At 41.5% G+C, this 144,179-nt stretch overlaps 2 protein-coding genes and 1 long non-coding RNA gene across 6 annotated transcripts; 2 read left to right on the top strand and 1 right to left on the bottom strand.

Moving 5' to 3' along the window:
- Positions 1-83,043: 83,043 nt before the first annotated feature.
- On the bottom strand, positions 83,044-118,812 carry LOC122881194 (teashirt homolog 1-like). 2 transcript variants are annotated; one of them, XM_044207050.1, is made up of 3 exons: positions 118,435-118,812; positions 115,809-116,374; positions 83,044-87,863 (listed from the first exon to the last, which is right to left on the bottom strand). In XM_044207050.1, the coding sequence occupies exons 2-3, from the start codon at positions 115,846-115,848 to the stop codon at positions 84,328-84,330; spliced, it is 3,576 nt and encodes a 1,191-aa protein (XP_044062985.1). In that variant the 5' UTR covers positions 115,849-116,374; positions 118,435-118,812; the 3' UTR covers positions 83,044-84,327. The 2 variants fall into 2 exon arrangements, with proteins under 2 accessions (XP_044062985.1, XP_044062984.1); XM_044207049.1 differs by lacking the exon at positions 118,435-118,812 and adding an exon at positions 116,579-117,204.
- Positions 117,681-121,798, top strand: LOC122881195 (prostaglandin reductase 3-like). Its single transcript, XM_044207051.1, has 2 exons — positions 117,681-118,255; positions 120,680-121,798. Exons 1-2 carry the CDS (start codon positions 117,972-117,974, stop codon positions 121,608-121,610), a joined length of 1,215 nt encoding a protein of 404 aa, XP_044062986.1. The 5' UTR covers positions 117,681-117,971; the 3' UTR covers positions 121,611-121,798.
- Positions 121,799-126,023: 4,225 nt separating this feature from the next.
- LOC122881193 lies at positions 126,024-139,577 on the top strand. 3 transcript variants are annotated; one of them, XR_006379123.1, is made up of 4 exons: positions 126,024-129,965; positions 130,082-130,364; positions 131,260-131,320; positions 135,706-139,577. It is a non-coding gene; the product is annotated as an uncharacterized LOC122881193 (long non-coding RNA). The 3 variants fall into 3 exon arrangements; XR_006379121.1 differs by having other exon boundaries at positions 130,082-131,320; XR_006379122.1 differs by lacking the exon at positions 135,706-139,577 and having other exon boundaries at positions 130,082-132,490.
- Positions 139,578-144,179: the final 4,602 nt, after the last annotated feature.

The raw sequence follows: 144,179 nt of genomic DNA, 5'->3' as shown, positions 1-144,179 counted from the left end.
CACATTTCATTTGAGGATTAAAGTTTATTCACATTTTCTCTGGCTGGCACATAATGTGGTGAACATTATGCTGTCCATCATAATAATTAATTTCTATCTAAATTAAGTTGTGAAGTTAATGGGAAAAATGAATACTTGGTTATGCATGAATTTGTGCTAGGTATTATGAGGTATCAGAAGAAATGACATTATTGGACTGTATGACTGTAACTTTACCAATAGTCCCAAATGATTTATTATCTGCTCGTAATGCTTTACATACAGTTCACATTTAGTGTTTCCTTACAATTTTCCAGTGGTGGAGGAAGTATTCAGATAATTTACTTAAATAAAAATAGCAATAACATACTAAACAAATGCTAAAGTCTTGCATTTCAAATTTTATGTAAGTAACAAGATTCAAAAATAAACATTGCCATTTTGTAGAATATCCCTGTCAATGTTATTATTCTATTACTGGATTGTTATTTTTGCATTAACATGTAGTCAGTAGTATTAATGTTGCAGTTTGTCAAAGTTGAGCAAATATTAACTGATTTATATAGTAGGTAGTTTAATCAATGTATACACTAATCATATGTTTTGTATGTAGAAGACAAATCTGCAAAAAAAAAAAAAACATCAACTAGTAACTATAGCTGTGAAATAAATTAGTGGAGTAAAAGTATAAAGTAGCATAGAATGAAAATACTCAAAAAAAGTGTAAGTACCAAAAATGTGAACTAAATGCACTAAAATGAGTAATAGTACTTATTTACTTTCCACCACAGCAATTTAAAAAAAAAAATCATCATTTTTGTTGAAATTTGCATTTGAAGGTCGTCTAAATATGCAACGCTAAACAGTATTGCAAAATGTATTCATGGAATATCAGTACCATGCAAGCATAGGTGCAGATCAATAAATATAGAACGCTATAGTATCTATATGTTAATGTTTTGTGTTATCTATAATTGGTCAACAAGAAATGTTCTGTGTAATAATGTGAGGCCCCTCTTTCCACGGAACAATAGTTCAGTGCTCTGAAGCCGTACGATGTGTGTTTTTCCCCTTGCTCAAACTGACTGTATTTGTGTTGTCTTGTTTGGTGCCGGGGGCGTAAAGGGCTCTAAAGTCAACGGGTGTCGTGCTACTTCCACCAGGCAGCCACCCGTCTCTGAAGCCAACATGCGTCACACTTATTGACGGAGGATATTCCACGTGTTTCTGCAGACAGCCCCTGTCTGCCTGCGCTTCCCCTTCGCTGTGCTGAGATCCATCCCTACAGAACGAGGTCAAGCTTGCATAATGACTCTAACGAGTCAAGATTCGCTGGATTAGATTATTTCAAACAGTTTGCAGAGCTACCATTTTGACAACAAATATCCCCGAGCCAGAGAGTGATGGTCATTCCCTGGCTGCTTCTGACATTGCAAAAACAATGTGTTGATTTGGATTTCATGTTCAGCCGCTCGTCGCGTCCACATGGCTTATGTAGAGAGATATGTCATTCCGGGGGTTAGGCTAATTTCAGCCAGGCCATTTTAGATGATGTCAGTGGGCGCAGGAGAAAATGGAGCTGACCTCTCTTGCCCCGTGCTGCTATGCTGTGTTAGACTTGCCGCTCACCAAATTTGGTAAATCTGCCACGTTTATTTCCCCCAATGTCCACTTCATTATGGCATGTCTCAGATATCGGGTGCATCGTCCCGTGACAGGTCACCGGCCTTTTTTCCTCCTCCACCAGCAGAGCAACGCCACCCTGCTCTTTTAATGCAAAGCGATGGGAGGAAATGTGAGTGTTTGGTTCAAAAATAAAACACATCGCTTCCTCTGTCAGTCTCGTCTTCAGGAAGAATTTGGTGAAAACGTCGTCCTAATCTGCCTTGTCTTTGGCTGTAATTATCAACCCTAGTATAACCAGGCCTCTGCCTCTCTCTTCTTATATTGTGTCTCTTTTGTATTTCGCTTTTCTCATCTGTTTTTTTGTTCCCCTTTCTGTCTTTTGATTCCAGCGGATTGAAGAAGAACAGGCCTGATTGTCTCGCCTGAGGTAAGATTTCATAGGTTTACATATCAAAGTCTATAAATAGATAAGAGCTTTTGAAAGGGAAAGTGAGCAGAGAGGAAACGGTGTGTGTGTGTGTGTGTGTGTGTGTGTGTGTGTGTGCATTTGTGCCTGCGAGTTTGTTGTCTTAACGTGTATGCACGTGTGTGTGTGTGTGTGTGTGTGTGTGTGTGTGTGTGTGTGTGTGTGTGCGTGGAAAGACAGAGAGGCTTTCCCACTTGCATACACAGCGAAAAGAGCCTCCACCAAAACAAAAGGGATTATGGCGTTTCAAGGGTGTTGTGTTTGCTGTGTTTATTCACATAGCTCATGGGGCTGCGCAGGACCGGCAATGAATGTCAATGTCAGGGAGCGAAAATGCTGCAACACAAGATAAATATGATGAACAATAAACACAGATTAAGGCTGAATATGTCACGCTACATCACACGCAGATCCCAAGTCTCATGACATTAAGTAACCCTTGGAAGTGTTGACATGATCATGTTAAAAACGATGATGGTTGTTTGCCTCAAGTGCACTGCCACAGTAAAAAAACGTTATTTATATGGATAGTTCGGCAAAGTCTCGTGTCATACCTGTTTAATCCAGTCCTGGAAGTAACCGTGGTAGTATAACAGAGAGTGGACCATATTAGCAATGATCATCATGGCCCAGAGGAGCAGAGATGAATGCATCAAGTACCGTAGTTGATGGAGGTTCTTTGAATAAGCTAATTAGGCTAGAGTGTGTATTCTGCAGCAGGTGCAGTCTGTATTGCAGGTGCAGCAATACTCACTATTAATGCGCGGGAAGTACAATATCTACGTAATCAAAATGATGCCTCAGCAAACACACTCTTACCTACACATTTTTCCATGAAGAAAAAAAAGTTGGGCAGGGAGAGGTGTCTGAAAGATAAAGCCTAATGTGCACAATATTGCAACGTGTTAGTTAACAACTGTAGCCTTAACTTTAACTTAACCGATTGCTTTTCCTCTCCCTTTTTTTTTGTATTTCCACATCTAATTACACTTTCATTCATCAATGTTGATTAATAGGTCCTGTGGCACGCCTGCCTCATTTTACTCTCAATTAAGCTGGTTGATGCATGTTCTCATCAAGCAAGATGCATTGGCCTGGTTTACTTGAGGCGCTATTAGTGGACACTGTAATTAGTATCCCAGCACACAGAACTTCCCCCACCTCCTGAGCCCCTCTCCCCGAGCTGCCATCCCTGGCCTCTTTTAATGCCTTCCAAATAATGAAGATAACAGAATAGATGAGGGACGAGCAGTCCGGCCCACGTTAATCATCTTCCTCTCTGCAGTTTTTTTTTCTTTTTTAGCAGGAGAATTATGGCTTGTAAAATCACCAAACTCCCAATGTCTTGACAGACCTCTTTTGTGTGCCAACCACTCCAGCTCCTCCCCGCATTTTCCTTATCAGTGGGGAGATGTATGTCTTTATCACATTTCACACTCAAAAGGGAACAGCCAGCCTGATATATTTGCCAGTTACTAAATGTGGGGCTTTATTGAAAATATCAGTCTAAGTTGTGCACATTAGCCCTCATGCTCTTTGAGAAGCCACTTTAAAAGAGGGCTGATTACACGCTTGTTGCTGTCGTGATACTAGCTTCAGCGCTGGAGCCCCTTTTTCTCGCTCAGCCGGCTCTCCCAGAACGCTCTTCTGCCTTCTTCTGATTCTCTGCACTTCAAGAGATCTCTCTGAGGAGGGCTCTGAGGGCCTCAGCAAAGAGCCCGGCTGGGCAGACAGAGACTAAAGGATGGGTGAGCGATGGAAAGAGATGGAGAGAGATGGAGAGAGATGGAGAAAGATGGAGCGAGAGGCAGCAGGGGTAATAAAGCCAAGAGAAGCAGATAGAAAGGAGAGCGGCTACACTGCTGCCGTGTTGCTGCTCTTTGTGCTTAAGACGCTGTTGCTGTGGCCACGTCTTGTCCCCATGTCTGCTCAGACAGCTCCCATGGGCCCCTGTGCCGAGCTTGTAAGTGCTAATTGGGCCTGTTAGGGTCAGCAATTAGCCTGCTGCTATTGAAGGATTGTGACAGCCAGGCCTTTCAAAGCCCCGTCATTCTTTTAGGGCAGAGAGAGAAAGAGCAGAACATAACATGGACAAGGCTGACGCTCAGGCAACCACCAGACAAGCAGTAGAAGAAGATAAACCAACAGGATATCCCACAATGCAGTGTGCTGAGGGTAAGGGGGACGGGACAGTATGAGGCAACAAGGCTCTTATTGACTTCAGTCAGAACTGAGACGACTGATGCAACTCTCTCCTGCTAGAAATAATGCATCAACTAGCACTTTTCTCTTCCTGTACAAAATGAATAAAGTTTGGAACTGAAATTCTCTTTTAGTGTGATGTGGACTTGCTATGGGTATTGTGTTTGTTTGGTGTCTGACTGGTACTGTAGTTAGTCAGCTACTGTTTTCATTGTTTGCTTCATTGTGTGATGTAGTATGTTAGGTTACTTACCAAACTGATGTAGGTTATGCAAGGAGAGGGTCTTTTAGGGGAAAGAAGAGGTCAGTTTCCGGTTTACCAACACTCTTTGTTAGCACTACACCGACATGCACTCAGTGTTGAGCAGTAATGCGTTAAAGCAATGTTTTCAGGTTTCTGAATAATTTTAGCAATAATGTTGGTTGCCACCTAAATATCAGTAAGTTATTTTGTTACCTAAATATCAGAATGAAGTTCATATGGGGAAAAAAATCACACTTCCTACTGTTTTTTGATATAATTGGTTGAAGTTAAGTGTTTGAAAGTGAAAGTTTCCACTTGGATGTTAAAATTTAAGACACTGAAGAGAGGAAAAATGGTCTCATCTTGATTTTTGAAGGTAAGACAGGATGCAGGAAAATAATAGACCCCAGCTTTTATATACCTGTAACCACCAGCGCAGGTGTAAATGGCTGTCAGATGTTAGCGACAGGTGGTAAACTACCTGACAATCACTGCAGCCATGCAGACACTGATGAGGCTCCCTAATGGATATGACAGGGGGTCATTAGCAGATGTGGCCTCTCACAGCCACAGCTGTCTCTTATTGTAAGGCCTTCCGGTTTGGGTGGGTGTGTTTGAGAGTTAGGAGGGAGCATCTGCTGCACGGTTACAATCTCAGCAGCCTCATGGCAGAATATACAAGTTATACAAGTTTCATTGTCTTTATTTTCTTTAGTTAAAAGGACAACCCACATTAAATAACATTCCTGTAAATGTGCCAGTGTTAGCCAGCAGGCAGATTTTCAACTGCAGTCTTCAGGCAAGGACATTCTAAAACCAATGAAGAGACAGGTTCAGAAATACAAACATTGAACAAGACGGCAAAATGACAATAAAATCTGCATGCTCAAGTGCACAAATCATGCAGAGCAACAGGAAGCCGCAAAACATCCAGAATTCAGCACATGACGCCATGCAGAGCAGTATAACGCAACAGAACATGAATGAACAATATCATTACAAACCACATTTTGCTTAGATTAGCCAGTCAGAGCAGCATTAAGCAATGAGACGTAGATAAAGTTCAATGTTAACAGCCAATAGTATTAATCTTAATAAAATGTTAATAGAAATGTTTTTTTAATTGTTTTTTGTTTGGTTTAATAATATCTCAAAATGTGTTAAAAACACATCACAGTCCTCAGTTCTGAGTGTAAAAAGATTGAACTCTTGATTTATAGGGCACACTGAAAATCAAAAACTGTATATGTTTTACCTCGCAGCCCCATTATTTAGGTATTGTTACAGGATTTGATTGATATTAGGTTTTACATTTGATCATTTGTAATGTATAATAATAATAATAATAATAACAACAACAATAATAATAATCATAGTCATTTTATTTGAATCAATTACTCTAGTGCAGGATTGTGCTACAATAAATATGTCATCAATCTGCATTACTGTACATCAGTCATATTGGAGGCAGAGGTACAGATCTGATTTTTAATAAGGGTCCAATAAAGTCAGACTAATGAATCAGGCTACCACTGAAGAATAACATTAGAATAATGTCATTTTATAAAAGCAATAAGCCACTCAATGCAGTGCTTCACAGTAATTTTAGAACAGCTCAGAGGCTTTAACGGTGCTTCGCATCATGCCTAACAGCGCCTCTTAGCTGCTCTAAATTCACTATAAAGCATTGCCTCTCATCGCTTATAGCTTACATCAAATAGGACCTTTTACCACAAATAGCAAAAGAGGAGCAATATAGAGTGGTAGGTATATAAAAGGCAGCAAGGGTACAGGATATTTGTCTCACAAGTGGCCCTCAACTTGTATCTGTGCATTCCATTCATATTACGAGCAAGTTCAAAGGTTTATCAGAACACATATTTGTGTTAAAGAGCAGATAAAATGATAGCAATGTATGGTCTCAGCCTGAAGTTGTCATAGCAACACTGTCAATGTTTTCTTTGTGCCTTTCATTTTATTTTATCATTGAGTGAATAGGAGAAGTTACTTTCTCTCTCTCGCTCTGTGTGTGTGTGTGTGTGTGTGTGTGTGAGAGACAGGTGGGGACTTGTTGTGCTGTGAGAGAGTGATGGGTTAGGCAAGATGACAGGCTGGCACAGGGGGCAAGCAGGACGGCGACTGAACATGCTCGGATCTGGGGAGAGGTGTCAGTCCTGCAGCCAGCCAAGCAGAAACACACAGGAACACTTAAGGTGATTCAAAGAGGAAACAAACAGAAGCTCCACTTCAGATATTCCTGAGACCTGAAGGAAGTGAATAAAGGCAGAGAAGATGTTTTCTTATTTTGTGACAGAGTAAAATTATATGTATTCACTTGCATTTTTGTCTAATTAACTAGATATTTAATTTAAATTAGTATTGTGTTTTGATCTAAACTTTTTGTTTGATCTTTGCCCTCTATTTTAATGACAAACACAAGACTGCTCTGACTGTTAAATGTGATCTCCATCCACGAGGAGTAAAAAGAAGACATACCAGCTGCTCAAATTCATAGGTGATGAATTGTGCTGCAGGCTTCCAGCCATCATTTTTCAAAAAAGTCCTCACGGTCACAGTCCATTTTTTACATAAAACAGCATGAGGGGTTTTTAAAGAGAGATGCTCCACTTGTAGTCTCTCTTAGTCATTGCTAAAGAGCGATTTTGCTTCAGCTTCATCGTTTACGTGGAGCAAGGGGGGAAATTAATCAAAGCTGAAGAGTGATTTTTTTTCACGCAGCTCCCTCGGAGAATAAACATCAATAAACATTACTTAATACCCTACAACACAACCCCGCAGGGTCCCATTTAATTTCACTGGTGGAGAATGCCTAAAGTGTTACTGTTTTACACCAAATTACATACTCTGAAAGTTTGAAGAGGCAGCTTGTTTTCCCACCCTTGAGAAAGAAATTAAATTAGCTCAAAGAAAAAAGGCATACTGTAAATGCAGCTATAAGTCCAGTTTGACACCTAAGTTGTTTTTAGGTAGTCTAAATTATTGTATTTTTCAAAAATGACCCGAGGAAGTCCAAGTTAGTAGAGAAATGAATAACAACAATTATCCATCATACTGTGACATATACAACTCTGTTTGACTTTTTACTTGCTTTTCCAGCAGCTGCTCAGCGTTCACATCACTTCTGGCTGTCGCGTACTCCTGCTGCACGGTGACAGCCATCACAACACTTCACATTGTACTTTTCACAACACACTTTTAAAAGAACCACTTGGACTATAAATTAATTACAGTGCAATTACCTGATGCTTCACTGATGTGGTCTGTGTGTTTAAAAATAAGCTGTAAAAATGAGTGACACTGTCATGTGAGGTGTTCTGCTGCCCTGCAACATCTATAATTTGTAGCATGCGCACACACTCACACACACACTTTCATAAAAACCCAGTGGTCGAAGGCTAGAGAGTGTTATTCACTGTCAGCGCATCATGCACTCATGTGGGCACTTCATACAATGTATCAGTTTAGAAATAAACCACCAGGTGTTGTCAGTTCTGTGTGTTTAACACAATTTGACCTCATGTCAAACATGAGATGAGTTCATCATATTTCATCATGTTCCTTAAAGATGTTCTGAAGAAGTCTGCAGACATTTCAGAACATGTTACCTAATTGGGTGTGATCATCAAACACAGTCTTCCTGATTTTCCTCACATGTGGGAAGATCTTTGTTGAAAACTGTCAATCACAGCTGTCACAAGCAAGTGAGTGATTTATCATAGCGTGTTTGCTTCTCTTTTATCATTTATTTCTCTTATTAGAGTGAACGACAGTTGCCTTGTCTCGGGAATATAAAATTATTTGGGTGATTTTTCATCTTGTAGTAACAGTGAGTGAAAAACTAGCTTAGTTCACGTGTAAGCCGCTTTTAAAAAGAGACAGGGTACATTTAGGACCAGTCTTCCCTTTAAATTGATAATGATTTGAGGTGACTTCATCCTACTGACTAGATAATAAATAATACTGTGCCTTGTCAGTCCCCAGAAATGTTATCGATAGGAGCAGGTCACAAAGTTTCAGCTGCAAATGATATAAGCTGTAGAGACATTGCCAGAGCCCCTGCAGAGTCCCTCAAAGTTTAGTCCCCAAAAAAGCCTCATTATAACAGTAGACAAGGTTGGGTTTGTGTACTGACTAACATGCCGGACTTCAAAACTACAAATATTGTGCAATACGATGAAAATAAATGGTCAACTAATGCCAGAAGTTATATACACTTGTAAAATAACAGAGGGAACGATAGCAGAGCATTCTGATCCAGATTTACTAATGAGCTGCAGGAACCTGTATCAAATAGCAGAAGACTAGATCATGACAGGGCTGGCGATGTGAGCACCGGATTGGTGTGTTTTTTGGAAGAGGAACACCTGTCGTCCGTGGCCGTACATTCCTTCATCCATCCATCCATCGTTTCCCAGAAGCCCCGGAGGGAGGAAGGGCAGCGTGATGAACGAGCGGCACTGGCAAACACCCAAGGCAGTGATATCTGATCCGCCTCCCACATCCCAGCACAGGCAGAAGGACAATGAGAAAAAAACTCAAAATATGTCACAACCCAGCCCTCAAAACAGGGACAGAGTGTAAGAGATGAGAGCTGTGTTTCCTGTTACCCCCACTCCTCCTCCTTCTATTTTGATTTAAGAGCTAAGCCACTTTAGTAGAGATATGGGGGGCTGAGAGAAAATAACAAGGCCTACCAAGAGATTAAGCCTTTAGCCACATGGCTGTTATTGGAGAAGATACTCTATGATCACATCCAGTAAAACACATTTCAAAAGTTTACATGATCCTGTAGCTGTGTGCCCACTGTCATGACACAGTCAATCAATATTTTGCTTTACGACCTGAGGATCAACTGAATACATTTAGCTGGTTATGCTAACAATTGTGGGCACTGCACTTAGAAAATAACTTTGTAAGTGCCCCATGGTATTGCACATATCTATTTCTCCATCTTGCTTTTTAAATACGGGAATGACAACTTTGCATTAACTTCCTTAAGCTATTTTCTTCCCTCCACAAACATTATATCAACAAATATTCTCAGATATTCTCTGACTTTACTACAGTAAAGTAGAGGCCACACCAAACAAGTAAGAACAAGTACAGAAACATTAGAGTCAGTAAATGAGTCGTGTTTTTCTTCTGTTGGTCTGTTTACGGAGAATGTCCTTCAAACTGGATCTAAGCAGCTGTGTCAGCAAGCATCCTGCCTGCAAAGGGGTCTTTGATCAACACACTGAGTCCCTACAAGCTGTTCTGCTGCTAACCCTGACCTCTGACCTCTGTGAAGCCAAAAGAACACACAGTGTTCCTATAAGGATCAGTCAGTTATTACATGATTTTGCTTTTGTTTTTTCGTACCATTTTTCATTATTAAAACTAGCCTTAGAGAGCTGAAGTTGGACAAAGACTGCACATTATTTCAATGCTGCTCTAGTTTTAGAAGGCTGCCTGATCTTTCTATTTGCTAATCACTGGTGCTGGATACAGTCAAACAGTAATTCATTGCTTGACTATAGCTGCCAACAGAAAAGAGTACAATATAAATGACTGAAGCAATTTTATGAATGGACAAAAAAGTATTTTAGGTCTGTATAAGTGGGCAATAAAGCGACTTGACTTAAAACAGCTTTTAACATGAGACTTTTTCAAGTTTTATTTTTTATGTGTATGCACTGAATCGCTTATCTATGACTTGACATATAGCTTAGACTATTACTACACATAGTCCTGCCTGACACACTTCTTGCTTGTAACTTTCAGGTTTCCTATTTAAATCCGTTTGTTTCTTTGTTGTTTATCTTTTGGATTTTATTTTTCAGAGACAACGACATGCGCAATGTTCCTCAACAAATTGCCTGAAAATTCCAGACATTATCCCACAAGTACCTTGCAGATGAAAGAAGACAAAAACATCGTTTGAGACTACACACGCAAAGCTAGTGCTAGTGCTAGATGAGAAGCCCCAAATCTAAACCCTTACCTTCATATGTAATCCAAAAAGACTTCTTTTGTCCAGTAACATTTCTCATGTGTTATATCAACAAGTAAGAAATATATGATGTAAGCTATTTTGTCGCTACTGCAGGTATAGCAACAAAATCAACTGCAAAATACCTGCACTGTATAAAAGCTGAATTTGCACCAGCTACATTTTTTCAGTAACAGGCTAAATGTGAGAATTTATGTTATGAAGGAATCTGCTTTCTGCTATGATCCTCTCATGTTTTTTTTCTTCTTCTACTGATGTGTGAACAGTTTTACCTCCAGCTCTTGCATGTTTGCTGGAAGGCTGCAGGCAGCACTGTAGCACAAACTGCTGCATGCAACAAAAAGACACACTAACATGAGCGAATATATGCTAACAAATACGGAAGCGCAAAATCAGTAAATTTAGGCATTACACAATAATCAAATGATCCTTGATCCCTAAGCATAACACTCTTACTACATGGGTCACATGCACTTACATATTCACACCTGAAAACTTCCTATACCTGCATATTACAATATTCTGTCAGCAACTGAACAACTCAGACTCAAAGGCCCCCTTAAAAGCTTTTTTCTTTAAGCTGAGATTATTTTGTCACACAATTCTATTAGAGCTTCGGAGGTTCAGAGATTTGCTCATGGGCACCTGCAGTGGAGAAGGAGCATAATGCCACTTTGTCTAATTCTGGCTTTGAACTCGTGACCTCGCAGTCACAAGACTGCTTCCCCACTGACTTGTCACATCTAATAATATGTATATTTTCCAAAAGCATGATTTAATTAGCATCTTATCATCTTATCTCCTTTAGATAAATGAATAGACTGGTCACTTGTAATCACCTCAGTGTTACTGACGTCCCCCCACCCCCCACCCACCCAAAAAAAGACATAATCTTTAAAGAAAACTGATAAGCTTAACATTCACTGCACATTGCATTTCATTTCCTCCTCTGCGGGGATAGAATATCAAACAAAAAAACATGAAATGTGTTTTAAATCACTGGAGGATGGTGACATGATTGTGCACAGCACACACACACACACAGAGAGAGAGAGAGAGAGAGAGAGAGAGAGAGAGAGAGAGAGAGAGAGAGAGACAGCACTTGCCTTTTCTTTTTCCCCTCCCTTGTACGTAATCTGCAGAACAATCACACAGAAGCCACACATCACAGTGACAGAGATGCACCTCCTCTCTACCTCTCGGTATCGATCTCCCATCCAATCTAAATGACCCTGTTAACCATTCCCTTAGCCCACCCCACCTCTCCTCTTTACTACCCCTCACCGCTTTGAGCCCTACTTAGCGGCAGCACCAACCCCCCACACCCACCCACCCACCTTACTCCTCTTAGTTTAAAATGGCCTGGTGTGAAATAACTCACATCACTACAAGAGGGATGAGGTCATTAGAACATGTGACGCCCTCTTGAAACAGCAAGCATGATTGAAAAATCAATTTTGATGCCTGTTTTTTTCTCCTCCTCTCCTCCTCTCTGCTCTCCTCTCATGCCTCCTGTGTTTGCATTTCTCTTAGTAATGCTCTCAATAACACATTTCCACCATGGAAACACTGAATCAAAAGACATAAAACTATTAGAGCAACACGCCTTGTACTTCAAATAGCCTTTATCTCAGTCTACCTCTGTAGCTTTTAATCTTTCTGCTCTGATTCTGGTTTTGAATATGCAGGAACAATAAATTCTGCCAAAGCAGAAGTTGAGGGTGGGCTTTGGAGTACAATCTAGGCTGTCTGCTACTCAAATGATGTTGTGCTAATATGTTATCATATACATAACATATCCCCCCTCTCAGTTATATTTCAATCTAGCTCATTACTCCGAGCCTCTCGATAGGACTGTGGTCTTTTGGGAGTGCAGCGGTGGCTTTGAGTGATTTCTGAGTTTTTTGATCTTTTTAGCAGATCGCTCCAGGTTAGCTCTTCCACTCACCTCACATCTCCCATCCATTAAACCGAAGTCATTTTGAAGCATGTTCTTATTAAACGGCTCCTGTGTTCTTTTGGTTGAATATTTTCACGTTAGAGACGCAAGGACAGGGCCTGCCCACGGCGAGAGAGAGAGAGATAGAGGGAGAGAGACGCCAGTGTTTTTTCTTTTTTTCTTTGCCAGCCGTCAACCTTGTTGGGTTCAGTGTAACTTTCATTAGAGAAGGAGATTTAGTGCACTTGAAAAGACAGATGAAAGAGTTAGAGGCTAATTATCAGGAAATTGAAAAAAGATAGATGTACTGCAGCAACTACAATTAGTGAAGCACAGAATATCAAAGACTTATCAAGAGCAAGCGAAAAGGCTGCCTTGAAGAGTGAGCACAATTAAGGCATCTGCAGCCCATGTGAAATGAGAGAGAAGAGGAGGAATAAAAATATGCCGGCTTGAATAGAAGTCCTTTTTTCAACATTTCAGGGATGGGGGGGCTTTAGTGAGCTGGCAGACGACATTAAATCACACTGTTAGATGAGCTTCACTCGCTGTGAGTTCTCCCCATCCTCACTTGCCCTTCTTCCATCCTCACTTCCCCTTGCCTCTTTACATTCATGGTACCTTTTCCACCCTGCCCCACCTCCACACACCCCACCCACACACACTTCCTCTGGATGGAGGGAATGGGGGTGATGTCTAGCCTCTGCTCTGACGGGACTCTCCTGCATGCTTCATTGCCCCACAAATTTGTACTGATCGACAGTCGCAGGTCACACATGCTCACAAATAGGTCATTTTGGGGCTGCGAGTGTGGGTGTGTGTGGGCGAATGTGTGTCCGCCCACACTGCGCAAAATATTTTGTCACTGGCCAACAACACTGTGTACACCAACACCAATACTTAAATAAATGATTGAATCACACTGAAAACAATACTATGGTGACAATGGGTCATTTTGGGGCTTTGTTTTGTCTGTGTGTGTACATTTTCTGCATCACGTTATAAACATAGCCGGAACAATTAATCGATTAGTTGATCACCAGAAATATAATCTGCAACAATTTTGATCGATGAATCATTTTTCAAGCAAAGATAGTGAAAAAAACGCCAAACATGCTCTAGTTCCAGCCTCTGAAATGAAAAGATATGCTGTATTTCTTTGTAATATATATCATTGTAAAGTGAGTAGCTTTGGGTTTTTGACTGTTGGTCGAACTAAACAAGACAATGGGCACCTTTTTCAAATTTTAATCGATTAATCAAACAAATAATTGCCAGGTTAATCGATAGAAAATAATCATCAGTTGCAGCCCTAATCTCATTTAGTTTTCTCTGATTGACAGCCACAGGGTCACAAATGCACAAAAATACCCCAATAGGGACGGCGTGTACGTACAAGTAAGCATGTGTTCATTCTCTGTTTGACATTTTAATATTATAATCCCATATAAAACTGTCTGATCTGAATGAAATCCCCATGGCAAAATAGTAGTACAGTCACATAGGCTACAGGTCATTTTATGGTCTGTGTGTGTGAATGAGCAAGCACTCTATACTTCTTTAACACAACAATATAGTCACAGTCAAGGGATCACAGGGATTGTTTTTTTTTTTTGGCTGTTAGGAATCAATACTATCTGATACTTTTATTAAGTCTCATTTCTTAAAAATCTTAGGTGAAAAAAATAAATAAAATCAGTAGTATTTCAGTAATTACATTAGGGGCATCTCACTTTGCAGCCAGGCCATGATTGTGACTCCTCAATATGTGAGAGATGCTTCGGGGTCTGTGCTCTTTCCAGACAGGCTTTTACATAAACTGCATGACAGAGGCCTCGCCAAATCTACCATCTGTTGGATCTCTCTCTCTCTCTCTCCTTCTCTTCCTCCGATCTCTTCTCCCTCTCGTCTCTCTCGTCTGTCTGTTTTTTTTTTTGTCCTTTATTACAAATACAGATCAAAAAACAACCATTCTCAGACTGTTTACAAAACAAGAGCTTTTGCTGGTTAGAACAGAGACCTCGGTTAAGGCGAGTCGTCACGTTTTTTTAATTTTTTTTGCAGAGCATTTGTTACCAGAGATCTTTAGGGATACTGCAGTCTTTAGTCAGAGGACCTGCTTTTCTTGCCATTAGTAGAATGATATAAAACATGACAAAACAGCGTCTCTGTGAAGCCGGGTGTTAGACGGGTCTATTCTCTCCGGGACTGATATGTAGGGCAAGTGAGGAACAGCAGGAGGAAGAGAAAAAAGGGGATGGGCCTCAGCTGAGAGCTAGGGGGCGCACTAGCACATGCACACTAAAATGTGGACATGCACTGGCTCTAACACACTCACAATTGAGGTCCCTATTGGCATGGTAATCCATTAGAACAGTATTGCCAAAGCAAAGCAAAAGCAGAATGCAAAATGTAGTCTTTATGAATTGTCTCATGCAAACTGCAAAATCACTGATATCTAATAAAATCACAGAGAGCATGCAGTTCAAATCTTTCAACACATATCAATAGCCACAGTGTGTGTTTTTATGTGTATGAGTGAGAGCAGAGTGAGAGCTCTGTCTCGCATTCACACTCGCACATACTGAGAGATGAGATGAGATATTGGGAGGTGGTGGTGTCTCTTTGGCTGTTGTGCCTGAGGCTCTAGCACATGGGATGGGGGGTAAAACAAATGCTAATGTCTTTCAGCCAACTAGCACACATGTCTAGCAAGGGGAGAGAGAGAAGGAGAAATAGATTGGCATCTGTCTGTTAGCATTGAAATCTACAGTACAGAGGAGTGTTGTTTTATACGCTCATTGTTTCACTTGCCCTACAAGCTCCCAAACTGAGGTGCCAGGAAATTAATTACTCTCTTTGGGAAATTTCTCTTTTTCGTCAGTTGCACGTTGAACACTTTGAATTGTATCAATTGCAAGACAGGAAATGTGTGTGAAATATTGGCAGATATTTGCTCACTGAAAACTGAAAGATTTAGTGCTGAATGATGAGACACTTGGAGAAATCTCCTCTTGCAGCTGCCATTGTTTTTCAGTGTGAAAGAGTCAGAAGAACAAAAGCGATCACAAAATATCAGTGAGTGACAGAAGAATCGTTTGCTGGAAAAAGAGGATTTGAATTAGGATTTATTTTTAAGGGTTAGCATCTGCAAATGCCTTTGCATGCATGCATTCATGCACACGTTAATGTCTTCTGTGTGTGTGTGTGCATGTGTGTAGACAAACGCAGAGCCACTATCTTCTGTCTCCTCATTCATTCCCACCACCTGATCTCCATCTGAATTGACAGCTGTAATGCTGACTCTTTTCATCCGTGCCACAGTTGAAAACAGCCAATAACAGCGAGCACGGAGCACAGCACTGCAGCACACTGATGTATGTATGTGTGTGTATGTGTGTCATTCACTCACTGCTGACAGTGTTACAACTCACCCTGTATTTTTAACTCATCTCTACCAGAACTGTAATCTTGCCCATTGAACCTTCAAATTGTTGGATGTTACCTCAAAGGGAATTGGAGAAGAAAAACATTACCTATTGCTTATCGTCACCTCTCCTACCTCTGTCAAACCTGCTGCTTCTCTGCCGCCCTTTTATTCTACCTGCTACTTTTTCCTGGTTATTTTTTCTCTTTTTTTTCTGAATGGGTGCACCTTTGCGTTCAATTCAATACTTTATTGGAATCTATTTTCGTTTGTACAATATTGCCAAAGCAAAATGTCAGTCTTCCCACACTGACAGACATGTTTATACACTGAAATCACAATGAAATGATTAGTAATTTAATCTGGAGTCACACATTAATAGTATCTATAACATAGAAGCAACTGCAAAATTCAAAAGCCAGTGAAGGCATAACAACAGTTTGGAGTTTGTGTTGCTTGTTCTTTTCCTGCATTCTGTATTTCTGTTACATTACATCTCGTTTTGCTTCATGTCTCCTCTCTCATGCTTCACCCCCTGCTGCCTCTCTCTGTTTTGTTTTCCCTCTCTCTCCCTGTGTCTCTCGCTCTTTTCTCTGGTTACAGGATTATAGGGCTGAGGGTCAGAGTCGGTGTGCGCTGGACTATGAGGCAGAGATTAGTCTCCAAAGTTCCTGCCCAGCACAGTTCATAAAAGGAGGAGGTGGAGGTGGTGTGTGGGGCAGAGGTAGGGGATGGGGGGATTAGTGTGAGAGAGGCTGAGCTGCAATTCTGTAAGCAGACCCCTCCGCCTCCGACACCTATCCCACCCCCTCTGCGAAGAATGGTACGGTCCTGTATGTGTGTGTGACTTTATAGCTCTGCCCTGTCAGGCTTTTGGTAGGGTCCGGCCCAGGAGGAATGCTAACTCACAGAGCTAGTGCCTGTCATGGCTTCTCCGCTCTCAACCTGCAACACACACATACACAGAGGTATACACACACACATAACCACACACACATTTCGCTTGTCACGGCTCCTCCACACCAGGCTGGTAATTAAACTCCCACTGATTTACTGAGTGACACCAACAAATCCCAACCCAGCTTTTTTATGACAACCATACCTCCTCGGGCAACAGTCGCCATCTTTTTTCTCTCTTTGTATATATATTTTTCATGCTGTCTTTGTATAAGGCTTGGGGGCAGGGAAGCACTTCTACCATCTTTCTTGAAAACGTAAAATACAAGAGCAAGAGTTCATGCACACATGTAAAACAGATATAGAAACTTAGCACTATTTGTAACATGCTGTGCTCTTTCTTTGCTTCCTGCCCGTCAGCCTCAAGTCACAAGACTTAAATGTGCATCTCTATGTTATAAATGAAGCCTATTATGAAGCATGGCATGCCCAAGCACCCCGCCCCAAAACATGTATTGTAAGAACTATAATTAGCCATTCCCTGTGACAGGAAGCCTTGTGGGTGTCTGGCTGACCACTCATGATGACACTGTGGGATGCTTCACCTTTGTAATTACACCAGGATGACGGATTGACAGCTGACTCTAAGCATCCACCATCATCACAAGACTCAGAAAGCCAATGAATGTCAGAGTCTTTGCCTTCTAAATCCGATTCCTTCCCCCAGCGTGAGGCCTTTGTCGCCAAACCACAAGCAAGACTCGTGTTTATAGACAGGCACTATCATTTACCCTTCCTCAGTCATGCAGCATTAGCAGGAACAGAGGGAGATGGAGGACTGTCAGTGTATCTGATTCCTCTGTAGGGGCTCTGGGATGATGCTTGGGTGGGTGCACCGGTGGGATAAGATCCTCAGATCCTTGGCAGCTGCCAATCAAGCAGCTCTCTGAAGTGCAATCAATATCATCAGGCTCTTCGTCAGCCCGATTTCAGAAGAAAGCAGTTAGTTTATTTGGTGAGAGGAAAAGAAGATCTACATCAGGAAATATGACCTAAATGTCAAAACGTATCAATCATTCACACACCTCTTCTATTCTATCTTTTATGTGATGTGTGCCTGTCATCATAAAAGTATAACAAGAAATGTGTTGTGAAAAGTTTCATTGCAGGAGTGTTGGCTATTAGGTAGGTGGATGGGTGGGGCGACAGGCTCCCAGACTGTGGGACTAAAGGTGTGTCACAGAGGTGGGGGAAGGGGCGGGGTGGCGGCGGATTGGCGCTGACAGCTCGACACATGGAGGGTTGCCGGTTGCCTCCTGACAGAGAGAACGGCATACTAAATGCCTACCTGAGGTGCTACAGATGGAGAAGTCAAAGACAGAGGATCCTTTACAAGGCATTTTGGAAGGCACCATTAATATTTCATCAAAACGCCGTTTACACACGCAAACAAACAAAAAAGGAAGTGTGTCGCCTTAATCCGCCCTGCAGTCTCTCACTCACTCACACACACATCTGCTCTGTTCTATATTTCTGATTCCTCTTCGCTCACTCTTTTTTTTTTTACTGTTTCACCACATGCCCTAGCCCAGCACTACATTTTGTTCTCTCACTTTTTGTTTCAATCACTGAGGAAGCAAATAGGCCACATTTTGAGTTGTTATCCTTATTTTATATGTTGTTTCATGTAGCCTAATTTGACATTTTTAAATTCCAAAGCAGGTCTATACATACATTTTGCATTGACATTAGCTTTAGTGTAAGTATTAGTAAAAAGAATTGTACTCTGGTGTTTCACCTTTATTTTTTTTTATTCTAGTGTTACCCTTAAAATGATCCTTAAAGTTGCACTAATCTATATTTTTATATGAAGAATGGGTCAGATGACTATGTGTTGTGTGAAAGGTGTCACTTGTAGTGATAAACCCTCAAATAATTTTCACTAACTCAGCAGTTCCCCTCAGCTCTACATAACATTTTAGCATCTTTCAACTCATTGTTTTGGTTTTACAGCACGCAGCTTTACTACTTTGGTTCACTCACACCTCTCTCATCACCCTCATTTCCAGTTGCAACAGAAAGCTGTTTTCAGCAAAAAAAAAAGCTGTGATAAACCCCCTGTACTGTCTCCAAGTGGGCAAAAATCAATTAATGCAGGTGATTTGACTGTAAATTGAGAAAACAACTGTCTAACTCTTATATACTTCATATTCATGTACTTCATGTCTGATTTTTGCTAAATATTTATTGACATCTCATCGATAAAAAGTCACATTTTCAAACCTGAGATCCCATTTGGTCATGGTGTTACATGCAAATTCCATTTCCTTGTAATTTAGCCTAGCTTTACACAACACATTTTTATCATGCATTTTAATCAAGAAGCTTGATTAAATAAAATCCTGCAAAATGGGACTGATTTTAATTGCAGTGAAACCCAAAGAAAAACATTTGTTGCCATGTATTTAAATTGACCCTTTTACTGCAGAAAATAGCAAGATTCTTCCTGTCACTGTGTGCTTCACTCATGCATTGCGTGGATTGCTGGCCAATGTGATCTGAAGCCATCAAAGGTATTTATGGGTGCTGTCAGTAACCAGAGAAATCAAGAGAGCAGCAGGGTGGTGCTGCTTTGGCATGTTAACTAAAGGCATGGTTTGTTTAGATTAGAGATTTTAGGGAGCCTGGAAATCTGTATTGTATGTTCAGTCACAGTAAAATCTAGTGTAAACATTGTAATGGTATGAGAAACAATGACTTCAATCCGCTTAATCCAAACACAAAGTGCCCTGACCTGACTTTACTGTATTTGCACAGAACAGAGTAACAGTATTCCCTTGCACATTACAGAAATCTTCATATACAGCATACAGGAAGTTAAAGGCACATATGTGAAGATTAATGCCAACACACACACTCTGTCACTCTCTCTCACACACTCGCAGACACACATGGCACGGTAGATCAACATGTGACGGTGAGAGATAGCAGCAGCTTGCCGTCTTTGCCGGGAGCAGCCATTAAATAAACATGTCAAGTTGTGTGCGTTTTAATGATGATCAGCCGAGCCCGGTTTCCCTGTGAAGCGCCAGCCAAAAAGGATCGACACAGTGCAACTCCCCAGACCTCCTCTCTCTCTGTCTCTCTCTCTGTGTTTCTGCCTCTCATCGACACTTCCCTCACATTGACAGAGATGGAAAGAAAGAAAGAACAAGAGGCAGGCCCTTTTGAATCAGGTTTGGGGGTGAGGGGGGTTGTTTGTATGATGATTTTTCATTTGAAAAGAAAGAAAAACATCAGTCAAGTGCAGGCTTTTGTGAGGGTTTTAACACAGCTCTATCCCCGGTAGTGTGTGTGGTAGTTAGTTCTGAGTGCTATGTGTTTGACATGAGAGTGAATAACGGGCCGGCTGGTAAACGCTCTGTTTGTGTGTTTACGGCGTTGCACACCCTTAGGTGAGGCGGCTCTCTCTCTCCATCTTACTTCCGTCTCGGCTTTGAAGAGCAGGGGCTCGGCGTCGGATTAAAGTTTGTTTGTTTTACGTTTAGCGAGCGAGAGCTGCCATTTCTCTCCTCCTTTCTCCTCATCTTCTCCCACTCGCCCATATGAACACTCACACACGCACACACATACACAGTAAATCTCACAAACACACCCTCACACACACACATACACACACACACACACACACACATACACATACACCTCAGATCAGAAGTAGTGTGGAGTGCTGAGGCTGCATATGTAAATGCTGAGAGATTGTCAAGTGTCTGGGTGTGCATACATCAGGGTAATCAAGCCAGCGCTGATGGGGAGAGCTCGCTCCAGGAGCAGATCCGCAGTACTGGCAGTCACACAGCCGTCACTGAACTGCTGCCAATAATGGGTTTGAGAGGTGCTGGAGGAGGGGGTAGAGAGCATGTGTGTGTGTGTGTGTGAGTGTTTACTCGCACACAAACATGCCCATCTGCAAGTTGCCATCTATTTTGTATGGCATGTGTGCATGCATGTATGTTAATGTGACACCTCTATGATAGAAAAGCTGATTGAAAGTGTTAAGGTGAAGCCAATCTGCCTACAGAGGCGTTGGAGTTGCAGTTGGAGTGCTGCTGAGTTACAATCTGATAGAAAAATGCCCGTGGATAAACTGGCCTAGCTTCACCTTCCTTTGCAAAGCTACTGTGTCCAATGTAATAATAAGCTTTTACCTCGTATCCAACCTCATCCTACCAGACTCTGCTGTTCTTGTATTGTAACACCAGTCATAGCCTGAGGATGAAACAATGAACAGAATTTGACTATTGATCAGTCTACCCTGCCATACTGTTGTTATCATATTCCATTCTAAACAACAATACTCTAATATATCACACTTGGCAAGTCAAATTTACTGTATAGCCCAATATAAGTGTAATACCCAGTGTCTGATGCAGTGTGAAACATCTCATGTCATGTTAATTACAATTATTCAAGCAGTGTACTTCAGAACTTTTTCTTTTTGGTATCCGTATTTTCCTTGAGTACCTCCATTTCTTCTCTGGGGAAATGTTAGAGATAGATATCATAGCTATGGTTACTATATGATACTTTGCAGATCAAAGATTTTACATTAAAAATATAGGATCAGCTTATAATATATTTTATATATTTATTATATTTTTCATAGCTTAAACTACCCAAGAGTACAGAAATTAAAATTAGCTCCATTTTGACCAGCTATAACATTAAAATGCTAATGCTGCTTACGTTAATGCATCACTAACAGGGTTTGGGAAGTTGCTTGAAAAATGTAATCAAGACTCATTACATTACTAATTGAAAAAGTAATAAGTATTATATCACTTTTACTCAACACCAAAAGTAATCAGTTATTTTAATCGTTATTACTTTCATTATTAAGCACAGCAACTCCAAATCCGCCACACCCACACGTAGCATATTCTGTATTAACGTGTGGAAACAGAAAACGAGACATTGTAGTTTAACAAGCAGCCAGCCTACGGTTTACAGGTATATCAACTGTAGCCCTGGTGTACACAGCTCTGCCATCCTTAGAGAAGTCTCAAGGTTCGCACAACCTCAACCAGGTTGTTCCCGAATATAGGCTTTGCAGGGGTGAATAAACGTAACCTAACAATAAACGTAAATTTGGGTCGCAATAAGCTGCTTGCACAGATGACCTATACGGCCGTTTTTTGATGAGGATGGGCTGGTTTCAGAGTTGGTAGTATTCATACAGTTTAGAATGAGAGGGAAATATCCGATTATGCTAACCTAACTGACATTATTGACTCATTTAGTCAATTAGTCATGTTATTGACATAATGTTTTGTAATATGAGATATGTTGTCTTATTTTTGTAAAATGTAATTTCAAATCTTCTAGATTTACATCATTATTAAACAGCATTTATCAAGTTTCATTGTCGGGTTGTCGGAAGTTGTCACATATGCTGACCGTATTCAACTATCTATTTCACTTTTCACTCTAAACGGGGTCATATATTATCAAGCTAACATTAGTTTTGTCAGTTGGTTCAGTTAGCTACACAACAGTTAGACCTGGCAGTTACTGAGTCTAAATATTTAGTAACAGCTAATTTCTGCGTAAGAACTTTTGTGTGGCATAACCCGTTAATATAGTCATGTGAAAAACTCCACTAAGTAAACACTTACATTAGAAGTTGTCTAAGTTTGAAATTACGAACAGCTGCAACTGGCTCCAGATACCTTATCCCACTGTATGTTAACCCATGATACCCTACTCTATCTTATCCCCACTCTAACCCATACCAAATACCATATTATACTACACTAAATCTTGTCCTTTGCCTGATCTGTTATTCATGCTTAGCCTTATAATGCTATTCTACTCAGCAGTATCCTTTATCTCATCCTAGTCTGTCACGCCCTGCTCTCCTTTTGTATCCTACACTAGTCTACTCCCTTGCCTGGCGAGAGCACTGGCTCTTCTGATCAACTAAACAGATCCCCCAGCAGGCCTCAGTCTTCCCTGTGGAGAGACCGGGATTGGGAGGAATGTTAACATTGCATTACAGTACGCAGACACGTACACAATGTCCTCAATGAACGACACGGCTTTATCTGTCTCTCCTGGGATCTTGGCTATGCCTCTTTCTCTCTCCCTCTCTATTTCTATGATATTCTCGCTGTCCCTTCTTCTCACCTCCCCCTCCCTTTCTCTGCACACATGTGCGATAGACAGAATATCAGGATTACTGTATGAGCTGACATGGTGACATGGTGTTAATCGTCAGAGTCGTGTTTGTTTCCGCCCAGAAACTGTCACCCTCTAATAACGAGCCCCCAAAACCCAACACAATTGGCGCTGGAATGGCAGGAGTGGCACAATAGGCACAAAAACCTGGCAATCTTGTCAACATATACAAATGGAAGGCATGGAAGGAAGCTACACGCATCCCCTTTTCTGTTGTTGTCATAGAACACACATGCGTACCCTTCACGTCTTCTTCCTGAGTGGTGTCAGCAGAGGTCTGCAATTAATTTGTGTAATTGCCACCCCATACACACACATATCCATCCCAACACCACCTACCCCTCCATCCCACCCTTTAAAACCTCCCTTGAGTTTGGCACTGCAATCGTCTTGTTTTAACCTCGCTACCACCAGTCACAGACACAAACATACATAAACCCCAACAGCTTTCTTTCAGGACTTTGATGAGGAGCCAATGTGTAACAGAAACATACAATTAAACACAAAGACACAGTTTTACTGTAGCCTGATGACCAATATGTTGTTAACATTATCCAATGGCTTTTGAAAGGGTTTGGGCTCATTCATTATGTAGACATGTGGACTGAACCATATGCCATGCTGTTGCGTAAGACTCTGTTCCAAGGCTGCTTTTTTAGTTATTTGCGTGATTACAAATGTCGGATGTGGGATTTTGAATGAAGTTTTCTTTCTTCTGAAGCAGAAAGCAGAAGTTCTAGCTTGACTTTGTCGCCCTATATTGGAGAGTGATTTAAAAATATATATATATTCACTACTGATATTAGATTTTAGTGTTGCACTGCAAAAGAAAAGAAATGCATGAAAGTTTTTCCACAATTATTTTATACTGTTCAGAGCGGAAAATAAAAGATCAAAGGAGACTGTAATAACTATAGTAATAATCCTAGTAATCATCATCTATCCAACATGGATAACACTGACTGCTTAATGTTAAGTTTTTAATTGACTAGTGTTGGTAAACCAATATATTGGTCTAACGTCAGTGTTTATGTGTGTGCTTGTGTTTGTGCTTTAATATCAGCGCTCCTGTGCTGCCATAGGGAAAGTATGTGTACAGCAGCAGCTGCAAAAAAGGCCTCCCAAACCCGGGCTGACGCGAAGTGACAGCTCTGTATATCTCTCACTGGCACTGACAGCTGACAGATGGATAGCACTCATACACTGCAGGAAAAAAAGACAGAGAGAGAGCAGGGGAGGGGAAGTAGGGGAGGGATGGAGAGAGAGGAAGAAAGAGAGAGAGAGAGAAAGCCCCCAGGATGATTCGCCAGCATTGCTCTCTGTTCAGAGGGTCGGCGTTTGATTGAGTGCTACAGAGAATAATAAACCCTCCACTAGCCGTTGCATTGCCAAGCTTTCTCTCCCTCCTTATCTCTCGCTTTCCCCTCCCTTTCATTCTAACCCCTCTCCTCCCTTAATTCTCTCCTTCTCTCCCCAACCCTTTTATTGTCGCCCCTCCTTTGGCGCTTTGCTCTTGCTTCTTTATGCTACACCTCCTATTCCCCAGGCCCGCCTTCAACACCTCATGGTCTATCTTTATGTTTTTCTCTCTCTACTCTCTCTGCTCTCCCTTTCACTCGTCTGCTATCTGCCTCTATCTGCCATCCCGGTGTATTTGTCTCTCTCTATCTGAGGTGAGAGAGACAGGGGTAAGAGGTCCTTGTCAAACAAACCAACAGCACTCACTCATAGCTATTCCCCTGTGTATCTGACTGCGTATCTGGATCTGTACAGCCCTCTCTGTTTTCACAACTACAGATACAGGGAGCATACATGCACACACACACACACACAGGGCAGCTTTCACCACAGCAGGGGGAACATGTGATGTACAATACTAGCACTAGCATTATATAAAGGCAAGGAAACATTCACTATGTTTGAAACTTGTGGTAAAAGGATGCACCCTTTTGCAATTCTGAACAATGTAGCAAATGATAATTTGTTTACTGACAGATAATGTAATTACTTGTGAAAAGATGTAGTCATTGTTATCTTGTGAAAGTTTTTCCACTTTAATTTCAATCTGAATCAACAACAAACCATAATTAAAACTGGTCCTGATGTTATGTGAAAATATCTAAAAGCACAGAAATTCTGGTCCAAGGCATGGATGCAGTCTAATACAGGAAAACATTGGCTGTGGTGAGAATCCCAGCTCTGTAGTGATCACGTCATGTTTTGGTCACTGGTGTAATGTTCTAAAGTTTATACAGTAGCACAGATGGTGATCTGATCTGATCTGTCATGCCAATAAAGCTTATTTGATGTGATTTGATTTGGTGCAGAGCAGAAACAGCATTTTGTTTTTTTTAGATGCAAAGCTTCTAAAAATACTTATTTTTAAAAAACAAGGATAAAAAAACAGCATTGAAAGGTTAAAGGTTAGGCCAATTACAAAATATGTCAGAACATGCTGTGCCATAAGGAATAATAATAAGACATCTTTAAGATTACTTTTGTTCTCACACAAATGACACAATTCTTCATGTCTCCATGCTGTTGAAAATCTACATTGCCAAGCAAGAGCAAAATTTCCCCAAAAAAGATGATCTTTTTGATCAGTATCATGAATGGTAATGAGATATTTCTCATTAGAATAGTTTTGATATTTTTCTCCAGATCATCTAGCAGGCCATGGTGCAAATCAAAGTACAAAAGACAAAAGCCTTGAACTCCAAAGAATAATAAAGTTCACATAGCTTGACAACAATGAAGAAATGAGGTAGTGAGAATCCATTTGATCCCAAAGTACAGGTGTGTACAGTTCTGTGGGTGTGTTTACCTTATGAATGTGAAACTTACTCTACTTATAAGGGCACTCAACTACTTGTACTACCACTGTATACTTGTAAGGACATTGTACTAACTTACATTCTTTCTCTGAAGGCTTAACTATAACCACTACATACTTAACCTTAACCTCAATGTAGTTATAATGCAAACCTAAACCCTAGCTTAAGTCTGAACCCTAAAATAAAATGTTTACCCTATGGGTAGCGGGTTTTTGTCCCCAAGATAAGAAGTGAGTCCCCACACGTGATGGTGTGAACAGATTGTTGGCCCTGAAAAGTGGTGAATACACACACACACAGAGACACATGTCATTCAAACAATGCCTCTCTATCAGGCTGAACTCCATACCATAGCTCTATGGATGAAGGATGAAGGCTTGGCACAGTGCGACAAGCGAACCCCCCAATTCCTGCCCTGTCCTCCCTTCTCTGCTGCTTTTATTTGGGAGTGTGAAGGAGAGGATTAGCAGCGGCTGTTGGAGGGAGGGGTGCAGGGAGGGAGAGACGGAAGGGTAGAGGGTCGCATTATAGAATTAAAGGTGTATAGTTGTTGCTTTCTTTGTTGACGTCCACTGCATGGCAGAGACATTAAATGGTCACCTCTGTGTTTTGGTGTCCAGACGCTTCTGAATGTCGCAGTTCATCCTTTCTCTCTCTCTACACACACACACACACACAAACACACGTATGTTCAGTTCCGCTCTATTTTCCATCTCCTCCGTGAGGGTTAATCTGTGGATGTGTTCCAGTGCCCTCCTTCTCTCTTTCTCTGTCCCCCCCCCCATCCTCCTCCTCCTTTTCTTTCCCCTCTCATCCCTCCATCCCCTGGGTGTAGACGGCCTGTTTCTCTGCATCCCAACATAGAGGGGAGAAGCTAAGAGGCTGCCTGGCTGTTCGGCCGGCCGGCTGGCTTGGAATTGGAAGATGTTTACTAAATAGCCCCCATGTCCCTGCGCCTGGCATTTAGCAGTCAAGACTCTGCTTGCCTGTTACAGCACAATATGAAGGGAAAATGACTCATAGCTTGCTGTGGTGACACGCTGCATACATTGTGCACTCTATCCGGGCCTTGTATTCACAGTTTAGAAATATTTTAATAAGTCCTTTCAATTAGCACTCAGTCTTGAAATATGTTTTCTAACCTTTATTTATCTAGGGAAACACTGGAGCATCATTTTCACTTCCTGCAACACCCCGCTTGGCATTCATCGTGACAGACATTCACACTGGATGCAATTCAAACAAAAAACAGTGCCTCCTAGTAGCTGAGGTAGAGGAGTGCTATACACTTACTTTCCAGAGTCACAATTCATTTAATTGTCAGGATTTCTGAAATAAGTTAACTTGGTGAATGTGATATTTCTGACTTGGTAAAATGTACATTTTTGCCATGGAGGTACTCATTCATGTGCCTAGGCCAGCTCACAAGCTCTCTCTCTCTCTCTCTCTCTCTCTCTCTCTCTCTCTCTCTCAACACACACACACACACACACACACACACACAGAGGGCAGGCCTCCCCATCTTCCTGGCTGTGAGAGGGACAAACCAAGCTCATCATAAATCAAGATGATAAATCCTGATCATAAGTCAGTCAGGCTGGTGTCAGAGCCAGCAGGCGGGGACATGCCCTCAGACGACAGGGACACCGGTGACACCCATCACCTTCACATGTCACCCAGCTGAGACACATGACACACATATATACACACACACAGGCCTCTCTGTCCGCTATCACTTGCTCTCCTGTCCTTCAAACATCCCGCCAAGGACAGGAACCCTAAAAACACACACACACCCCCAGGTACACACTGCACACATTCTACTCAAGATGGAGCTATCTGTTACCTGACCAGCAGCAGACAGAAAAAGATGACTGCATTCACTCTTTTCATGAGAATTTCAATGCTGTGATGGCAAAAATGGCCTCAGCTATTAGCGTGGGCCGACCTTCATTAACAGCTCGCCATTGATTCCTCTCAACAAGCTGTTAACCTAATTAAAACCCGGAACCCAGCATCGGTTTGTCTAAATAAATATGTCTATTAAAATATTGCTTCACCGTGTACAGACAGAGGCAACAAGGCTCATTTCTCAGTGCTGTGCTGCCAGGCTTTGTGGGAGACACAGAGTTAAATCACACTCGGAGAGGCGAGTGTTTGACAGACCTGGTCCTTGTGCCGCTTGTCACGCACATTTGATATTTTGATAGCTTCCCGTCTCTTCCCATTAGCCCCTGGGGTCCCGAAACCATTTTAGATGTTTATCGGCAAAGCGCTGGGGGTTAATTTCGTGTCTCGTCGGGAGCGCCGGCACAGAACGGTATCGCACTGTCACCCGTAGCGGCCAATCGCCACAATCGGACGGCTTATCAGGGAGAGTTGTGTTACACTGACTGACACATGACAATGACCCTAGTGACTCTCTGAGGGCTGATAGCATCTGGGTTTTCTTTTCACTACCTCTCCTTACTCTCCCGCTCTTTCCCTCCCCTCTCTCTTACAGCCTCTCCCCCCTCGCCTTTCTGTCTGACTGCAGGCAATGGAGAAATTGGGACTTTGTCTCTTGGGAAGTGGAAAGAGTAGGAGGGAGACTGTATGGTGTCTTTGTAGGAGTGTATTACTCACACACACATAACACACACAAAGCAAACCCCTGTAAACCCATTGCATGCACACACACATATACAGTAGCTCTGAGTGCAGGGTGTGTGTGTGTGTGTGCGCGCGTGCGCGCGCGCGCGCGTGTGTGATAATATGCATGCCTATCTCTGGCCATCCAGTTTTATCAGCGACAAAAAGGTATTGGTTTCACTGTTTGGTGTGGAACAGCGTGGAGCCACGGGGCATGCCTGCTCAATAATCTGCTAACACTGAAAAAAAAACACACACACAAACATAATCATGCACAGGCACAGGTTCATAGAGGCAAAACAATATGCATAAGCATGCTGAACACATGCAGGTAGCACATGTAAAGGTGTATATGCATGTGCATTCTGCACGCAAAAATACAAAGGTACAAAAACAAGGTGCATTCTGGCAGTCCATCAAGACAGTCCCAGTCATTTCCATTCACCCCTGTCCTCCCTGAGACATGGGCCAGTTTTTTCTTCCCCTCTGCTTTAATCCCCTATTTGCTTTCAGCTGCTGGTACCGAGGAAGTGTTTATCTTCACTCATACACACAGTGTAGCTTAAATTAGCTTGTATTTATGTTATTGATTTCATTTGCAATACATCACAAATACATGCGTACAGTATAGAATATACAAGTAATTTATGTGTCACACTTTAACATAAATAAAGCATGATGCCATTGATTTTGAGGTATTTCTATGACAACCGTAAACCGTAACCGTTGTCTGCAGCTGAGTCAGATTTTGTAGGAAACCTACCACTGTATGACACAAAGGTAGATTGTTTTTTTCTTGCTTGTTTCTTGTGAAATACTGGATCATTTCAAGTCTTCAGAGACCCTAAAAATCCAGGAAAAATCCCTCTTTGTTTGAATAGTTCACAAAGCATGTCCACACTAAGTTCATAACCTGTGCTTAGGGGTTGCAAGTAGACATTCCTTCATTTTAGGGGTGCACAAGGCAAAAAGATTGGGAGGCACAGGTCTAAATCACAGTGTTCTTTGCTTATTGTATTCATACCAACACAACACAGGCAATTGTCCTGAAATGATATGTTATTGCTGCATTAATTGAAATTAAACTAATTCTTGTAAATCATACATTCAGTCCTATCATTTTTCTATTGGACAGCAGAAGTACTGAATGTGACTACATGATTCATTTGTGGATATTTGCACAAGTGAAGACAGCAAAAGGCAAATGTGTGTGTGTGTGTGTGTGTGTATGTGTAATTCTTTGGGCGCCAGCCATGTCAATCAGCCCCCTGCAGCGCAACTGCCCTTCACACTTCTGTTTATCTGCTGCTGCTGAGGACTGGGAAGACTGATAAGAGTACATCACTCTCTGTCTCCCCCCCTCTCTCTCTCCCTGTTTCTCTGTCTGTCTCTCTCTCTCACACACATTATACACAAACACCCACAGATTTTTCACTGTCCCTTTTAGCAGTCTTCATCATCAGTGGAGTTCATCAAGGCTATGTTTCAGCACAATCATAAACAGCATCATATTGTTTGAAGTGAGACCTGTTCATTGTCACTATTCACCCCATGGTGTTCACTTTGTTCTCTATGCATCCCGTGTGTATTTTACAAAATCAGATATGTAATAGGTGTGTATTGAGGATGGATTGCTTCCAGTGGAGTACTCGTGTTTATTCCTCAGATGTGGAAAACGATCACAATGATGTATTTAATGGTCAAGGAGAGACCATGTTCTTGGTTTTCAGCTTGCTCATTCAGGCTTCATGTGTGTCTGAGCTGCTTCAGATTGTGTCCTATATTATAATCAAGGATCAGAAACCATTTTCCCTATCAAAGCGCTTGCCGGCGGCAATTTTGATTAGCACAAACCCTCAAAATGTTTTTTTTTCTTTTTATTCCCACCGCCACCTGAAATTTTCTCTTTTCATGTCTGACGGCCGGTGACTGCGAGGCTCCACATTTCCCTGGAGACTGGCCATTGTTACCATGGTCGCTGGACAATATTGGCGGCCATTGTGCCACTCATGTACACCTGTCACTCAAGGATGGAGAGACCACTCTGAGCACACAGACACTCTTTATTGGGGTGAACATGAGTGTGTGGATGTGTGTGAGTGTTGAGGGAGTCCATGCGTATATATTGAGTGAGTTGAATTTGCACGCCTCTGTGTGTGTGTGTGTGTGTGTGTGTGTGTGTGTGTGTTTGTGTGTGTGCCTGGCTGTGTGCGTGACTGGGTGCGCGCACATGTCTGTGTGTGTCCTCACTCAGTCAGCCAGCTGAGTCTGCAGTCAGTTTACGTTTGACTGCAGGGCAAAAGCTCTAGCAAGAAATGAATTCTGACTCACCGAGCGCCTCACATAAATTCCTTTTCTCATATTCCGACACAAAGACAACATATCTGCATTGCATTAGCCGTGGGACTCCTTTCTCATTCTGATGATGATTTAGGGATGGTGAGATCTCCCCATGAACATCAGAGCCGGACCAAAGAGAAACAGTAAGACAGAGATAAAGAGGAAAGGAAAAGAAAGGATAAAATGGTATTTAGGTTTCATGTGCAGCCAGAAATTATATTTTTTCTCAATTATTTGTTTGCGAACATTTGAAGTTGCATGCTGGTTAATTTAATGTGCAAAATATTTAGGGAATTATTGGGCAGCTGTAAAGTTAATGACTTTGACACCTTGAATGTAATAATCTGCAATATCTCGATGATTACACTGTAAAAAAAAACTTTATCTGTGTTTCTAATGGACCTCGAACCTTGTTAATATACAGTATGTTAGTGTTTTTTAAGTAAATTGTCAGTTTAATACATTTCCATTTACTGTCCAGTTGCCACATTAACATATCAAATTTGTTATCATATGAAAACTTTACTACATCCTTTAAACACTTAATACCTTATTTTTACCTCTTAAAGTAAAGTGCTTGTCTTTTATTAACATATATTGGCACATTATTGGTACCTTTTCATGCAGATAAAGCCCACTAAACTGAGTTGAATTCCACTGAGAGACAGGCATGGTCCATTTTTTTCTCTCACACACTTTCTCGTTCTTGTCCTTGAGATGTACAGAGTGACATGCTGGATAATGTTTTCTTCTGACTGAGGTGACAGCCCTCGATTACCATTTGGTCCCAGTGAGGCCACTGTCTCAGAGACAGAGAGAAGAGGATGCTGTGATAGGAAAAGTGACAGAGGAAGATGTGGAAACAGACATGATCGATTTCAGTTTTTACTGCTATTTTTTATTTGAGCACCTGTTGTTTGTAAAGGTCGTTTGTGTGGCAGGAAGATATTTCAAAGAAGGGAAAATACAGTATGTGCTAAGCTTGACACATTCATAGAGGAAATAGTCCCTGGTCTTGAAAAGGGCCATTTCTATTTTTATATGTTTTATTGTGAAATGCTTCACACTGCTCAGAGTCACTTGAAATCATCTGGAGAAGTGAAGAACAGCTTTTTTTTCCAAGTGCATCTGTGAGGGTGGTTGATGTTTCAAATTGTGCTGTAAAATGACAGCATGTACTTCACTCACATTGTGTTAACTTTTTGCTTTTGAAAACGTGCTTTACCAATATCTCAACTAATTATGTTACAACAATGTTTTGTTATGACAGTTACACCATCTATTCAGATTGGGTGGAAGAAAGAAAGTCATTTGTTTGTTCTTGTGTGTCGAACGAAAATCAATTAAAACACGGTCGAAAATATAATCACTGCACATCATTTGTTGCACACATCCTTATCTACGATGGCCCTGAGAGCTCAACGCACTGCAGCTTAAAAGTGGCGTATGCGATTCTGGAGAAATCCAATACCATGATATAGAGTGAACAATGACACAGCAAATAACATAACTAACGTTGGCTAAGTTGTGGGTTAGCTTAGCTAGGTTGTGGGTTAGAAAACTGTCACTACAGTTGCTCCTGCGAAGCTAACAGACAGAGAGGACTAGACGGTTTCCCAGAGCCAGCACACCAGCTCCAGACAGTGCCAGTAAGCTGAATGTCTGCAGGCAAGTCATTTAACCTGACACACAAATCATGGCTGGAATGGCTGGAATAGTGTTGTGTGGCTCGGTCCGAGCCACTTTGTTTATTTCCCATTTAAAGAGCCAGGGCTGTGTCCAGATTTTTTTTCAGCTCACACAGAACGGACAGCTAGCCCACCGTGAGGAGATATTCGCTGAATTTGACAAAAAGACGTGTATTGGATTAGAATCGCATGCCCCACCATTAAGAAAACACATACATGCAAATAGACAAAACACAAGCAAATGAAGAAAACATCTTCACCAATTTGACCACACATGCGCTGTATTTAGAAAAAATACTGCAAATACAGAAAAACACAACCAAATACAGAAACGCTGCAAGTAGCAGAGACAACAACAGAAACTGTTTCCAGGGGACACTAAAAAGTGATGCACATGGCTGGGACATGCTTGTTGTTGCCATGGTTTGTGACTCAGTTATTGGAGTTGGCTATCCGTGAGTGGTGTTGGAAAATTAGCTAAATTATAAGTTTAAAGGACAACAAGCATGTGTGTCCCAGCCATGTCCAGGCATGTTCATCACTTTTTTGTGTCCCCTGGAAACAGTTTCCATTGTCTGTGCTACTTTCATTGATTCTATATTTGATTGGGTTTTCTCTATTTACAGCGTTTTTTCTCTCATGGCCACCGCACCGTACTTATCCATGCAACCTTATGTATTGTTTGACGCAAAGGGTGGGCTGTATCAGTCAACCAATTTAGGACATTATCTGTATAAAAAAGAAAATACAGTTAGCATCTTGTATATACACACTTGACACTTTGACCTTTTCACATTTGTATAACAAGTGACTGGCTCGAAGGGTGACTGCATCATTGGTGCTTGACTACATGTTTACTGTTGCCTCGTTATTATTGCCATGTCCCGCGCACAGTGAAGGAGTTGTCATTGAGGAAGGTTTTAACCTTCATTGGGCGCTCCGGGGTGGAGGCGGTGGTTGGTCGCAGGGTGAGGGGTTTTGTGTATGTGTGTGTGTGTGAGGGGTCTCTTTGTATCAGAAAGGAAGGAGTAACATGCAAGTGTGAACCTCTCATTACCTAGTGGCATGTGTCCTGTCACTCATTCATTGTTACTGGCTACGTTCACATCTGAGCTCTTTCACATTACTCATCCTCTGTTTGACCCACCTGACCTCTCTCTCTCTGACACACACATATGCACACAGACACACACACACACACGAACATACAGTCATACAGAACGCTGAGTATTCAGGCAGACAAAGCCTCTGTGTACTACAATATTTATACATTCAGTTGTTCTTGTGTGCTCAACTTAGAATAGAGGAAATTTTTTCTACAAAATACTGTTTTATACATTATTTACCCTTCTTTCCCTCTGTTTGTTCTACTCACCATTCCTTTGTAGCACCACTTTTTGAACATGAGCATGGAGAAATCTTTTTGCAGGATATGCTGGAAGACTACTAATAGTTTTAATCACTCACTGTAAGCCATTGCATTAGATAGACACTTGAATTTATATAACAGGATTTCCAAAGGTTTTACTGGTACAAGGATCATAACATTCTCTACAGAGGTCCATGTCATCCTGCCACATCATCCTTCCAATTTATGTAAAACTTAAACTGTGTCAATAAAGCTGTACTTTTAGCTCTGGCCATACATTAAAGTGACATTAACATGTGCAGCACAAGAAAGAACTTTCATTGAAGATCCCATAAGTTGGAAATGTGAAACTTAAACCATTCATGTTAGGAAACCATTCAGAACCAGTGTTCCAGTCATGGGTGTTTGCAAAAAAAAAAATAATAATTAGAAACTGGCAGTTTGTCTTCCTTCATGAACTGACACTCCTGGAAGCTCCTCTGAGGTCCAGTCCACATCGCTGAATACAAGATAGGTGAGTTATATATGTACAGTTTGTGCGTGAACTGGGGTGGGGAATAGTCTTTCTTATATGCTGGAGTTGTGGATTTAGGGGAAAGGGAAGGGGGTGGAGGGGGTAGGCTAGTGGCTGTGTTGTATGCATCATTTCATGGGTGAGAGACAATGGAGAGCCCCCAGTGGGTGCTTCCTTATGCTTAGGGAAGCCAGGGGAGAGAGACTTTAGGGACTGAGGAAGTAAAAGAGAGAGAGAGTTAAAGAGACAGAGTGAGAGAGGGGGTGTCCTGCCATCACATGGGACGGATCAAACCACAGCTGGCTGATTTCATTCGTCCCTTGCCTCCCACTCTTCCCATCACCCCCTCTGTCCCCTTGAACCTCCTCCCTCTCTCTCCCTTCTCTGTCCTCTCTTAGAGAGGCTACAGAACAGAGGAGATCATATTGTTTTCAGTTTTCAGCCTGTTGATCTTTTACTGTTTGTCCAAGGAAACTTTTCTGAATTTGACTTTGAAATTCCTACAGAAATGCCATTAATTTGTTTTGATGCATATCTTCTTGGTATAAAATAAAATGAATGAGTTCCTCTGGCTGTGATCTGAAAACATTTTTAAAAGGTTTTCTACCAACATGATGACTGAAGAGTATGGTAACTCTGGTCCTTATAATGGATTCCTGTTTAATTTGTTTATGGCATCCTACCTTGATGGCTATAATCTAGGATGGTTATGGTTATAGACCAGCAAAGTTAACAATCCTATTGGAATTATAACAAGAGTGCTTGGCTTTATATTTATTGTGTCCCTTCTTACTCTTTCCCTTTTCCACGATTTGAAGGCATTAGTTTCATAACAGGTCTACAGTCATGCTAGCAACTCTGTGAGGCTGTAATTTAACACAGCTAAATGCTAATGTCAGTATGCTAACATGCTCACAATGACAATGTAAACATGCTGATGTTTAGCAGGTAGGCCTATAATGTTTACCATGTTCAGCATCTTAGTTTACTACTACCATTCAATGGTTGTTGAGATCTTTCAGTCAGGACTAAAGTAGTGGACCAACTTAGCAACATTGCCATCCCTGGAGCCACACCAGTAGTGTGGCTAAAAACAGAATTTTTGGTTCTGGCCATCATAGTTTAACTGATTAAATGACATATGCCTGTACTCAGAGTAGCTGTCTGAAAAAAAAAATTTAACTGAGACTCCAGTCTGCTGCAACAAAGTGGTATAATTTAAGGCCAAAAGTCCACTAAAGACCACTAAGAGAAAAAAACCCCATCAAATTGAGATGTGTAGTGGCTTCTTTAAATGGAATGTTTGTACCAGCAATGCATAAACCGATTCGGCACTTAAGTGTATCACTTCATTTGTCAGAATGAGAATACATTTAAACTTTGCATTTTGGTATATTGGGGTGAGCTGCTATTTTTTGGTAGTGTAAGTTCTCCTCTTCTTTTATCACAAAGTCTTCCTGAAGATATTGTCAAAAACAAGGATGACATTTGTTTGATATCAATTGCCTTCTTCCAAACTATAAATACAGATTCACAAACTCAAGGCTAAAAACAATGGAGGCACAAAGTCCACATGACCACCAGCCCATGGCTATATTTCAATCAACACTGGTACTCCCACCTCCTACGCTTCCTGTTCCATGCTCTCCTTTTTTTCCATGCAGAGGAGGAAGGAGCGAGATCAGACCACACATACAGATCCAGGCCTCCACCCTCCACCCCCAGCCTCCAGTTCCCCACGCCATCTGTGCACGTCCCTCCGCCTGCAACTCCACAACAACAAGACCCTGAACCTCCGCCGAGGAGTCAATCCATCACTGGAGAAAGAGAAGTAAAGGGAGAGAGAGAAAGAGGATGAGGGGTAAGGGGGTGAGGGGGGTGTATGAAGAAGGAGAGGTGAGGAAAAGCGAAAGTGAGATGCCATGAAACTTAATCACAGAAAGGGTCGTGTCGGGCAGAGGAGGGGAACAGATTAAATTAGCATAGCATTAGATATGGAAAATGATCTCTGTCAAAATCATCCGCTGCACAATTATAATATGTTAATTACTTATTTCATTAAGGAAGTTTATTATGGCCTCGCAGATGAAATCATGCAGGCCAAAGACACCTGGAGGAAAAGCAGTGATGCCTGAATCTCTCTTTCTCTCTCTCTCTCTCCCTCTCTGCCATCACCAGTCTCATCTGCCTCTCTCGGCCCCCCTCCCATCCTCATTCCTGCACTCTTCTCTCTTTGTTCCTAACTACATCACTCACAGTGTCACACTTTAAAACACACTGTTTAATAATCTCTACGATCACTGTAGGAGTGTTCTATTGACGACCACCAGAGAAGATGTTTGATGTGTACCCCTCTGTCTCCTGTCTCATGTGGTCCATCAGTAAAAAGTGTGTATGAATAGTCTGGATCTGGAAGTGTGAGTACACACACACAGACACACACACATAGATATGTACAAACATCTACACAAGCTGGGTTTCCATCCCAGTGTTATTTTATTTTTCATAGCTCAATCAAAAAGTGGCTTAATGTTGCTAAAATGTTGGTTGAAAGACTTCCTATCATCACAACCTCCAAATATATCGAAGTGATCACAACTGTCCGTAAGTCTGAATCATTGTTAGACATTAGTAAATCAGCAACCGCAATATGGCTTTCTTTGGATGAAAGTATGAAAGGTGACAAACATTGTCTGTTCTTATAGAGCAATAATAACTTGCCCAATACTCATTAATTATTAAAATGCCAGTGGTTGTGTTTTTATTCATTCATGAAGCCAATTTATTCACTCTCAACCCAAGTGACGAAAACACACCTAATTCACATTCTATTTTTTTGTGACATTTCAAAAGTTTGCTTAAAATTTGCTTGACAGTTGGACACAAACAGGGGGCACAGGGCAGTTTGCATTTGTTTCCACAGCCCTGCTGTCTGGCTAGCTGGCTCGCTGCCTTTCTGGCTCGTCAGCGCCGGCCGGACAGACAGACGATGATGATGACAGTCATCAGGGATGTAGCAGCCTTCCGCCCGTCCATTTGACAGTAGGAGTGAGAGGAGCAGGTGCAGAAAATGAAGAACAAAGAGAAAGGAGTGAGCAGAGAGACTGATATAGAGAGAGAGGTTAGTTGAGGATAACAAAGAAACCCTACTTTATACCTGTTATCAAGGTGTCTCAAGTTATGTTGGATTAAAATCCGTGTTAGGAAGACACAGCAAATCCAGGTGTAAAAGTGCTCGATGACATTCTGACAAATTCCCAACTCCAAAGGTGGTCAAAAATGCATTTGATCGAAGTAGAATTCCAGTACATCAACAATTCACATAAAACAAGTATCAACAAAATGAGATAGTAACCTTGTTGGGTAACACTTTACTTTAACCCCTACCCTATTTTACATTTATAAGCACTATAGTCCACAACCATGCTAGCAGCTCTAGTCAGCATGCTAACATGCTCGAAATTACAATGTGAACATGCTGATGGTATGAAAGTATAAAGTTAACATGTTCACTATCTTATTTTAACATTTGCTAATTAGCACTAAACACAAAGTATAGATGAGATGATTAGCTCTGCAGGTATTTAACATTCAAATTTTGACCTGTCATGGTGCTACATGAAAAGTTAAGGGACCACCAAAGTCATTACATTTCATTCTGAGACATGAAAGTTTTCATGGCAATCATCCAATAGTTGTCAAGATATTTCACTCAAAACCACAATCTCATCCTCTGGGGACAATGAATCGTACAAACTGTCATGGCATTCCATCCAGTACTGCCTAAGATCTTTCAGTCTGGACCAATGTGGTGAACCAACTAACTGACAGACAGACGTTGCCATCCATAGAGCCATACTGCTAGCATGGCTAAAACATACACAGCAAATGTGCATGTAATTAAGTTAAACAGGTCTGAGGTGGTTTGATCCAGGCATGAATGTGGCACTGCCAGCAGGCTGAATATTACATATTATGACAATAAGAACTTATAAAATTGTACTCATGTATTCATATTTTTCTTTGTAAAATAGAGTTTTATTGAATTGGAAAACTGTCAATAACACAGTATGTGTGGTGACAGTGGAAACTTGGTTAAGAACAGTTGTTGTTATATATTTCATAATTGGGAAGTGTGTAGTGAACAACAGTGAAATATAACCTTAGTCAATTAGTAATTACTTCCCGAATACTTGTCTACAAATATTTTTTATATGTATGTATAGATGTTTTGCTTATACTGGTCATTGTTTGCCATTTAATGTTATTAAGCCACCCCAAGAGGGAAATTCATCTTTCAGCGGTTACGTATCTTGCTCAAGGATACACAAAGAGATATTAACTGATATGCCACACCAAAAACCAAAGACCATAAGGATGGGAACTTGACACAATTAAACAAGCAGTTTAATCATAGCAGTGTCTATTTATGAACGAAACCTTTTCTTTTCAAGATTTTAACTACAGAGTCTATGCAGGAATCATGCAAAAGCTCATATACAGTAGGAAGATCCGGTGATGCAGTGTTGGCTTCAAATGAAGCAAACAGTTTTTTAAATATATAAATATAGTAGATTTATAAATATATAAATATGCATATCACATGTTCATTTTGTAACCATAACTGCTACATCCCTGATTAAGTGATTCGCTAATAGATTCAAATGCAAGAATCAGAAATATTATATAAAAAGCTACAGAAAGATCAAAGATAGCTGATAAAAAGCTATAACATCTGATGCACGTACAGTATGCAGCTGGGAACTGGGAAAAACAAATTCAGACGTTTAACATCTCTCCGATGATCTCAAATTTTCAAAACATCTTCGCTGTTTAACATGTTTAGCATCCCAACTTCAAAAATCCCGTAGCTCCGCTCATATTGGCCGCGAGGCTTCAAGCGGAAACTGTATTGATCGCAAAGTGAGAGGACTTGCAGAAGATAAATAAAAGGGAAAAAGAAAGGAGATGAGAGAGAAGAATCAGGAGATATATATGGCAAGAGAAAGAGAGAAAAAGAGAGACAGGCCAAATAAACCAGGGGCAATATCTTCAGTATCTGGGGCTCTGTTCTGCAAGGAACACAAGGAGGAGGGAGGGAGGAGAGGAGGAGGTAGAAAGAGGAGAAAAGAGGAGGAGAGCGAGGATATCTTAGAGAGTGTGTACAAAGAGAATAAAAACACACACACACCCGAAGGCTGGGGTCACAGTCAGAATGCTAGAGAGGTGCAGCAGAGCCAGCGGCTACGCAGGAACACCTCGCTCTGCCTTTAATATACCCTGCCCACCACACAGATTTCAAAACAGATAGTCCAAAACAAAAATCAGCGCCCCCAAACACACATACACACCCACCTCACGCAAACGCACACACCCTCTACCATGTACATAAACTCTGCAGCCCCCATGCAGATGTTGTGTAGTCTTGTTAGGTCGAGCTCAGAGGGTGGGAATGGGTAAATTCGACAATGGCAGCCTCTGGGGAATTGCAGAGTAGTCTCACACATACACTAAACACTCTCTCTCTCTCTCTACACATCATGCTCTCTCTATCTTGATCTCTCTCACACACACAGAGGGAGAGGTGAGAAAGTGAAAGGTAAGCTTTTCTTATGGTTTCATGCATAATTCTGCCTCACAGCGCCAAACATTGTGATGAATTTTCACAGGGAATTTTTTTTTTCTTTTTTGTTTTTTTTGGTTGTGTATTTTGAGGCCACGAGGTGCTGCGATGACAAGATACTTAAGTTGGTTTGGGCAACAGCTTGTTTTCAATCAGGACATTTATGAGGGGTTGAATCATTTATGCGCCTGGCGTCCCGGGTGTATGACAGATCCCTTGGAAACACAAATTATCATGTTGACTTGCAACAAACACTGTGTAATTACATCATGGCCTGTCGAGAGGCATTAAGGAATCTTCTCCCTATCACCAAAGTAATGAGACGCTAATGCAGCTACATATGACACAGTCATTGGCAGTTAAAAGATTCCCCCAAATATGCTGCCACTGAATAATTATAAAATGTCACAGTTTTATAGGTTATGATATTACAGGGTCTCTAGCATGTCAGCTCAATTTCAATAAAGTTCAGTAATAGATTCACTATCATGGACAAATGTCTCTGCGGCCTGCTGTTACATCTGGTATATCCCCTGTGTATCAGACCGGCCTCTGATTTCATTTATATATTTCTATTCTTAGGTGAGGAATAAAACTGCTCCGACTTTAAGTCCCATTTGAAATCCAGCAGCTTCTGCCATGTAAAAGAGCCAGAAGTGGGACAGTCCTCCTGCATGTGTTAGCACTCGACTTGATCCATCAGGCATCTATCTATTCACAGAGGTCTCTTTAGGAGCAGACCGCTCAGGGCTGTTTGCCTTCCCAATGTAAGTGTGAGAGAAATTGGGAGGGCCGTAGCCCTTAATGGTGTTGCCCCTCCCCACCCCCAGCCTCCTATCCTTAAATCTGCAGGGAATAAAGAGTGCTGTTAAACCAAACTGGAAGAGAAATGGTTTTGTTCAATGGGAAGCTGCCTCCATAAATCCCCACTTAATGCGGCGGAGGAAGGCTGAAGCAGAAACAGGTGAATTCGCTGCAGTGAGGGAAGCCATTCATTACCTCTCAGGAAGGGGAAGAACAGGAGAAGAAAAGGCCAGGTAAATGGACAGATGGATGGTCGAGTGGAGCGATAGACACAGCTGTATTGTGACCTCAGTGTCAGAACCTCCATTTTAAAGTTTTAGGTTAGAGAAAGTGTTGTTTTTCTGATATTGCCCGTTTATAAAAAATTTAATATTGACCAGTCAGTGTCCTGCATCTCTGATTTGATGGATATGATACTGTTTGATTGATTGCAATTGACTGATTTACTGTATAGTATATGACTACTATAATTATCTATGAAAAGCTTTTTATCTGAACAGAATGAAACATTTCATCAGATTCCATTCATCATCTTAACTTGTGATGATAATGATGATGATGATGATGATGATGATGATGATGGTGATAAATTTCTTTTAGTACTTGTTGTACACCTTAACAATACATTTCTGTTGGAAACACATGGAAGTTTGCACTTTAAAATGTTCAATATTGGGCAATATGTGACATGTCATCATATACAAACTGACAACACTTGTACTGGTATCAGCATTCAAAAATTTAAATAATGAGCCTTGACAGAAACACTTAGTATGTATGATAACAGTGGTCTACTACCTATTTGGAGTCCCTGACCGTTGCCAAAGAGCTAAAAGTGATTTCTGTTCAATAATGTAAGATCTGGGCACATGGCCGTGGAAAGGAGTTATTTTGCGAAGAGATGAGGCGAGGATAAGATGGGACGAGAGGCTCTGAAGGGTGAGATAAGTAAAGGGGGGAGGAAAGGTAGGATGGGGAATGGGGTGTTGGAGAAACAGTGGTACAGGGAAGAGAAATGGAGTTTGGAGTGAGCAGTAAGTGAGTTATATTTAAACCATTAGGCAGCTTATTCGCTCAGTACAAATGCAAATGAACCGGCATTATCATCACGGCCTCTTCCCTGGAAATCGACTCCCTCTGTAATACCTCGGCAGAAGTGGACTGGTCGTGAACCCTCCTCCTCTGCAGTGCCAGCTAGCCCTCAAATGGCCTACATAGACAGCTAGACGCACGCACACGTACACGTGCACACACAGACACATTCAGCCAGTACCCCTCCTCTCCTAGGCACCCGCCCAAATCAGAGATCAAAGGCTGGATTTGTAAAGCTAATGGCTGCTGCGCTGCAGCCAGGGACAGGGAATGAGGGAAGAAAGAAATAGAGGGAAAGAGGGCAAAACAGACAGCAACAGCGAAGGCAGAATGACACAGACACACGGAGGAAGAAAATGTCTTTGTATTTTTAACATGCAGAATTACTAAACACAATGTCGCATGTGAACAGCTACTGCAAATGCCACGCTATTTAAAAATAAGGCGATATAGAATATAGTGGGAGGTATCTCCAAAACACCTAGAAAAACGCCACATTGAGGCGTTCACACTTTAACTTTTACTGGGTACAGTTTTACTTTTAGGCAAAGTGATGAGAAACACATCCACAGATGGTGACTATCTCTCGCTCATCACTGTGTGGGATTGTGGGATTGATGGTGTTGAAACAGACCTTTCTCTTTGTCTCACACATGGTGCAAGTGCTGCTGCTATTCCCACAGTGCAGTGAGAGGCCATTGAGATAAATGGCATGAATACAAGAAAAGGAGTGAAAAAGAAGAAAGGAAAAGAGGGAAAATGTGTCTTTGCCTTAAAAAAACGAAATCTCAAGCATTCAGGCTGCCAGTTTGTATTGTCCCAACATTTATAATGCTTTAAGCTTGTCAGTAGTGCTCAGTCACTCCCACTTATTACATTGAAATCCACACTGTCACAAAAAAATAAAAACCATTTTATCATGTGCAATGATTTGGTGATCACAGAAACATATTGAGGAGCATATTTCACAGCTAAATTTAAAACTCCACAGCATGTATACTGAATCTCATATATTAACAGCTCAATTCTTGGCTTACTGTTTCCAGTTTGCTCAATTAGGAGCCATTTTGGTGGCGAGTGGCTCGCTGACAGTGATGAGAAAGGAAAAGTAACTCTTGCATACATTAGCAGTGGAACCAGGCCAATATGCTAGATTTCTCCTGATGACACTAACACAGTGACTTCATTATCATGACAATAAACAAGCAAAATGAGCAAAAATAAAAGTGTCAGAGCAGCAGAAATGTGTCGGTGGCTGGTTAGAGGCTCCTCTATGATGTCGATCCCTTATTCAGTGTGTTAATCAAAACAGCTGGCAATTCTCAATGGAGATTTGATGGTTTTGTTTCTTGTTTTGTGACAGTAAACAAACTCTATTTAAAGTATTTTTCCCTGTGATGAAGATAACCTTTGAGTGTACTGTCACCCCCACCCGCTTCCTCCTCACCCATCCCTGAGACTCCATCAGTCATCATGATGGTGCACTGAGGCCCCTCCATATCCCCGTGAGAGAGAGGATGAGGAAGAGGATGATGCAGAGGGATGAGGGCCAAAGCCAGAGCTCTTTGTCAGGTGACAAAAGCTTTCCAACACAACAATAGCTATCAGTCACTCCCCGAGCCTGTCGGATTATACGGATCACTATATGGCAGTGGTGGTATGTGTAGGTGTCTGTTTATGTGCTGGGGGAGGGGGGTGGTATTGTAGGAAAAGCTGGACATGGTTGCAACCTGCTGTGCTCCTCTACACATTCAACATTCACTCAAAGCAGCAGATCACTATCTAACAACAGCAGGGCAAGCAATGCACTCAAACCTGGGGGTAAGCATTCTAAAAATTTGCAACTTAATAGTGTTATTCGTGAAACAGCCAGTTTATGGAAGAAGCATTCAGATCCTTAACTTTAAGAGTAGCAAAAGCATGCAGTAAAAATTCTTAATTACAAGAGAAAGTCCTGCATCTAAACTTTTACTCAAGTAAATATATTTTAGTATTATTTGTAAAATGTACTTAAATATGTATGATTTATTACATATTTATGCAATGTGTAGGATTTAGCCAGAATTTTAGTTTAAAACATTAAAAAAATTAATTAACCTTATCAACAGAATGTGAATAAGTAACAGTTCTGATATCATGTCAAAGACATCTACGTATTGTGTTGCAGAGATAGCTACTGAAATTAGCATGCTAACCAGCTAGCTCCAGCCCATCCTGTGTTGTAACAATAGCTTTAAAGTATCAAAAGTAAAAGTACTCACTATGCAGAAAAATGCCACCAGTGAGTGTCATATTCTGTTAAGAAGGGTGTTCTACAAGGATCTGTTTTAAGACCCTTGCTTTTCATAGTTTATATTAACAACATTTGTGATAACTTCAAATTCTGCAATTACCATGCTTATGACACAGTCATGTACTCCTGTGCCCCTAGCACAGAGATGGCCTTTTCTAATCTGCAGACTGATTTTAACACCCTGCAGCATGCCCTATTGGATCTGAAATGGCTTTTAAACTCAACCACAACTAAAACTATGATTTTCTCCCCTGGGCATAAAAAGGTCCCAACCCTCTCCATCAATACTCTTGATGGTGTCTCTATTCAGTCCATTGATAATTATAAATACTTAGCAATCTGTATGGACAAAAGTCTAAACTTTAAACATCATATTGACTATCTCACAAGGAAATTAAAATTCACACTGGGCTTTCTGTACAGGCTAAAGTCTTGTTTTTCCATGGCATCAAGAAAACGCTTAGTTGCTGGCCTTTTTCTGGCTCAGACTGATGTTGATATTATTTACAGGTTTGCCTCATCGTCTACCTTGTCCGAACTTGACCCCCTGTATCACTCAGCCTTGAGGTATGTCACTAATGCTAGCTTCAGGACCCATAATTTTACCTTATACAGCATGGTAGGATGGTCATCCCTCACTTTGCGTTACAACACTGGTACACTTTAGTCTATAAGATCATCGCAGGCTAATTTCCTATTTACTTAAGCCGATAGTTTTTATTTTTGCATAGCAGTCATAGTAGGTCGCACAGATGGCTTCGGTTTAAAGTTTCTCTTACCAGTACAGATGCTGGCAATACAAGCCTGTTGTACCACAGTCCTTGGTCCTGGAACTATCTGTAGGCCAAGCTGAAACTTGAAACAGAAATTATCTCACTGCCCTTTTCCTATAGAGCAGGTCTAGACTGTACTCTTTATAATATTATTTACCAACAAATCCCACCATGAGCAGGCACTTGGCGACAGTGGCAAGGAGAGAGGGATTGGAGAGAAGGGGAGGGGAGAGGTGGAGAGAGAGAAGGGGGGGAGACACAAAACAAATTCCACCTTGAATTTTAAAATAATGATAATAATGTAATGGTAGTGGTAGTGGTAATATTAATATTAATAAAATAATAAAAATAGGAATGATAGTGATAGGAATGATAATGATAATTGTAGTAGCAGTTGTTGAGCAGGAACACAGGGGCAGCAGGTGACCCACAATCACAGATCCAGACTCTGCAGCTCCGGAGGCAGAAATACCTGCTGAAAGCTACAGAAGAAGAGAGGAGTCCTGTCCTGGCTCGGTCACACTTGTAAAAGAGGTTTTAATCTCAATATGACTTCCTAGTTAAATAAAGGTTTTATTTATATATTTAAAATACTATTTGGAAGTTTAATATATAACTATGCACCACATTTTGTAACTAAACTGAAATAAATAAGTAGTAGTAAGCAGAGTACAAAGAATAATATTTCCCTCTGAATTGTAGTGCCGTAGAAGTATAAAGTAGCATATGGTACCTAGACCTTTTTTACATTCCAGTACATTAGTTGAGTAAAAATACTTAGTTACATTCATCATTGAACACAGCACATCTATTTCTGTTCACATTGGTGCTTCTTTATCAACAACCAGGCCAACACAAACTAATAATAGTATACATGGATGCATAACTAAGCTATTATTATGGATAAAGATGAACATGAAATGTTAGATGAACATGAAATGTTAGCTCTTGTTGTAGTCCATAATATCCATCATAGGTATGTGTGTTTGAATGAAATGCAAGTGGGTGTCTGAGTGTTCATGTTTGTTTGGACAATGCAATACATGCTGGTCATGGAGATGGGCAAGAGGGGCATTGACAGTGACCTCTAGCTCCACTCTCTCTCAGGTCAAAGTTCAGGGTGAGCGCGATGCTAAAGATCCGACTAGAGGGACCCTGGGGCTCGGGGGGGGGGGGGGGCTCGGGGGCTCTCGGTAAAAAAATCAATGCACGGCCGGTGGTGGGTCTCCTTCTCAATCAGCCACCATGACAGCTGCTCCAGATGGCCACTGGGTAAGTTGGCTGTCAGGCCATCAGTATCATCATTACCCATAAGGCCCTGCACGGTCAAAAGGTCAAGGGGTAGCCTCTGTAGATTTGTCAACCTGAAACACCGGGGAAGCGTCAAATATTTGTAGCATGCGTGACATTTATCTATTTTATGTAAATGGAATATTATAATGCTTGCTGAATGCACAAGCAAAACACACAAACTCCAAAAGCGGTGGTGCAGAAAGAGATAATTCATCATGAGAAGTCAACATTTCACATTTCATTTCTTTGCAGAATGGTATAAATGCTGGCATGGAGACAATTGCAGCAACGTGTGTTTTCCTTTGTTTTATACTATTTTATACCATACTTAGTTATCCTTAACTGTGGAGACTGGGCCAGGGTGCTCAGAAGTGTGTCTTTGAACAGTAGATGACCCCTGTGAACTCAGAACTAACACTGCCCTGATGATTCTGAGGTCACAGGGTCATGGCAAGGTCATGGGTCACAGAAAGGACTCCTGTCTGACCTTTGACACTGAGTCTCACTGATAACCTTGCTGTGGAATGAGGAAGCAGAGTGTTAACAGAAAGTAAAAGGGAAACATTAGCCGGGAGCAGGTTCCTACAGGAATAGTCTGACATTTGGGAAATAGGCTTATTCACTTTCTTGCTACCACTCTCATATCTATATATTAGCAGCTTAGTTAGCTTAGCTTAGCATTAAGACTGGGAACAGGGAGAAAAAGCTAGCCTGTCTCTGTCCAAGGTAACAAAATCTGCCTACCAGCACCTTTAAAGCTCACTAGTTAACATGTTATATCTCGTTTGTTTAATCATACAAACACATACTGCATACTGTAGGTCCTAGTAGAGTGTATAAACCTTTATTTTTCTAAAGCTATAAAATTGTGCTTTTAGTAATGCAAATGCAGTCAACATTCAGTACAGGTTGGTTAAAAGGCAGATAAAAAACAGGCAGTATGAATGAAGGTAATGTTGCAATGCCGCCTTTGACCGACAGCTATAATGATAGATTTTCAGTTTCCTTTGCTGGCTTTCACTGATTAAACACAATGAGCGATTAACAGCATGTTTTTTATGATTGCTGTCTGTTTACTGCCCTGCCTGGTCAAAGACTCAGAGTGTATGCATGTAAACATTATGTGCTGTCTTTCACACACACACGCCTGTATGGGAAAACAGCAGTCATGTAGGAGGAAATGCAGTCGCAGTGTGTCTGGTGAAGCCACAGTCTGACACAACCCTCTAAACAACAGATGCAGGTATACAAAACACACTCTGGCAAATACACACACAATGAAACACACACATGCCCACTCTGACTAACAGAAGGAAAAACACTCCCATACATCCACACATGCACAAAATACACACTATACATGACCTTGCCCTGACAATGGCACCCACCTACACTACAATCTGTGTGACATTGGAAAGCAAAAAAAAAAAAAAAAGACGAGATGCCAATTCTTCTTGAAATGGTATTTCTTCTTGGATTTCTTCCTGGCACTGGTATTCTGGTCTGTCGTTAAATGATTGCAGTTGAAACTGACAGAAATCTATCTCTTGTAAGCTAACAATACAGCTGAAAAGCTGATGTATGCACTCAAAAGATGTTTCTAAAAATTAGATAGGTCACTTTTTAAAGGATTTAATTCCAGGTGAAAAACAGTAGTAAAGTACTTCACTTGAAAATGTATTCTTTGTTGAATTTATACTACTTTAGCTGTCTATTATAGCTCTGATGCAATATTTTGACTTCCACATAAAGATGAATGGGCAAGTTTTACTATTTAATGGGTTAAATATAAAGAATACATTATATTCAGAAAAAATGTCAGAAGAGCCTTTTGGAAATTTAATTACATGTTGGGTCAAGTTTAAAAAGAAAGTAGCAATGTAGTTTTCTTGACAACATTTTCACATACTTGACGATGAAATTTGTCAAATTTAATGCTCCTAAAAATTGGCACAAAATATCTGTATCTGTTTTCCAACATTCATATTGTTCAAGCCCTGATACTCGGAAACCTTAAAAAAAAAGGAGAAAACAACAAGAAAACCTAAAGGCTGTTGAACTACATTTGTCTCTCAGACAGCACCTACAGTCTGCTCTGCCAGCTAGGAAAACAAGGAAGGAGCAACCAGACAGAGGGGGGGCTGTTGTATTATCCTCCTCACTGGGAGTGGGTGCTCTGCCATGTTATTGAAATCTCCAAGTCCTGAAGCACTCTGCTGTACTTCTCATTAACCGGTGCAATGTTTGCCGGGGTGTCTCTTTCCTCTTTAATAATAAAACAACGCTCCCCTCTTTTCTGCCGACTTAAAGGATTTCCTAATTTAATCAACACAGGCAGGAACAATAACAACAAAAGCATCAACAATGGTAACATGGCCTCCAGTGTCTTGTCGTACTTTTGCAGAGCAGAGAACATGCCTGGATGTGGGAAAAGTCATGTGTGTGTATGCTTGTGTTTGGGTATTTGTGTGTGGATGGGGGAAGAAAACTACAGAGGAGATGACATTTACTTCAGTCTCTAATGTGCTAATTATGTAGCTGTCAATCCATCAACTGCCAACTGATAAACACAGGTGAAGAGGATACTGTGTGGTTTCTGTGTTAGTCTGAGCACATGTTTACACTACAGGATGACACACAAACTGTCCAGCAAGGAAGATCTTCAAAGTGAGCCACAGTGACCATTGCTTGACCCCACAAGCACACCCCAGCCTCAGTGTACATAGGCAACCTGACCTGCCTCTCACCCCCAATGTCACTCCAACACTCCCACACTCACACACACACAGGCACACGTGCAAACACACACACACACACACTGGTGTTTATAGGGTCTACTGAACTCATGATCACCCTCACATAGTCCAGCTGGCCTTTCTTTCACCCCCTGACCCTTGGATCACCCCAGACAGCACCCTGAGAAAGACAGAAGGGGTGGGGTTATAGGTGAAAGGCTACAGGCATCTTCCTCTCAGTTGGTCTCAACAAATCCATTCCCAACTCAGGACACTTTATAAACCAGTGTAGCTTAGATGTAAAATGTAAAGAAATAGTCCTTTGTATGCTTGCATTTAGAATAAAAGTGGAACTGATTAGAGAGTGAAATGAAGTGTATTGGGATGCACTTACAGCAAATTACAAGGTTGTTTGAATAGATTATAGACAATTTCCTTACAATACAAAATATTAATCACATCCAGTTTAACTTCACAATTGCCCCCAGAAATATTCAACCTCTGCATTTTCCCCACATTGTATTTATCATGTTATATTATTGCATGTTTGTAATGCACCTTTTCAGTCTCATAATATAATAGTTTACTCTTCTGGCTATTCCATTTCCCAACTACTTGTAAAATTAGTCTAGATGAGAAGTAAATTGTAAGGAAAGGAAATATTTTCGAGTAGTTATATTCATTTGCTTCTTTGCATTCAAGCGTTAAAATGTCATGTTTAAGTCATCAGTGGCTCTAAGAAATGAATTTCTTGAAGTGCTTTGTGATGCATAACAAGCTACTCGAACAAATAAATGTTTCTTAACATACAAAATATATATCATATCCAGTTTGACTTCAAAGTTCCCCCCTGAAATATTTATAATATTATATATAATATTTTAGCACCTTATTAGTCCCTCTTCGAGACATGTTGTTTCTTAAAAAATGTACTTCCTGACATGTTAGTGTTGTTTCACTGCCCAACCACTTTACTTGTTCAGATGATGTTCCTATGGGATTCGATTAGCAGCCTTGTACTACAGATAACACCAACATTGCGTGAGTCATTGTGTTAAGAAAAAAAGAACATAATTCGATATTGTATTAGAAAAAATCTAATTCTGTCTGCAAGTCAAGTATAACATGTTACATACAGGAATCCAGGGAAAGTTTGGGGGAAAGGCAGAATTTTGTGCACAATATGCAATAGCTCCATCATATTTGAAATGCAAACGGGCTCCTTTGGTGAGAACTAGTGGGAGTTGGAGGTGCACTGCAATGGCTTCTGGGAGTAGAAAACAAACAGCGCTGTCAAAACAAATGCTTTAATGCCTGCGGAGGCTGTCCTGCACTCTGCAGTTAGCAAGACTGGTCCATACCAGCCGACTTAATGGGCTAATATGGATGAGAGAATTTTTTCATGGTGCTTTTGTAAGCTGAACTTTACATCAAAGACCCATGATTAATTACTGATAAGGGGTTAATAAAACATTAATGCTTTTTGTAATTAACTACGACTCTGAAATACAGACCCCCCCCACCCGCCGCCGCCGCCACCCGACCCCCTTGCACACCACCACTTCTCTCCTCATTCACCCCCAGCTATGTCTTGTCTTCATCTTTTTATGTCACATTCTGCTGCATCGTGCCATCTTGCTTTTTTTCTGAGGTTGAAGTGAAATCATTAAAATAGAGTATAGGATGGGCCAGAAGGGAACAAACACAGCCCCAGATTTGTTTATCCTGCTCCAGAGGAGGACGGGGTGTCGGGTTTTTAATTAAGGGCTTTTGAATATTAATTTGGAAGGGTGATGGAGGCTCCAACAAGGTCAAGATAAAAAACAAGAGCTTCATCACACTGACTTTTACAAGAACTGAGCCTCCAGAAAACAAAACACTCTCATTAATTGTCTCGCGCAGGCCAGTGAGAGGGTTCAGGCAAAAAGTAACATTGCATCATCAAAATGGGGATTCTCGCTGTTTTCTTCTACCTGAGTCTAGCACACAAAAGTACAGAAACATAACCTGCTGAAGTATTGTGCTTGTGGCCTCGGACCTTATCATCATGAATGGCAACCGGCCTGAAATACGCACTGCAACATATAATCATACAAACAAGATTAATAATATTATTTTGATTGGGGCTGGAATAATCTACCTTACTTGTTTTTACTTTTTTCACTGGTGTCAAGAATGTTCCTGTATTATCAGCCTTCCACTGATGTCCTGGTGTAAACTTTCATACTGTAACTAGTTTGAAGCTCTTACATGACTTTAAAATAGTGTTGATATTAAAGGGACACTCCATTGATTTTACACATGAAGTTCAGTTTACTAGTCATGAGGACTACTACTCAGCCTGTAAAAGCAGTTGTGTAACGTCTTCTGTGGCTCTAAAGGAGCTTTTTTCAAAGTTTGAAAACACTTGATGTCATCAGGGTTATATTTCAGCTTGGACTTGAGACTTAAAATGTCTAACATAAAGTGTGTGTTAAAAACTGGAGGTGGAGTTTCTAAGAAGTGGGCATTTAGGAGAAAGGCAATGTCTATTGAAAGACGCTATCGAGTTGTGTTATGGGAAATGTAGGATCCAGCGTTTTTGGAGCTTGACATAGTCTCGAGAACAAAAGTCAGGATATTTCAGCCTCTGCTGTTCTAATTCTGACCATTCTTTTTAAACCTCTCTCACAAATCTTCCAACTTTATGTATGTGCAATACTAAATGACTGGAGTACCCCTTTATAGATCTCCTCCAGACATGTTTTAAGACATGTAAAAATAGTCTGCTTGGAATTAGGATTTGTGTCCGATATGACAATTAATTTTTAAGTTTGTGACTTCAAGCAGAAAATAGTCACGTAAAAAAAGGCAAGCCAATGAATTTATCACATTCCCTGACTTTTCCTGTGTATATTAGACTCCTACAAATTCCATAGTTTTCTATGTCTTCCATGTCTAATGGAATTCCAGCAGGGTAAATTGCATTATAAATTAGAAGTATTGGCTGATTGCATTAGTCCCAAGATAGGTCCCAAATTCCTCACCATTACACTAACCAATACACTCTGGCAACTCAAACACACACCCACAAACACAAGTACACAGCCGTGCATACACACACGGACACGAATAGAAAGGTCGCACATGTAGCTCTCTCTATCTCTCAAACACACACGCACACATACACCTATACACAGTGGATGAGACAGCGGGAATGTGTGGTTAATATTTAACAAACAGGAACAGAAATAGATGGGCTTGTGTGTTCAGAGCTGAATAGGTTTCAGCAGAGTGGCCTCTGTGGCGCATGAAACATTTAACACACTCCAAACAGTAAATCATAAGAAATAGAAAAGTAAAGTTTACATCAAGATAGACTTGTAAAAGAGCTTCCACTGGACTGGATGAGACATGGATGTGGCCCCCACTTTTTTCCCCAACACTTGATTATAAAGTGGATGTTACTGCAATCAAAAACTGTATGTATGTGTCACGAACAGGTTATTTATAGCATATTAGGACACTAACCAATTACTGACTGTTGGTAGGATAACATGCTTTGTGACAAATTATCTGCGTTTTTACTTTAAAGCAGAAAAAAAAGACTTATAGCTACTGCACATTATAGATTAAGGCAATCACCAACACTAATTTAAAGTCATCATATTACCAGGTTTGTTGTATGTAAGGATCACATTTCCCTAAAATGAAAAACCATCTGGTATATGAGTTTGCGAGCGTGTGTTGTTTTTGCTTTTTTCTGCTTTTTGGAGCCTGCACATGTGCTACCTGTGTGTATGATAAATCTGTTCTCTCTCATAATCTATGTGATTCAAAATGTGATGTATGTGAGCATGAACTTTGAATTATGACCCATACGACGGATCGTAAATCTCTCCTCCCAAACTCTCTCTGAGTATACACTCTTACACACTTTGGTTTGGTCCACCCATAAATCTCTCCAAACTGGAGCGGAGGTGCACACTCTTTCTTTCTTTCTTTCTTTCTTTCTTTCTTTCTTTCTTTCTTTCTTTCTTTCTTTCTTTCTTTCTTTCTTTCTTTCTTTCTTTCTTTCTTTCTTTCTTTCTTTCTTTCTTTCTTTCTTTCTTTCTAACACTCTCTCTCACAGAAGTTGCAGACTTCAGATTAGACAAAACAACAGTGGAGAGGCCAGCTGACTTTTGTGAGTACACATGTGAAAGCAACAGAAATAAATGGTAGACTTTGGAAAGAGCTAATTTTAATAGTTTGCTTTGAATTATTAAGAAATTTTGCAATAGAACATTTGGATTTATTAAATTCCAAAAAAGTTTTCAGTTTGTAGATCACAGACAATACAAAATGAAGATGTTTGTATTTCCCATTTTCGTCACTTTGGAATGCTTTGTCAAATTAATAAATCACCAAAACTTACAAGTAACCAAAAGCAAGGGGGGCAGTATTTCTATCATAACTTGCTTTTATAAAAGCAAAGACATGGAATTCCAATTTGCACTTGATCACACTTTGAAATTGCTACACAATGACAGTTGTTTTGGCCAAAATCTCCCACAGCTTCCAGACTGACCACTGGTTCAAGGACTGGAGCCTTGAGGGTGTTTTCCAGACGGTGTTTTCTCTCTCTGTCTCATTTGTGTCGCAGCCAAAGTAGATTTCAGGAGAATCACAGCATCAGCAGCCACAACGGGAGTGGTGAGAGGACAAAAGAGTCGTCTGCTATTGTTACCCTGGCTCTCAATAATTTGCAAGTTAGCATGAGGTGCGATATCACAAACAAACGCCCTCAAACAAAGAAAAAAAATATTGCCTTCTCGGCATCCTTCTGTCACCTGTGAAAAGAAGCACCTGTGATGCGCAAGGGCCAATGCATGGTGGCGTTGCGATCAGACAGTGAATATCCATAGGCTGCTTCAACCATAAACATATACCGAACAGTCAGTGGGTGTCAATCAACCCAGCTAAGACCGACACTGTAAACCTGTATGAGTAGTAGTTGGGTCACCTATATCTGCTTCCTAGTTCTTTTGCAACATCAAGGTTTAAATATATTTCTGAAATATGTTCAAAAACAGCTTCTTAGATGTTTTAAAGTTCATTTCTACCATGCTATGCTATCACAATATAAAGTTAGGCACTTGTTTATGTACATATTAAGTGTACCTTCTGCATGTCACTGTCCACGAAAGCCTTGCTTTGTTGGATAAGGTGTGGCATTGCTGTAGATGTAGTTTTGATCTTGTAGCTCTTGTTACTAACATTAAACATAAATCGTCAGACATGAATTTTAAAGCCACTCATAGTGGCATAAATAAGCAGTGGTGAAAGTATTTAGATATTTTTACTTAGGTAAAAGTAGCAATACAGTGTGAAAATACTCACACTATACTCCATTATTTATTGATATTGATATTTTTACTGCTGTGCAATATCCTCCGTCTCATTATAATCCTAATAAGCTACATTTAACTTGACAGTTCATGCACTATTACCTTATACCGTATTATTATCATCAACCGGTAAATCCACTTTGTACTTCACACTTATTTTATTTTATACTTATACCCACTTGGTATTAATTTATTTTCTGACCTGTATTGTAGTGTGTTATATTTTTTTTGCTTAGTACTTCTATTCCTGCGTGCACTGATGTGATAGTGAGCTGCTGTAGCAAAAGAGTTTCCCCTCGGGGATCAATAAAGTATTGCTGATTCTGATTCTGATTCATTACAAGTAAAAGTCTTGCATTCAAAAGTGTGTGCTTAAAGTCTAAAAAGTAAAAGTATTTGTTATACAAACAGCCCCAGTGATTGTTATATTGTTATGCTTTATATTATTGTTACTGGTGCATTAATATGGAAGCAGCATTTTACTGTTGGATTTGGTTGAGCTGGAGTTAATTTGAAATACATTATGGACTGTTGGTTTATTCTCAACAATGTGTCAAATTCGAATCATATGTTTTGTATATAAAGTATGAATCAGCAAAGTAACCAATATCTACAGCTGTCAAATAAATGTAGTGGAGTATAAAGTACAATATTTCACATAAAATGGAAGCACTCAGGTGAGGTACAAGTACCTCAAAATTGTAGTTCAATTACAGTACTTAGTTACATTCCACCATTGCAAATAAGGACTACTTAGGATCAATGTTCCCTCTAAACATATAGTTTGGTGACTTACAATGATGACATTAACCAAATAGTATTTTGTCATCAGTGATACTATTTCTCTACTTTCTGTCCTAGTGATTTTTTATACCACGCAGATTGCATTTAGTGAACTGATGCACCTGATATGGTTCATTATGATTGTCATTTCCACTTCTGCTCCTACTGGTGCCGCTGCAGCCGTTTTGCTGCCGGTAACGGCGCTATATGGAGTAATTAGCGTGAGTGTGTCGCGGTGGGTTTACGGGATGCAGCGTTGTCGCCTCCATTACGGCTGACATTCATCGCTCATCAGTCCACTCACAGATGATGATGATCAACATACGGCGCATCATCGCCGCTAATGAGATGCGCTTTGCTGATGAAAGCCATTCGTCGAAATTCAAGCGTAAAAAATAGAGGCAGAGAGGAAGAAGACAGAGAGACAGGAAAAAAACCACATACACAGGAAGGCGCATTCGGACAGCGCTCATCCTTCAATCTAATGGTGTTAACTAAGATTCATTAACCACCAGCCATCTTTGTCCTGCAGGAATCTTGGAAGTGTGTTTGTGTGTTTGTCTGCTCTCTGTTTTTCTTCTACATACTCTCTGTCTGGTGTGGCATGTGGTCATATTGTGTGTGAATGTACTGTATTTGTATGAGTGGCCATGGGAATCAGTACCAAATTAATCGGTTTCACAGGGAAGGTTCTCTTCATGCCATTAGTAGAAACAAATTCACAAATGACTTGCTCCTGGAAATATGGCTATGTGTGTGTGTATATGTCGTTTGGGTGTGTGTGGGTGTTGTCTGTGCAGACGGGGTGCTCATCATCTCCTGGAAGGATTGATATGAACATTCTGTCACTCACAGGCAGCACAGATGGCTAATTTCCGGAAAAGAGCAGATTTGAGCCAGGTTTTAAAGAGAAAAAAAAGAGAAATGGCACTTTTTCAAAGTGCATGTGTGTGTGAGTGTGTTTAGGAGAGAGAGAGTCAGTGTGTGTGTGTGTGTTTGTGTGAGTGGCTATAATGTAGCGGGGGTTCAGTCAGGCTTGACCACTGACAGATAAAAGCTTTGTGTTGTTGAGCTGCCAGCCCAACATGGCTGCCTGTCAGAGTGTGAGTGAGCAGTGTGTATGTGTGTGTGTGTGCTGTGAAACCTCCAATGTGATCTAGGCGCCCACAGCTGTGGAGCTCTTCCAAAGTGCTAACATTTAGACAAACAAACCCTGCTCCACATCCATCGGAGGAAAAAAAGAGAGAAAGAAATCCAGATAACGTCACTTCAATACCCATTTAACACTTGCTCCTCTCGCCACCAAACATTGGCTAAGGCTTTGTGGAAGGATGAGGGAGAGGTAGTGACAGGATTATAGCGCTGTTTACTGTAAATAACCAATTTAATGACCGCTGGCAAGCTTCAGGCTACAGGCCAGAGGCTCAGAGAAAGAAACAGAAATACAAATGTAAGTCATCTGGTTGTCTCCCCATTAGGCGAATTCAGCAGAGGTACTTTGGAGCAGTGCTCATGTGATGCCATGAAACTTGGCCATGAAATAAAATACTCCAACAAAAGTAGCACATTTACATAAGAGGGACTTCCTCTTTAGTCAAATGTTGAGCTGGATTGTGAGTGATCTGGTGCTGCCATAAACTCAAGAGAGACAAGCTGGGCCAGAGGACTTCAGGCAATATACTGCAGTCAGTGTGTGTGTGTGGGCACACATTTATTCTTGGATATGCACAGAACTGTGTAAAGGTGCTCATTTTAGACAGACATATGCACAGCATACATGTTACTGTTTTAGTGTGTCTGCATATTTGTCTGTGTGTTTGTGTGTGTGTGTGCATTTACCCTTTAAATACATGTTTAATGGTGCTTGTTTAGAACACATGCAGCCCCTATGTGCATGTATATGTATATGTGTATGTGTCAGCTTGCATGCATGTGTGTAGATTTGTGCATTCAGCCAACAGTGCCTCCTTGTCTTAAATAGATGGACGTGTTTATGTGTGTGTGCGTGTGTGTGTTTGGCATGCAGTGCATGGACGCATATCTGTGTGTTGATCTGTGCTAAGCGGATGAGAGACCCGGTGAGCAATGCTAAAACATCTAGCTTCTTGTCCTTGCCCTTGTCAACAGGGCGCCGTCCGTTATCCCTCACCTAGCAGACAAAGACACTTCTTACAGGAGGGATCATCAGTCGCCTTTGCAACTCTGCAGATTCACTCCATAAATCCTAATTATACCCCTCCCAAGTACCCCCTCCCTTTCCTACTCCACAAATAAATGGTCAGAAAGTGTAAAACATCTGCTGCGTGGATCATCTCAGTGGCTGTGAAGGTAAATCATCCTCGTCCGTTTCTATTATAAAGGCAGGAGAGTCAAGGGACTTCAACTCTACTGAATGTGAAGCATCACTTCATTGACTTGTTCCAACAGTTCACTTGACTTTTCAGCCACTGAAGCTGTGAATTGTTGTTTGTTACTATTTTTTGTGTTTTTGACCACTTAAAGTGGTGCTCATAAGGTATTAGAAGCACATTACAAGAGCAATGCAAAACTCAGGTTATGATATGATGAGCACAATTTTGCAAAAAACCCTCAGTTTAATGTTTTATGGGGCTGATAAATGTAATGGAATTTTCTGACGGCTAGTAATTATGCCTAAGAAAACTTTTCAGTGCTTCTATGTTTCTATCATGCTTGTAAGTTGTGTACTTACATTATCCCAAATGTTTCCAACAATTTTCAAACCTAGAGAAATCTGTAATTTTAATCAAGGTAATGGTGAGTTTCATTTGGTCGCCTGTCAATGGCGTCATATCCCCTTTGAGCATGCATCAGCGTTGTGGTTTTCTGCCAGAAGCTGTCATAAATTGACTCTTTATCCATTCTTAAGCCATATTTTAACTATATTTTAACCGGATGAAGGATTTTTTCAGAGAAACAAGCTGGGCAGACACTTGCAGCCCCTACGGGACGTCCTTTGTCCACCAAACAGTATCTGAGAAACACTGATTTTTAACCATATAATTCGGCTCACACTAAGAACCTCCTGAACGATGAATGCTGAAGGAATCCTGACCAGGAGAAGCTGACTGCAATGAAGGCAATGGTGGTGAAGACAACAACTCCCATGATCCCACGTTACTTCACGATGTCATCAAACTACGTATTTTGTTATTGTTTTGATGTGAGAGACCCCTAGTGGCAGAAACGACATAAGTGTTATGATTTATTTATGAAACATTTGGCAACTCATTCTCTTGTGTGTTTCTTGTGCAGGCATCTAGTACATTCATGTTGCAGTCTTCTTCATCTTTGCCTTTGTTGGCGCATTGCTATGCTTTTCGAGCATTACTGCCACCAGCTGTCGACCAACAGAATAACGTGAAACCAATGGCAGGATGTGAATCACGTCACCCTTGTGCTCGCCCGCATGCACGTGCACGATACAAACAAAATGAAGACCCACTAGTAAAAACTAACTAACACCCTTTTTAGCAATGTTTTTAAGTAACCTGTCTCATAGAACAGCTATGCTTTTATTTGATTAATGCAGCCGCTTACACAGACCACGATACAGCTTGCGTTTTTATTTATATGTGTTAATTGAGACCCAAAGTACCTTTTTAGGTTTAGTGTATTGAAGTGTATCTTCATTAGTTTCAAACCTGTGACTACACTGATTGTGTATTGGGTGATGAGCACTGCCAAAACTAGGGTGACAACACAGTAGTACTGTGGCTGAACACTTATTGTGTAGAAACTGATGGAGGACTGAAGCTGTGCTGATGATGGACTGCTTTCACTAAGTGACCATTTGTGTAATATTCTTCACTGTGGAAGAGGTTGATATCTATAATAAGCCACTTATTTATGCATGGTGTCTACTATGGCTGACACTTTTTATTCGAAATTGGAACATTCGTTCAAACTAGGAAGAAAATGAAATATTCGAACTGTAATGTAATGACCTGTTAGAATTCAAAACCATCTGAAGTAGTGGTCTGCTGGACCATGAGGCAAATTCACTATCAGCTCGCCCTATTGCACACCCTATTGACCTCTCAGTAAATTAAGCTAATAAATAAAATTGGAGGAAGACACTAGCAAGCAAAGCTGTGCTGACCGAATAAGCAGGATACTGAAGCATCTGAGAAGTGTGTCGAAGTATTTTGGATTCTATATCGTAGATGGCAAACTATCAACAAAGATAAGGACGTTTACCGACTTTGTGAAAAGCAACCTACGGTATCTGCCAGCTCTATTACTTTACAGCACGGAGAGAGGTTGCTTTACAGCACAAAACAGGAAGAGAGTGTTTGCCAGTGCAGGGATGAAGCATTTTGACTTTCTGGACACCAGATGGTGGAGGAAGTGAAAGTCTGATGGGAAAATATTTCCACAACTTGTTTGTCCTCCTCATCAACTCCAAAAGTGCATTGGAGGGAACAAGTGAGAATAGTGTTCATTGAAAATGTGGATTTATATTGGAAAATGCTGGCACTAGCAATACCACCGGCATGAGACCATTCACCCCATTCAAAAATACTAAATGTAAGACCTTTAACTTCTACAACTACTGTAATTTATTTTCGTTAAATATTAAACAAGTGTATTCACCCGGCCCTGTTGTTATTGACAGTGCATTGTTGTTTACTTGTGTAAAAAAACAGATGGCCTTAACATATTTGATGTTGAGGGAAGACAGGATGGCAGCGGGTTCATGCTAGTTTAGTTTTGTGTGTGTTCCTTGTGCAGGCGTCTGGTATTTTATTTGCCCTCGTCCTTTTCTGCCTGTCTCTTCTCCCCTTCTCCCTCTCTTTCTCGGCTCTCCTCAGCCTCCAGCCAGCCTTGCTGCAGACAGGAGGTCAGGCCATGCCACTCCGCTCTGCCTGCTATGAGCGCTGGGTCACCGAGCCAGATAACACCACCAACTGTTCAATATTTGAAGAAATCAAGCATTCTGTTTGTTTGAAATTTCACTATTTGTTCATATTCTTTCCACCTCCCCTGATAAATCTAGCACTTTATGCAAAACAGTTGAGCAGTTCAAAGGTGCAAAGTAACAAATCAAGGCTTTGTGAAAGCTGTAAAGCAGTAGCTCTTTTGTATTCGTGTACTTTATGAAGTAAGTTAAATGTATGTTTGTATGTATGTTTTGACTCCTGTACTTTGCTACATTTCAAAACCTATCCATTGAAGAATACACATTTCACAGGTTTTGCATTAGAAACAGGCTGGTCATAGTTGTGATGAATCAAGTGAATTATTCCTAAACCAAGCTTCAACGTAGTCCTCTTGTTCATTTACATAGAAAAGATACAGTATCTGCAGCAACATGCAAACATTTTGTTAAAAAATAGTTTGAATCAAACCTTACCTTTACTTTAAGTAAATGTTTAATTTACAGCGGTATGAGAACTTCAGGTAAGCAGTGGTGCCTCCACTCAAGAGGGACATTTTGGCTCTGTTGCTGTTTATCATGAATATTCAAAACTGTGTTGCATTCCAAGACTGAGACACCAAACATGCAGATCAGTGAGGCAATACACTCCACCACTGACAGAGTGCTCAAAACTAAAGCTTGTTTGAAACGCTATATGTGAATGTATGTTTCCCTTCTGGTCACCTATAGTGAGTGAAAGTAACCAATGGTTAAATAGAGCCACTGATGTGGGTGTGTTGTGTAAAAACATGCTGTTTAAAATGGGAGTGCTCTCATGTGCAGCTGAGCCACGCAGTTTCCTCCACAGTAAAAAGGTGATTTATTTAGTGTTTGGGGGGCTGTCAGGCCAAGCACGAGATTTCACAGGGTGTAATTTGATCTTAAATTGCTTGGCTACATACACTTTTCTCAGCCAAGAAAGGGACACCCACATTGGTTTTTCAATAAAAGGATGGCAGCCATGTCATTCCAACAACCCAGAAGTTGTACATATGCAAACATAGCATATACAAATATGATCACAAAACATTGCTATAAGTGCCAACGTGCCAGCGTATGGCAACACATACAGAGAAGTGATGTCTCATTGAAAACAACAGTGAAAACATTATCTGATTGTCACAGCTTGTCAACAGAGGGCAATTTACAGATGGAATTGGAAATAATGCATTGAACCTGTAATAACTGACTTAGAGTTTAGCCTCTTGAGGGCACGGGAAAGAAGCTGTAAACAGAAGATTGACATATCACATTTTGCATTGCTATGGTGAACTTGTTAGCATACAGTTGCCTACAGTAGCATTCATACAGTAGCATTTTTTAAAGTTGTGTTCCTGTCCACCTTGCAAATGTAAGTCCAATTTTCACTTTCCTGTGTTCTGTTTTTGGTTTCTACTATTTTTTGAGGGAAATATCTGGCTCTTTAGCTGGTAAATGCTCCATTAGTCTACATTATCACCAGCTAGTTGCTAACTTTGATTTTCTGCCATTTGGTGCTAGGCAGATAGTGTAAAGAACATGTGCTGCTGGAAATGATGCTATGAGAGCAGTGAGAGTAAACCAAGCCAGTAAACCTGCAACAATGAGCTGAAAGATGCTAGCGCAGCACTGTGAGGCTGTAGTCTACTCATGCACAGCTGTGATTTGAGCGAAATGCTAATGATCTCAACGGTTACAATGCTAACATTTTCTTATTTGCATTAAACACACTGAGATTTAACCCAAGAACTAACATAAATTCTAGTTTAGGAATATTTATAACAACCAATACTCAATCTATTACATTTTCAATTAATCTTACTTAATAAGTTACTACAATGTAGCAACTTATTGGCACAGTTGATCCCCAGCACACTATTTGATGTGATCAGTCAATAGGCTACTGATGTTTTGGGTAGCTGATGTGAGCAGGGTTTACTCCTCACTGTCAGATGATCTCACATCATCTTCTACTTCATATGGCAGTTTCTCTCTCCGCAGGTTCTCTCTGCCTGTCTTACTAACTCTCTCTTTCCATAATGTCCTCTCTATACACCAGTACACTTGAGGGGTTTAAGGTAATTGCACTCAGGGTTCATCTAAGCGCTGCTCTCTCACATGTGGAATCATTATCCAGGCTAACAATTACAGCCTGCTCTAGTAATTGATCAGAAAACTGTCTCAGGGAGGTTAAAAGGTATTAAATATCACCACTTTCTTAATTTACTGCGCCTGTCAAATAAAAAAGAAGGCGAAAGAGGAGTGAAAATGAGAGTCTTCAGCCCCCAATTAGAGTTCTTCTCTTTTACTATGCACTGCTGTAATGCAGGTCTGTTGGCCCTGTGGCTAATTTTGTGTACACAAGGTCATGAAGATTTTAATTCATCGTCTTGGCATCATAGATGTGTGTTTAAGCTTGCTTTTGTGCATGTGTATATGCATTTGCGTGTGCAGCATATTAATGTGCATGCATTTATTTGTGTGTTTTCTCTTATTTTCCCACTTTACTTTTACCAAATCACCAATGCTAATGAGTTGCCACTGGCAATTATTGCCCACTTTAGAGCTGACCCTACAAGATGGGGGGTCAGAGTATGCTTCTTTGTGCCTTTGTATGCATCAAAATTGGGAGGGAGAATGATCAAAATGTGCAAAAACAAACACAAGATGTTCATTGTGGCCTAAGTGGTCCATTATGTGCACAAATCTCTCTTTGTATGCTATTATAGCACCCTTTACACTTTTATTACAAAAATTGCCTTGTTGGATGTTAAAGCAAGAATATAAAACATTTCAGATACTGTATAGCAATTAGTTCTTTACATTTTTTTTACCACTTTCTTTATATCATTAGTATGATACAGCCAATTAGTGAATTACGTGTTTTTCTTTCTCTTACTGATGTTTACACACATGCAGACACTGTATCAAACTGACATGAGGCTAGGCCAAAATGTCCCCATTCTGTAAGAAGTCATCTTTGTATCCGTTTAAGGACATTTGGTCCTCAAGAATGGAAGTAAAAGAAAACACAGCCATATGCATATGCAAACAGACCCTTGAAAACAACCCCAACGCCTTTGCATGTCTGCTAATTCCTTTACCTCTAAACAACCAGCCCCAACTAATCCTTTACATCTCTCTGTTTCTCAGTAAGGATAGCTGACAGTGATAGGCAGACAGGGTGAGGTGGAGGGGGGTGATATGAAGAAGACAAGGGAGGAATGGAGGGATAGAGGGTAACAGCAGGGGACAGCAGGGCTAGCAGGGTGAGCGACGCTCGGTGCCTCTCAAATCAGGTCCATTTTTTCATTAGCTCGTATCCTTGCCAGGCTTTACAGCTGGCTGATCAGCAATCAGTGGCCGTTTGTTTCAATCAGGGAGCACCTCCACTGTTACAGACAGGGCCATATTACAGTGAGAGGGAACAAGGGAGGGATGAAGAGGGGAGGAGAGGACGAGGAAGGCGGGGGGGGGCAGGGGGGAAGGATGTCTTTACCTCGCCATCACAGAGATGAAAGGGGTGAAGCAGGGGACATGCAAATACAAAATGTACAAAATGGAGAGCAAGGCAGTTGCAAATGTAAGGGTTTGAACAATAGAATGAACTGTACTGGAAATGAGAAAAAGCTCCCTGTCACTGCAGAAACAATGGAGTGAGGCAAATTTTATTTCAGTGTTGCCACTTGTATGCTGGAAAAGTTAAGGTAGAAAAAAGGGAAAGCTGAATGATTGGTACACTGTAAAAGGTATCTCTTTCAACAAGTCTTTTCAGTGAAGTCTTTATTTTTTGTAAAACAAGTGAAAAAAATCTGTCATTGGGCAAGATAGAGATGAGAATTTCTCTTGTTTTACTTTTTTTAGATTCTAGTAGAGAAATCTGCATATTCTGCCCCCATTTTGTGGCGTGTTTATAACAAAAATCCTGTGACAGGTGAAACTGCATGAGGAACAAAAGGAATTATCTCATCCCTGCTGTCCAAATTACCTTCTCATTTACAGAAAAATAAGACTTTAACATCAGATATGAGATTAAAAGATTTATTGAAAGTGAAGGTATTTCATTTTTTTTTTGTTGTTGTTGTCTTTTGCAGTGAGGGGAGGTGTGAGGAAATAAAAAGAAATGAGAATGATATCTCTCTCATCCCTCTTCCAGTCACCCAGCCGGCCTCTCAGCCTCTCAGTGTTGAAAGGAGGGAGTGAAAAAAGATGAGAATGAGGGATGATTTAAGGGGGAAAGCCAGCACCGTGCCCAGGGAGGCCTTGTGCCTACTGAGCGTGCCCAATGAGTGGCGGAGACTGAGGCGTGTTGGATCTATAAGCAAAGTATTTATCCTGCCAGAGACCCTGAGAGATTAGCCTCCGCAATGGTGATTTATACCGACACACAGCCATCCTTTACCTTATACTACTGACATCCTCTCTCTCTCTCGCTCTTTCTTTCTCTCTCTCTTCATTCCCTGTGGATTGTGTCTGTCAGTGGGCCCTGAAGCCCAGTTAGCCTCCAGCTATGATATTTGATCATAGTAACTACAGACTCTGTCACCTCCATTTCTTTTCTGTTCAGATACATTATATATAAGGCTGCTGAGACTTGGATGTATGGTGGAGAGGGCAGGAATCATATGGAGATGGATTAAAACGAGTCTGATGAATAGAGCAGCTTCAGTGTCTGACACGTTGGATGCAGGTTTATTTAGCTTCTTGACTTGACTTGGTTGTCTCTCTGTATAAAAATGACAGTATGGGATATATCCCAGTAATCAGATTTATGAGATGTTATTAAATTGTAGTAACTAGTGTCAATTACAGAGCAAAATGTGTGGAGTGTGGCGATATAAGCAAACTTTGTTTGATATGCATTTTTGAGGCCAAAGGCATATTCTGACCATGCTTTTTTTGGGGCTGAAACTGCCAAAAGTCCGTATTTCACATATTTTAAGGCCAGGTCACATCAGCATTTGAAACAGCAAAATTTTGGTGAACTTTGACACATGAATTTCTGACAGTTAGCAAGCTTGCTAGCTCTGAGAGCTTTTTTTCCACCCTTCAGTAACACTTTATTAAATGAAATGATGTACAATCCTGAGAATAAAATGCCAGAGTGGAGTACAGTACTGTTCAAAGCACATAGAAGAAAGGTCGGAGCACTATTGTGACTGACTGCCGCTAGCCTGGCTAGTGTGTTAGCAGTTAGCTCACCAGCTACAGTAGTTTACCAAATAGCTAGCTGTGCAAGTACTCATCAAACTTCTAGAACCACATATTTTGTAAAGGCGTACAGATGAATTTTGTTATGCCACATTCTGGTGTGGCCTTCACACCAATTTCCAGTACCTTTACACAAACAATATGACTTCAAATCAGTCCTGAGTGATACTAACCATGTGATATCTTTTTTTAAAATACAAATTAAGCAAATATCAGTGAATATGGATCATTTGAGCCTTTATTTGACACCAATGTACTCTCTTAAAACTAAAACTGAAGAAAGTTTAAAAACATTTTTATACTAACAAGGTAAAAAACAAATATGTAGTGATGAAAACTAGGGACATCGTCTGTGACGCTAAAATGTGTGGCTTATGTAAAAAAACACATTTCTGTAATAACTAAGAGGGACTAGGTAGAATGAAGAAAATATATTGCTCTTAAATGTTATGGCCTATTCTAAAGACTAACTTACATGGAAGTGGAAGTGTGCGTTCTCACTGGCCATTTAATGGCTTTGTGAAATGAGGGTTGGTGGTCCTCTCTGTGAGGTCACTGAAAATGACCTGTCACAGCAGAGTGTCTAAGTAACACAAGGTAGGCCTTGATGCACACATGCGCACACACAATTTATGTTGACATAGTAATGAAATATCTATCAAGTATGCCTTGTTGATGCTTTCATATCTAACTAAAGATATCATACTGTGAATCTAAGTGTATTTGAATGGCCAAATTAAAGTATAAACTACCATGGGTGTTGATAGTGTTATTTCTGTGTCGTTGAGGCAAATGAGACAATATCTGATATTTTCTCCCACAGTGACAACAGGTAGAGTGGGTAATCAGCAACAGCAAAAGCATTCACACTCGTGCATAGAGCATTCATCTCTCACTAATCTAACCACAGGGATCCCTCACAGTTGTGGCCCCATAATAGCAGGAGCTGTCAATATGGACAAGGTTAGTGAACCCAGGGTCATAACAAGCCAGACCCCCGCCACCCACAACCAAACACACACACACACACCCCACATCGACACAATACATCCACTGCCTGGGCTTGCACACTGCCTGGCTTTGATCACATACATGAACATCATGAATATAATTTTGGTATATTAGACATAGTAGCGATGAATGTGTGCACTGTACACGCCCTAATACACCTCAGTTTAATGCTAATTGAATTTTATCCATTATACTCCAGTCTCCACCGTGGTATAAGGCATATCATGGCATATAATTTAACCATTAATTTTCAATGACATAATATTATATGGATGTTATCACCAGGCCTCTGTCAGGGGACTTGTATTGATGAGCTCAATATGCTCATCTGGAGTAAAAATCTGAATGTATAGAGAAAGTGCATGTCTGTCAATGTTTTTCTCTGCCCATAATTGAGATTAAATTAGAGTAAAAAAAAGTCAAAATAAGAAGAATCATCAAGCCGATAATAGGATTATTGTTTGTTGTTTGTTTGTTATGGATGGCGGATTAAAAAGAAAACCAGGGTTAAACGCAGGGAAGATTAGCACAGGCTGCGTAGTTATCGCCCTGCCGTTTCATAAAATTAGCAAACGCAACAGACTGAGAGCTCATTTGCATGAGGAGATAACGCTGGCATTGTTGTACGAGTGTTGCTGCTAATTAGAGGTTGTGCGAATACTGTTATGATGAATTAAACCCTTCATCATTAACACTGAGAAAACTCACAAATGATTGGACAGAGGGGGGAATAGCTGAAACAGGAGCTTGAGAGAGAATTTACAGGGTGTCAAGTTGACTGACACCCCCCCCCAAAAAAAAAAGTGTCAAGGGAGGGGCGGCTTTCCCATTCGAATATTATCAAAGTCAGTAAAGCCCCAGATTGAAACATTATGGGGTTTAATAAGACTTGGGGGGTGTGACCTGCTTCTGTGCGATGGTTTGTTTGTGTGTGCCTTCTGGATCTGGTTGGTGTGTGTGTGTGTGTGTGTGTGTGTGTGTGTGTGTGTGTGTGTGTGTGTGTGTGATGTGTATGTGTGTTTCTGTACCATACCGTATGTGTGTTTGCTTTATCTAAAGTGGTTAATTAAATAGGAGAGTGGAATTGTCATTTAGTTTTAATTATGTGCCATAAATGAGGAGAGCAGCCGGCTCTCTCTCCCTTTCTCTATGAACTGGTCCTTCAAAAACATCAGTGAATAAAACCTAATATACGGTTATTCAGTTCGAAGTTATGCAATCTGACGAGGTTAGGGGGAGTGGAGAATGGGGGGGGGTGAAAAGGGAGACGGCGCTAATTAAAGTCAGCTCTCTGTCAGTTCTGGTGGATAAACACTTCAAGAAGCTTTGCAGATAGACGAGAGATGCCTTTGTGTCAGGGAAATCTCTCTTACGTGGAAACGTACTCCGCAAAGGGTGACAATCCCCAGGGAGAAAACGTCTGATAAGGACCTTGTCTCAGTTTTTAAAAAGCCAGAACAGGCCTCATTAAGGACCAAAGTCATATAGATATGCCCTTTGTCTAGTTTCTATAGCCTGCAACAAAAAAACACAATCGAACACTTGGACTGAGAATTGTTTTGCCAACAGATGTAAGTTAGGTTTTTGCAAGGGGAAAATATAAATTAGTGCCATTTTTTGTGACTACCAAATGATGATCCCTAACTGATTTGATTAACTATAAAATACCATGGCTGCATGTAAAAATCTTTTTCTGCAAGTAATAATTTGCATCTACTTAACAGAGAACTAACAAAATGCTTTCCATTAGCTTAAGATGCCTTCTAAAAGCCTTTACATTACATTTGTTTCTAGCAACATGTTGCAATTGTACAAGAGCCACTTCATGACTAATAATCTCATTATAAAGTTGTACAACTCCAGCGGTATTACTCTGTCTTGTTCACAATTTATGTAGTTCAAACAATGGAATGAAGCAAGTGTTTTTTTGTTTCAGGTTAGACCTCTGGGCCACTGCCTACATATCTGATTTCTTCAGCAATTCAAATACACTGCCAAAACTATATTTCTAAGTAAATGAGATTATCCTATGTTTAAGCTTTAAAATCTAGGCCAACTTGTTTTGAGTGTGGATTGAAACAAGTGTTAAGCTACTTGTCCTAATAAAAATTTCTTCATCTTATTTGGGGTTATGATTAGGACATGTCTGTTATAGATCCTACAGTGTGTTTTTACACTTATCTTAAGCTCTGAAGTTCCAAGACAATTTGGTCATAAACCAAAGTATTGGACAAATTGAAATTTTACCTGATGATGTTGCTGGATGAAAAGTCAGGAGATCACCAAAGTGATCTGATATTCATGCTCTGGGGAACATGACTATCTGTACCACATTTCATGGCAATCCATTATATAGTTGAAGTGATGGGCCCACCTATCAACATTGCCATGGCAGAGCCACCTCACCAGATGTCAGCTGATGTGGTGGCTTAGTGGTTAGCACACATGTCTCCCAACTTGAGGATCATAGGTTTAAAACCCAGTTGGGCCAGATTCTTATCTAGACATAAGAATAACACTAATCTTATTTTAAGTAACTTAGAACTCTAGTTCTGAGTATTAATTGGTTTGTAATTTAATTAACTACAATAAACTTCTGGTAGGTGGACATCCTGCCTTGTTTTAAGAAATCTTATCTAAGTGAAAATCATTTACTGCACTGGCAGCTAAATGTGCTTGTTTCAAGCAAAAGAATTCTCATATCTAAAATGTTTTCACTTAAATTTGATTCACATTTTTGCAGTGGTCTGATGTTGTGCTTATTGATGACTGTTCCCCCCTGGTTGGAGAAACAGCTGATGACAGAGAAATGGCGTCAAGCTTGGATGAGGTTGACACAGCTGTGAGGTGAAAAACACCTGGTTAACTGCTCCTGACAACCACTACCGCAACTTCTGTGTGAACTGAAAATTATGTTGGTGGGACAGATATGTTGTTTGCTACTGATTGGATAGCGCAAAACAAAACTAAATAACCCCCCTTTCCAAACACAAATGAGCTAACATTAACACAACGTCTGGCTGAATGAATGAAGTGAAGCGACAGGCAAGGAAAATGCTTGTAGAGGGTCAAAATATTTCATGAAATCCAATCCAAACTGTTTGTTACTGAACTTGTGATTTTGTGAATGTTTTAGAAGTGTAACAGTAAGAGATGCTGGAAGATGTTGGGGTCACTGGCAACAGTGTGCAGCAGTTGTATCGTGAATACATGCAATATAACTCTCTTTCTAATACTGCTTAAATGAGCAGTATTACACTCTTCAAGTGTTACAAAACATTGTAAAATGCCGTAAATGTCTACTCAACATACCATCTTAGGTTAATGGCAAAGTAACCTCTTTCATTTTGCTAACTGTTGATCCTGTCCTCATTTGTCTGTTTTGGTTTGCTGATGTTATTGTGTTACTTCCTGGTCAGCAGATACAGCCGGGGCCTCTGTTCTTGTAGATGTTGGTTGAGGGTTGAAATGAGCGGCTGCTGCAGCTCTGAGGGGCCCTGTGCCTGCAGGCAAAGCTGACCCTGCCGTCCTCCTCCGACTGTATGCGATGGGGCGGCGATCCTCGCTTCAGGCTACAAACATACAAGGTGGGGGGTGGATGGTGAGAGGGAAGGGGAGGGCAAGGCTACATGGGGCAAAGGCTTAATTTGCATGTTTTGTCACTAAATTTAAAAAGGGAGCTGCTCAGAAGTGTAACATTTTACACAGTGTTTAATCCCACTGTCATGGCAAACAAGGGGCTAATGGGGAAAAATGGGGTGAGAGAGTCGGGGGTGGGATGGTTGAGAGGTTTTCCCTGAAGTGTGGGGAACCAGTTGACTGGCGGTTTGCGTGGATATTTGCATCTTCTACACAGCCAAATCTGCACCCATTTATGACATGAAGAAATACATTCAATTTGTAATGAAATAATGTATTATGTATTTAGGATAGTAACCTGCAGATTTTATGAAGGGTATCAGGATATTGATGATTTTCAAAATTGATATTTTAAGCATCAGCAGCTTTGTTTGTTTTTGAAGACTGACTGAAACATGACAGCATTAGTTTGTTCAAACACTTAGAATGACTTGTATATTTACATTTTCCTGACAAGCAGTGTCTTGCAGTTGTATGAATGAAGACTGTCTTCTTTCAGCAGCAAAGGCTAAAGATATGGGACATTACACTGCCACAAAACCTCTTAAAGGGGACATCAGGGTGGATGGATGGCCTTTTAAAGTGTGCAACAATACCAGAAACTTCCCACAGCTAACACTGGTATATTTTAACTTTCGGGGCAATCTTTTCCTAAGCTTAACCAAGCAGTTACCTGAACTCAGTTTGCGTCACCTAACCGAATTTCAACCATATAGGTGAAAGGTCATGAAATGCTATATGTGTTGCATTTGGAATAGTCATATGGAATGATTAGAAAGGCACTGACAAATGGCCCATTTTGTCATTTAGGTACTCTATGAGAACTCTCGTGTTCAAATTATTACTTGTTAAGCACAGTGGCAAAACAGACCAGAAGAGAAAAAATGTATCGCTTAGGATGACCCTGTGTTTACCCCACTTTTTAGGCTTACTTGAATCACTTTTAGGTGGTATTGTAGTGATCTGTATCTTAAGTTAAACAAGGATGCGTTCTTTTAAGGAAAACTTGTACTGATTGTTCAGTAATCGTTATTCTTCCGATTACCACCAACAGTAGAGTTCATTCACCTTTTTATTTACACCTATAACATTGTGCATCACATTTGAGTGGCTGTGAAAAGGAGAGATAAACAAAAAGGTATTTGGTGAAGGGTTTTTTTTTTTGGAACTACACCACATTTGTCTTTGAGTGACAGCCAGCAGTATTTTCAAGGCTTTCCTTCCTCGTGAAGCCAGGGCGACAAACTGCACATCACAAGCCGGCCAAGATGGCATCCATTGCACAGCCCTGCCACTGATCTCACCGCCATCGGCCGCCAATCAGACTCATCTCATAGCTGCCTTCTGCTTGCTGACAGCAGCCAGGGCCAAAAAAGTTAACTCTTCCTCCACCAGTATGGACAAAAAATATTAGAATAACTGGTTCTTTCTGTGTTTCTCTTTCTCTTTGTTTCTGGTCAGATTTTATCTGCAGAAAACAGGAAACAGCAAGCGATCACTCTCTCCGGGATTCACCTCATCCTTCTCACTGTCACCAGGACAGCAATGCAGCTGTGTGTTTTTTTTTCTGCTTCTTTTTTTACAGCTAGGCCAGCTTTATCATCTCAGTTCGCATACACCACTGTGGTAAATTATTGTGTGAATGTGCATAGTGAACATCTCTAACTTAATTGGGAATATTGAATAGCAGATAATTAGATATTTGATGTGACACGTGGCGTCTAATGGGCTTGATGCAGTGGTCTCATGTTGTTCCCATAGCGAGAGGGATTTTTGATGTGTTGTCAGGCCCCAGTGTAAAAATAACTGAAGTGACAGCAGTGACTTGGTTGTCAGTGTTGTCGAGGCTGGTGCGGATTTTCACAGCCGTAGGTCTGTGTATGTGTGTGTATACGCCTGTGTATATGCGTGTTTGTGTTGTGTGAGGGTGTCTGTGTGCTTGCCTGCACTTGTATATGTGTGTGTGTTTGTGCACGGAAATGTTGTGGGTGACAGTGCTGATCGCTGTGTGATGACAGCCTATCATTGTCGCTGTGCAAGAGTGAGAGTGGCAGGGGGGCCTTTTTGGCATGTGTTTTCTCCACGCCTTCATCTGTGTCTATGGCACTCCGAGGTTGGCTTAACAAAGGAGAAGCAGGGTGGCGAGGTGGAGGGGGGGGGGGGGTGTACTGGGTGCTGGATGTCGGAGGCTGGGTGGGGCTAGCCGTGGAGAAAATGTGTTGGTAGCACAGTCACATGGTGTCACTTCCATGCACAGTTCAGGAACAGGAAGCAGAATTTACAGACTCTGTGGGGCAAAAAGTCACCAGAGCAACCAGCTTCTTTTTAAACTCTTCTTGTATGTTTGCATATTGCTACAGTAAAAACACTGCTTACTAATGTTTAACTTGCAGTCACATTTAAGGTGTTTACAGTAGTTGCTTACATTCCTGCAGTTGTGTCAGGTTCATTTGGCATATTAGAATACAGAAACCAGATCAGTTGCACCAAGACACTCCACTGCAGTTATGCATTGGTTCAGCTGTGTTTCACATGGCAAAAATACCAGGCAAACCTGACATTATCAACGAGTGCCATGTGAGAGCAGTCATTTCTTCCTCTGGTCAGAAATTTGGTATGGGGAAGAACTTTTGTAAAAACTCGCCTTAAGCCATTATTCACAGTGTGCTGTGAACAGAAGGATTACATGATTCTCTGTCAAAACAAAGCTCTGCAGTGCTGGTTTGGAAACACTGTGAAAAGCCTCTTTCTTTTTTGGTGTTATTACTGTGTTCATATATGGAAAAATCAAACCAAAGCAGCATTCATGTTGGAAATAATTTCTCTAAAACAACTACTGTAGGAGCAAAAATGCCCAGAGAGGGTGGCCTTGGCATACTTCTAAACCAGCATGCTTCATTTGAAATGAAGTAATGGCTGTTGAAAATACACATACAGTATACACACACACACACACACACAATGGGTGAAGTAAAATTATCTTGGTGAAGTGACAAGGAAGTGACAGGCTGTCCATTAAATCAACACCCAGGAACTGCAGCTCCCTACCTTCCTACCACTACGGTGATGCATGGCCATTAACTGGACTGTCTGCCCATCTGTACTCTCCACATTCACCAAAGCTTTCACTCATCTGCAGACTTCTCCATGAGGAAAGCAAAATGAGATAGATCATAAACAGTAATTGTTCTCTCTGATTGTCTGACCTGTAAAAGTTTTTTATATTACACTAATAATACAAATAATGTATAATAAATGTTAACTTTTAAACGTTATACTTTACATTTGCTACTTTTTTTACTTCTCATTCCTCTGCTTTATTTTCTTTTCAACTTCAACTTTCAAAATGTTTACATTTTTCTTCTCAGTTATATACCAGACGTATTGTGACAAAATGTTATTTACTCCTTTATCAGCGCAGAAAACAAACTTTTCAGATGCGTCAGAGACAATCCACTGCATGTTGTAAACTCTGTGGATCGTGAGAAATGTACACTTCATAAGTGTGGAGGCAGTTAACCTTTAATAAACAGATGGACAACTCCAACTGGTGCTGTGAAATTAACAGGCTCGAAATAACAACGGGGCGATTACATGCAAGCTGCCTACAATGGCAGCTTCATTTTCCCTTAATTTTACTTTTGTTTCTTAAAACTGATACCACAGTGGTCAGGCGTTCTCAAAGTTAGGTCTTGGGGCCATCGCATTGTCGTCAGCAAAATGACAACAGTATCACATTGAGAACATACAAATGCCCATTGTTATGGTTACACCTTATTGCCCCTACACCTATAGTGTTGAATTAAAAAAAATCTACTGCCTTAGTTGTATTGAGTCATATCCAGTTTGAATTTTAAAATTTTGCCCAAAATGTATGGTTAACACGTGAAATCAGAAATAACAACCACAGCATTCATGCCATACAAAGCCTATATGTCAGTTATTTATCTCAGCAACAAAAAGGCCTCTTCTGACAGTCTTCTGTCTTCATTGCAGTCCAAGAAACCCTGTCAGCAACCTCTGACTACAAAAAACAATAATGTTAATGGGGGGTCACAAGGGAGCAGTGATTGAGCTGGGTGGGGGTAATGCAGGGAAACTGCTTCCAAACAAACACATTGAAGTCCTTTACAGAAAGGGAATGAATGTACAATACATGCCCCTGAGGTACAAATCCTCTGGGAAATAATCATTTTATATAAGTCTTAGAAACAGCATTCAGAGCTTTACGGGACACTAAAACTCTCCATTAAAATCCATAAAAAAGCTTTCATTGCAGGTTTTCCAGACTGTTGAAAAAGTCCCCCACACCACATTGGAATTATTTCTGTAGCCACACATCTGATCTTGAAGTAATATTAACAAAAAGATATTGACTAGTTGTGGTCAGGGGAAAACCACCATCAGAGCCGCAGAGGATAGATCATCTGTACCCAGTCCTGTGTGAGATAATGTTGTGCCCATTGTAATATAGGTCTGGCACTAAACGGATATTGTGTTGTGTTGCCATATTTTGTATTCAGCACAAACAAACTTGTATTCTGCTGGCACCACTTTTACACACTAAAAAAACAACAGCATCTTTGTGAAAGTAGCCCACTTTGTAGCTTTAAAAACCTACAGGCAATGTTCAAATTTTCACTATCACTGCCTTCAAGTCACGCCTTTGAATCACCATTAGTAATATATTTAGAAGATTTTTTGTAGAACAATAAAATTATTCAGTTTTAAGAATTTGTTCTTAAAATTTCAGATCAGGATTTATAATGAGAGCAGTCGTTATTCCCACGTGATTAATGGTGATTAAAACTGATTGGAATTCAGACTGTGTCTTGATGCATTGTTGTGTCAAATGTTGACTATGTATATAGTCTGGGCCACATTTACAACCTTTTATATATTTTACAAAGCTGCATGTATTTTTGAATATGATGTCAGTATTATTATTACATCCACCTGTATGGTGGAGTGTGGTGAAACGGTATATTTACCTTGGTTGGAGATGCTCTCCATTCTCCATGCTCCTGATAAATGTCGATCAGGTGTCGGGTCATAGTTGTGTGGTTGACACATTTTCTGTTTGTTGACGATTCAAAAAGTTGGGGATTGCATCTTTAACAGAGAGGCAAAGAGAAACAGGTTTAACATTGAAATGTATAAAACATACCTGTTAATCATGCTTAATTAACAAGTATAAACACAGTCTGCAACTGACCTGGGTTCAACCGCCTAGTTATGACAAGATGTTTCTGAGTGAACTTTAACACTAGAACCACCAACGGGTTATTAATGCAAAACAGGCATTAGACTTGCTCAATGCATTGAGTGAAGGAGCATCTGATGGTGGGGAGATTTCAGGCCTGAGCAACGTGTTCTGGGTTGATTCTGCATCTGACGGGTCATCATCTGACAGCGATCCAGAGCCTCCACGACAAGTGGGGCCGTCCAACCCTCCGCTTGAAGATGTGTCACGGCCTAGGTCTACTACAGCACTTGCAGAAGGTAAGCATGCATAAACGTTGCCGGTGCATTCCTTTTCATTAGCCAATATAGCAAGGCTATATAAATTGCTAACTTTTGGTAACATGATCATCAAAACTAATGCTGCAGTGGGTAGCCGATTTATTTTTTTCAAACCGCCTGTAGCCCTAACCTATGGCCTGAAATTATTGTGATAGTTTTAAAACATAGGCCAATAGGCCTAATATTACCAAATGTAGCCTATAAACATGATGAAATAGACTTAGTCTAAAGTGCCCTTCACAGATGCAGAAGCGCGCAGGAGAATGACTTGCATGGTGAAGGTGCAATGCAAAGAGAATAAAATATTCTGCCTGAAGTGCTGGAATGCTGTTTGTGGGAAGTGCACACCCAAGATGCTGAATGTTTGCGCAAAGTGTATTTGAACAACGTGTAGCAGAAATAATCACAAAATCAATGCATTCTAAGAGTGGGTAGTCTTTAAGCTGCAGACACTGTTCTGTTTTATTGATCTTGTAAGTTATGTTAACTCATGCCACATGATTTAATCGGCCTTTCTGCACAGCCAAAACCTACAACTTTTATGCTCACACTTTATGGATCAACTGGCCGGCCATGACGTGGAGCTCACACCGAAATCTATCCGGATCGTTGATTGTTCAGATAATTAATCAGGCGTCGTGATCTCCCTCAAACTGCACGACAAACAACAACTGATCTGGCAGAATCCATACAGTGTCCGTCTGGCTTTAGAGTTCAGGGAGGACACTTAATATTTCCCATCAAGCACCAGCATCAGTACAGTAATATCAGTGGACAGGTGACCTACAGGCCTATAGGACCTCTGGATCCTCATCCATGCTTGCCCGGGATGAGGCCTGTCCAGAAAAAGGCCCCGAGGGCCCATACTGTACCTCACTGTCATGTGTAATTTTGGTTACCGCAGCAACGGCAGGGATTAGGAACGTGATGAGGGAGGGGCTCTGCTAACAAGACTGGTCATCTGCATAATTCATGTAAACGACCCAGGCAGGGCGGGGGGCAGGAGTAGTTGATGGTTGATGAGCACCTCCAGAAGACACACACACACCCACACACACACACACAAACACAGCAATTCACAAACAACACTAAGGTCTAACCATAAGCTACTTGATATTACAATATTTATGTTCATATTTACTAATTTGCAAAACATCAACACACATTTACCAATTCCAGTTAAACATAACCATAATCTAGCCATATGTGCCACAGCCTTCATAGCCATACCAATTCAATGCTTTTATGTCTTTAAGGTATTTACTGATTTACAAAAAACACACAAACAAACACAATTTATTATATCATATTAATCTAATTAACGCTTTATTGAAACACTGAAGCAAAAACTATATAACTGTGAAACTGATGAGAAGTGGTGTTAGCGATGCTTTAACACCACGCTGCAGCTGCAGCTTGGAAAACAATCACATCCAATGGAATGACAGAGGGTTATTTCAATAATATTAGTCATTTTCACTCATGAACAGATGTCTTAAGGGACAAGATTATGGCTGTGATTTCACTGTTACTCAACATGCATATCATCCAATGTGCTTGTAAGTGTGTGTGTGTGAGTGTGTGTTAGAGTCTGGGTGTCTGCATTAGTGAATTTGAATGCACTTGTTTATGTATATGTTGCTTCTCAGTGGACATGACAAATGTGTCGCCCCTTCACTGTGTGCTACACCAAGATGCCTTCCACCGCCCCTTGAAAACACACACACACACACACACACCCTGCCACCTCTTCGCCCTTGCTCTTCTCTTCCTGCCCCCCCACCTGCATAATAACCCCCCCTCTGTCTTCCCTGCCAGAGCGCCCATGTCCAAACCAAACACAACAGATCAACAACTCGGCATGCAGATCGTGTCACGGATAAATTATGCGCAGCGTGTCAGCTTCATACGTGGGCTCTCGGCTGGCTGTCCGTGACATGTGTCAGGGTGCCCCTGCATCTCCGCCGTGCAACGCTAATGACGTGATGCAGGGTTAGCCGCCGATGCACCCCACCCCACCTCTCTGCCTGCCCTCAACCACCCCAACCCTTCTACCACTTCACCCACTCCTTTACCACCCCCCACCCATCACACGACGATGAGACAGTGTGTCACCTCCAGAAGGGCGGAAGGGGGAAAAAATGTGGTTTTAAGGAGATAAAGATGGACAACAGTGTCTAGTCCAGTGTGAGACTGTGGTGGTTGATGACTGAGAGCCTTTAGATAGGAAAGAGAGCAATATGGAATTTTGAAGGTCAGTAGTATTATTAAGTACCGGTAATGGGTATCTTTAATATATCCATATGTGTCAATTTCAAACCATGTTTTCCGTTCCAAAATGTTATTTGTTAAAATAGAAAAATGAAAAAGTTTAACTTTTCATTGAAACCCAGGAATGCCGAAATAATATTTTTAATTATCAATAATAATAATAATAATAATAATAATAATAACAATACTTATAATTATAGTAATAATAATACATTGTTATCAATACAACTGCATCTTTTTCATTCAAAGGTATACAACACCAAACCAAATGCCAAAGGTCAGTATCAGTTCTGTGTAAGGTCAGTATCAGTTCTGTGTATCAGTCTAACCCTTTTACATACACAACATGACATGTAAGACCTTTTTAAAACTATTTACCGGTCTCCCCTTCCTCCCTCCCTGCCTTACCCCCCCCCCTCCCCTCAAATCTCTACTTTCTCTTCCCACTCAAGATGGTGCATTTTTTATTTATGCCCTCTTTTTTTTGTTTTTAGTCTTTGTATGCAAATCCTGTCTGACTTGTCTGAATTATGTGTGTCTGTCCGGGAGCCTCTGTGATTCGGAGTGACTGAGGATTGCACACACGGTGATTGCATCCACTGGGCCTACTCTGAGCCTTGCATAAGTAATTGAGATGTCAGTATGTGTTCTCATATTCCCACAACAAAACTGTAGGAAAACATGGACTGTTGAAGGTCATTTGAATAATTCCTTAATGGAAGGGAGGCCTTGTTTTTCGAGATGCATGAAAAAGCAAATGTCAATGATCAAAATCAAGCAGCATCATATCTCATGGAGGCAGCACTGATTCCTGAAGCACTTCACCCTCTATCTCCTTCTCTTTCTCTCTGAAAAGATAGATAAGGGATAAGTGTCTTTGTGCATATCAAACACAACACAAGCCACTATTTCTCAAGGGTCTTTTTGAAACACAAATTGGTTTTGAGACTTTTTTTTATGTTGACCTCTTTGATTTGAAATAGGAAATGACAGGGACATGGTAGTTTTCATATTCAAAAAAACCCCTGAGAGGTCAATGACTAAATCATACATATACACACAGGATAATGGGAAATACATCATTAATCTTTCATATATGGATTATTATTGTAGTTATAGACATGTCCCCAGGTGATCAGGCAAATCAAGATGGATTAGCTGTTATACAGAGAACGTATGCATAGAAAAACATGTAACAGATATATTTACAGTGGTCATCATGATAGAATCCCAGAGATTAAGAATTTATATCAACAAAGGAGTAGCATGGTTTATGCAAGTCAAAGTAATGAAGAAACACAACAAAACAAACAGATCCATTCCCCTTCCAAAAAAAAAGAAAAAAAGGATAAAAGAAAAATTACAGTGCAGTGTAAGAACAGAATGGATAGGTATCACATCTTGTTTTGTAAAACCACATCCCTCATCCACCAAGATGGAGGAAACATTTCATTCCCCTGTATGCTTTGTGTTTTGTCCATGCTTATGATGGATGAAGGGCCTGGCGACACACACCTGCAGTTCTTATCCACTACCACATCATAACTAAAGGCTTGGCAGACTGAGATGATCTCCTACATCCGTTAGCCTGCTGCTGTCAAACACCATCATTCTCCAAAGACAACTCTGTCACATCAACCCTCCCACCGCAAAATAAACCCACCTTGATGAAAGACTGCCGCATGTCCATCAAAAAAATACAAATACACTGCCACTGACACCAGCTAGAGTGCTGCACTCAGTTACAGCAGCATGAGTATCACACTGTTGTACCTGAAATGACATAGTGGGACTCTAATATGGATTTAAAAAAATAAGTCTTGTACAACCAATCAGCTTCTTCAATGTATCTGAATCAATAAAAGACAAATAAGAGACCTCATTAGGTTACCTGTATAGCTAATGCTATACACAAGAATAGGAGGGCTGGTCAAAGCTATTTAAAAGTACTCTCTGGTTGGTTAAAATCTTTTATGGTGGGTCAAAAATGCAATTAATTGTTAAATGCTTTTACTGCACCACAAAAGTGTTCTGTAAATTCTTCCTGAAGGTTTTCTATAACACTACAACAGGTTTTGCTGTCATGCATTGAGAGGCATTTTCTGGTAGAACCCTATGCAGAACCTATATGTAAAATTATTTAAATTCCAAACACAGTTCTCTTGTGAGAAAAAAAAAATCTAATTGCAGTATTGTATCACACCCTTTTCAGTGTCTGTGATTACACTGTCTCAAAAAAAAAAGAAAAAGGCACAAACAGAACTTGTTCTGGTACTACACAGAACCCCATTGGTTAGTGTGTATGGATGGTAGAATTGTCACAGATCCCTCATATTTTACAGTATGAAGCTGAGCAGCATAATTGAATCAAGTCTACAAAACGACTTAAATCAACATAAAAATAGAGTGAGGCAGGTATCTTGTGAAAAAACATGAATACTGATAACTTCTTCCTGAATGAAATTTTCACAATGAGGTGTTTTATCAGGATCCAAACAGATTTCCCCGACTTTAGTTTGTGATCCAGTACAAAGGCTCTCAGTCGTTGTTGCTTTGTTTGTTGATTCTCTGTCAGACATTGTTTGTTTGGTTTGAGGTATTTTGGAAGGGTATTAAACCATACATCGGAGTTGTGTGCAAAGTTGGAGGCTTTATAGACGGGAGACACACTCCTCAACAGGAGCTTGGTCTTTGTTTCATGGTTGACGATGATCTTCATGCCGCTATCATATACAAACCAGGAACAAAAGACTAGCAGGCTGCATGAATTATATACATTCAAGGAAATAACACACCTTGGAGCTTTAGAGGCGAACTTCTGAGAAAATGTGAGATCAGAAGCACTGGGATCAATATGCTCTCCCTTATTTAACTTCACTTCTCTGTGACTCCTAACCATAGAATGATACCTTTCTATCATTATCTCTAACAGATGACACAAATAAATACACTATATTTGATGTAATGTACAGAATCAGTGTGGTAGAGTGCATATTCCCATGCAAACACCAATATATCCGTGTTCTATCTAGGCAGAGGCAGACGCGAGTTATGCAGGTTAATACTCCCTCCCCGTGTTCCCACCAGCCCAGGTAATTTTGTTATTCCGTTTGTGCCCTCTGTCTACACCTACCCCTGTCTGCTGTACATAATGGTCCCAGCCCTGAGAGGAAGCAGGCATTTACTTATACAAAACCTTGAGGAAATCCCTACCAATCCTCAGGGCTCACGTTCAGCAGCGCCCAAAACACAAAGGCTATGCAAATCTGCCCAGCCTGCGTTTATCTACACTCGGTTTCCGTTTGCACCACGGGAACCAGCATTGTGCCGTGCGTGGCGATTATCGCATGTAATTTACATAGAATACGCACAGGAAACAGTGCACTGATCTCTAACAATGCAGGAAAGAGTCTCTATCGGCGCAGCAGCTATCTGACGGCACAGCAAAATTACAGGTTTAGCTGTGGGGTATTAAACCTACAAGGTGTTTTTTATTTCTGGTGTGCAGGGAACACTATCTCCTCCAAATGTTGCTTGTTTATCTGCCTTGTTTGTTTTATAACCCAACTCTAGCAGCCCCTTTCCAAGGAAGCTGCATCTTCAGCCGGGCTAATCTGCCCTCTGCCTGTGTTTCCTTTGTCACTGAATCCTTGTATCAACACAGTGAGGTGCAGCCAGATCGAGGAGGTGTGTAATTGCACAAAGACACTCATGCTAATATAGCTTGGTGAGTGAGTGTGTGTAACTGACTCAGCCGACACAAGACATGTTGTGAGTATGAGGAATGGAAGTCATAACACTGCAGCATGGCGTCATCCATACAAAGGCTGGTACTGTAAGTATTCTATCAGAAACTTGAGACATGAGGGCAAGATGAGAGATCAAATTCCTGATGTAGACGCTTTACCTGCAGGGCTGCCTGAGGAAGAAAACCCCACAACTTGCTGCTTACCTTTGGCTGGGGTTCACCCAGAGGTAATCATACACAATGAATCACTTTCTGCTCTCGCTAAAGCTAAATGTTAAGGCGCGTGGTATACATTAAATGAAGTCAGACCTGAAACATAAGAAAATACAACAGCACACAAAGCAGAGAAAAAGTGGCGAGAAAAAGCTGTGGCCAAAGTGCAACAAGAGACTGAAGGACTTAAATGATATAGAAGCTGCTTGATTAGTCAGAACGGTGCAGCAATCTTCTGTCATGCTCTTCAAGCAACTATGCAAACATTAATTTAGAGGAAAAAAATAATCAATGAAGTGGACAGGGAAATGGCAATAGTTTTCTGCACTAAACTACATCATTTTTGACTGACCATAGACAATCACAAGCTGGCCGTGGAAATCAGAAAACCTGACAATAAACCTGTTCACAATAACAATGCTGAAGTGACACTTATCCTGCAAAGATGTTGTTTAATCTGAACAAACATGCTAAAATATAGCTAGGTGTGTTGAAAATATGGCATTTATAGTACACATGTGCATTAGATGCTGGCTCTGATGAATGATGCAGGCAACTTAGTGTCACCAAATTGATTGAGTAGTGTCTGAAATATCAAATTTAAGTTATAGTTCATTTGAATATAGTCTCCACATTGCCAAGTTTCACTGTTATGCCCTTAACTGTATCCCATCACAAAAATCAATGTCATTTTTTTAAATGAACAGTACAAAGATACTCAGTATATTTCCTTGTTAGCAGTGTTGCAGTTGACCAGAAAACAGGACAGCTTGCTGCTTATGTATCATCTGAATAGTTGTGTTAATTATTGGTTGGTTCAGTGTTCAGTGTGGCCAGTCAGGAGGCTATATCAAGCAGAACAGACACCCATCTGATTTTCTTCCAAGAAGACAAGTAAAAGTACACTGCCGTCATTAATATAACACTGATTCTTTCAGAACGGGCCCTCCGAAGGCCAGTCACAAGCCTAGCATGGGTTTCTTACAGTACAATAGGCACTCTTACAGGCTTATCATCCCTGTCATCTTCATCATTATAATAGTCATCGGCAGTATGATGCAGCTCAGTCATCAGTTTTAAGTATGACACCAGTGACCAGCAGGCCTATTGCAGAACACAAAATATGTACTAACAGTGAGACAAGGACATTTTGAATCTCACCTCTGCAATGCATAAATTTAAGTATAACCAAAAAAATAAATCCTCTTACACTGGGTTAGGATTTGATATGGGTGTGATTGCTTTAATTTGCCGCAAAGCAAATGCTACAGAGTAAAGTTGAATACATGTAGAGTTTGGTGCACCACCATGACAAAAGAACACACAACCACAAATGTATGACTGTTAACAACTGCTTTGGGGTTTATTTTACAATTGAGAAAGAAATGAAACAAACTAATCGGTGCTAAAAATGTTTTTTTTTTTACAATATTGTCGATAAAACATTGAAATGTATAGTCATTGTGCATCGCTTATTTATTTTCCACACCATTTCATGCATCAAATTGGATGCAAGTATAATTAAAATCATTTCTGTAAACCAAGCCAAAGAAGCTAAATTTGTATTTTCTTTAAAAAAGGACATTTTGTAGCTCTACAGCATATATCTATATACACCATCTGTTTTTAGTTTTTATCATTTTTGTATATAAAATGACAATATAAAAGTTAGAGAATGCACACACCTTAAGATACAAAGAATGTTGAGCCGTTTCAAATGGTAAGATATGTCTTATGGAGTACTGACATTTCACTGGTAATCATTTACATGTAACGGACTGTTCTCTTTACGGTTGAATAAAGCGACACAATTTAGAAAGAGAAAGTTGTAACAAACCATACAACTGGAAAATTGCTATAAGGTGATACTTCACAACAAGGAAATGTTTTTAGAGCAAACTTGCATACTGACGGCCATTCATTTTCACTGACTGACTCGTAACCAGAAGCAGCATTTGAGTTTTTCCAAATGTTCACGTGATCTTTTTTCTAATACACTGACAGATTTATGAGCAGGCCATTCATCATCAAAACATTGCAGTGACAGGAACCCAAAAAGGAGAGTGGGGAAATGATAATCCTTTATCTTTTAAAATCAATCTGATTTTGACAAATGCAAGATATTTCAAAACATGTTCTCTTTACAAATTCAAAATTCAACTGTCTAAGGTGCTACTTCAGTCTTTCAGGGTATTCTTTCATTCTTTTGGTGTATACATTTAATTTTCACCTTCTTCATATCAAGTATTATACAGTTTTCTCTTCCACCGATTCTTTTTTCACTCACCACTTTTACCATTGAAGCAGTAGTTGTATTTTTGCCATGAAAAGATTAAAATCTTGTGTTTAACCTTGATTCACTAAAATACATGCACAGATCAGACAAATAGCATATAAATATATTACAAAATAAGTGTAAAAAAGCTTGGCAAAACAAAAACAAATCAACATGAAAAGACATGGTCCAGTCAGGCAGTTATCACAACAAAAAATAATAAGACCGATTTTTTCTGGCGGCTCAGTTCGGCCCAGTGCAGTAACTGTGAGCAATGTCATTTTAGTGCAATGAAATTCTAGTCAGTTCCACAGCTGTCAGTCTCTACCCTCAACTCGAGACCTTGCTTAAACCTTCTCTATCTTGTCTAGCTTCTCCAGTTTCTCCAAAGCAGTGACAAATACAAGGTGGTCCTCTGGAGACTTGCCATGGGTCTTGCTGAGGTGGAGTTTGACTGCGTGTTTGCTGACGAATGTCCGATTGCAAAGTCTGCACTGGTACACAGAGCCTGTGTCGTCCTCTGGTGTGGTCAAGGCTGACAGGGGGCTGCCGAATGTCATTTTGTCTGTGATCACCTTTGAGGCAGCCTGCTGCTCCCGTAGGTGCTCAGCTGACAGTTTGGACAGGTCCTTCAAGCTGAAGCCCAGGTGAGACTCCAGGTGGCTAATGTAGGAGGAGGGAGTCCTGAACTGGGAGGCACAGTCACCACAGAGGAACACAGGCTGGCACGAGTCCATGTTCTTGAGAAACTTGGTGCCCCCAGTCCGTCTCAACTGATACTTGACATTTGCCAGCCAGTGGGATATGGTGGTCATGGAGAGGCCTGTGAACTTACAGATGTGGACCCTTTCCTGGGGGCCCAGGTCAGTCATGGCGTAGCGGCCCTCTTGGGTCTCCCTCAGGCTTGAGGCAAACTGTGCCTGGAGGATGAGGAGGTGCTGGGGATTCCAGTTAGATTGCCTCCCTTTCCTCTTCTGCACTGGGGAGAGGTCCTCTAGGGCGTCCTCAAATGCACTGCCGTCGGCATCCGACTTCTCTGATATAGAGGAGGGAGTTGAAGATTTGGGTGTCAGTCTTCCAGTGAGGTTCTTTACCATATCAGAAATGTCCATCAGAGCATTCTCTCTCAGAGGAGACGAGACTGAGTCAGGGAGGGAAATGAGGGGTTTGTTACCATTTACACTATTGTTGGTCAAGAGCACACTGCTGCTGTTGTTATTGTTATTGTTGCTGTTAGTGGTGGACTTATTTTTACTCAGGTCTATGGGCTGGTCATTGTTTTCATACAATGGATAGTGGTTGATGGGCTCAGCTGGCTTGCCCTGAGGAGTTGGGTTGAAAGCTGGCTTATCCATCATGCTGTTGCTGATTTTGTAAAGCATAGATAGTGGGTCTGCAGCTGGGCTTACTGGTTTGGAGGCCTTACCCAGGTGTGTGTTCATGATTGACTGGAGTGCACTGAGAGGGTTGATGAAAGGACTTTCCGGTGAGTGATCGGTGATGATGCCAAGACTGTTGCCATTAGTTACTGGGGATTGGCACGCCTCAGAGCCATTCTTTGAATGGTTGCTGTGGCCATCTACTAGGCTCTCTTTGGGCTCCTTCTTGCAGATAAACTCTGAATCTACACTGCCTGGGCTGCTACTTCTCATACCACACGGTTTACCTACAGAAAGGTCATTTGGAGATGCTAATTGCTCTCTCTGATCTCTCAGTGCAGGAGAGGGGGACTTCACTAGTGATGGGGGCCTGCATCGTTCCAGGCTCACCATCTTCTCCTCCTTTTCTTTCTTCACAGTGGTAGCTTTTCCTGTCACTTTCTCCACAAGCTCTTCCATGGCAGTGACATTGCTCCTGAGGGGAGTAGGGGAGGAAGGGCTCCGAGGCGAGTGGATGACTGAGTTGGGGTCATTTACCAGGCCTCGCAGCCCACTGTTAAACATTGGCTGCATCTGGACACTCTGAACCATTGGTGGTAGAACAGTAGTGGAGCTCTTCATGGCACCCTGCAGCTGGTAGGCTGCATGAATGCTTGGGTAGCCACCCCATGTGGGTGTGCCTGTCTGGGCCTTGCTGATGGCACTGGATACTGTGTTCTCAAGTGATTTAAGAATATCTAAACCCCCTTTAGGTGTCTCCTCTAGATCTTCTTCTCTAAGGTATTTATATGATGTGGCATCAGTCTCAGATTTCTCACCTAAGTCATCTCTCTCCTCCTTGATTTTTTTATCCAATGGCTCACCAACTTCAACCTTTTCATCCTCACCTCCTTCCCTCTTTTCCTCTGAGGCAGAGGAGAGGGCGGGGGACACTGGCTGGGACTTACCACTACTGGGAACAGGAAGTCTGGTGGTGGTTGGTGGCAGTGGGATAGATTGAATCTTCTCTTCCACCACTGGATCAAAAACCAGCTGTTTACCCTTTTTGGATGCAGAATTTGTAACCTTCAAAAAGTGACCTGTGACCATCATGTGGGCAGTCAGTTGTTGCAGTGTATCATGAGAGCTCCCGCACTCCATGCATTTGAGGATCTGGGCTTTACGAGCTTCAAACTGCCATGTATAGCTGGCACCATTCTGGTAGCCATAGCGGTTGTTTGGTGTAACATAGGGGTTAGCTACGGCTTTTGTATCTTTGCCAACATCCCCAAGGGATACACTGCCACCACCACTACCAGCATGGACAGAGTCTGGGGAGCATGGGGAGACTAAAGCATCTTGGATAGCTCGTTTTTTAGCTGAAGTGGGCACCAGTTTAGTGGCCAAGGCTGGCACTGGTTCTTTGAGAGGCACTTTCTGGTAATGCTTGGTCTTGATCATATGAACGCTGAGATCTTGCAGAGACTCGAATGAGTGGCCACAGTACATGCACTTCAGCACCTTCTGGGCATCCTCTTTCCCCTCCATCTCCATCAAGGAGCGCTTACGTGGTTTGGACCAGCGCTTTCCCTGATCCTCCTCCTTGTCTTTATTGTCATCTCGATAGTGGCCCGTCTCATTCATGTGGACTGTCAAACCCACCAGTGTGTCATAGGCGGCACTGCAGTCTTTGCAGCGAAACTTGCTTGCACCAGTGAAAACAGAGCCATACAGCTTGTTGTTCTGTCGGTAGAGCTGCACTGTGCTGAAAAGGCTGGGCTCTGGTAAAAGGTGGTAGGGGGTCTGCTGAAGAGTTTTGGCAAGTGCTGCCTGGTGCCAGTCATAGGCTACACCACTACCATTACTAGCCCCACCACTGCTGCTCACACTGCTGCTGGTTGCACTGTGGCTGCTAACAGAGCTAGCAACTGTGCCATTAGTATTACCACTTGCGCTGCCTGTGTGGTTTACAGTGGTGCTGGAGCTCCTGCCATTATGGTGACTGCTAGCCATGTTGACCCCACTGCTCTTGTTTGTGGTTGTAGTTGTGGAGACAGAAGCAGTAGAGGCGGGTTCTGGAGTGTTGAGGGCACTGTTGACACTGCCAGCTGCAGCAGGCTTAGATTTCATGATGTCCATTGCAATGCTGGACCAAGAGGCATCTGAGATGAGATTTGCATAGACGGCTTTCATCTGTGCCAGGCTATCCTGGAAAGAGAGGCCGTTGTTGGGGTGGAAGGGCAAAGCTGAGCCTTCCCTCTCCTGACCGTCCCTGGAAGAGGTGCTCTTGAAGTCCGTAAGTCGATCGCTGGCATCACTGAGTGGAGAACCGTATCCAGCGTCAGGGTTAGTGCCATTGCTGAGTGGAGAGTCTCTGTAACTAGGTAGCTGGCCTCCATCAGCATCTTCCTCTTCCTCGTTGCACAGGAACTCAGTGTCCTGGCCGTCTAATGAAAGGCCGTCATCTTGCAGGTGCTCTTCCTCATCGTGAGCGCCTGCCTTAAGCTCGTCCTCGGGCATGTATGCTGGAGAGAAAGAGAGCAAGATAGAGAAGACAAAAAAGGGGAGGAAAGAAGAGAGGAAAAAGAGGTCAGCTCAGTGAAATTAAAGATTTACAGCACACTAACAGGACCACAGTCAAAAATAACATGGAATGAATACTCAATGGTGGGAAATGTAGGCTTTTATTCTCATCCAGTGTGAGTGTGTGCATGTGTCTGTATGCATGCATGCACAAGTTTGTGTGTATTTTACACACATGTGGCTCTGAAAGCCAGTGGTGAAAAAAGCCTCCAAGGGAAAAATAAATCACTGAGCTTCTGACAGTTGTCCTTTTCCTTCCCAACTCCCTATTCCTCTACACATGCCTCATGTTCCCCAGGAAATGACTGGCTGTTTGGCCTTGTTAGCCAGCTGCATGCTTGCATGTTTAACTCCCCCTTTCTCTTCCTTTCTCTCTTCCCCAAGCTTTATTGCCTCTCACTCATTCAGTCTGTGAAGTTCAGCTCCTCACATGTTGAGGAACTGACTGGGGAGGGAAAGAAACAAAACACTAATTTGGAGATCTCGCCATTCTGATAAGCTGAATGTCATTTTTATTTGAGCTAATAAGCAGGAACTGGCAAAACAATGGTACTTGGATTGAGAATGCCACACTGATTGTTGAAGGAATGAGTCTGGGGCAGACAGTTTATGCATTTGTAATATACACTACTGTTCTGTGATCCAAAATGGCATGGACATTGCTTAACAAAAAGACTGATTAAAAAAAGGAAAGCGAACACATGATCAAAGATCGAGGCGTGGGGAAAGGGAACTAAACATGTCTGAGATGTAACAGGTTTACCAGTAAAACGTATAAATCCAAATGAGATAGAAGGCCTGACCGTTTGTGTGTGTGTGTGGGGGGGCTATACTAGGGAAGACACAGCAAGCATCAGTAAGTAGGAGAGATAGGAGGTGGTTAGGGGAGAACAAGGAACAAGTGAATGAAAAGAAGATGTGAGGGAAAAGAAAAAGTGAACAGGAGGTGGTGGGTTTGGTGAGTGGGGAGAGGGGGTGTAAGAGAAAAGGGAGAAAGAAGAGAGAGAGAGGGTGAGGGAGGCAGGGAGACAGGAAAGACGGCCCCCTAGCTTCTTCCTTTATCTCCTTCCTGCATGGTGAGATGTGTGTCCTAGATGCCAGTATCAGTCTCTCCTGATGAAACAGATGTGCTGTCAGCTTCAAACGGCACGCTAACCTGTCATATCATAATCTAAGTGGACATAATACCTGATATATATACACTGGCACCATTTACTGCTGCCTGAGAGGAGATGGGTGGAGGAGGTGGGGGAGGTGAGCAGCTGCACTATTGACTGTGACTGTGTGATGATGTGCATGTGAGTGCGTGAGTGCCTCAGTAAGTGCCTGTCTGTGAATGCGTGTTTGTCCACATGCTCACCTTCCCATGCCTATGTGTGTACTTTACGCACTCTGTAGCTCATACATGTTTGCTCTTACAGTGCAAACCTGAACCCACCAACCATAATATTGCCTATAAGTCTGAGTTCGCTGTGTGCTACTGATACACCCTTCTCCAAATGAGCAACATACTCCCCTAACGCTTGACAGGATTTCAGTGAAATGAGAGCACTACAGGAGAACCTGGCTGCGCTTCAATCCCACTGACAGACTGAGACCGAGACAGTTTCTAAAACTCCTGAAAATCCCTAACACAGCAGATTAGCATTATGTGCTGTACTCTCTACAACACATCTGCAGAGTGTCTTCTGTTACAGTGCCTTCCCCCTCGCTAACCTGCTTCGAGAACAGGAGGCTATCAATACATATCAGCTATTTAATATACAAAGCATCCTGCAGAACGGCTATCCATTCTTCACAAGCCCACACAAACAGTGCAAACATACAGTAGGAATTACCTATGTGAGTCACTCTCATCGGCTGCAGCCAAAAAATAGCTAAACCCCAATAATTGGCAGTGCTTAATACATACACACTCACACACATACACACACAGACAGCAGGAATGAGAAGCAGCAGATCAGAAATATCCCTGGGTGAGTGACAAAACACAGACTGCAGCAGGGAGGGGCTTCGAACAATGAGCAGGTCGCCAGGGAACCCTTTGACGATCCCTGTCAATCAATGCCTGTCCTGCCATGTTGTCATGGAAACAACAAAGAGGGAGATATCAAAAGCACACAGACAAAAGACTGGCAGAGACAGACATCTGTAAAAATCACAGGCAGCAAGTGGACGGCTTCGCAAACCATAAATGTACAATATTATTGATGAAACATGGCTAACGTTAGTCTGAAATAAATGATCTCTCCATCTGTTTTGAGATGCCGCATCTATTCTGACAGGATACTAAAATATGAAGCACAAGGAAGGAAAAATATTAAGAACTACATATCAGCTCTATCTGTTCAATCACTGCAACTTGAAGATGTGTGATTCTGACTGGCGACCAGATTAAGCTCCTTCTCTTGGATGCACATATGCGGAGCAAGACCAGCAGCAAGGGGCGGGCTTGGGAAGGGGCAGGGCTGGCGTGCCGTCCCTGGCGGTTTGGTTTGCCGAGTGGGTGATGGCTGTGAGCAGGGCCATCTGCACGGGCGCCAAAGCGCCTGTCACTTTTGCTCGGGGACGTGCCGCCATCAAGGAGACAGGCGGCAGCGTGGCCAGGATAGCACTGCAGACTCACTGTCAGAAGCAGCAGCGATCAAGCCCACCACCAGCCATGCCAGATCACCAACAGCACACACAAGGAAGCAAGAATTTGCATCCCAGTGTATCACTGATCTCCCAACACCTACACATATGGTTAATACACTGTTAATAAAAAGGGATCTAAGATATGTTCAGCACAAAAAGGGTTTGTAGGAGTCCCTTTGGATGTTTTAATGGTAAAAATGCATAATGCACAAATGGATTGACATAGACACTTTATCGTTCTGTAAGGCAGGTCTTATCAAAGGTTTTCATATCTCAGGCTACCAATTATATTTTAGGCAACAAATCCTTATTTGATGAGAGATAAGAGCTCAAGTGTGTTTTGATTTATTATTATTCTTATTTAAATTAGAGACTTCCTGATGGACTACGCCAACTAAAGTACCCATGAAGCACCCTCGATTCTGATTTACCTAAATATATAAAGACTAAAGAATGCTATGCATCATTACAGATTTTGCATTTGCAATCTGTGATCAGGTTTGTGCATTTACCACTAGTTCTCGGAGACCAGACCAGAGTTGAGTCCTATTGTGCAGAACACACAGACAGTTTGATATGATGTTTTTCCTGATGAAAAGACTGTGGTGAACGCCCTGTATCCTGCCTCAACACAACACTGGGCCTCACAATGGGACAACATGATTGACCTAAGTACAGATCATCTCTAAAACATTCCCCTCACACATGGCTTGGCTCCGTGTTTGACTTGATTTTTGTAAATGATACCAAATGAAATACAACCAGCGGACACGTCAGCATTTTGGCATGGAACAACACAGAAACATATCACTCCCTTTCAAAACTTTGCTATCTTTCTCCACCCTACCCATTTTTTGCCTTCTCCCTTTTCTTTGCTGAGAGTCTGCTGGTTGTTAAATCAATAAAACTCTCTGTCAGGCTCGCAGAGCTTCACCATTTGGCCGCTGTCAAAGCCAAACAAACCTGATAAGAAAGGCAGAAAGACGATGAAATGAGAGAGAGACAGAGAGAGGAAAAAGAAGGGGATGAAACTAGTCAGCCTCCCCTCACCACCACCTCCACCACCAGCCCCATTTCTCCAACACCCCTCTTTCTATTTATTTACACACATTTCTTTATTTATTTGATGTGAGTTTTGGAAGAGGGGGCAATCACGGCAGTCATTTGCGGCACTAATGTCCAATCACGGGCCCCTTCACTCATGTGATTTAGGCAGTGCAGGAGTGGGTTCATGGCAGAGAATGGTGGTGGTGGGGGCCGAGGCCGTTTAGTCCGGCCCCTAATAGGAAACTGGCAGTCTTATTCCTTCCCCAGATTCTGTTTGTCACCCCGCTCTCCATTACGTGCCTCTCAACCCTGATGGCTTTGGACAGGAGCTGATCAAAAAGCCATCGCTTGACCTACTCGCCGTGGCAGAACGAGACTCGCGCCCTGCACAGGGAGAGGAGGAGAGAGGGAGATGAGATAGAAGAGAAGGGGGAGGAGGAGGGGTGTATGTCAGTGTATGTGCAGAGAGGAGAAAGAGTGCGGTGGCGAGGAGGGAGGATGGAGGAGGGATGAGGAGGGAGGAGGGGGTGATAGCTCTCGGACCGGGACAAGAGGGCTGTAAATAAAATGACATTATTATTTCCTCTGTCCCGTCATGTAGAAAAGCCAATTATGGTAATGCTGCTGCTGGCGTGTCAGAGGGAATGCTGGGATGTGCTTCCCGTGAAGCGGCTAACATGAGAGCAATGCCCTGATCAGGAACACAGGCCTCAGTTTGACAAGATACTGTACAGATAGGGAGAAGAAGAGAGAGGGAGAAACGAGAGAGAAAGAGATATGAAGCTAACAACAAAGCTGCATCTGGGCCTTGTTTTTTTAACAGATAAATATTGAGCTATCTGTAGGAGAAAAGATTTTTTGAAAAATCAACCCTGACAAAAGGAAGTTTGGGGATCCAGGGACTGACGAAGGCAAAGTTATTCTCACCATTTAGTTGATTACCCTGATCATATTTCATTCTCACTACAGTCATATATTATTAAAACATCTCAGTTGTGCTGAGTTGTGGAAATCCCTTTTTATTTTGTGAAAAATCAACACGCAACAAAATAAACACCTGTGAAGAGGTGTGTTGTACAGAATATCATTAAGTGCAGCTCCATGATATGAAAATGATTGAGTAGCCCCAAACTAAGAGGAGCTATCAACCTGAAAAGTTCAGGAGTTCATGAATTATACTCTGCCACACCTCAAAATTTGACGAGATGAATTATGCAAAGATGACGGTGAAAGAGCCGGATATGGAGGGTGAAGGTGATCATTTACTTTAGAAGCTAATTCGTTCTCATCTCATCTCAGGCTTCTCCCGGTATCCCGTTCTTAAAATTCCTCCTATGCTTGATAGGGGGCTCTCCTTAAAATAATTCCTCAGCTACCTTTCTCCTTTCACCCTCCTCCATAACCCCCTCTTTCTCTTTTTCTCCCACCCTCCTCATCCTCCTCTCTCTAGCCTTCCTCACATGCCCACATGGGCCCCTCACAAGCGGAATAATGGGAGCATATGGCCTAGGCAGCACCTACAGGGCCTTAAATAACTGCTGCAGCATTCCAGCTCGCTGTACCAATTTATCTCTCAACCCCTCTCCACCCCATTTCAAAACACTTCTAGCCTGAGTTGAGCTCAGCAGACAGCGGGGGATGGGACGTGTTGTTCTTCAGACACATAGCTACATAACACACTGACGTAGAAAGTGGTGTGAATGTGAATAAGTGCTGTGCAAACAGGATAAGTGGTGAAATTCTGTATTATTGGCAGATATTCAGTGAGTCAACCACCAGTCTTTCCGGTGATCGTTTGCGCTGGTGGCTCCATGCAAATACTTGCAAGTCATGTTGATTTACAGTGGACCAGTAGCATTATGTAAAGTCACAGCACTGATCTTTTAGAGAGCAGTTTGTTAGTGTGTGTTTGCCTGCAAGCAGGATGGCAATGTTGGATAGCCTGCCAGTCTTTCCCTCCAAAACGTTGGTCCATATCTGGTCCATACTAGCCAGACAGAGAGGGGAGAAACTCTTCTTGAACTTTGAAAAACTGTTCTGTTACCAAAGGAGTTCAGGTTCAATGTCCTTATCAGCAAATGCCGTTTTATCGAAGATATCGATCATCTACTTGCTTACGCTTCAAGGCACTTTGAATAAAAACATCAGCTAATTACCTAAATGTGTGTACTATAGATTGATGTGGGGCATTCAGCTGACTATATTATTGTTCCGTAAAGTAAGGTGGGGTCAGAGGTCAGATGGGTAGCCAGTGCTTAGCTGGTACAGGTCATACTCTCTGTAAATATGTCAATAGTCCCACAGACATCCTTCTATATGACCTTCAGAGAATGATATATGGATTGATGGGAGGCCTATGTGGGGGTATTTCAGTACATGATTGTGTACGAGCAGGTGTAAGATCCAAGAGGCATGTGGGCAGGTTTGAATGTGCGTGTGTGTTTGTGTGTGTGGGTAAGTGAGAGAGAGTGAGTGTGAAAGGTGCTGCTGTTTTATTTATAGAGCAAGCGCTATTTATACCCAACTCAAAGATCAGTTCAGAGAAGCAGCTTGTGGGCCACAGCCAAGATCACTCTCCATTACTGTGTATGCACAAAACCAAGTCACGAACACACACACACACACACACACACACACTCTTATATTGAAACTGGGGCTACAAGCACTATCGTCTCCGCTTTTTACACATGCATGCAGTAAGAACACAGGGAGACATTTACAGTATATCCAGCCGTGTGTTAGTTGGTAGGTGTGTTGGGGGGCTGACTGACTGAGTGTTCTTCATGGAGAACAGCAGGCTTTAACATGCTGGGGGATCAATACAGTGAACCAGCGGCAATCGATTGCAATTCATCTGGCTTTTTTTTTTATTCATTCTCACCCACTCACACTCCACATTGAGCTGCTGCTGCTGTCCTGCGAGGCAATACATAAATAAATATACACACATATGCATACACATGAACACATAAACACAATAAGATACACACACACACACACACCTGAGCGGCTGGAACGATTGCACCCTCCATGCAAACGTGGGTTCAATAAACCCGTACGGAATTTATTTATTTTTATTGAGCATATCAGCCCATCCTGGCCTTCTCTGCATAACAAGGCCTGTATAATTAAACCATAAATTTCAGTGCGCTCCTTTAATTACCACAGACAATGTCAGGAGGCAGCAGAGTAAACAAATGGCTTTGAAGTGAGCAAGAAAAAAAATGCTTCGACACAGCAATGGAGAAGCTGTTCATTTTGGTGGGGATGTTGTTGCACTTGAAAGAGATGAAATGTTCAAAAGAGTGTATGTGCATGGGGAGTACAGTATGTATTTTTTCCCCTCCTGCCTTTTCTAAGAATGCTTTTGAGGGATGCAGGTTTGCTGTGAAGGAAGGAATAATCAGTGTAAGTGTATCACTGCGAGCATGACGTTGTGCAAATATGTATATTTGGATGAGCAAGGCACGCTTGTGACAACTAATAAAGTATGTTAGGAAGTGTGTGTGTGTGTGTGTGTGTGTGTGTGTGTGTGTGTGTGTGTGTGTGTGTGTGTTTGCACATGTGTTTAAGCATTTGTTTTTCCTGAACAAACAGAAGACACAAGAGGTGCGTTTGTTTTTGTATGTAATTTATTGGCCAGGGGTTCTTGTCCCTCTTGACCATGACTGGAGACATCTGCAGAACTGTGTATCTTATACAGTATATATGTGCTTGTGTGTGTGTGGATTGTGTGTGTGTGTGTGTGTGTGTGTGTGTGTGTACACTTTAGGTCAATGTCAACACACAGACCTGCTTCCCAGCAGCTTAGCTAATTACACAAGAGCCCTGAAGGCCACTTAGAACAGGTTAGCTAATTAACAAACAGGCTGATTGCAGATTAATTGAGAGGTGTTCCTAATCTTCACCCCTAAACGCAATGACAAATGCTAACTGGCGCTAATTAGGCCAGTATGGAGAGCCGAGAGTGGAGGCTGTATTTACAGTTACCACCACTCATATGGACATGTGGCTTATATCCAGCTGTCTTTTACAGATCTGCCAACAGGTTAAGCAAGTAAAACTTCAGTGGAACTACTCGGACAGTTCTCAGTTAATTAGTTTGTGAATTAGCTCTTTGGTATCACTATAATTTGTTTTATTATTATCTATTCTGGTAGTAAACAGTAGTGAATTATTTGATTTATTGCTTGCAATTTTAGCTATATAGTTTATCATATTTCTTTATTTTCCCTTAGTTTACAATACTTCTTAAGTTAACATAATAATTATCATGATTGCTTGCGTACTGTAATCACTATTATAGTGTCTTCTCAGTTTTGGCTCTGAGCATTATATTACATCGGCAGTAAACGCTTTTAGTTCCAAGTTACCTGTGATGATAATATCCTGCTCTTTCTTTGAAAACTCCCTCATATGTTCACTGAATGCAGTGTTAAGACGATAATGTCTGTAGTTGACCTTTCAATGTGTGTGTGTGCATGTGGGTGGGTGGGGGTTTGCTCCAACATGAATGGCATGCGTAGAAAATGAAACCTGAAACGGCTGTGACACAATGGGTTACGGTGGATTATTACAACGGCAAAATGAAGAGAAATAGGACCCTCAGCTGAGATCTGAACCAGCACCCATCTGTAGGAAATAGACCCCCCCCCCCCCACACACACACACACACACACACACACATACACACACAATCTTGCAATTTTCACAGCCACTAAAACTAGTCCCCAAGGCCCGACTTCTTCCAACTTCCATCTGCCTGGATAAATTTATCATACAGCTCCCCTGTCTATCACACACACACACACACCTGTGCCTTTTAAGCTGCCCCCCCCCCTTCCGAACACACACAGACGCTCAAATTCCACCTGGCCTCCTTCAACCTCTGACCCCACCCTCACCCAAGTCTCCCTCCCTCCTATAATCCTTCCCTCTATCCATTGACTCCTTCGCTTCCTTCTGTCTTCTACACCACCTGCGCTTTTAAATCCCCACATCAGGATGGACCACTTCACCTGAACACAGACGCGCATTGCCAATAAATACACACACAAGCACATACACATACACACATGCAAGCACCCTCACCCAAATCCCAGGAAACACACACATACATACACAACAAACACACATGCACTGTCCCTGACAAGACAACAGCCAGCAGCAGCTGCTTCCATCTCCTAGCAACGGCCAGCCTGATAGATGACCCAACGATGGATAATTACCGTAAATCACCACAGCTCACACACTAAAGGAGAGAGAGGGGCAAGAGAGCTTGAGAAAGACTGAGAAGAAGGAGAGAGAGAGAGAGAGAGAGAGTGAGAGAGTAGGGACTGAAAGGGATCAGAAATAGAGGGCTGGGACTGGTCATGTGTGCACTAATGCACCTTGATGAGCTCAAATTCATCTGCCTTTTAAAAGCACACACACACACAATCTACAAATGCAGACTCTCATGTATCAACACACACACCTATATATGCACAATTAATACTCTCCAGCACACAAAATAAGCCTGTATATATGTATGAACACTATACATCTGCATATATAAGAATGTTCATGTACACTTTGTCACGTATACAACACACAAACACACTCACAGGCACACATTGGAAGCATTGTCCCTGTAATCTGAAACTCCCTCCCTACAGAAGCGCTTGTCTGTCACAGATTCACCTCTTTTACACAGTGGCACCAATCAAAGGCCAGACAGTGCTGTAGGGTGAGTCTAAACAGTACTGTGTAGAGCAGGGGGTATGGTATACTGAAAAAGGTAACCACAAAACTGATGCCTGACAAAATATGATTGATTTTTGGTCAGTGTAATGAATCTTAAATTTTAGACACTAGACAAAGTCCCCCTGAATATGACTTTTTATTTACTTCAAAATTAATTTCTAATAACTAGTCCATAATCTTTTAACTCGCCATTGATGATGATATAACCCATTTGCATAAAGTCATACCCGACTGGGATGCAGTCTGTATTGCATGCATTCTAAATTTAGAAACATGGCAAACTACCTCCAGAAGTTTTAAATAATTGCACACTGGCCAAAGTTTACTCCAAATTATCATCAGATCTTCGATATGCACACGCAGCTGCTCCATTTACTTCCCCTTCATTTTCTGCTCTCTCAGACGTGCAATCTGTCCCTCTCTTTCACTTCTTTCTTTCCTTGCTCCCCCTCCTCTTCCCACCCTCCCTCCCTGTGCGAGTCCTGGCTGCTGCAGACATTTGATCTGGCTGCCTTGTGATAGATTGACAGGTAATGAGGAGGTTGAAGGGGCGTTGGAGACAGGAGCAGGTGTTCAGCACAGTCTTTTTGGCCAGCGCTAAGCTGCCATGTCCTTCACTGCTGCACCGCACCACTCCACTTCCTCCCTCTCTCACTCATTCCTTCACTCCTTCTTTCCTTCCTTCTTTCCACCATCCCCCCTTTCTCTTCCTGAGAGAAGAGGACTATGCAATCCATCACATGGTGACACGGTCGGACATAGACTGTCTTTATATGGGGAAAAACGCATGGGCTGTGGAAATAAATAGAGAAATGAACATCGAGTCCCATGCTGGCAGCAGCAAACTAGGCCTCGGACTGATCAGTCAAACTGTGTCGAGGAGAGGATGAGACTGATTTGGAGCATCCTGTGTAGAGGAAACCGATATGGGTTTTTAACATGCTGATACTGGTACCGATATAACTTCTATCATGCTATAAAGATTTCATTATTATGTGTTTTCCCTCAAAATGTACTCTTGCCAGGTTAGAAAAGCCTCTGAAACAGCATTTTAACCATTATACGATTCCAAAAGTCTCTTGACAGCCAAACTAATGACATTATTTTAGATTTAGCAGTTCTACAAGGCAGGGAATGCAGGTTTCATTGCAGGATTTACACACTTTAGTTGGTGAGTAAATCCTCCCACACCACACTGAGGTGCATTTTCTGGTCAGCCACCTGAAATAAAAACATTACTAACCAGTCGTATTCACCTGCTGTAGTCAGGCAGAAATCATAACTGCATCATATCAGAGGTAGGCAGCCTTGTCTGGCCAAAATCCAACAAGAAGCCAATATTAGGAAACATACAGCATGAATCAGTCTGACGCTACACCTATCTGAGTCACTCTACACTTTGACCTGTCTCAATCCTGCTGACATAGCGAAGCACCGCTGTGCATCATACCTCACAAACTAAGGAGGAGGAAAGAGCAGAGAGGAGGATGATGGGTGGGAAGACAGAGCAGAAGTCTGAGAATGGGGATAGGTAAGGACGAGCTGAAGATGGGCTGCCAGTGGATATGAGTGTTTTTAAATGCGCAGTAAAGATCATTTGCTTTGGTTCTGATTGGTCAGGAATTCAGTGCAGGAAACATCTGTTTTCTGAGGTTGAACTTGTCTTTAATCTGTAATTCATGGCAGGTTTAACCCAAAATGACTGGAGTTGGCTTGGATCACGTGATTTTTGATCCAAACTAATTTCCAATGTGTTGAGAAACTTTCTCTGTCAAATTTCAGTGTAACATATGGTCAACTGTAGCTTTGAAAACACCTTAAATGCAGTGAGGGTGGAGCTTGTATTGTCGTCATAGGAGCCAGCGGACAGAAACAGTGAGGGAAAAACAAGGCTTGAGCCTATAAATCCACCCCTCCAGTTTATTACCCAACATTAAAGGACATGTCACCCTCCTAAATCAGCAGGCCGAGAGGAGACGAAGGGGCTAAAACAGGGAGCATTTGCATGTTCCCAACATTCCTGAGAGGTGAACAAACCGCTCGACCACCTTCCTCCAGTTATATCAACATCATAGTTCAAACAACTTAAGATGACGCACTACATGATGGATGCCATCGGCTTGCTGTCATGACGGACCTTTCTGAAGCAAAGTGAGGGTTTGGATACGAATAGAAATTTATGTGTCCTGTTATCTAGGTTTTGTTTTTATCATCCATTATACAAATGGATTTAGACATTGAAATCCAGCACCTGGCCAGACGTCTGACCAGCTTTCTTACTTATTTATAGCTACAAAAACAGCTTCACCTGGACAGTCTTACAGACAGTTTAATTATTTAAAATAATGCTAGATAAGAGTGTGTAGAATTAAAGAGGAAGCCACTAAGCTTAAAATTAGCCTTTCCCAATTGTCACCCTACTCAAAGAGAACCTGTTTTCTGAAAAAAAAAAAAACGTCATTGATGCGCAATCACATTCAAACACACTCGCCTGTCAGTTTATAACTCTCTTCACACACACACACACACAATGACACACTCACACTGGCACACACAGACCAAACGTTGTGCAACACACAAATAGACACCCCCACACACACACTTTTTAAGCCCTCGCCTGGCATCAGCTGTCACACAACCTGTCTCGGAGAACTAAGCAGAGACAGACGCTGTCAACTTAGAGTGCCTCAAATGCCCACATCCAGCCAGGCAGAGGAGAAATCAAGCCTGTCTCCCAGTATAATTTGCGCTAATCCTTCATGGGAGATAGTAAAGTCTATGGCATATCTGCCTAATAGCATCAGTCACCGGCAGGTTCTAATCTCATATTTAGACCCATTTCCATCACGGACTGACGACAAAAGCACCAGCACAGAGTGTGATTACCTTCTTATTTTTTACATTTCTGCATGACTTGACTCCTGATAATGGTGGGGGGGATTTTAAAAATATAAGAAGCAAAAACTTCGAGGTTCTTTTCTTAGTGGAGGAAGAAGAAAGTCATTTCAGGTAACTACAGAAGACAGGTAGACAGAAAGAAAAAGGAGTAAAGTAAGTGGCGAACTGTATCAGGAGAGAAAAAGTGGAGGTAAAGAGAGTGAAAACCTTTCAGTCAAGAGCCTACGCACACTCACTCGCATTCACATTCACACATCCTCATGCACACACACCCTTACACACTCTCATACACTCTCTCCCTTTCAAAGCGTTTACAACCTGTGGTGTTTGTCCTGCTCTGCTGGCTGCTTTACCACGTGCATTTGAATGCCGACTGGAGTGCATCCCTCTCTTTCAGACAGCGCCATAAAAGACGACATACACAATGAGGGCTCTTTTCAGCCGAGTGGGGCTGCCTGGGGGTAGGGAAGCACCTCCGAAACCGCCACAGCACTTCAACTCTCAGGGCACAATGAGGTGCTGAGCCTTGATGAATAATAAGAGATTATTCATAAAGATGACAAACAGAATAGAAACAAACTATACAAAGTGTTGGGATGAAAAGTCCTTTAGTTGCAGATTTCCCTCTACAGAGTGTGTGTTGTCTGCGTGTGAGTGTGTGTCTCCAACAGTGACCTGGCGAAAGGAGGGAGACAAAAAGAAGGGGAGGTAGCGCAGGGATCCTAATGAAGCCGTAAATCAGAGTCCGATGAGAACAGACTCTGAAGGAGGATCACATCACTGGAGATCAATGCAGACAGCTACACACACACACACACACACACAGACGAGAATAAAAACTAGAAACAGTCAGACACAAACGCATGCCAGAATTCCCAAATGAGGCCGACTTATGAAGGTACAAGCAAGTACATGAGCAAAAGCACACACATTCATTCACACACTCTCATCTACAATCTATTAAACTTCCTCCATGCTGCCAGCCCCCCCACCCCAGAACCCACCCATGGGCTCAGGAGTCCCACCTCCTTGTTCAATCCCGCTCGTCTGAATAATATCGGCCGTGATGAATGGCGCCATAACTCTGATATCCACAATCAATCTCTGCTTTAAAGACACATCCATCTTCTGTAATGCTGATGGTGGTGGTGGTCGGGGGCTGTGTTCGCCTGACCTCCTAGTGGGAGGCTGGGTTATGGAGGGGCTCAAGGGTGCTGAGGGTGCTGATGGAAGGAAGAAGAGAGGGGGGGGGAGTGAGTGATGTCTGTCAGCTCACATCTGGCTGGAAAAATAAATGAGGCTTATGAAGACAAATGAAAAAGGGCTGTCTTCCCAGTCCCCCACCTCCCTGACACACACTCACACACAGATGGACAAAATGGACAGAGAGGATAGAAGAAGGAGGTGAAAAGACAAAGAAGAGAGAAGATGAATAGGAGATGTGAGACGAGATAGAGGGCATTCATTGATGTAATCATGTTACAAGGATAGTGCCCAGTTTTTCTGCACCTCAAAGCTACTTCTCTCATTCTTGATCTCCTTATAAACACTGAAGTTGTTGAATACACATGCACATTTAGCATCAACATGAGCCGAGTAGTCGTAGGTGCCAAAATATGCTGCAGAACTGTGTAAATATGATTGTTTTATTGTGCTTTAGCTAAACTTGGCTGCACGTTACAGTCAACGAAAAGCTTTTATTGCTGAAGACCCTTTTCTCAACAGGAAAAAAGGAAAACAAAGATATCAAAATGGCCACTTTGTGACTGAAACTCTCAGCCCTGAACTCATATCTATGACTGTGTGTCTAGGGGAGGGGGGCGGCGAAGTATTTAGTGGGCTGGGGGGTTTAAAGAGTGAACTATCCATGACCTTTTAGAAGGGTCACCCGTCAGTGACACCGCCACTGAATATTCTTAATGATGTACCACGTCTTTTAACCCCCAGACAAAGCAAGGAAACATAATACTGTCAGGAGGGTTCCCCCAAAACTTCTCCTTTTTTTCTCTTTTTCCCCCTCACTCTCTCTCTCTGCTCGCCACCTCATGCTGCCCCGAGTCGGATTTTTAATTATTAAACAGAGAATTTCACCCAAAGATTTTCAGCTGCTCTTCAGGCTGTCTGATCTGCCAGAACCTGGCTGGATTCTGCACCGACTGCTAGAGGTATAAATATACTCTGTTTAGTCTAGTATTAGAAAGCAAAAGTAAGTGAGCAGGCACAGTTTTCAAAGAAAACGCATGCTTGCAAGATGTATCAAAATTGTATATATTTGAAATCCCTAGCAGAAAAATGTCCTTCTACATAAATTTCTATCAGTCCTAACCTATGGAAATGTCGTTGCATCTAATATTGGTCGCCACCAAAAACTGGCTGTGTTAACTTCATTTTAAAAGACATAAAACCTTTATTTATTTACTGTGACAAAATAAGCAGTACTGGCTACTAAATGGTAACATTGGTCCGGAATTCTATGATTTCTTTAGATACAGTTTCCAAAGAAATTCATGTTGATATAACTTGCTCTCTTCTCAAAGACTAATTTGGTCGCACTTGCTCAAAAGAAAAGTTCAACAAAATAGGACATCACTCATTGGTGGACAAACATGGCAACAAGGCCTTCTTTACTGCAACTAAACACAGGTAAAGAGGCAGATTACAGTGTTAAAACTCTGGCATCTCTTAAAGTCTAATCTGGCCATGGTGTAAGAAGGGACAGGCACCCAGGTCAGATAGTTTATTGATTCTGCAAGTGGCTAGGATGGAGTTAACCCTAACAGGGGCCGATGATGGGGGTGGATGAGGGGTTGGGATGAAAGGTGAGCTGATGATGGATGAGAGGAAGCTGGAAATGGAGTGCATGCCGTGAGGTAAGACATTAACATAAAAAGTTGTAGATTGGCATGCCATGACTGGACTGACACAGCTTGCTATTGTAACTGACACATCGGTTACAACAGGCGTTCCTATGTACAAGCTGTTCTGCAACATAATGCGTTCTTAAACGGGCCCCGAGCGTTCAGTGCCGTGACCCCGCAGACCTCCGACTGTGGCCCGACCAGCCGGGAAAGCTGTAATCTCTCTGTCAAACAACTCTTCAGTAGCAGGTATGGAGTGTGTGTGTGTGTGTGTGTGTGTGTGTGTGTGTGTGTGTGTGTGTGTATAACTGTTTCCAGGCCACTAGGAGATAAAATGAATAAAAATGACAGCAAAGTAAGTAAAGAATGATGTGGGGAAAGTGCTAACAGTTATGCTCTAATAAGGCTACAATAATAACAATCAGAAAGATAAAGACTGCCTTAATCAGATCAGCAACAGCAAGATAAACACCCTCTTGCCCTAAAGCAGCATATCACACACAATAACACAAACACAATAATGTCAATTCACTAATCCATGTGGCAAGGTAAAGTTGCCACATTAAATATCTTTCGGTACCAACACTTTAGGACGAAAGTATTATTATTGTTGGGTGATAATTTTATGAATGACTGTATAATCTGTGTGAGTTGTTGAACTGATAGCTTGAAGGGTTTTGAATGCTCTCTTAATGTGATTTATTCTTTCAGATTTTGTTCAAAGTTGGACTGACTTTGACTTTAAGGTATAGCTAGTGCCTGTACTCAGTGGGGCAACCGTGCATACACAAACACACACTCACAGCGGCTGTGTGTGAGTACAGGGAAGACAGAAAACATTACAGGGCCCTTTTTTTGGCACCAGGCAAAGTGAGCAGGGAGGGTGGAGGTGGTGGTGGAGGAGGAAAGTGAACGGCGGGGGCGGGCTGAGGGAGCAGAGATGAGGGAGGGAGGAAGGGAAGGAGGGAGGGTTGAGCGTTGGAATGAACTCTCTCAGGCTTTGTGGTGCACGTTTCCCAAGGCCCCCGCCTGGCCCCTTTGATAAATGACACATGTCATTCTGTCAGCTTGTGACACTGCAGCTGGGAGGCCCTGTGATGTATGGCTCTGCTGAAAAAGGAAATCAACTTTTTTCCCTTCACTCTCTCTCTCCCCCTGTATCTGTCTCCCTCTCTCTTCCCTTCTTTCTCCCTCCCTCTTACCCTCAGCCCAGGCTGAGTGCACAGTCTTTTTATATGAGGATTTAGGTTTCCTCTGGTCCAGTAATCACCCCCCCATAGCAATAGACAGGCATGCATGCAGCCAGGTTTGCAGCTGGTTTGTTCTCCCACACACAATCGCAGTGACGCAGCTATTATGATCGTGTACAAAGCCGTAACCCAATCGGTGGTGGATCCAGGATTTATGGCTAAAAGCCGAGGAAGTAAACAAAGTACGCACTTTTTAGTAGGCGGGGAGGCAAGATTCCGGTTGGGCAGGATGGCTGGTGTCTCCCACTGGGTCATCTGTCATCCATGTGTCTGACTGGAGGACGAGCACACACAGCTCTGGAAACATTGTGCATGCACACACACACTCCTACAGGAACTGGGATGAACTAAGAAAAGTATCCCACACACACACACACACTTACGCGGGCACATACAGTATAGATGCAGGCAGATAAATATTCACACTCGAAAAGAGATTTCAGAGCAAATACCCACACTATCAATCTTCAAATGGTGAAAAAAAAAAAAGAAAACAAAGACGCGATGAGATTTTATTTCACAGGGCAAATGAGTCCAGCCAATGAGCTGCTCCCGTTAGGCCTGCCCTAGCCCTCCCTTCCTAGAAGATTAGCCTATCACGGCATCCCAATGACCTCTCCACTCCATGCGCCGCCCACGCAATGGGTGAGCCAGCATAAAGAAGACCAATCTCTCTCTTTCCCGTTTTTTCCTCTGCATATACACTTTCTTACTCTCTCTCTCTCTAATCATATCCTGGTTCTTTCACTTCCTCACTCTATCCCCTCCCTCCCTCTCTCTCTCTCTTTCTTTCTTTACACCCCTCCTCCCTCTCGTTTCTCTCTCAACGGCTGACCTGTTATCAGCGCTCTGGAGATTTAACGGCCAAAAAAAAAAAATACAGCCGAGCGTGAGTCAGGCGTGACCGAGAGACGTTTCCCAGTGTCGCCTCTCAATCTTCATGTGATCTCATACACACACACACACACACACACACACACACACACACACACACACACACTTCACCCAGCACTACAAGACAAACACATTGATTTGGAATCAAGCAAATGTCCAAACATGATCACTGGTGATTACTCAAATCAGGATGAGGAGATGGATGTGTTGGTATGAAATCAGAGGAATGAGGAACAGGATTCAGGCCATTCAGCAGGGCTGCATACACACTAATGAGTAAGAGTTCACTATGTGTTGCTATGGGGACCAGGGCTACTTTGACTAAAGGAGAGCAAAAGAGCGAGAGACACAGAAAGACACGGAGAAGAGAAAAACAGCTTGAAAAGGAAGGAGAAGTTGGTGAGAGGCCCTCCAAGAGACAAAGGAGGAAAAGAAAGAGTAGGGTCAGACATATAAATACATCTGTTTATCTTATTTATCATTTATTAAAAGATGACCCATAGGTCTAATATGATGGATATATTTCATCACGTGTTTATTGTGAAATGTAACACTACACTGTTGTCTAACGTAAGCTCTTTTAACTGCATTTAATAGTAATGCAGTATTTTGATTGGATTAAACAAGGCAACAATATTTTTAGTGTTATTATTATTATCATTGCTATTATTATTGGCTTATTGGCTTAGAACATTTTAGTATCATGTAATTCTGTTTGATACAGAAATTTTTGGTGGCATGAAAATTATTCAAATTAATACCATGCAGAATTATAAATATCAGCTATCTGCACCTTCCAGCACCGAAACACTGATATCCGCTGTAGAAGGCTTGTATCTGTTTGAACCTAAAATCAGCTGAGCAAGAGAGAAACTGAGCCAGAGAGAGAAAGAGATCAAACAAAAACATGTAAAGAAGTGCAGCAATCGTCCGGACTGTGGCCACCTGGGGGTCACGACCTGCCTACGACCCCTTCAGATGTGCACTCTGGCCAGGGGGGGGGGCATCATTAGGGCTGAGTGATGAGCGGTGGCCATGTCTGACGACTGCAGGGTAGAGATCCGCCGCAGGACCGACACTGCATTTATAAATGCCAGAAGGCCTTCACAATGCTGTCAACAACACCAGTGCAACAACTGTGTGTGTGTGTGTGTGAGAAGGTGAACCACCACTGGTATGAGCCCCCCTGTTAACAAGCTGCCTGTGTGACCCACAGGATATTGCTATACACATGTAGACAACAAATACATTGAAAACACACAGCGCCACTGCCACTGGAAGAGCATTCCTACCGCTAATGCCCATCTACATGAAGAGTGTAGCCACTGTAGCCATTTTGTTTTTGTTTAGTCTCCTTTTTGCCCAAAGTTTGGTTTGAGTGGTTTGAATTTCTCTTTTAATCACAGCTGGAGGGGAGGAAGAGGGAGGCATGAGGAAATGAAGGAAGCGATATGACAAGAGGGGCAGTGTGTGGAGGCAGGATCCTGGGTGTGTGTTGTTGTATGTGTGTGTAGGAAGGCAGCAGTGTTGGACTCCAAGGTCAGCCGATAAACACCACATTCACAAGTCAAGAGCGGAGGAAGGTGTAGAACCTGCAACCTCCCGTTTCCCCCAATTCTTCCTATCCTAGCCGAGGATTTGCCTCAATTAATCACTGGAATTGTTACACCATGGTAATACCAAAAACAATCTCCATGATCACACGCACAAACAAAATTTCAAATTGCTATCATCCATCTCACCTGCCCCTGTTAAAAGCACGGGGGGGGGTGAACCATTCATTGGCCTCCCTCTCTCCGTTCTAAAGGCCTGGCCAGTGAGATGATGGTGAAAAATTAACGGCAGGCAGCCAAACAAGTAAAGGCGCCAGGGCGAGGGGATCAATGCACGGCATTCGCGGTGGGAGCAGCTATGTAAAACACTTGCCTTAAGTCAGCCGCATCCGGTTAATATTTAATCCCTCCATCCATCTCCACAAAGAGCATTTCCCTTTTAGCTTTAGCTGCCGTTTACTTTGATTACACACAACCGTTTGGGGTGGCTGGGGTGTGTGTGTGTGGTGGGGGGGTGCAAAGCAGGAATGATAAGAGAGCATGGTGGGTGATTTGCATGGGGATGGAAAATATTCTCAGGTTTGATAATCGCTCGGAGCAGTCTAGTGCCAGTGTGAGACAGAAGAGAGGAGGTAGGCCTGGAGAAAGAATTAAATAAAAAGAGAAAGAGAGAGGGAGATGGGTTGAGGCATAAAAAAAAAAGGTGATGCAGAATGAAGCTCCGAAAAACAAACCAAATTTCACTCCGAGGGGTTGCCTTATTTAAAACAAGAGATATGCAAATAAAGCAGGAGTAACGAAATAACACTGATATTATCTTTCTCGGTTATTTTCTGTGGCAAATGATTTCTAGGGAGGAAATCCAAAACTCTAACTCCCAAGTGAACATGCAAATCCATCTGTGTATTCCTGGGGAGCCTTCTACGCTCACTCTCATGTTGCTTTTTCACGTTGCTGTTTTTGCTTCCTCTTTCTACCGATTGAAGCTTCTCATGTTTATTCTGCGCCGGCACTGAAAACTGCATTTATTACAGAAGCCAAGTAATAACTACACAGTGTCAACAGTGTGGCACACGAGCATATAATAACTTTAAAATTCATAGAACACATGTGCATGTAAGAGTAAATTATATGGTGTATAAATAGAAATAAAGGTATGTAACACTAAACTTTATGTCTCCCTCTTTATTACTCACACACACAAACACATACACAAACACACACTTGGCCAACTGAGTTCTAGTCTCATACATATGGTGCTTTCTATTACAATTAAAGGTAAATTAAACTGCATGTCACCACACTGATTTAAACCCCTAAAAATTGAGAAAATATGGCAAATGGAGAGCACACATGCTTAAATGTCCTTTTTTTTCGCTGTAAAGCCAGAAGCCTGCCGACCCCAAAATGTGTTTGTCAGCCAGCGGGTTTACTGGAAGGGAGCCTTCGAGATGGGCAATGGCAACTGTTCATTTTCTCACTCACTGACCTCAACTCCCCACTTTACAATGTGGAATAAAAGCAGCCCTGTATTAGCCAACAGGGTGAGTACCAGAGGATCAAGGGAACTAGAATCTAGGTTAGTCTGCAGCCACTGCTTTACAAAAGGTGAACACACCGCACACTGTGTACAAATGCACCTAGACACACACACAATCACAGACCGGGAATGTAAAGAAGGGGCTTTTTAACCTGTAGAATGGAATTAAGCTCCATATTGCAGCCTGATCTAAATCTTTATAACTGAGGGTTATTTTAAAGGCAGTAACAGTAAGTTAAATCACCACTTTTCAATGCGTATGTCACTGCATCTTTCTGGTAATGTTTAATAACCTGATAGCAAAATGAGATTCAAACAGTAGATAACAGTTTGTACAGCTACAAAACTGGACACCCGTCCGCCCGTCCACCTACAGACACATCACCATGATCACTAATACGCCGGGCTATTGATCAGCGAGCATCTGCCGCTGGCTGCCGTTTCAAAGGGGAAGAGTACCGGGGCTGCAGGGTCTGTGACAACACTGACAAGGGTAAAGTGTTATTTCGCTCGTACGCCGACAGCTGGACAAGGGGGTGGGAGGGTTGGAGGGGGGTGTTGTAGGAATGGAGGGACGTGTGTGTGAATCGGGAGGGGCATTCGGCCGGCCGGGCAGTAATTCTTAATTGACACCTGTCAGGATAATAGCGGCAGTCACAGCTGTTGCAGGAACATTTGTCTATCGTCCCGTTCATCTGTCAGCTCTAATACCCATCCTAAAAGCTGCCCCCCCTCCCACCACCACCCTCGAACATCCACCCCACCACCCGTCACCTTGCCATCCATCCGCCCACATAGACCCCCACCTACTAACACCACCTTCTTTGATGCTGCTGTACTAAACATTGGTGCCCACATCCATTCCTCCCATCTCTCTCGATTCCATTCAGTTATTGGAATGAGAGTACAAGTATTTGGCGAAAAGCAGCTCCAAAAAAAAAATCAAGAATGCACAGTTAAACTCTTTCACTCCTTCCCTCATTTGTTTCCCTTTCAGTTTTTCATTTCCCCGACTATCTCCACCTAACTTTGTCTGATGAGGTACAACCGAGTGACAGAGGGGAAAAAAGGAGCACAGTTTAAAAAAGAAAAAAACTATTTTTTTTCATCCCTGTTTTTCATTCACCCCATCCTCCCCCCTCCTTTACCACCAGCACTTCTCTCTCTTTTCTCTTTGCTTTTGAGTGGCAAAGAACGAGTATTTATCCAGAAGAGAGGGGGATGTGAGATGAGAAACATGCTGGAGAGGGGAAAAGAGCGAGAAATAAAGGGAGAGGGAGTGCCGAGAAATGAGAGGAGAGATGAGAGGTACGTGAAAGAGACGAAAAGAGAAAGAGATGTTGAGAGGCATGGAGGAAGAAGAGACGGAGGAGAGGGAGGAGTGCGCAGGGGTTGGGTGTCCCTGGATAGGGCTTTTGCTCTTCTGTAGTGGGCCCATCTCGTTTGTCTTGTTTGTTTGTTGGCATCAAAGAGCTGCCTCTCACTCCCCGTGCTAACTGATGTAATGAGTGGGTAAGCTACATGTTGTTTTTTTTTCCTGCGCTGAGGAATTCAAATACTTATTAAACAAAATATTCTGTAATTGCTCATCTTTTATTGATAGAAGTAACATGTTAAATTTGGCTCTAGCAGACTTTCCCATAGCCTCTCGAGGAGGCACTGCACTGATCAAGAGAGCAAATTTACCCTCGGCAAATGTAATACTTTACTTAAGAAAATTTGAGATGTCAATTTTTGTGCCTTAAATGTTGCACGACTACTTCTCTTGAACGCTTCCCCTCTTATCTTCCTCATGTCTCAAATTATGTGCTAGAGAAAAACAAAACAAAAAACACAACATATGAACAATTTTCATTAATGAGCTCAAAAGCCTGACATCCCCACTGTGGAGCCTTAACAAAATGCAATTACTCAGCACAACACAAATATTACATAGTAATTAAGCACACTTAACAAAGAGCTGATAACAGCAACAGCACACTGTTTATCAAAGCTTTGAGTCCAATCTGAATCTGACATTAAAAAAACTAGTTTGTTATGCTGCTGCAACACTGAAAAATGAGAACAAAAATTCTTTATTTGGGGGGAAATTGTTTTTTCTATGGCAGTCAGGAGTAAGACTGCTTGTCAGCCCAGTCCCAGAGGGCTGCTTTCTATCTGTTTCAGACTTGATTTTCTCAGACTTAGTTTTTTTTCTTTTTTGGATCCCATGACTTGCTGCTGTTTTTATGTGCTGCAAGGCAGGCAACAAAGCACATCTGGCTGCTTTAATGATATGATTTCCCATCATACTAAGCCACCTCCATTATGACCTCCCACAGAGACATGCTGGCTGCACTTAAGCATTAGGTGTAGGTGTGTGTGTGTGTCTGTCTGTCAGTCAGTCTGACTGTCTGTGTTTATGGTTGACGGTGTGTGTGTGTGTGTGTGTGTGTGCGTGTGTCTAAAATGCAGCAAGGGCAACACACTGCTAGTGATGGTAGCAGCGTGCCCCCCTGAGGGCAGCTTTTGTTGAGAATGGCCCGGAAAGAATCAGAGAAAAAGCAAGAAAGAAAAAGAGACAAGGAGGGGTATTACTGCTATGGTGTGAAATATATCCTTATCTATGTGAACAGGAAAAGCTTAACACATGCTGCTTAAACCTCGCTAATACCTTCCATTTGATTGTATTAGTTTTCACTGATAATCAATACTAATCTTGAAACTGTTGTGTAAATGGGAATGCAAGAATTTTCTGCCTGTGCAAAAGGATTGCATTTGCAAAGATAATAAACGTAACTAATGCATGAAACTAAGAAACTAATACCACACACACACACACACACACACACACACACACAGGGGCACTTGTGGTGACTCGAGGCATTAGAAGAGCGAACTGAGCATGTCTGACCTTTGACTGCCTCAAATCCCAGATGTAAATTCAACTAATAGTTTCAGAGGGTGGCGCAGGAGCAAAAGTGGCTATCGACGAGGCCGATCGATGCCACCTGCTAACGCCACCACCGCTCCAATTAGCGTAACCTCTAGCCGAGTCCAGCCACCAAACACACACACGGAATGTCCAGGAAACATACAGCACAACTGAAGGAGGGAAAATAAAACTGGCTGCTGTGATTCAATATGTATTACTGCTCTGTCTGATATCCCTCGTTTTGATTAGGAATAGTGAACAGATATGACAGAAGTGAGAAATATGTGGAGCTGCTGTTCGAGGTTGTTTTCGTGCTCCTGTGGCGGAACGGAGAAGGGATCTGAAGGCAGGCCCTGTTAAAGAGGATGACTAACATGGCGTGGTTACCGTTACACTCGTTCAAGTTATTCATTCCAGGAAAACTAACACCGGTCAGTGCTAAGCTACAAACACACACACGCTCTCGTCGCCTCTGTCTCTCTCCCCCTCGCTCTCTCTCTCTCTCTCTCTCTCTCTCTCTCTCACACACACACACACAAACATACACACACTTTTTTCATTGAATTCTAACATAAACTTCTCATTTCTCAGAAGCTGTGGAGCCTTTAAGCCATCGGAAGTTAAGCCGCTCCAACTTTCAAGCCAAAGACACTAGTTCCTTTGCTGAAAATCAACTTTTCATCAAAACAAGACTGTTCTAATTCTCAGGAAGGAGGGTGGTATTCAAATCCGGCAACATTAAAAGTGAAAAGAAAAAACACACCTAGAGGCTACACACTGCTGTACTCCTCAGGACGCTGGTGTAGACAGAAGGGTAGGGGGGCACATAAATCTTAGCATGCTGATTATTTCGAGGGGAGAATATCACATAACAGCATCGTCAAGTAAGAGTACAAAGGTCGCTGTGTAATCTTAGCTACCCCGGGCATGCAAAATCATTAATCCCTGGGCACTGTGATTCTCCAGCTCGGAATAAACTGGAGGCCTTCAGCGAGGCGGCTACAAAACTGTGTTGGGAGGATGTTCAGCCAAAGTCCGTGTTATGATGTGGTGGTGATTTACTAGCAGGGCTGCAACACATGCAAAAGTGTAAAAACTTCAACTGAATGTCTATATTTTTAAAAATGGCTCCTGGGATTACTTTGGAGTGCTGATACATCAAGTGGTTAGAACAGGCCTGAGCCGTGTCATTAATATAAAAATAAATAAATCTCTTGCAACAGTTGAAAAATTTCCACCCTCACATTCTAGCCGAAAACCAGAGGAAACTTGAAGAAAATGCACTGCTACCTCGACAAAAAAATTAAACTGTGTCATTGAAAGGATTCAAATGAAAACAAAGGAATGAGAATATAGAAAATAAAAAAGAGAACAGAGGGAGAGGTTGCAGTGTGCTGTGGCTGGTCTGGCTTGCTTATTACAAGGTTATAAGAGTGGTGGGGGTGGGGGTGGCGGGGGCTTACTGAGGTCATTAACTGGCATTGTCTCCTGACGTGATTAGTCAGGTAGCAAAGTCCATTTGTCACCTGCACAGGCAAATTGAGTTGGTGCTGCACTAGGGGCTATGGGGACTGTATAATATCAACTTGATTACATCAAGGCAGCTGCGGACTTGACACCTTACTGAATTTGTCAGCATTAATCGTTAGGGCCTGTCACAAATCCATCAGCTCCACAGATAATTAGGGCTCTCTCTAATGAAGCCAACGGGAAGCAACCTTGCCCCCCCTTTCTGTACACACACACACACAGTCTTTCTTATAATTAACCATCGTGATCCACAGAAATAAGAGTGACTATCTTATCTGCTCTTCCTCCTCGTCTTCCTCCCGTAAGACTAGCCTAAACCACCCTTGGATGAAAGACGGCATCACTCCATTCTATCTTTTAATTGTTCCTGCCTTCCCTCCTGTCCTCCTCACCTTTAAATCAAGTTGTTTACTGATGAGGTGAGGCTACAAGTGCAATAACACACACAGGAGCATGCATCTGTGCACAATAAAATGCATACTGGAAAGAGGAAAATACATATATACTTTTAGACACCTTCTAATGCAGGTTTTCAAGGTTTCTTTCCATCTGACTTCCATCTTTACTATTTGGATTTCTAAACATGAATCCTTAAATAAAAACTATAAAAAAAAGATAATAGTTTATCTGTAAAAAAATAATAATAATAAAAAATTGCCTTGTGTCTTGGACATTTTCTTCACACACACACACACACACACACATACAAACACAAGCTTCAAAATATTACTTGAGAAAATTAAAAAAAATTAATTATGTTTTTATCTAAAATTTGCCCTAAATTCCTCAAACATTTTAAGAAATTTTAAAATTTAGGCGAGAATAAGGAATACAACAATTAAGTTGTTGCTACAAGACCATGAAAGACATTTATTTATAAGCTACCTACATAATAGGAAAATAAACTGCAAAATGTGTACAACTGATCAAAGAACTCCACAATTATCACTTTCACCATTTCTGGTGTTGGGGAATATTTTATGCAGGATTTGGCCTCGAAACACTAAAATAGATATTTCAAAACAAATAATATTCTCCAAAAAAGGTACAAGGTGAGAGAAAAAAGAAACCTGTTGGGACAAGTCTGCTATTGTAGTTCTAATTGTCTGAGCTCTGATTTCCATGCACAGTCCCACCATGAGCAATTTCCTCTCTGAGCAGCAGCACAGAGAGGAAGCCACAGGTCAGTACCAGCTCCCAGTGGAGCATTAGGCTAGCCTAGTGTGTGTGTGTGTGTGTGTGTTAGTTATTTGTTGCTACTGGGAGCGTGGAGTGGAGGGCGTTATCTCTGACCGACTGTCATGTTCATGGAAGAATGGAAAGCATCCAGTCTGCCAAGCTGTGAATGACCATTACAACCATGATGCACATGGCACTCAGTGGACAGTGTAATGGATCAATGGTGTGTGTGTGTGTGTGTGTGTGTGTGGTGAGAAAATGGAGGGGAGGGAGGGGTCACAGAGATGTTATGGTTTCATGCCTCCGTCTACATGCAGAAACCTAACGGGAGTCACTCTGCTCCCACCATGGCCGGCCTTTTCCAGTGGGCTATTTTGCCAAAGCAACAACCAAAACTCGGGCACACACACACACACACAACACAACACACTCAGAAAAGTCAAGTGAGACTCCATATCTAAATCTGAATCTTTTCTTTCGCAGTGGGGCCAGAAATCATGTGAAAAGTGCTTTGCTAGAAAGGCAAGGAAGAAAGAAAGAAGTCGACAGCGAGCACCGGTTGAATGTTCTCCATCCGACACTCCTTCTCATCCTCCTCCTTATCCTCATCACCACCACCATCATCATCACCAGCTCCCTGCTTAAAATGATAAAACCTGCTGAGTTCAAAGTCTTCGTCGGTTGGCCCTCCTGTTCGACCCGCTTTGCACCTCATATTTCAAAATCTCTTTAAAATTCTGTAACTGTCTTTTGTTCACTCCAGTTGTTAATGCCTAACTTCAAAGGCTCGGCCTCATTAGCACAGAGGTAGAAACCCCTGTCACTCATTTACATTTGTTTAAAGGCTGCAGGGAGACGAGAGGAAAAAGGGGGAGTCCAAATCCAAACCACTAGAAGTCAACCTTGTCGGTCCTCTGCCAAGACCTGGTTTTATCAGTTGGTCACATTGCAAATATAATACTCCCCTCCAGCAGTGGATATTGATTTCATTACTGGACTGATTCTTACAGTGAATGTCGGGGGAATTTGGATGGGAACGTGCAAAAAAACCCTCAACATTTATCTCTATGAAGGAAAGGCATACGAGGGGAATCAAACACCTGATTAAAAAGGAGTGTTTGGGTTGATTTTTCCTGTGATCTATTCAGCATACACACCGCCCTTTCATCTGCTTTTAGTACCTTCCCTTAAAATAAAATGAGGTGATTTTCCACCATGATTCGCAACTTTTTTGCTTTTCCTGGTTGAGACAACAGGAGGGTTGTGTGTGTGAGTGGCTAAACCTACCAGAGGCATGCCTGTCTTCATGGAAGGATTTATTGATGTTTATCAGGGATGAATAGATCAAAGACTGCCACATGACAGGCGATCAATCACGCATCAAATCAAGGACGGCAATCCTCTAATAAAATAGAAAGAAAGGAAAAAACCGGCTCTCACCAGTTTTCTCCCCCTTCTTTCCCAGTCAATTATTCATCATTACTCACTCTTGAACCTCAAAAGCTCCCTTTTATCCCCCATAACATGCCATTTAGTTTATCTCACCATTCTTAAGAGAACTTTCCTGGCAAAGGAGGATAAAAAAACTCAGTGGCATTGCGCAAATATGTGCGTCATTTGCGCAATTAGACACATTTTAAACACAACTGTGGGCCAGGGGTTGAGTTGCGCGCTGTATTAATAACAACTAATTTAATTTAAACAGAGTTGTAAAATAAATCTCAGCATGCAGCACAACTAAAGTATGTGATGTGGAAGGACATATTTTCATTTAACACTTGTAAATAAAAACTAGTTGGCTACTGGGATGGGAAATGGTCGTTATGGAGGGGCGGGTTATACCTGCTGATCGCCGCGGCTCTTGCTGCTTTCTCCTCGGCATAGTGACCCTCACTTTCCACGGTGCTTCTCATGCAGGAATTACAAACAAATCAAGTCTATCAGTTTTGAAAAATCATCCCGTTTTTCGGGGGAAGGGGTTTTGATCTCGCAGGTGAAAATGTCTTCTTTTCAAATTGGCTGCTCTTTTTTGGACATAAAAGCTGGATCGGCTTCGACAATAAGCGCAAAAATTACGAAGGGATTCGGCCAGCTCCTGACACCTTCATGTCCATCAAAGATCATCTTCCTTCATGTCTCTCATGGCAGGGTAAAAAAAAGAAGGAGCAGCAGCAAGAAAGCACCTTGAAACCCAAGTTTTCAGTTCACTCCCCCCTGGAAAAAAATCCCCCTAATCTCCAGTGCTGTTTGGAGGGGGACGATACTTTGCTGCGCCTTTTACGCACACCAAAACAAAAAAAATAAATAAACTCTGACGGTAACCAAACAAATAAGTCCCGCGTGAGCACACCGCACAGCTTTGATAAGTAATGTATCCTTGTGTTCCCTTCTCTTCTTTTGCCAGAGACCTGAAAGAGAGAAAGGGGAGAGGAGAAAATAGATAGACAGGCATTAGATGGGTTAATGTCAGTCCCGTCACCACCACGCCACCTCAGCCCGGATCCAGCCTCACCAGTCCGGCGGAGACTTTTTCCTCCCTCCCCTCCTTCCCTCTTTCTCTCCCATTGAAAAAAATAAATAAAAGAGACGGCCAGGCTTTTTCTCTTACTTACGTTTTAAGAGTCGTGGAAATAATTTCCACCGCTCATATCATCGCATCTTGGACAGAGTCGATTTTTGGAGGGGTGGTTGATGCGGCGGAGAGGATATCACTTGAGAGAGAGGGGAAACAAACAAGACGCAGGCGCATCCAAGCTTCGCCAACAACAGATCAGGTCGACATGGACTAAAATATTTGTCTCTTTAAAAAGCACAAAGAGGGGGGAAAACTCCAGGGACTGATCCGAGGTCTCCCAAAAAAGAAAAAATGGAAACGCGGTGGATCCAGAAGCTGTTTCAGACAGTCTCAACTGATAGACAGACGCATCGAGTGGCTTTTCCTGCTACATTTTACTCCTCCCCTCTCCACAAGCGTCACCCCTGACAGAGGAGCCTACCTGTCAATCTTTTTAATTGTCTTGTTTTCCCCTCTCTCTCTCTCTCTCTCTCTCTCTCCTTCTCCTTCTCCCTTTGCTTTACAAAAAAGCCCAAACCTCCGACAAAGGAAAGGATCCTTTCGGAACTTGACGGGAGATCAACTAAAACCAAACTTATATCAACAAAATCCCAAACCACAACAAGTAGCCTACTACTCAAGTATAAGTTTGCTACAACGTCATGTTTAGATTATAAAAGCATGGCACTGAGATAGAACGAGTTAGAGGTTCGACTCCCACTGGGGGTGGGACGAGGGTTCAATGGTCCAGTGTGTTGTTACATGATTTTGACTAACCTGGATGCTTCCAGAAAATGACAGTCAGATGACAATAGATATTAACAACGCTAGCCTACATGAAACGTGCAAGCAGAAAGGAATGCGAACAACACACTTTTACGGATCGCTGATACACGCTTTGGTTACAGGTGTAGGCTACATATGGGCACAAACATGGATCGGCAGTAGCCCCCTCCAAATAAAAATGCGAATTAAATGGGAGCGCAATTGCACAACACGTTAGATGATTCTATTTTATAGTATTTCTAGATGTTTGAAAAGATCCAGTGGGGCTGTTGTTGTTGTTTTCGTGGAAGGAAAACGGTTGAGGATTTGTTAGGAGATGAGGATTGATTTGTTTCACCTTACTAGGAAGTGAGTGTTGTGTCCGGGAAGGGGAGGGACTCCGACGACAAGTCTGGGGCGCTGCTGGGCTACTTACAAGGCTGCACCAGCGCAACGTTTTAATCCTAAATAGCCTACCAACTCGATTCCGTGCTTGTTGTGTTTGATGAAGTAACCAAGAGTCAATACAAAGCTTCGCGGCTTTTATTTTAGTTTAAAAACGCGTTTTGCCCGGCCTGGCCTGCATGCTGTGCATGTGCAGGGGGAAAAGCCTATAGCGCAGGCTAATAGCAGTCGGGCGCTGCCACAAACGTACGTCAAGTTGAACTTTGTCACATTTCGGAGCCATGTCCAGCCTGCTATTGGCAAGAAACGGCAGGAGAGCGATATCGGTAATCGGCGATAAGCGCCGAGGCACCGACGCACTTTCAGGAGTTCATCCGGCTGCACGGCGCTTCATCATAGATATGTCCTACTCAGCGCACTTCATGGATTTTCAAGGATCCTCCATACCGAGCAGTATGAAAAAGCTGGTCGTAAACAAGCTAAGTCCTAATTTCAAAGAGGCTGTTTCTATGCAAACCGTTGCGGTTCCGACACCCCGAGACGCGGACTTGCTCGTCAGAAATCGGTAAGTTGTTGTTTTTGAAAGGTGGGCAGGAGCAGATCCTACTACTGTTTTCCGTCTGCGCGTTCGAAATGGCAATAGGTGACCCAAAGCGTGTTATGAGTCTATTTGTGGATTATTATTTCATGTCGATCTATCACAGTAGGCTAATGTTGAGAAGTTGCATAAAGGGCTCCGCTTACCTCGATTTACCCATGTCCAGCACCTGCGATCATCATCATCATCACAAGATGGCAAAATACGTGAGGAATAAGCGCTGTACTGTAATTCCAAGTTCCGCCCTCTCTGCATTTGTCTATCAATCCATCTCGGCATCTCTCTCTCTCTCTCTCTCTCTCTCTCTCTCTCTCTCTCTCTCTCTCTCTCTCTGTCCTCCTGTCTTTCTACGTCACCAAACTGCAAACAGAAAGTCATTGGGCTCAGACTGGCATCAAGAGATGGAGATGATGGAGAAAGAGATGCAGTGTTACATGGCGCGGGAACTGCAGCATCATTTCTCTCATTCACAGCAGCAGAACCCAGCAGTGTATTCACAGTTAGGGAAGAGTAAACCCACCTGAGGTCAGTCTCCATGCCTCTTTTAGCCTGACATAGACTGAATGATTATTATATAAATTAATAAATAGTGTTAAACTACATTTGCTCATGTAAGGTGGAAAAGGCTTCAATTCATGCTCTTTTTGAAAATAGTAGGATTTCTGGTTCCATTTCTGATTCCAGCCGGAGGTAATATCTTACCCTCATTTTGATTTACTACTGCATTCCCGACTGTGTGTATGCCAGATCTGATTTTAAATGTTAAATTAGCCTTACACAAATGCAACTCATGGTTTATTGTGGTATTTACTGCCAACAATATATATATATATATATACTGTCCATCAGATTGGGTGTAAAACATGGTAGTAGTTGCTAGTGAACTTTCAACTTTGACTATGAGGTAGGTTGCCTGTAGCCTATTATTGAGGCGTCACAGTCATGAGATCAGTGACTTTAACTTACAGAGAAAATAAATATTTCTGTTTGTGGAATTGCGGTGCAAACTGAGAACCTTTTTATCCAGTATTGCACAGCATCAGTGCAATCCTAATGAAATGTAAAATATGAAAGTATTAAATGAATCTCAGAGTTAGAAATTGATAATTGAAAAGATCATGACTGCAGTGAAAGAGGTGGTTTAATTCACGAGGAACAAATTAAACTTTTTTCTTTATTTTAGATGACACTGATGACATCATTGAAGCAGGTCTTTTCAACATACAGTAAATCCTCAAATCCCAAGATTCCCGTCACATTTTGAATGAAACTTAAATGTAGTCACATACGGCTTTATATGTATTTATATGTATATAAATGTATGACTGGCACATGAAAGACAGAGGTGGCATCAAATGGTATGGTGTTTTTCGAACTGGACCATCATGAGTGCTTGGTCCAAAATTATATATTCTCTTTTAATTATTTTCTGATGAGAATGCACTCCAAAACAAATGATTGGCAAAAATGAGTCAGTTCTACTTACCATGAAACCTTAACATTTCATTTAGTATTTTTCAAAGTGTAGCATTTGTCATCACACACATCAATAACACCTATCATGTTATTATATTATAACAATTATGCTACTGTAACAAGTGTTGTGTTTTGAAGTATGCTGGACATGATATCATTTTACAGAACATCATCTTAGCAAATGCTATGTTATTAGATTCCAAAGTTGTTGTTTTTTTCAAATGTTTGTTTGAACAGATTGTGAAATATCATCTTATTTAAATTTGCTTTAAACTCAAATGGCTCAGTATTTTTAGTTATGTACATTGAAATAGTTTTGCCTTTGATGATAACATAATGTTTCCCTGTTAGGAAACTGATTCCATAGATGTAAAGTAGTCAAATCAAGGTGTTTTGTTATATTATTGTGACCCACCTATAAACCACAGAAGTATTATCTACAAGCTCAAAGTACACGTGTAACATGCACAGTAATGAGGCACAGCATGTGTGCCGCTCTAAAAGACAGTAAATGATTTATTTATACATTCCTTTCTCACATATTTGTTTCCAACATGTTACCAAGTAAGTAAGATGAAAACTGCCGTCTTCGTGTTGAGGCAAGAAGCAACCATCTAAGATTTTAAAAGTGCAGTTTGTTGTGGGTGTCTCTGAAGACAATGAATCATGACATCACACAGTGTGTTTTGTGATACAAACCTGTCAGTGCAGGACTATTCTCTTGCAGAAAAAAAGGAATCATTGCCAAAACAAACCAGAGTGTTGTGCCCCGTGCAGACATGTCTAGAGAAGGAAGCTGAAGTCTTGACCTTCAGACAGGAATTCAGGAAATATGTGCTTACGCTAATGACCACATAAAAGCTTTTGTGCACGTCTCATCTTTAATCCACAATTTTTCCTCTTTTTGTATTTCAGTTTTGTGGGTATCAACGCCTCTGATATTAATTACTCGGCAGGCCGTTACGACCCCTCAGTGAAGCCCCCCTTCGATGCCGGTTTCGAGGGTATTGGTGAGGTTGTTGGTCTTGGCCTTAGCGCCAGCTCCCGTTACACCATCGGGGACACCGTGGCCTACTTCGGCAGCGGTGCGTTTGCCGAGTACACGGTGGTGCCAGCCAAGGAAAGTGTGCCTGTCCCCGCGGTGAAGCCAGAGTTCCTCACCCTGTTGGTCAGCGGTGCCACGGCCTACATCGCCTTGAAACGTCTGGGAGACCTGGCCAAAGGTGAGACGGTCCTGGTCACGGCAGCTGCAGGAGGAACGGGACAGTTTGCCGTGCAGTTTGCCAAACAGGCCGGTTGTCACGTGATTGGGACCTGTTCATCCAACGAGAAAGCTGGCTTCCTTAAATCCATCGGTTGTGACAGGCCGATCAACTACACCACAGAGGACCTGGCCAAGACGCTGAGGACAGAGTACCCACAAGGCATAGACATGGTGTATGAGTCAGTTGGAGGCAGCGTCTTAGAACTCGCAGTGAACAGTTTGGCCAATAAGGGCCGGCTGATAGTGATTGGCTTCATCTCAGGGTACCAGACCGCATCAGGGATCCCACCCTTCAGAGGGGGAACACTACCAGTCAAGCTGCTCCAGAAATCGGCCAGCATTCGGGGTTTCTTCCTGCCCCACTTCTTAAGTGACTACAGGGAGGCCCTGGGTAGCATGATGCAGATGTTTGGCAAGGGGAAGCTAGTGTGTGAGGTGGATTGTGGGGATTTGGCACAGGAGGGGAGGTTCGTCGGCTTGGAGTCAGTCTTCCGGGCTGTGGACTACATGTATGCTGGGAAAAACCTGGGCAAGGTGATAGTGGAAGTGGCAACACCCTCTGTTAGCAATAGTAAGCTGTGATTTAACGGATTGTTAATGCACTAAAAAAATTAAACGAACTCAAATGATTGTTAAGTTAAAAACGGAAAACTGTAGAACTTTAATCATTTTTAATAGAGATTGTCTTTTATTTTTGTAAGATGATTCAAAAAGCACTATAAGTAAAGCTACACAATGCTTTCATGAATAAACATAATTAGCAACTTTAATTTGCTCTCATGGTTTTGGAAACTATATGCAATTCAAAGGTATTGTTTTTATTATTTATGTGAGGCTTCAGTAGTCCCTGAAGTTAGTATAAAGACTTAAGTTAGTCTAAAGTTAGTATAAAAAATCTGAAAATTAACTAATAACTATGCATCGATGATAATATTGCACAAACAGCCTGTGTAATTTCACCCAGAAAATAATTTCTACAGTGTTTCTTAATCTTGTGTGCCCACCTTCTGGTTCAAATCCACCTCTGAAATTATTTCAGACCTGCTGCCATAATGTGCTTGCTCTTAGCACTCTCTGTGGCACTTTATCTACCATAAATGTTTTATGATAGACTTCATTGTTTTTCTAATAGGGGCTTACATTGGTATGTGCTTGTCAAAAGTGAGTGCTGCTCCAGGTGTGCTTGGTATTTCATTGCCTGTTTGTGGCTGACAGAAACGGCATTCACACAATCAATCTTTTCATTCACATGCCCAGAAGCTGCACATAATAAAAAAATTAGTCCAGCTAACCAGGAGTTGGACTAGAAAATGCCATTACTTTTCCCCACTACAAGTAAAAAAAAGAAAAAAAAATCACTTATAGTGAATGTATTGTGGAATGCCCTTTGACATATTTTTTTTCATTTCCATTTTTTTGTATTTAATTTAGTTTTGGAAACAAGAAACAAAGCACCACAACATATGGTAGGAAGTTTAGCTGCACGGCAGATCATTTCCACATAAAACCCCAAGATTATCATTGTCATACAAAAGATAAGACTTGTAAAGCTTAGGTGGAAAGTTTCCAAGATCTCACAAGATTTCATTTTTTAAAGCTAACCCCATTTCAAAGCAAGACTCAGAAATGAGATACCATATAAAGCGGTCCATGTTGTATTCATGTACTGTATGTAGTCTAAAACAAACACCTGTTCCTACCTGGCAGGGAGGGCTGTAATGTTCATGCACTGTGAACATGTTATTTCCTCATCCAGGTGGCCACTCAAAATATAACCCAGTGTGAAATACGTTACAGGTGTGACCCCAGCATGCAAAGCTGCTACCTTCACCAGACGGTGCAGGAAATCAGAAACACACCAGGCCAAGGCCATTTTGAATCCATAGTCGAGGAAGTCGGAACAGCACTGACAGTCTTTGATATAGACAGTGGTCCCTTTCAGGTTTAGTTACAGTGATTAGCAATATTTTAAGTCCTATAATATCTTTCACATACACAATGTGTTTTTCTAAGGGGTAGTTGTGATCTGTTGTGATGAGTATTAACTACAAACTATGAAAATATTAAAGAATCACTTTTTAAATTGTTACTAAACACAACAAGAAAATGATTAATTTAGAAAAGTACCATACATTTTTCTCACCTTTCAAAATATTTTATCCCCTTTTCCCTTAAATTTCCCTCCAAATCTTTCAAGCCTGCTTATATTCACTACATTTCTTGTTAGAAAGCCGTGCAATGGTTCTGTTACTTTTAAATATTGTCATCCTATATCTTCAGACAGAAACAACACTGGGTAGTGAATGCTCTCAGAAGTCACATCTTTTCTTAAGTTAGGCTTTCTTTGCTTTGTCATATAAAAAGCTTCAGTATAAAATTCTGACTCGCTTAGGTAGCGGCGTGGTACATCTTGACACTCACACATAGCCATGAGCTTTAGCCTCTTATGCCAGGTAAAACTGTTGACACATAAAGTGACTTGGTCATAATTAAAGAAGAAATTAAACCAACACTGAGAAATTCATTGAGTTTATCTGATCAGCAGAACAAACTGTAATCGTTAAATTATATCATATAATTTTTATATATATATAATCACCTCTTTAAACCCCACTGTTTGGTCAGGCGTTATAATCCAAAAGCAAGCTCTTACATGCCAGCTTCACAGACAGAGAGATGTGATGATGCACATGGACGTTTGGATAAATGTAGCATGCTTGAGTACTGTGTGCATCCATGTTGCACAGTGAGGAGGAGGCCAGGTTTAGCATCTCTTCAATTAACAGGAGAGGCCTCGTCTCGGCGTCCTCCAGGGCCTACCTGTACCTCCGCTGATTAGTGAGCAGTCACAGCCCCAATTAGAGAACACAGGAACCCGGAGAGACGACACTCTTTATTTAATTGGATTGTGTTGCAGTCGGAGGCTGCTAACTGGCATCGTATTGAAGCAACCTGGAACTGTGGAGCGTAAACAAGACATTTAAGATAGAGAAGGCCTTCTAGAGAAGCATTCACAGACTTTTGTGTGATGGTGAAACTTCGGAAACATTTCTTCATTCCAGGCATCATGCTAAGTGTCTCTCTCATTTTAGTCAAGGGTTACTGTAGTACTTCTCCTCAGAAGGGGTCATAAACACACCAGTTACATTTAAATAGCTATGTACATGGAAGTAATGGAAGGTATTATTATTAACCTGATGTAAATATGAATGACTTAAATTCAGAGCATAGATTATAACAAGTATTATCAAATTGATTGCATAAAACAGGAAAAATGGTGAATGTGCTGGTTTAATTTATGAGTACAATTTTATTGGCTTGTGAATGGTTATTTTATAGTTAATGCAACTATAATTACCAATGAACAGTTCTCTTCAGAAAAGCCACAAAACTGATGGTTTGGTTGAAATATTCTGGTACTGGTGGCGGTGTACCTTAAAGTTAGACTATGTAACTTTTGAAAGATGAAATAATGCATTCTTCCTCTGACCAATGAAAAGTTGCTATGGCCCGACTTGGTCTGGTAGGACCAGTAGCTTATTGTGGCTAATGTTAGCAAACTAAAGATAGGCATTGCTGTATAACTGACATTGCTTAGTCAGTTTTCTGACTTTATGACTGTTCTCTGTTTGTGCTACAGTGTCACTGTCCTAGCAGTTACCATTATGCCGTAATGGACACTTGTGGCCATAGTGGCCGCTGTTCTGCAAAGGTTATATACTCTCGCTTTGAAATGAAAATGTTTTCTCTCTTCCTTGTTTCACCTTTATATTACTGGTTTAAAAGAAAAGCACAACTCTTGACATCAAACTTCTTGAAATCACAACTTTTTGTAGCTTTCCAATCCATTTCAGCTGGTTTTCATCGCTGCACTTTGACATTCAGGTTAGTGAAATTCTCACATGGTCTCTCTTTTTTTTTTCACTGAACCCTCCTTTTCCACAGTTCCCCTTGCTGGAACATGTGGCACATAACAAAGACATCACCATGGTAGTCTACCTCCAGGCGCCTAAGGGATACTGGCTGGCTGCTTGGTGCTGCCAGGATCCAGACAGTCCAGTTTCTTTCTCTACAAGTCAGTCAGACCCCCTCAACTCCCCAACTCCCCAAGCCCCCGTCACTCCTACCTCTGCCTAATTACCAAACCTAAAACCCCACTCGACTAATTAGCCACAGCAGACCCAGGAACTGTGAGTAAAGGTAAAGAGATGGCTTCATTCAGGAGCGTGTGTGTGTGTGTGTGTGTGTGTGTGTGTGTGTGTGTGTGTGTGTGTGTTAAAGAGAGGGAGAGTGAAAGAAAGAGACAAGAAGAAAGGGAAATGGAATATTCAAGCCTCCTTTAGCGAGCACATCTCTACAGCCAATTAAAGTCATTTATTAAACCCTTTGCGAAACCTGACTTGTGCATGACAGAATGATAGGGGAATGTGTTTGTTTGTGGCTGTGCATGTGTTTCTGGATATGTAGATGTGCGTGGGGGTTGCATGCACACACACGCACATACCCACACACAAACACACGTCCACATGTGTCTCAGTATGGCCAGCAATCTGTCGGCTTTTCTGTCTATCAGCGGCGCGAGAGCTCAGTGGGACATAAATTACAATATGCAGCAGAACCACTTGTGTAAGTCTCAATGAAGGGGAGGAATAACTTTCTTAATCAAGTTCCCCTGATTAATTGTAATAAAGGTGTCATCCGTAAATGTGTCCTCCTGATTGAGTAATTCGGGGCCGGAGACAGTAAGCACATCCCTGGTGATTGGGGGGTGGGACAGAGTGGGGGAGGAAGGTGTGTGGAGGACATACTGAGACACAAATAGCTCCTGGGCACACTGGCAGTCTTCGCACAACTGACAGTTATGAAATACAATTATCAGTGTGATCTGCTTAAGAATTCATCAGCGGCTTCACCGGCCAGTAAAGACGCTCATAGAGAGTTGGAAAGAGACAGAGAGGGAGGGAGGGAGGGTGACTCAAGTGGAGAGAAGGCCTCACTGATTAAATGAGATTTTTATTTTGTCCAACATATTGTTCACATTATGTTACACTATTGTGAGAGGATTATCTTTTCTGTTGTTTTGCTCTGCTAGAAACGCCTGTTTTGTTCCGTATTAGCCATCTAACCTCAGTCCAAACCAATAGAATTTAAAAAGGTTGTTCTTTATGATATATGGTTGTGACTCAGTCTACAGGTGTAGGTTAAAGGCAGCAGGCTAAATTTGGTTGAAAACTAAAAGTTTTTTAGACTTCTATGTCAGAGGTTCCTAACCTTTTTGACGTGTGGCCCTTTAAAATGAAGCAATGTCTTCTCTCAATGTCTGAGCAGTTCAACCAAAACTGATGTTCCCTGTTGAGACTGTTTCATTTAAATAATCTTTAGAGGCCTGAAGTGATGAAATTATCCATTATTTTACAATTCAAAGCAAAGATTAGAGGAAAGTCAGAAAAAAATATAATATCTGCTGAGGAAGACTGTGAGGTGTGGTTTAAAGCTCTGGAAAAAACAGTAAGTGGACCTTGAGTTTGAAGGTCTTGTAAATAATCTCACGAGCCCTCAGATTTTTCCTGGGTTGGGAACCACTGGTCTTGGTTGCATATTACAGTTGTTTCAACAGCATTTGTATCAGTATATTTCAAACTTGGAAAAAAATAGAAAAATAGTCATTTAGATGCTATTAAAACAATGTTTGTATGTGACCTAGACATCTCTGACTTATTAACCAAATTTAGCCTGGTTTTAACCTAGACATCTAGACACCTTTTGACCTAAAAAAACACTGAATCAGTATTTGCTGTAGTAGAAAACATCCAGGCACATAGATCAAACCATTGAAACCCAGCCAATATTTGACAGATGATCATTTGCAGGTAGATGTGGCCACGTTCAACCCAAATAAGCACAGAATTTTAAAAACAGCATGGTAACAACAATTCACATTAGAACAGCTTATATTTACCACTATCAACACAGTATGATAAAACTTTATTCTAGCTTGCTGCACTACCTGCGTATTGAATAAAAGATCAAAACAAGCACGATTTCTATTTGACAGATAAAATCACGCTCAACAAAATTCATCATCTTTTTCTACCTACATTAACCCTTTAGGGCACCTTCTGTGGCCTCTTGAGGGGTGTGAGGGTCCCTTACTGTGTCTGTTATGATGTAGATATATATTCGGGTGAAAGGCAAGGGCACTATTCACTACCTCAGGATTAATGACAACATCATTGCCATTGCCATGCTGACCAGCCCCATATTTCCATTGGCTGGATAAAGAGGAGAGGGAAGACAGGGGTGGGAGTGGGGGGAAATATGAGCATCCTGTCGGCAGGATGATGGACAGGTCCTCAGTCCAGCTCCCCCAGGTCCCCCCTGTGCTCATTCTTTACTGGCCTGAGCTGGCTATCGAGGCAGCGTCTCTGCGGCCAAGGACACAGGGGTGTCAGCAATGAGTCTGGGTAACATCGTTCATCAGGCCGCATCGGTAATGGGTAGCTCTCTGTGACAGTGGTCATCAGGACACAAAAGCAAAAGGGCCCATAAACATCACATGACAGATGGCTGGGAGGACAGCTTCGGACAGGGAGGGAGGGATGGAGAGCGAGAGATAAAGTGAGATAGAGAGAGATGGAGAAGGACAGAGGTGGAAGAGAGATCTCAGACTGGATTGTTAAGTCTCATGAAAAGTCTCAAGCGCTGGATGGTTTATGAATGCCCATGTTCAATGTCAGCTGTGAAGGGAAACACTGGAAATCACAGGGGGAACAGTTGCAATTGATGTCCAACAAAAACACCAAAAATGAGTGCAGTCAGTATCAAATAGCCCCAGTAAATCAGCTGATATGCTGAAATGAATGCAACATTTTCTGTCCTATTATTGCAGTAAAAACACACATGACTCTAGCCCTTTTGCTCCAGAGATAAAACAGTTTTCAACAATAGATTTTGTTGAAAACATGAAGAAAGATTATTCAGGATTTTATTTAAGAACATTTTATTTCTCGTACTCAATTTAGTGAACACAAATTTGTGTTTTTCCCACTCCCATCAGTTCATTTGCTTCCATGTCAGATGACTGGCCAATTAGTGGGTTGAAACCGTTTAACCTCCAGCATGGCGCAAACGGTTAAACGGGGGGACTGATATGAAAGAGGTGTTTGCTTAAAAGCCTGACATAGAGAGAAAAAAGTTTTGCTTAAAAAGAAAGGATAAGAGATTGTTTGAGGAGACATCTTCAGAGATTCAAGCCTGCAGTGCAGATGTGTCAGAAGATTTCATCAAAAGGATGTTTGGCACAACTCCGACTTTGAAGAGTTTGACAAATAAGCACGCCGAGTTGGCCTGAGGAGGAGGATGTTTTTAAATAAATTACGGTCTAAGCAGTCTGAGGTGGGGTGAAAGTTAAGGAATAATTATGGAGGTGATAGCAATGACAGAATGTGAGAAACAGGTTGTGTGAAAATGAGGTGAGGGTGAGGGTGTCGAGGGCTGTCGTGGAAGTGACTGCAGAACCAGTTGTAGGTCCCTGTGGAGGGAAGACAATTGTTGTATTAGCAACACCTTTGTCACCCCAGGATGTATACTTTGTCTTCACGTGTTTACAGGGAAATCAAGTCCCAAATGTGAGGTATCATCTTCAAAATACAGGGAAATGTAGCTCCCTGCCCTCCAAAGTGACGCCGAGGGCCTTGGTGCGTCTTTCTTTGTTTTCTGGAAACAGCCTTGCCCGTCCATTAATCGTCATCCATCCATCCTGTGCACCTGTATATAAAAGGGAAATTAGAATATCCATCACTCGAGCACAACGTCAGCGTGATTGATGGGTTAGTCACAGGATCCCCTCCGTTTCCTACCCAAGTCTGTGTTTCAGGAGTGAGAAGTGAACATTATCTAGCACCATGATCAGATTTAGTCTGCACATTTCCATCTAGGAGAGCATTTTGAGTGGATGATACACAATCCCTATGAGGAGGCAGCCAGCAGAAGGTTTATGGAAATCTAATATCATAAGGCTTTTTGGTTTGTTAGACTTGTTATTCATGGAGTGGGCTGGTGACACTTTTGATGTAACAGTATAAGACAATGTAACGAGGCAGAATCTCATTTTGTTGAAGTGTTTCTGTCAAACTCTGGTCTGAAAGATGATTGGGAAGATCTGTGCAAACAGGTTTTGAGTGGGGTGTGCTAAGACTAAAATACCAACTGTTCTCAGAGAAAAGCCTTTGGTAAATAACAGGAAACGTCCTCTGAGAAGGCGATGTGAATGCCAGAGAGCGCGGGATGCACATTTGCCTTTTATGTTAAGCAGGCAGTATTTAAACAAAAGGTATAAATAGAGTCATTGCAAACAGACGATGAGAAATAAACTGATGTATCAGATCGACTTCGGCCTTTTATTAATAAAACTGCTGGCTTAAGTGTAATGTGATGCTGTAAATGCTCTATCAGGAATTTAATTCAAGTAGAAAATGCTCAATCTTTGCATTCATTTTGTTAGAATCGACTGAAAATGCTATATCAGCACTGTCAATCCAAAAGTATTGGTGTTTAAAAACCTATATCGGTCAAGTTTATGTCTCTCCTTCTCTGTCTATCTCTCTCCCTTTGTGTGTGTGTGTGTGTGTGTGTGTGTGTGTGTGTGTGTGTGTGTGTGTGTGTGTGTGTGTGTGTGTTTTTGACGAGGTGGAGACAGGAGCCCTAACGCTGCAGGATGGAGAAAGGTGAACAGGAAACAGAAGGTGCCCATGGAGGAGGTATATGACATCTGTCAGGATCCAGGGTGGGTGGAGGATTCAACGCCCCCCCTCCGCCGGCCGAGGGTCACCCATCGCACCGCAGTCGCTGAAGTTGTCCCGACACCATGACACTTCTTTGGCAATGGTGGCCGCAAGCGGACAGCCTCAGACGTTCAAGACACACACATATTTTTGAGTAAATTTGTCTGAGGGGCATGGGGGGCATTTTGTATGTGCTGTTTGTTGTTTCTCTGTGCAGAAATGTCAGCGTCCTGCTCATTGTTGGGGTTTTTTTCCTTCCCCTCTCTTCAGGGTCCTGGATGGAGGAAGGTCAGCAGACATGGCAAGGTCGACAAACAAACAAACAAACAAACAGAAGGAATTAAAATAGAGAAAAACAGAGCAGATGAAACATGGCGGTGTGTTTTTATCGCTGTAAGGCTGATGGCATGTAGCAGCCATTACTCTCCGATGTGTCCTCTGCCCCCCATTGGCTGCAACAACGCCGCCTGACAGAGCTGCCAGTGTCACGTCATCTCATGGACGACAAGGGCCACTTCACACCAGGATCGGTTTACTGTTTCTTACCACTCAGGTAGCTGTGTTCTCAAGACGGCAAAGGTCATTCACACTTGATTTTATAAAAATCATTTTTCCTAAGCCAGCGTGAGTTCAAATTAGATCTTGTTGTTTTTCTCATCTTTATGGAGGGAAAAAGTAAAAGAAAAATCCTCACAAAAAGAATTCACAACAGCCTGTTTCAAGACCTCCGACTAATTGCCATCTTTGGTTTGGTAGTTTTTATTAAGAATAATTTGAGATATTATAATATAATATTGATAAATATGGATAAAATAAGGCACTGCACACTTACTAGGACTAGTGCAAGTACTGATTGATAAAGCCAAGCTCTCTACACCTTCACCAGTGCAAACAACGTTATCTTTTATCATTTTTCATTTTCATTTTTAAATACTTGATTGGACAAAAATTAGCAGAGCCTTATTTTCTCCATATTTAATTGCATTGCAGTCTTGCACCTTAGTATTGTGTTCTGATTGTGTTGATCTTCTCAAAAGATGCAGGGATGTTGTCATGGATTAAGATTTGAAATGACAGCCTTGCTTAGAATTTTATTACCTTTCTGTACCATTTCATTTATATAAAGACACTTCTATTTTTAATTTTTTGCCAGTACTTATTGTGTTTTATCAGAAATATAACGTGTAGCAAGTAAAAAAGTCATGTTGTTGGGTTGAATGCATTGATAACCCCCACTTATGACTGTGCAAGAATAATATAGTTGTTTTATTATTTAGACTTCATCCTAAATAGCCAGCAGAGCCCCGTTTGTCATGACTTTGAACACGTTTGGCTCAGGCTGCTGCAGGTGAAGCCCGGGCCTCGCCCCCATCTGTATGCAGAGTGTGCCTTTAAAAAAGCATGTTTCTTTTGTTTATTCTTTGCGTTGTCTTTTCCTGTCTGTGCAGAGTTTTGACATTGGAGATGACAGGTGTCTGTGGGGTGGAGGAGGAGGAGGAGGAGATGCTGGTAAGAAAACAATCTTTGACTGCCTGTGGGTGAAGGCAGACTCCTCTAGGCAAGGCGGCCTTCAGCGTTTAGCTGGGGGCGCAGTATCAAAATCACAGCCACTGCTGTACCCCTAAGGCGCTAATCTCAACCAGTTACCGTCAAGTGCTGCTTCTTCTTTATATAATCCTTCATTCCCCCCCCTTCCCTCTGCTCTCTCCATCTCTGCCATTCCTCCACTGATCCAGACCCAATCCACAGAGGTGAGAGGATAAATGACAGCTAGACAAGGTGCAGGGGAAGCCAGGCATCTTGAATCCAGCATTGTTTCTTTGCTTACCAGGGTTAAAAACAAATCCAGACAATAGTGCTTTCACAAAATAGTTTACTGAAATTGTAATATCACAATTAGCAGGGCTTCTGTGCTCATCTGTACAAACTAGGCATCTCACCAGAAGCTGAGGAGACCTCTGCCGTCATTCAGTCGGCTAGATGGAGAAGGGTTGTTGTTTGATCACTGGATGACTGCTAATTTAAGTGTTAACTATGGAGCAGCCGAGCGAGGGAAAGAGGGAAAAATGAGGGAAAATGTAGGAGTAAAAAGCATTAAGATTAACTGATGACATGTTCAACTGTGCGCATAATATGAGGCTTAGTTAAGTACGCACATGCTGTTTGTCAATTATTTAAAACCCCAGGAAATTAAGTCCAGGTAATCTCATACGGTGTAAATAACATTCTTTTTCATGGCAGCTTAATTGAATTCATTTGACGCTGTTTAGAAATAACAGAATTAAATTTGCTTTCACATGCAACCAAAGACTGTCAAGAGGTGTTCTTTGTAAAGGTGAAAAGAAGAGGAATTAAACTTAGTTAAGTCAAACAGATCTGAAGGGATCAGATATATACATAGGATTCCTCATGCCTTCCTGCAGAGCTCTTATTCCTGCACTTTGCACAAGAACTGCACTCAAGTCCTAGCCCAAGCTCATTCTGCTGTTGCAGTGATGAAAACATCAGCTAGATGCCTTAAATGTAAAGGCAAAGATTTTGACAAAACTTGGTGATGCCAACTTATATGAATATAAAAGTTGAAATCAGGACTTAAATATATTTCTGATGTCATTTAAAAATAGTTTTCAAAGCCGTTGTAATCTGTAGAATGGTGCAATAAAGATCTCTTGCACGTCATTATATACTACATGCATGCTGGGAATCTTCATAATTGCTCGTTATTCTACTGTTGCATTCACTGTAAGTCCCACTATATTAAAGCAACCAAGTATAACCTAAGTATCAGTAAATGTGCAGCCATTGTAGACTGAAGCAAAGCTGTTTGACAATGGGTTGTAAAGACCAGGCCAACCATGCAGACACAGAGACAGTGCCCTCAGGCATTTCTGAATTGGCCTTACTAGTGGGATGGCATGGCTTGACGCTATTTACACACACAAACACACACACACACACACACACACACACACACACACGCAGACAAACACACTCACAAAGTCTTGATTCAGACTCTAGGTGAAGGCCGTTATATGTCTGTCTTGACTTGTGAGTGAGCGGGCCGGAGACAGAGGTGGGGGAGAGAGATTGGAGGGACGGAGGGGAAGAGGGGAAATGGAGGGATTAGATGAAACCTTTCAGTGCGTGTCATCATCCCTGACATTCTGTAGGGCTTGACCTTAACAGAGCAGCATCGTGTCAGAGACAGGGTCTCATCACCGCCAGGGAACACACACACACACATACACACACACACACACACACACACACACACAGAGACAACACATCAGAGATCCCTACAGCCCCGACATCAACTCAACACCCAACTTACACTCTCACATAAACACACACATGCAGACACCACACATACACTGGGAAAATGTACAGATACCGTCTGATGTGATGTGCATGATGCAGTTTGAAGGATTACATATTTACTGATTTATCAGATAGTTGAGAAAAAGTGGTGAAATAATTTGCTGATGCTTTGCCTTGTCAAAGCATCACACAGTAATAATATTATTAATAATAATAATAATATTAACATACAGTAGGGAACGTGATTTACTTTCACAACCATTGTTCAATTCATTTGGTCCTGACAAAGGAACCAAGAGGAGTAATGTATGCATATGTATTGCCCTCATGTCTCATCATCATTTAGACTTATCTCAGGTACTGCAGGGTTCAGCTGGTTGGGTCTGTCTGCAGGATCTCTACTTGACAGGATCAAGTAGAATAAAATAATTTTGAAATGATTAGCTGTAGCTTTAAAGTGAGACTATGTCACTTTTGAGAAAAGAAATAAAACAATCTTTCTCTCACAGAAGTTGAAAAAAAGTTTGATTCATAAGTATTAAAACACACCGTTTAAGCAACTTTAGGTAAATATTGTTATGTAACTGACATTACGGAGTCATTTTGCTGACTTTATGATTTTTCTCCACTTGCGCTAATGAAACAATAGCTTAGCATTTGAGCTAAGTGCAAAAATTTTGTTGAAGCCTAGTAATCAAGCAATTAGCATTATCCCATAACTGTCTCTTGTAGCCACAGTGGCCACTGTTCAGCAAAAGTTCCATATAGTCTCACTTAAATGCATAATATCTATATCGGCCTGTAAAATTATGTATCGGTCAGGTCCTCACATATATACACGTACCAAGACTGAAGCTAACAAATACTACTGCTTCCGCACTTCCTCACTTGACAGAAATTTACTTAAAGCCAGCCTGTAAAACATAAAGCGTATCACAAGTCCTATCTTTCTATCCCGCTCACCTATAAAAATAGTGTCGTAACGATGCCTCGCGCAGGTAATACACTTTATCTCCCACACCTTCTCATTGGTCGGCCTCCATATTCTGAGGACAGATTTAGATTTGGCCATAGGGCTGCTATTATAAAAATATGGTTGACCTTTGAGGACCAGGGATGGTTTAGAGCACAATTGTTCCTCCCCAATGCTGTTTGGACAGCCTGCTCCTCTCAGTCTTATTAACATATGCCAGTCTCCCTAAATGTTCTCAGTCACTTTATTAAAAAATTTAAGTACAACAGTATAATTTTTATTATGCCCATAAAGGAAGCGCTAGCTCACATTCATTTTTTCATGAACAGTGAACTTTCAGAGCGAACCACAATGGGTTACATAATTAATCTCTGCTTTCTGTTAACCCATCACTGTATATTCCAAAGTCCTGCTCTTTTGGTTCCTTTGGTTTTGTTATCTATCTATCTATCTATCTATCTATCTATCTATCTATCTATCTATCTATCTATCTATCTATCTATCTATCTATCTATCTATCTATCTATCTATCTATCTATCTATCTATCTATCTATCTATCTATCTATCTACCTATCTATCTATCTATCTAAAAATCCATACTTTAAGTGCAGTCAAACGTAACCATGCTATCAGTGTATTTGAAGGCAGCTACACCTATTTTAATTATTTCCATAAGCAAGTTAGAAAATATTTGTTGTGATATTTTTCCTATTTTGATACATCGTCACACAGAAGTAGCTGGATGGAAACATAGTTTGGTGTTTGTATTTGTCAGTGAGAGTGCTGCTAGAAGCATTGCAGTGGTTGCAGTGTGTTTCTGACCCCATCATGCTATCTGTTCTAATGATGCTCAGGCCTCCATCAAAGTAGGGACCCCCCATGGCTCCTGGGGGCCCCTGGGCTCAGGCACAGTTGCTCTGCTTCGGTTTTTCCCCCCCTCACTGTTTGAGGCTCCGAGCAGTAATGAGAAACAGAATTTAAAGAAAAGCAAAACAAAACAACAAAAACCCCTCCATCTTAGACTGACATCCAGTCTGTGTTCAGTCAGCTTGCTCTTTTTCTCCTTCTCTGTATCAAAAACAAAGATTGTTTTAATGGAGCAGTTCAAACACGCTGGGCAGCTTTTGTTCAATGCAACATTTTTCTCTTCCCTCGCATGCACACACACACACACACACACACACACACACACACACACACACACACACACACACAACTCACACAAACAGGGAGGATTAGTGTAGACCATGCACACATATGGATTGATATGTTACAGCTTACTGGAGTGATGCAAGACAGAGGGAAAAAGTATTGATTTTTTGCCAATATGGCTATGTGTTGATCCTCGGGCCACATTCATTTTCATCACTCAGATATGGGGGTGGGGGGGTGGGGGGGGGGCAGAGAAGTGTCACACTTGTTTTGCCAGTCTCCATGACAACGAGGATCATCCAAGTGAGAGGAGGTCAGGCTGCTGGTGAGAGGTGAATCTGTGTTCACTGAAATCATTCATGAAATGCCCTCCACCCTTCACTCTCTGTCTGTCTCTCCCCGTGTCTGTCCATCACCTCTGCTCACATTTCTCTTTCTCCTCTTCCACAGGCATCATCACTTCTTTTATCTTTACAACAATTTTCTGTTGTGGTCCGGTTCAAATTCCCACATCAGCTAGGAAAATCTTTGATAGTACTTTTGAATAAGGCACTGAACCCCCGGCAGCTCCCACGGAACTACCCAGCAGCCACCAACAAACCACTGTGGACTTCCCTGGACGAATGAAGTTTAAACACATCACTCATTTCTCTCATGTCCCTCCACTCTCTTCTCAGTGTGCTGCAGCTCTCTGACCAAGCTGCATCCTTCATTCCTCATTCTTCTTGATAGATTAGAGTTTATTACTGCGATCCCAGATTTGTTGTCACTGTGTATTTGGGTGGTAATATGTTTCCTGGCTCCTATCCAATTTGCTGGTGGCTGATGGGCAGCTGATTTCAGGGGAAGCATGAGAAGAAAGAAGGGTAGCTGCTAACCGACAGAGGCCAACCGACTCTCCTCAGGTGATAATTGGCTGCTGATGCAACATCCAACCCCTCGTAATTAATCTCCGCGGTTTTGTGTGTGTGTGCATCACAAACAACACATGTTCGCCTCTTTATACGTTATGTAATAGACATTTTTTACAGTACAAAATAAAGGAAGGCTCTGTTGGTATTGATGGGGGTGAGACCTAAAATAATATACAAGTTTACTTCATTGCTGAAATGCAAAATCTGACCTTCACATTCAACATTTTTTTCCACCTTTACTTTCACTATATTTTCTTGGGTAACAATATTAGTTTGCTCATATCATTGACAGTGCCAGTATAAGTCTTTCATTACTGTAAGAATCTAAGGCCAAAAAAAGTTTAAAGAAAGATCACCAAGTGCCTGTGGTGCAAGACGTTGACGGGTTGTGATGTTAGAAAATCAGAAAAGAGAATGCCATAATGTGTACAAGAGTCTGCCTCATTTATTATTTGCCTATATTAGCACATCTTGAGGTGCATTAATGCTTGAATATCAGCAGGTTGGTGTTGTCCACTCCTGATATGATGGAGATGCAGCTTGTTTGATTACTTACTGTAAAATTACTACAATACTACACTTCATCATGGTATTCCCTTTCCCTAGGAATTACATCTATCCTGAACAATTCCACACCTCACAATACATCTAATGCTAATGTTCAGTGCCAACAGGAAGTAATGTCACTTTTAGTGATGCGGAAAGTTAGGGCATAACATAACATAATCTGGTGTTTTGCAGAATATTCTTGTCTGTCAAGAGGGTGAATTATGCATGGAAATGTTTTTTATTATTATAGTATTTCAATGAGAAGAGTTTCAGTGGAGAGTTATAGATTTATTGTTTCTAACCAACCAATTGATTAGATGACACTGTTTTGCATCTCATTTCCTGATTAGTATTATTATTATTATTATTATTATCATTATATTTTCCACCTGTCAAATATTTCCATGTGTCTTTCTTCTCTGGACTCCTCTGGCAGTCACTGTGACATCAGTGTATGGGATCCTCCTCAAAACTTAAAAACAAACAATTAGTTTATGTAAATAACTGCAAAGAAAAGCCTACAAAGTTAATTAGAATCCATTTTTGGAAAACAATATTACAGTTTAACGTTTCACATAATACACATCAGGTAGTCCATGTTATTACATTGCAGTTGGTGATAAGCCGTGAAAATAACCTGACAGAGTACAAGGCAGAGATAAGAGGCAGATAAAATGAGCATCTATCTTACTGTGTTAATTAAAGATAATCAGTCCTTAAAGACATCCAACTCTTTAAATTTATTGAGTTCTGCACCTCAGAGGGAAAAAGACAAAGAACAGAGAGATATAAAGACAGATAGAGACTAAAGCTGTTTCCATCCAACTGTCAAACAAATTTTATGTAAACTTTAGAAATATCACCAAAAATAAAGTGTTAATTATGTGTTTCTACTACGTTGAAGTATCTGTATACACTTCTTGAATGTAGAACAGAGCTATAACAAAATTACACGCAGGAAACATGCTGTATCTCCAGGATTGATGAACATTGAGCACGTTTTCTGATATATTTGCTAAAAGGTAATAGCCTACACAGTTAGTAGAGAAACTGTTGGCATGTATCATTTCCATTGGTATCAACAAAATCAACAAAAAACAACAAACAAATTTCATCCTTTTCTAATACAATATATAATTTGCATAAGAAGCAATGGACAGACAAACAGACAAGGGAGAACTTCTTTTTAAGTGAATGGTGTCAGTGCATCATCTATATCTTTAGATAAACCACAACAGTTAACTAAAGGCCGGTCCGGGTGTCTTTCCTTTTTTTTTTCAGTGATTCTGGTGGCGGGCAACAGTAGGAAGCTGGTTTCTTCGCCAGGCTTTGTTCTCTGTGACTCCGCTACGGTAGCTTTCATTTGACTCCCAGTGTGACTTCCGTGTTAATTAGGTAAATGAATACGTGTGTACAGACGGGGCCGCCCCACACTAATAGCGACACCAGCACAATCGCAACAAAAGGGCCCCACCAGCTAAGGCTAAGTTTGTGATTAAAGGAAAGGCCTCTATGGCGAGGTGTAACAAAACGGCATACAGCAGGCTTTGAAGCTTATTTATGGCGTTTTATCTAATCCCTACCACCCGTGGCTATGGAGGAGATATGGATGTATTATTCATGATAATGTATGGTGGTGACTCTTATGCAGATTCAGAACAAAGGCAAACTTTCTTTTTGTGCCTCTAAACAGCCAATTATTTTTTTTTTTCTTAGACTGATGCGGAACAGATCAAATGATGAAAAAAAACTGTGTTTCTGACGTTTGGTGGACCAGTTTACTGTATGTTCTTGTCGGTCTTGTTCGTCTCTGAGCCCTCAAGCTATGGGCTTCCTTGGCAGAACTTCTGACTACAAATCACAGTTTTATTCCTCTCACCTAGGGGATGCCAGAGATCCTCCATAGTCCTAGTAGTAAAATTTGAACTCAGTCCAAATCCACATCATGAACACACAGGTCAAAAAACTAAAGAGAGATCCTTAAAGAAACAAATCTAGCCAAAAACATCTGAAAATAATTGGCAGTGTACCTTGCACTTGTGGGTGCTTCGTGTTGTTTGGTGGTAGGGTTTTTTTTTCTCTTTGGCCTGTTATCCTCTTGATTTACAATGTGACATTGAAAATACAATGTCGATAGTTGAATATTTGTTTTACACATGCAGCTTTCACCAGGAATCTTTTTTGTGTCTGGGTCAGAGGGAGCAGGGGTCAATATTGTGGAAAAGGTTTTACCTACAATTGACCCAATTAGGCTGCATCCAAACTACTATTGGATCTCCGTCCAGACGAGCTTTTCTGCTCAGTTTCAGAAGTAATCTCCGACCATACTAACACGCCTGAAACGCATATAACATAACCACTCACGTACACTGGGCATGCGCGTACAGGAACACGACAAAAATAATAAGGCAGGGAAATGTGACTGCTCTTCACAAAATCCCCCTGGATAATGCTGTTTTAGTATTGTTGTGTCTTTCTAAATATAGACAGTATTCCATGAATGTACAAACTCAAATACTCCACATTATCACAACACATACTCCGAGTTAGCGTTACACATGTACTCTTTTACTTGGGTTATTCTTTAAACTGCATTTGAATTGTATTTGCTTTACAGCAGAAGGCTGATGCTAAATAACACCTGCAAAATGGCTGAACACACTAGCAGCAGGCTAAGCTAAGTTACTAGCAAACGTTTAAACATTGATTCATCAAAACGAATCCATTGTAGACAACAACGTCCATGAAACAGTACTTGTAGTCACAACCTTGTACATTCAAAGAATGTTTCCCGTTTCTGTTGCTGTAGTCTGTGGATTAGCATTGTGGTATAACTTTACCATGTGTTTGCTAGAAGTTGACGACAAGATCCTTTACTTTGAGTTCTGTACTCTGTGTTTTGATGTAGTCTGGATCCAGGAAGATGGTGATGGTCTTACAGACTTGTCGGATGATGACTGAAACAACTTGTCAGGATAGTCCATGGGATAGTGGAACGCATTAACATTATCGGTTTTCTGGAGTCTTCTCTCGTCACTCAGGTAATACAACGTGCAGGATGCCTTTGTAAATACATCCATGCATGCTAGTTTTTGTTGTTGCTCCCTCCACATCTGGACATTCGAAAGTTTTCTCGCCATTCCCCAAGAACCACAACTTCATTAATGCAATTATCCCACCAGGCACTAGTTCTTCACCCAAAACCGCCATTCCATGAAGGGCTGATAATACCGCTTAACTTGGGAATTGTCACAAATCGCTCAAATAAAAGCTTGCCTCCTATTCATGCGGACAGTAGTAGCATTATAAAATGCTGAATTTAACTGCACAACAGCTGCTAGCATTGATAACAAGGTTAGCAACACCAGTTCGTTATCCATGTGGAATTTGCCATGCTTTGTGTTTGTTTTCTTACGGAAAAAGGTTGTGTGATAGGGACATGACGAATCAGGGAAAGAGACGTTGTTACTGATGAGACCCAATCAAGGAGCAGGTGTCAAAAAGCCACCGTTTTTGCCCTACCAGACTAAAACACAACCCCGGAGTTCTCAAACAAAAATGGGGCCAGCAGCGTTTCCAAAGGTATCCGTTTTAGGGGCTCGAAAACGCCAGAGTAGTGTGGATGCTAGATGTAAACGTAGCAAAACGTATGCGTTTTAAAACAGAAACGTAGCAGTGTGGATGTAGCCTTAGACCAAATAAAATTGTGGTGGGTCAAACACTTTAAAACTGCTTTAATACAGGGGACTCGAATGTGATGTGAGCCTGTTAAATGACCATTCAACCAGTGTTTGACCCATTCATTTGAGACTGCTTTCACAGGTTAATCTTTGGTCATTACCTCCAATCTGCAGCTGTGGATCCATATACATAACTGCTAAACCAGAGAATTACAAAATTACATTAGCCCACATCAGTTCCAAATAATGTCAATATCACTGAATTAAGTTTTAATCCCTAATACAGACAATTGTTCATCAAAACTAAGCAGTGTCCAATCTGCGTTCAATCCAGGTCAGGATGAAGGTCAATGACCGAAAACGTCTGATGCCCGTTGGCCCACTCAGATTTACAGACAGCCAACAAGGTTATACTTACAAATCTGCTTATCATACATTTTTTTCCCCAGTCATTGTAAGTGTTGTCATTTTTTTTTTTTTTTGGCTTCAACCAAGAATACATTCCAGCACGTTCCATCCATTTACTCATTAAATGGGTAATTCTTGCCAAGTGGCCCCTCTGGCCTTGTTAATAGCCACTGTATTGCCATTTTGGTAATACAGCATTATTACCAAAGACCACTATTGTAGGTCCCCGGGCTTTGCTTATCAGCCTATAAACAGGTAGACAATGCTATCCAAATTTCTTTTCTGTTTAATAAAACACCAAAATGGCTGTCCATCATGACTGTGTTTGTCCAAACTACTGTTGTTAGTTATTACACTAATCAGCTGCACTACATTCCCCAAACAGGCACTTGATCAAGTTTGATGATGACACAACTCTAGTCATCTTTAGGGTGATGAGAAAGAACGTGGTGCAGTTTTAGAGGGCTTTATTACAGGTTGTGAATAATGTCATGTCAATAATGACAATTCCAATAAGAGATGAGAGCCATCATGCATCGTTAAAGGCAAACTAATCAGGTAAAGAGAAGTAACTATCTAGTTGGGTTTCTGGATCACAACATACAGTTAAACTGCGCTAAAGACATCTGTAGGACAGCAATGTGTTTATTTTATGTTGGACATAGTTTAGGCAAGATATTTTTCCATGTCCCTGCTTTGTTTGATATGGCATCATTGAGTGCAACAAGTTCACACCTTTTCTCTGAGCCTTCAGGGACAAATCAGGTTGAAGTTAAAAGGATTAAGTTCCCAACAAAATGAGGTATTCTAGGATGAGCGAATTCTAAAATTTTTCCTTAAACATTTTCAAATCATCAGGATGGGGTGGGATTGCTACTGGATAGATAAGTCAATGCCAAACAACCACACCAGAGTTACGTGTGCAAAATAAAAGACTGTCATTAATTCAAAAGCAGTTAATAATGGATGAGGGAAGACATCACTGAAAGCTATTTACAGTTTGAGGAGGCAGACATATGAATAGATGACCCTTCCCGCTCTCGCAGTGACAGTCAAGGGTTACTTTACAAAACTGTTGGCAGCAGAAGATCTTCCTGTAGCAGACAGACAGAGCTGCTGTCACTCACTGAGATGTCACCCTCTGCCACGAATGTGTGTATGTGTGTGTGTGTGTGTAATTGTGTGCGTCAATGTGACAGGTCTGAATTAATGAGAGGTATGTGTCAAGGGGAGAGAGAGACGTTGAGGAGTAAGGAGGGCAAAGATGGCGGCTGAGTAGTGGCGATTACAGCATGTGTGTATGTAGGAATGGCACTTTAAAGGATAATTTCATTGTTTCCTGCCTGCTTATTTCAGGTGAAGGAAGAATCAGATAAATCTTTTCATTTTGTATTAAAACATCTCCTTTACTCTATGTTCCTGGTATAAAGATACCCAATATATAAAAGCTTTTATATTCGCTTTTGTAAAAACTCAACATCTTGTAGATTTTCTCTGGGACAAAGCCTGTGGTGTACAGGAAGCAATGTCATTTATATTTCTGGTGAGCTATGAATAAAAAGAAGAGCACCAGCAATAATGTATTGAGCACCAATGAGAGAGACAAGAAGAGCTAAATGCTAACTTCAGCATGCTAACATGCTCAAAATGACTATGTTTACTGCTGATGTTTAGCAGGAAGGCTATAATGTTTACCATGATCACCATCTTAGTGTTAGCATGCTAGTGCATTTGCTAATTAGCACTAAACACAAAGTACAGCTGAGGCTGATGGGAATATTATTAGTTTTGCAGGTCTTTTGGTCATAAACCAAAGTATTGGACAAATTAAAATGTTGACATGATGGTGGTGCCAGATGGAAAGTGAGGGGATCACCAGCATTATTAGAATTCATCCTGAGGGGTACATGAGTGTCTGTATTAAATGTAATGGTAATCCACCCAATACTTTTCAAGATATTTTGCTAAAAACCAAATATGTCAACCTCATTGGTCACGCTGGATAAAATTTCAGGGGATCACCAATGTCAGTAGGCTTTAACCTCTGGGGACCATGAATGTCTGCACAAATTTTGGTAACACTTTATAATATAGCCCACAAATAAGGTATGCGGGCTATGATATCAAGTGTTGACTGTTCTCCCCTTTTTACTCTTTAGTTACACAGTAACGACAAGGCTAACACCTCTTTCCAACTTCAGTTTTGTTTTCCAGTACTGTAGCCCATAGGTACGCAGTATTTACAAAAATACAGAGAGTCAAGAGTATAATTTATTTCTCCTTTCCTCTAAATGCCCATTTGTTACTCCCTTGTTCACCCTAGTCTTGTGTTTTCTTCCACTGTACCAGCTGCACCAGTACAAACCAGTTAGTATTTTATTAGTACCTGATTCATGCAACAAAATTACACTGTCAATCACGGGCTGTATTATAAAGTGTTACCCAAAATTTCATGGCAATCCACCTGATAGTTGTTGAGATATTTCAGTTTACACCAAAGCGGTTGACCAACCAACCAACTGACATCGCCACCCATAGAGCCAAGCTGCTACCTTGGCTAAAAACAAAAAAAGAAAGAACATCACAAGCTACTACTTTAATAATCTGTATAAGTATAGAGTACAGGCTGCTGTTGAAATGACAAATAGCATGGAAGAAAACAACACCTTCTTAGACCAGAGCTGTCACTTGTTTAAAATAACAGTGGCATTTACATTTTCCATAAAGGGTCAGTTCACTCAAATGACAAAAAAAGATTTTGTCCCTTACCCCTAGTGTTATCTTATTTGCTGAGATTTTGATATATCTGTCTATGAGAAATCTGCTGCCATTCCAATACATGGAGATGAAAGGAATTTATTTATTTTTTTGCTCATAGGGGTACTCCAGCAATTTAGTATTGCATTTCCGTAAAGTTGGAGGTCTCACAAGAGACTGATTTTTAAAAAAATTCACACAGTGCTGGAGTCAACAATTCCCATAATGCAACTGGACAGTGTCTTTAATTAGATTTTAGGGTTTTTTTTTTTAAACCTGGGAAAGCTCCCTCCAGAGCCACAGAAGACATTATACAGGCTGAGTAGGACTCCTTGTGATGAGTAACCTGAACTTGAACCTGAACGTGTAAAATCTGTGGTGTGCCGCTTTAAAACTTGCATTTAATTCAACAGTATCTGTTTCCAGAAACAACATCCCAGTTACGTTCTACTAAACTTCGCACCTCGCTATGAACAGTTAGAATTGGTACTACGTCCTACTAAAGAGATGGGTCATACAAAAACTGTTTTTGAGAACTGTTTGAGAATTTGTCCACAAGCAAACTCGTGTTTTAAACTAGTTTTATGTCCAGCCTAACCCATTGTGAACGCAACAG

Source organism: Siniperca chuatsi, linkage group LG9 (genome assembly GCF_020085105.1).
Source record: "Siniperca chuatsi isolate FFG_IHB_CAS linkage group LG9, ASM2008510v1, whole genome shotgun sequence".
NCBI classification, from domain to species: domain Eukaryota; kingdom Metazoa; phylum Chordata; class Actinopteri; order Centrarchiformes; family Sinipercidae; genus Siniperca; species Siniperca chuatsi.
This window is presented reverse-complemented; position numbering and strand designations above follow the sequence as displayed.

Coding starts and splice junctions, on each gene's coding strand:
- LOC122881194 (XM_044207050.1), bottom strand. CDS start 115,848: ATGCCGAGGAGAAAGCAGCAAGAGCCGCGGCGATCAGCAG. Junction 87,864..115,808: donor AGAGCCGCGGCGATCAGCAG/GTATAACCCGCC, acceptor CTTTCTCTCCAG/CATACATGCCCGAGGACGAG.
- LOC122881195 (XM_044207051.1), top strand. CDS start 117,972: ATGTCCAGCCTGCTATTGGCAAGAAACGGCAGGAGAGCGATATCGGTA. Junction 118,256..120,679: donor GACTTGCTCGTCAGAAATCG/GTAAGTTGTTGT, acceptor TTTGTATTTCAG/TTTTGTGGGTATCAACGCCT.